At 40.2% G+C, this 144,179-nt stretch overlaps 7 protein-coding genes across 14 annotated transcripts in view; 4 read left to right on the plus strand and 3 right to left on the minus strand.

Annotated features, from left to right (window-relative positions):
- The first annotated feature begins 5,922 nt into the window (after window positions 1-5,922).
- On the plus strand, window positions 5,923-12,987 carry neff1 (neuronal intermediate filament family member 1). Its single transcript, XM_032578848.1, has 4 exons — window positions 5,923-6,866; window positions 8,543-8,860; window positions 9,426-9,550; window positions 11,167-12,987. The coding sequence occupies exons 1-4, from the start codon at window positions 6,117-6,119 to the stop codon at window positions 11,537-11,539; spliced, it is 1,566 nt and encodes a 521-aa protein (XP_032434739.1). The 5' UTR covers window positions 5,923-6,116; the 3' UTR covers window positions 11,540-12,987.
- A 15,610-nt stretch (window positions 12,988-28,597) lies between these two features.
- Window positions 28,598-55,969, plus strand: cds2 (CDP-diacylglycerol synthase (phosphatidate cytidylyltransferase) 2). Its single transcript, XM_032577494.1, has 13 exons — window positions 28,598-28,819; window positions 35,235-35,377; window positions 35,478-35,574; window positions 36,494-36,591; window positions 37,427-37,566; window positions 40,124-40,182; window positions 41,156-41,238; window positions 41,356-41,443; window positions 42,443-42,511; window positions 42,626-42,778; window positions 43,777-43,896; window positions 43,986-44,089; window positions 52,743-55,969. The coding sequence occupies exons 1-13, from the start codon at window positions 28,748-28,750 to the stop codon at window positions 52,873-52,875; spliced, it is 1,359 nt and encodes a 452-aa protein (XP_032433385.1). The 5' UTR covers window positions 28,598-28,747; the 3' UTR covers window positions 52,876-55,969.
- An 835-nt stretch (window positions 55,970-56,804) lies between these two features.
- Window positions 56,805-77,829, plus strand: arhgap25 (Rho GTPase activating protein 25). The gene is made up of 11 exons (XM_032577491.1): window positions 56,805-57,429; window positions 64,236-64,438; window positions 64,972-65,059; window positions 65,228-65,341; window positions 72,155-72,359; window positions 73,849-73,981; window positions 74,062-74,135; window positions 74,672-74,793; window positions 75,547-75,701; window positions 76,443-76,990; window positions 77,092-77,829. The coding sequence occupies exons 1-11, from the start codon at window positions 57,366-57,368 to the stop codon at window positions 77,291-77,293; spliced, it is 1,908 nt and encodes a 635-aa protein (XP_032433382.1). The 5' UTR covers window positions 56,805-57,365; the 3' UTR covers window positions 77,294-77,829.
- A 4,289-nt stretch (window positions 77,830-82,118) lies between these two features.
- On the plus strand, window positions 82,119-85,637 carry bmp10 (bone morphogenetic protein 10). The gene is made up of 2 exons (XM_032577492.1): window positions 82,119-83,001; window positions 83,369-85,637. Exons 1-2 carry the CDS (start codon window positions 82,593-82,595, stop codon window positions 84,424-84,426), a joined length of 1,467 nt encoding a protein of 488 aa, XP_032433383.1. The 5' UTR covers window positions 82,119-82,592; the 3' UTR covers window positions 84,427-85,637.
- A 6,333-nt stretch (window positions 85,638-91,970) lies between these two features.
- On the minus strand, window positions 91,971-96,992 carry ch25hl3 (cholesterol 25-hydroxylase like 3). The gene is made up of 2 exons (XM_032579501.1): window positions 96,325-96,992; window positions 91,971-92,975 (listed from the first exon to the last, which is right to left on the minus strand). Exons 1-2 carry the CDS (start codon window positions 96,762-96,764, stop codon window positions 92,579-92,581), a joined length of 837 nt encoding a protein of 278 aa, XP_032435392.1. The 5' UTR covers window positions 96,765-96,992; the 3' UTR covers window positions 91,971-92,578.
- Window positions 96,993-98,987: 1,995 nt separating this feature from the next.
- erlin2 (ER lipid raft associated 2) lies at window positions 98,988-128,679 on the minus strand. Its single transcript, XM_032578739.1, has 12 exons — window positions 128,554-128,679; window positions 127,465-127,573; window positions 126,827-126,908; window positions 121,239-121,285; window positions 120,984-121,045; window positions 120,774-120,899; window positions 119,706-119,779; window positions 117,613-117,671; window positions 112,990-113,081; window positions 112,811-112,900; window positions 112,541-112,620; window positions 98,988-102,949 (listed from the first exon to the last, which is right to left on the minus strand). Exons 2-12 carry the CDS (start codon window positions 127,569-127,571, stop codon window positions 102,770-102,772), a joined length of 999 nt encoding a protein of 332 aa, XP_032434630.1. The 5' UTR covers window positions 127,572-127,573; window positions 128,554-128,679; the 3' UTR covers window positions 98,988-102,769.
- A 6,968-nt stretch (window positions 128,680-135,647) lies between these two features.
- add2 (adducin 2 (beta)) overlaps window positions 135,648-144,179 on the minus strand; it is a 22,474-nt gene continuing 13,942 nt past the window's right edge. For 4 of the 8 annotated variants that reach the window (XM_032578703.1, XM_032578706.1, XM_032578705.1 and 1 more), the window contains exons 10-15: window positions 142,905-143,153; window positions 141,310-141,426; window positions 141,113-141,214; window positions 140,870-140,996; window positions 137,915-137,998; window positions 135,648-136,881 (exon numbers count right to left, since the gene is read on the minus strand). In XM_032578703.1, the coding sequence (XP_032434594.1) occupies window positions 136,625-136,881; window positions 137,915-137,998; window positions 140,870-140,996; window positions 141,113-141,214; window positions 141,310-141,426; window positions 142,905-143,153 (936 nt within the window). In that variant the 3' untranslated portion in view covers window positions 135,648-136,624. The remainder of the gene's footprint in view (window positions 136,882-137,914; window positions 137,999-140,869; window positions 140,997-141,112; window positions 141,215-141,309; window positions 141,427-142,904; window positions 143,154-144,179) is intronic. The other 4 variants (XM_032578708.1, XM_032578707.1, XM_032578709.1 and 1 more) reach the window with 4 other exon arrangements.

The following is a 144,179-nucleotide window of genomic DNA, read 5'->3' on the forward strand; positions in this document are numbered from 1 at the left end:
TGCACAAACACACCTCCGATATTAAACCGTTAGAGTTTAAAATGCAAGGACACGTTGTTTTTTTTTTTTAGACAAAGGTTTGGGTGTGTAAAGTGTAGGAGTGGATCTGTGAAACATTTGTTAGATGAATGGAGGCGCAGCAGGTTGTCCTAGTAGCAGGAAGGAGGACGTTGTACATCAGTGAGTGTTTAAGCCTTTTTCCAACAGAGTAAAAATAAGTTGGAAGCACTTGGGAAGACACAAAAATTTATATTTCAATAAAAGTTTTAATACATTTTTTTTTTTGCACTTTTTTGTCTACTCAATAAACTAAACATACAAGATTTTATTGAAAGTGTTAAGAAATAATGATTATTTTGGTGCTTAATACAGCTAAAAATACACTTAATCTTACAACATGTGTAAAAGGTATATTAAGCACTTTTATATTTGAAAAACAGGCTTTGTGTGACCCTTCGAGAGAGGCCCGAAGGAGACAAGCAGACGCCTTCCACTGTCTGTTTAAGAGCATACAAAAGCCATAAAATTAGCATCTCCATGGAAACGGCAGCTGGAATGTGGGAGGAAGAAACTCCAGGGGAGTCGGCGAGATTTATAGCAGGACTTCGGTCCTGGGGACATTCGTGCCTGGTACAGGATTACGGGGTTGCCCTCCGGTTTGGCTTGATAGACAACAGAGCACCTTCGAAGCTGAGCTGAAAGGAGGGGAGTTTCCGGGGTTCTCTGGGGGGCCGAAACAGGTCTCTGTTTGGTCGAACAACAGAACGCCTTCTTTGCATATATTAAAGTGAGGAAACACCCACTCAATAAAAAGTACATGTAAGGCTAATATAGGTAGAGAGTTTTTTTCCATCTTTTTCTCCACGTGGGCGCCTTTGTATGTCTCTGTGTTTCGTGTTGTCTGTTTCCCCTTGTCTGTATAAAATGTATATCTCTGTATCTCTGCAGCTTTGTTAACTGATTCATGCGTTGCTTTGTATGAGATTAAACTCCGTGATCTGTGACGTCAACACGTTTTGTTGTTGTTTCGTTTTAGCAGCACGCGGTCGCTGCACGTCGCCCACGGAGAACGTCACTCGCCGATCCCGGGCAAAATTAAAAGAGGAAGAAGGAGCCAAACGTTTTGTCCAAAGCTAGCATTAAATAATCTTCTTTTTTTAATAAAAGGAACAAAAGTCTTTTTTTCTACAAGTGATCTGTAAATTGTCAAAGGTGCAAAAAATTCTAATCTCAACTCATCAAAAACAATAAGACAAAAAGCGACGATCTTTTTTCCAATGCTGTGCTGATCAATAAGCAGGGCCAACCCACATGTGTTGCCAGATGTTTATGGTTCTGCTTTCTACGACATTAAGGCGAATGCAGAAACCCGGTTTGTGGATGAGAAATACATTTGATGTTGTTCAAAGTAAAGTTTTGTTTGATAAGATTTCACCCCAAAAACATAAAATAAGAGTCTCCATTTGCATCGCAGGTCAGATTTGTTCCATTCTAGAACAAGATTCACAAATGAGACTGAGACTTGATTACTACAATAACAGGGAACATTTCAACCCATTCTCACTCCCAACTCGTCATATATTGACGCATCGGACGGTCCGTCCTCGTCACATATTGACGCACAGGGTTCCCCTTTCGCGTCAATATGTGACGCGAGGGGTTTTACCCTATGCCTTACCATAATTTTTGCCCTAAACCTAACCAAATCGTTGGGTTTTGAAGGTTCGGCAGAGGTTACTAGAACCCTTCGCGTCAATAATCCACGTAAAACATGTGACCTACCCAAATCGTCAACATGTGACGCTGAAGGACCCTGCCCGAGTCCTCAACTATTGACGCGAAAGAGGAACCCCTCGCGTCAATATGTGACGCATGGTCAGAAATCGTCCCGACTCGTCAATATATGACGAGTCGGGAGTGAGAATGTGTTGAACATTTATGTGAGTGTTGTACTTTTTTTTGGTAGTATCTTTAATTTAGTATTTATTTTGGGGGGGATTGCATGTCTTTCACAAGTTACCTTGTTCCTCAGTGTAGCTTTGTAGTCGGCTGTTGCTGTTTTTCTTTGCTGAAATGCCGCTAAGCACACGCTGTGCTCCTCACAAGAAGGGGAACCATAGTAACCACTCGCAAATGGGATTTGGAATTACTTGAACCACTTCAGTATTTTCAAAAGTAAGTACATCAGCACTTTTTTAACTTGAATGAACTTTTGCCCGATCAACATGTACTTGTAGTTGAGTGAGATTTGACAATGAGTATATTAACACTTTTACTCAAGTACTGGAGTTGAGTACTTTGTCCACCATTGCTACAATCACTGGCTTGAAGCTATTAACTCTCAGACTTGTCTTCTGATTCAGTTGGCTTGGTTTGCCAGATCTCTTCCTGTCAGTTTCCCCGAGTTTCTGAGCCTCCTGATGGTGAAGAAAACTGTACTCACTGACATCTTGATTTTCTTTGCAATTTTTCTGTAGGAAAGACCAACATTTATTGTGGTGTTATGATGCTCTCTCTGTAGGAACACGATACTTTCTGCAGTGACTTAGAAATATTTATCAACCTCCATTGCTGCCGAACAACTTTAAATGAACTTATTTTGTGTTCTATAAAAAAAACTCTGAAATGTATATCAGTCTTCAGTTAGTGGCTTACTTATCTTTATCCTCTGGCAGGCCACTCCTGCCTTTGTAACATTTCAAGCAGTTCATTAGACTTGAACGACTTGAATTGCAATCAAAAACTGGAAAGGTCGGTGTGTTCTCCGACGTTAGCATGAGTCATACGTTTCTTACTAACTGTGGTCCGTGCAGCACCTTGCCCAGCGTCGTTGTGTTCAACGTGCTTCACAAGTAAAACTGGAACTGGATTAAAATGGGGGGAGGAGGGGGGGGGGGGGGGGGATGTGCAAACCCTAAAAAATAATACCTTGTTTGATCACCTTCTGGTTCAGTTTCAGCGTTTGGTTTTCTTGAGTTCACACCCGACATCAGAACCTGAAATGAAAGGCAGATTTCCTAGTAGGAATTTTGCTCGAATGTGCTTGTTTGCGTCGTTTAGCTAAAGGTTTAGCTAGCAGAGCGGCTGCAAAGGGGCTTTCGGCGGAGCTTTAGGGCCACGCAAGGAAAAACAACGGATAAAATTACGAAAATAAAAGTTGTAGCATTGCCAGTTTATTCCCCCCCAAAAATTCTGACTTTGTTCTTGTATGATTTCGACTTTATTCTCACTAAATTATGACTTTTTGTCTTGTTATGTTATGACTTTATTCTCTGGATACATGGCTTTATTCTTGCGATATTAAGACTCCATTCTCGTCATTTTACGTTTTTATCCTCTTAATTGTTTTGTAGAGCTTACACATATAGAAGCATCACGAATCCTCTAAGATGCGATGAAAATGAAGTTAATTCAAAAGCAAAATAACTCAGCCAAGCACCTTCAACAGCCTACAGACTGAATGCAGTTTTTTTTCGTCCCATCCCAGACTGGAGATTTATATTTCCATGATTTACACGGAAAGTAGGCGACAGCCTCCTCTTATAGGAGATCAGGGAGCTTTGCATTATTGGTGCAATGACGCCCTCTAGTGGATTTAAGTGACATTGCGGACGCAATGCACAGTGTTTGAGGGTTGAAATTTTTCCCGTTTTATCCCACTGCAATGACAAAACTCTTTATTGAGATTTTTATGTGATATAGAAAAGGGCATTAACGTCACGTGACAGAATGATTTTACAGATAAACTGAAATGTGTTAAAATGTTCAGTTCTCCCTCACTCTGCTAACCCTGAATAAAATCCATAGATACTAATTCAGAAATAAGTTGAGTCCATCTGTCTGATATAATCTCGGTATAAATGCAGCTGTTCTGTGAAAGTCCCAGAAGTTTGTTAGAGAACACGGAACGCAGCCGAGGGAGGAGACTGCGCGGACCTATAAAGCAGAATCAGGACATAAAACGATATCTGAGAAACGGAAAGACTACGGCACAGGCTCCATTTCATGTGCAAAAGCAGCAGAAACACACCTGAAGAGACGTGGAGCTGTATACATGCATGCCACACTTTTCAGATTTCTGTTCATGAAAATGTTGACAACCATGCATTGTTTTTCTTTCACTTCACACCAGGACACTGCTCTGTGTAGGTCTGCCACATAAAACCAGAGTTAGTAACTAGATACATTTACTCAGTTACATTTGCTTGTTTTGCTGTTTGTGTGCATTGTTCTGGTCAAATAAGCTAATAAATGTAATTGAGTTTAATATTATTATGAAGTATTGCTACTCTTTACTATAGATATTTTTTTGGGAAAAAAGTTTCTTCAGCATAAATTTATTGCTTTTTAATTATGTTATGTGTACTAATTTTATTATTATTATTTTAGTATGTAAAATGCCAAAGATTGAACAATAGTTCATAATTTTGTGTCTGATTATTAAAAAATAGCTAAAGCAGACTACAATTCTTCGATGACGCGGAAAATACACGTCATCGTTCATAAGTTCTCCTTCTGTTCACTGATTGGCCCCAGTTGAAAATCTACTAGCGGGAATCCAAGTGAAAGGGAGAAATCCCAGACTGCTGCAAGCGAGATTTTATTCGAGCGGAATAGGAAGGACATGACCTGGCTGTCCATCTCTTTCCCGGCCTTTTACACAATCCTTGTCTATTTTTACGTGAGCAATTTCTTGAACGACTACTTTTCACTTCTACTTGAGCAATAATGTGTATCGAAGTCCCGCTATTCTTACTTGAGTACTTTTTTTTTTTTTTTTTTTTTTAGTTCTCCTCCTCTGCATTAAACCCCCATCACACACTGATGACTGTACGTGACGAAATGCAACATTTTTCAGGGCTTACTTCAGGGAGTTCTTTTGCTTACAGCCCAATAAACTACCATCTTTTTTTCCCCGAGTAGCTCAGTCATGTATGATGTCCGTCTTAAACCATTTCTTCAGTTTCGTTTTAAATCCAGACGCCTTCACGTTCTCTTTAAGATGACTGCGGACTGTCCGGGCTGTTGGCCAGACAGCCGGTTTTTTTTTTTTTTTTTCTTCAGCTGCTCCGGAGGCGCCTTGGAGGATGTTTGGAGGTGGCGAGGCTGCAGTCCCCGCCGTGGTGGGGGTCGTCTCCTCTCCAAAAACAGGGGCGTGGTTCGGCTCCCGCCTGCCCTGCTGCCTGGATCAGAACCAAGGCCAGCGCAGCATCAAGACTCCCAGGAGTCCGGGCGGGACTCAGGACCTCACACTTCCTCCCAGAGCCAATAAATCTGGTGATGGATGTGTGTGACCTCCTGGTCGGTGCTCCGAAATATAAATCATTATCAGAACACACACACACATAAACAAAAGGTGATTCTAGTTTGTTTGTTTTTTTAGATTCTACTCTTTTCAACAAAAAACTCATGTTCTTCTTTAGTCTAACTGTTCGGCTCGTGACTCAGAGCAGCATAATGCGGACTGGAGGCGCTGGAGGCGACCGGGTTCAGACTGCCGCACCACCACACGCTCTGGCTGCGCACATCGATCCCGTTTAGCATTCTGCAGGGCCAGCAGAGAAAACTGCAGCGCCAGTGGACAGAGTAGATCATAAGGCGACATGAAAAAGTAAAAAAAAAAAAAAAAAACCCATATCTACGATTTGACTGCTAGATCATCACAGTGAGATAAACACCCCACTAATAATATGAAAAGTTTGGCAAGCAAAAAAATTGGAGAAAACATCCCGAATGCAAACTGTGGGTGTGTGTGTGTGTTCAGGAACTGCAGTGTAAGGTGGGATGAGCTGCATGAGTGACTCGGAGTCTCCCAGGAGGGTGGAGGCTTTCTGCAAAAGCCCGCAGGTTCCCCCCCCCCCCCCCCCCCACCCCGTCTTCCGCTGCTGCTGCGTCAAATGATGCGCCGCAGCGCCCCGACTATAAAAGCACCTGCCCGGGCCAGACATCACTCGCATCTCACTTTCTGTCCTTCCCGCGCACTCTCCATCACACACTCCTGAGCTCCACACACACACATACACAAACAAACAAACACACACGCACACACAGCTGCGCTTTCTCTCTTTCTCTCTCTCTCCCTCTGTCTTCTCTCTTCCCCCTGAAGTAAAGGAAACATGAGTTACTCCAGCGACGTTTACAGCAGCAGCTCCTATCGCAGGATCTTCGGAGAAGCGCCCCGGTCAGGTCGCGTGGGTCTGGGTAGCGGCGGCGGCAGCCCGTCCCGCCTGCACTCCGCGGGATACCGCAGCAGCCACCGCGCTTATGGCTCCCCTTCCGCGGTCTCCTCCGCCGCCTACCGCAGGACGGCGGCGCCCGGCCGCGTCTTCTCCTCCATCCCGGACTCCGCCATGGACCTGACCCAGTCCACCGCCGTCACCAACGAGCTCAAGATCATCCGCACCAACGAGAAGGAGCAGCTGCAGGGCCTCAACGACCGCTTCGTGTCCTTCATCGAGAAGGTGCACAACCTGGAGCAGCACAACAAAGTCCTGGAGGCCGAGGTGACGCTGCTGCGCCAGCGCCACAGCGAGCCGTCGCGCCTGCACGAGCTCTACGAGCAGGAGATCCGCGAGCTGCGGGCGCGCGTGGAGGAGCTGACGCACGAGAAGAGCCAGATGCACCTGGACTGCGTCCAGATGAACGAGACGCTGGAGCGCGTGCGGGAGAAGCTGGAGGAGGAGAGCAGGCTGCGCAAGGAGGCAGAGGGCGCCCTGAAGGACTACCAGAAGGACGTGGACGACGCCACGCTGGCCCGCCTGGAGCTGGAGAAGAAAGTGGAGTCGCTGCTGGACGAGATCGCCTTCCTCAGGAAAGTTCATGAAGAGGAGCTGCAGGAGCTGCAGGCGTCCCTGCAGGCAACGCAGGTGCGCGAGAAAAGTTGTCTAAAAAAGAAAAAAAGAACATGCAAAGAAAATGTCTACAGTGATAAAAGGTTTTAAATGCGGATGAAAGGAGATTAGGGTGAAGCTAATGGAGCTAATGGGCTAAGTTAACTCTCTGGGTTCCGTTTTCCACACATTATTCTGGTGTAAATCAGAACGAGCATTCACCAAAAACAGTGTTAAGGTCCCATCACCGTCCATTCTCTCTCTCTCTCTCTCTCTCTCTCTCTCTCTCTCTCTCTCTCTCTCTCTCTCTCTCTCTCTCTCTCTCTCTCTCTCTCTCTCTCTCTCTCTCTCTCTCTCTCTCTCTCTCTCTCCCTCCCTCCCTCCCTCTCGTTTAGAATATATCCGCGCTGTGACGCACTTTTTTATATTCCCGACCGCGCTGCGAGTTTGCATCACATTTGTAATATTTTACACGGTCTTTACAATGACTGTAGCTCAGCTAACCACCAAAATAACGTCTTATTATCCTGCTCGAGCGACCAGGTGAGGTCTAACTTGTAGGCGTTTCGAACAGATTTTCCTGTCCAGAGTCCTTCGCTCTGAGCGCTGCTGCCCTGGGAAATCGCTGACTCTGCAGTTCCGTTTCAGCACCACGCGCCATCACGCCCTCCTCCGAGCTAGCGACCTGCGCTGCGGCAGCCGCGCGCGCCGCGTCACGAAGCCGCCTTAATCAAAAAAAATCGTTAACTTGACACAATCAATTTACAATTTACATGAATTTTACGACCTTCACATCCTGCTACGTCGCATGTGACGTTCTATATAGTGAGACACATAACTTTAAAAGTTGTTAAATCAGTAAAGTAACAATGAGCGAGATTTAATAAGTGGTCGTACTCGTTGCTTAATGTCAAGGGTGGAAAAGCGCGGATACAATCCGGACTCGTAAATCCAGGGGTGTGGTCGTCCTGAGGGACGGCGAGGCGCAGACTGTGTGAAGGATGCGGCTCCATTTCAAGCGACAGCAGCACAGCTCAGAAATTTACAGATGAAAAAAAATTACAAGTTAATACTAGCTCACCATATGTGTAAAAAAAAAAAAAAAGGTATTAAAACTAGGAAAATAGTCTAGTTTTGTCACATGCAGAATGTGACCAAAGAAAAGTGACAACATGCAGTACTGTTAGCTAAATTAGTCAGTAAATAACCAGTAATGGACGCTGGGTAGATTAGTCCAGTCTTTACATTGCCCTGCAGGGAAGGGATGATAGCCATGCAAGATGTGGACTGCAGCATGGAGTCTGAGTCAGCAGCCCATCCATCTGGCCTGCATCAGCTCAGTGGATCAGTACACAGCTCACCTCATGCATCCTTAAACACAGTCATCTGGGACGCATCCGGCGGAACTTAACATTTATGTCTTAATCCCGAGGTTTGATGTAACCTCAGAATTACATCAAATTTCACTTTGAAATTTATACTTCCAAGTGAGACAAAAATAGTTAACATGATTTTTTTTTTTTTTAAAGAAAAAGGCTTTGGCAAAGTTATGGATTTAGTATCAGTGACTTTGAAACACTTTACTTTCCTAAATGTTTGAACCTGAAATCAGTCACATAACAGCTATGAAGCAGTCTGGTGATTCTGGGGTTCAATGAGTTCATGCTGCAGCCGGAACTTCTTCTTCTTATTATTCTCTTTCCTTCTTCAAGGTGTCAGTGGAGATGGACATGAGTAAACCGGACCTGGCTGCAGCCCTGAAGGACATCCGGGCTCAGTACGAGAACCTGTCGGCCCGGAACCAGGTCCAGGCCGAGGAGTGGTACCGCTCCAAGTTTGCCACTGTGACAGAGGCCGCCGCGCGCAACCACGACGCCATCAAGCACTCCAAGGAGGAGCTCAGCGAGTACCGTAGGCAGGTGCAAGCCCGCACCCTGGAGATCGAGGCCCTCCGGGGCCACAACGAAGCCCTGGAGAGGCAGATTGCCGAGATGGAAGACCGTCACAACAATGAAATTGGAGAGATGCAAGTAAGTGAATTATTTATCGCTTATCGAATGAGGTGAGTTTGTTAAGAGGTAGTCGCTTAGCAATAGATTAAGAAACGTTTTATTAATGATCACTATTGTCAGGGCCGAATTTACGAGGATGTGGGCCCCTGGGCTGGAGGCGGTTTTGGTGCCCTATCTACTACAGAAAAACATATTGTATTAATGCCAATTACAGTCCATTAACACATAGTCCTACATATCAGCAGGTATGAATTGATGCATGAAAGATCTAATACGTCCCCCAGCCAATAACTCCATGTTGTTTCCAAAGAAATCGACCATAATTTCATAATTTTGAAATACTTGAATATTGTTTGTATTCATAAAAATACCCAAAAATGAATACAACTCACAAGATATCGGCTTGTGAGTTTTACATAAAGTACAACGTTTGCAAAACACACCTTTGTAAAAATTAAAAAACAAAGAAAGAAAAGAAAAGTCTTTGGGACCCCACAAAACATGAAGCCCTGGGCTGCCGCCCTTGTAAGCCCTTTTCAAATTGTGAACCCAGATTTCATTCTGTAACTGTGGTTGTGTGCAGGACACTATCCAGCAGCTGGAGGCTGGCCTGCGGAGCACCAAGGGAGAGATGTCTCTTCACCTGCGTGAATACCAGGACCTGCTGAATGTCAAGATGGCACTGGACATCGAGATCGCCGCTTACAGGTCAGATTAGTTTCCTTTCAGGGAGAGTGACCCGAGTGAACCATAAGCCTTACAAAGCATTAATAAACCAGTAAAGTCATTAACAGCTCCTTTACATGGTTTATTGTTTAGATAAGAACTTAAAACAGCAGGAAGTAATGGTTGCAGGTTACCGTTGTATTTGTGAGGATGGATTATTCTACAATACATTTTTTAAGGTTCTGACCAATTAAGCTGAGTATGTAAGCCAAGTAGAACTGATTTAAATTGTTTGCACTTGTGAATTATGTGATCCTCCCATTTTTATGTTTTTATGTGATGTTTTTTAATTATTTGAGGTTGTGCGTGGTCCGGTTTTGTTCAGTTTTGTCATTGTTCTCAATTGAAACAAACAGTGGCCCATAAAAGAAAAGCCCTTAAAGGCAGAGCGAAAAAAAAATCACTTGGGCTTCCTGCTTCCATCCTCACCTACAACCTTTAATGTTTATACTGTTATTTAATGATTGTGATGGAAATCTCTCTTTCCAATTAAAAACAATTAGAAGAGAAAAAAGTGATCCAAGAATATAGCCTTGTGGATCCCCACATATGATTTAGATTCAGATCTTATGGGCAATTTACTTTACAAGCAAGTCACAATTTAAAAAAAACAACAAAAAAAACAACAGTACATCAACAATTAATATTTGGCTAGATGCTGTGGAATATTTTTTGGGACATTTGTTCTTTCATTATTTATGATATAGTTTGTTTACAAGCTGCCTATCAGTTGTATTTTCCAAGCTTACAAAGTTAGATATGAATTTGTAATTAATTACAATTGAGACATCCTGATTATGGACATAATTTTACTTTTACCTTTGCTGCTACATTTTTAGAGCTAAAAAAATTACTTTTTTTAGCTTTACACCATGTTATAATGCCATTGCCTCATCAAAAGCACACCTGGAGTGTTGCTTTGATTCTTTCACGAATGTTTAGGAAACCCTTTAATCTCCCATGACAACCATTCAGTTGTGCAAAACACATGGGTGGACCTAGCTCCGCCTTCGAGGGACAGCTCCTCCTCAGAACTGCAGTTTCCAAGTTTCCGCCTCACAGAGCAGCCCTCCCCCATGACTCCCCCACTCAGCTCCTTCAGACTAGCCAGCAGCAGTTAGCAAACACCTGGTGGAACTGAGCATCAGCTGAGCTCATTATAGGAGCTACTTCTCAGTGCAGCGCTGGTAAAAATGTTGTTAAAGGATTTATAGAGGAGCCATGTTGTGGTGACTTCCTGAAGGCGGAGTTTCAGAAAGATATGAAAGACAGGTCCAATTTCCAGGCGTTCGATTACAAAGTGAAATTTCTTTCAAGTCATATTTAACACATATATGATTTTTATAACAACTGAAGGTAACATAGTTACCTACAAAATGATTTGATGTGGCTGGAGAACACATAATACTGCCCCTTTAAGTGAAACATGAAGTATTTAGTCAACCTTTCTGATGGAAAAGCTTTCAATCATCCTTCACATCACATGGCAATTGTATTCTTCATTTGAAACATACTGAGATGAGAAACACTCCAAATCCAGGCTGCAAGGAGACATCGTCCTCCCCCCTCCTCACCCGTTTGCCTCTCTGTCTGTACAGGAAGCTTCTGGAAGGCGAGGAGTGCCGCCTCAGCTCGGTGGGCAGCGCTATGGTCCAGTCTGGCTATCCTGGTCTGTCCTACACATCGGCCCGCGCCTACGCCCTCGGAGCTTACAGGAAGCCCAAGCCGGAAGAGGAGGCAGGAGAAGACGAGGAGAAGGAGGAAGAAGAGGAAGCAGGAGAGGAGGAGGAGGGAGAAGAGGGAGAGGAGCAGGAGGAAGATGAGGGAGAAGCAGAGGAAGAGGAGGAGGAAGAAGGAGAGGGAGAAGAAGAAGAAGAGGAGGAGGAAGAGGAGAAGCCAAAGGAAAAGGAGAAGGGAAAGGAGAAGGAGAAGGAGAAGGAGAGCTCCACCGGAAAGAGCAGCAAGAGCTAAACAGCTTGTGTCGTCATCAGCATCAATAACTCATCTCTCATCCCACCGATCACCTCTGGGTCTGCTTCCTGTTCACGTCGCCCTCCGTGTTTTCCCCACCCATTCACTCACATCCACCCGCTCCAGATGCCTTCCACCTCCACGCCGGGTCAGATGGGATCACTTTAGATGGAGAAGTATAGCATTAGTGAGCTGTAAAATAGTTCAAGTATTTATTCAGTCCACTGTCCACCGTTTTCACGTCTCTGAAGTGCAGAGGGCTACTAGCATGTTTACCACAAAAAGGTAAAAGATGAGAAGCAGGTGTGAATGTTTCCTCCTGTATTTTGTGCCACAGATGATCCATATTCACATTAGCAAACAGCGAGCCCACCTCAGAGGCAACACCGCAGTCAGCACACAGACTTTGAAAGACAAACGCACAGATCCTGGAGCATGTGAAGCAGCCAGTCCAACTATTATGGTGCTATTTGATTTTTACATATACAAGTTGGGGAAGGATTTTATCATAGAGCACCCCCCACACCCCCCACCAGCTCGGTCCTGAATGTGAATGTCAGCTTTAAGGCAGGAATAGTAGCAGAAAAACAAAGAATGCTTCCATGTAGGTTAGGTTTTATTTTTCCCCCCCAAACCCACATTTCAGGCGCTCCGACTCATTTCAGTCCACACAGTTCCGCTTTCGTCCCGCTTTTATTTATTGCAGCCTTGCAACCCTGAGCCTGGAAAAAGATGTGTGTGTGTGTGTGTGTGAGGCCGTGCAGTGTGTAAGAGAGGAGGAGCGCTGCCGCTGTGTGCATCCATGTGGATGAAAATGTGGAGCTTTAACTGCTGCTACGTGTATTTCTTTATGGAGGCGGGCGACTATAACCGATCCCTACCTTTGATTGATTCATTTGTCAAGAAGAATCTGCTACACATCACTGAAAAAGAAAAGCATTTTCTTTTTAATCTCACGTTAACACAGTAGCCCCTTTGTTTAGTTACGCTGGATATATAAAGAGTGGGTTAGATGATGGGTTTTGTGGTGTAGAGTCATTAATAAGGGCTATATTCACCATAACTTTCTCTCACAATGCCCTGGAACTTTTTCATCGCTGCTGTTCTTTGTTTGTCTTCCCAGGTTTTGTTTTGGCAAATGAATCAAGCAACTGGTTTGAATGCATGGCCTGACACATGGAGCTTGATTATTAGCTGGATGAGAAAGACTTCTTGCTTGTTGTGTGTTCAGTTAAAGAAATCAAATTAAATTTAAAAGAAAGAAGAAAAAAAAACAACCTTGCCTTAACCATAAAAGAAAGTAAAATAAAACTCGTTTCCACCTGAACCTCACTTGTTCCCGGTACGACAGAGGAGTTGCTGACACTTTTCAGATTCTGCTAAACAACTGTGATTGTACATGCTGCTGTTTCCTCTCAAAGCCAAATAAAGACATTTAATAAACAAAACTTTTCTCCACTCTCCTTGTGTTTATAGTTGAATAAAAACGATCAACAATATTAAAACGTTTTACAGTTAAAAAAAACCCAACTTTTACATCTAATTTATTAAAACGCCATGTAGTGATTTGACTGACCTTATAGTTTAATCTGAAAGAAGGTGGCAAGTAGTGATTAAACACTATCAGCTAAAGAAACAAGAATAACTATATAGTAGCATGATTGTTGCTAAATATATATAATAATACCTGAAAATTTTGATTCAAAGCAGGACGGCTGCTCTGGTCAGAGAATTACAACTTCTGGTTGGACAGAAATTTAGCGTGATATTTTATTAATGAGATTGATTGGATTTTTGCTTAACAAGCACAATATTTAACTATCTACCATTTGTGAAGCCATTCCTCAGACCAGACCAGCCTGTAGTTATGAAGGTTTTCTTTACAGCCGTCAACTGATGGCTGACAAGAAATTCCACAAATTTGCAGGATGATAAAAATGTTTTCTTGTTGCTGTTTTTTATGGAGCGATTCCTGGGCCATTCACTGACAGATGTGAGCAAAAACAATTAAAAAAAAGGTATATTTTCCATAACACTGTCCCTTTACAGGAATAAATGTATCCAAACCAACCTGCAGTTGTGTGAACATATTATCTCCCTTGTTGATACAGAATTTCACTGTAATGAACCACATTTTATTGAACCACAGCTCATGTTATTTTCAGTCGACACACACTGACAACTTATCATGCAACTAGTAAAATGCTAATTCTGGATAAATCAATAAGGAAGCAGCCACTTTTTACATTTCAGATCATCTTAATAAATTAACACCGACTGAGCTGCGTTACTTTTTGAATCCCGTTCTGTTTATTTTCTTAACGGCACGCCTTTCCAACACAATGCCCTAACCAACTTTTTAGACTCATTTCACCGACTGCACACGGCAGAGCGAGAAAACGGCAGGAGATCGTCGAGAAATCATTTTTCCAGTCTGGCTCCTTCCGCCGCCTGCATCATTACCTCGCAGGCTGCAGTCGATAGCTCCTGAGCAAGCTGGATAAAGTCTCCAGGCTGTTCCTGCTGGCTCATCCCTGCTCCTGTCTGCCGGCGCCCACACCGGGTGGAGCAAGATGGACGGCAGTTTCCAGCACCAGCATATAGCTTGTCAGTAGCAACAACTTAATCACAAGCTGATTTTTTTTCTTCTTCTTTGTGACTATGCTACTTTTTGTGTTCTTAGTTTTCTTTGGTACAGTGGAGAGTGTTTGTTTTTTGACAAAAAAATCTAAGTACATTTTTATTAAGTGCAGAAAGGAATGAGTTTATACGTAACAGCTTGCAGATCTCGATTATCACACCTGCACTGCAGAAAACACAAAATCTTACAGAGTGTTTTTGTTCCACTTTCTAGTTGCAAATATCTTAGTACACTTAAACTAAGGCTAACTCAACTTTTCAGCCAGATGCAGGAGTGTGTTTTCTGTAAGTAAATCTTATTGACGAAATCAGTACCATTTCCACTGACAGATTATTTCACTTGTAGCTAGACATTTTTCCCATATCATAAGTGAAATAATCTGCCATAATCGAAGTATTTTTTTTTATATTGGTATTAAGAAATTATTGACTACCAAATTATTCCAGTCAAAGTGGGGATGAACCTGAAACACCTTTTTATCACTGATGGAAGTAAACTTTGCTGCAATAAGCTGAAGTTTGATGCAAACACAGAAATACTTTGCAACGATGTATTTTGTGTCTTTGGAAAATGGCTAAATTCAACGTAGACAGAACTCTGATGTGCATATCATAAATTTTATCTTGGATCTATGTTGACTTTTACGTTGATAGGTCAGGAAATCTTGGTGTGAGACAAAAACTGCTTTACCAATAACTGTGAATGTCTGTATTTGTGAGCTGTACAACTATCGCACTTTGAAAACAAGCTAATTTTACTCCATCTGTCAGTATCTGCGTCTCCATTACCAATGTGCGCAAAACAACTTTGTCAATAGTCCGCGACTGTCGAAAAAACACGGCTTTGCAACTGCCATGTTTCCATTACATAAAAAACGCAATTAAAATCACACATGAATAACGTAGTTCACGCGATAAGTCATTAAAAAAACATGCTGCATCATCGTCCTCCTACCACTGCCCGTGGTTTTCGCCAGTAGCAACATCCGGTTCTTGATTATGTGACTTGTGTGATGCAAAAAGTGTCTCCATTCCAGTTTTGCGAAACAAACTAATTTTGATACGACAAAAAAAATCATCCTAGCACCAAAAAAAAATTCTTATCAAAAAGCTTCTTTCCCTAAAACTGATGTGTTTCCATTAATCCTATTTATTTTGTAATTCCAATTTGCGCAATTATGCGGTGAATGCCAGTGATCAGCCTCACCACTGAGTTTCACCTTTGACCCTCTGGGTTTAGATTCCCTTCTGTTTGGAACAATAAGTATAAACATTCCTTTAGTCCTACGCGCTATTTCCCTCTTTCACCTAGTCAGGGGGAGAAGTTGTTAGTCTTGTAGTTGATGGGAACAGTTTGTAATCGTACATAATTTGAATTGTGTGTTTTTGCCTCTTATTGATTTCAAATTAAGTATTGGGTGTTGATTGCTTTAGTTATTGTTCCCCTTTTTAGCCACACCAGCACTCTAATGTTTTTGATCGACAAGTTTTCGAGTTTTTAACCTCCACCGGTTGAAGCAGGGGAATTCAGTGCCATGTCTTGCATAGGTAAAATATTAATCGTTGTTGTTTCTTTTGTTCTCACTGTGACTGGCTGTAAAATTAATTTCCCAACAGGACATGGATGGAGATCTGGACCTGAATCTGCAGGACGAAACCAACAGACAGCCTCGGACCACACCCTGGATACCTTAAGGAGAACGGGAAGCGGTGCTTCTGTCAGCAGTCTGCTCTGTTGTCTGAGCCCACATTTATTGACAGTCGCCTCCCGGCAGTGACGCAGAAAGTCCAGACTCAGCACGGACCGGTTCAGAGAGCACGCTTACTGAAAATTAGAGTCCGATCAGCTCCGCGGGGGGGGGGAACGGTGGTCCCGGCTGGACGTTCTGTGGGCTCGTCCTTCATCTGCTGCGCATCCTCAGCTGCAGCTGTCAGCAGATTTTGTTGTCATGCAGGTGCATACATAATGGAGCCTCTCCCTCCGCTCTGCTCTCCAGGGACAATTTGAGATGAAGCCATAAACACCGCAGCGCAGCATTCCTGCTGCAGTCTGGAGATGTTGAGTTACTCCTTTTGTGGAGACTTAAACACCTGAGCTAGTTGCATTTCCATTACAAATCTTTGTCTATATTCTGCTAATGTAAAAAAAAAAAAAACAAGAACAACAACAAAAAAACACCACACTATTACACAATTGCAGGGTTGCCATTAAATAATAAATTAATTTAGAACCTCAATAAGCTTGTTCACAGGAAGAGTCATTAAAAATCATGGCAGTGACTAATGTAAACAGCTACATGGGATGGATATTGATAATTCTAATGGTGCTAGCGCTTATTCTCAATCGGCCTACAGTGGAAGCGTCAGCCTCTGATTCAGGGGTTGGAGCAACAAGCCCCTTATACTGTACTTGGGAGTGGCTACGGATGTGGCATTTTGGGGAAACTAGTCAGTGATTACAGAAAAGTTATGGATTCAACACCTTGGAGTGGCACACAACTTTTTATTAAACTATGTGATGTGAGAGCGCTGAGAGCCAGCTACAATTTGAAAAAAAAAAAAAAAAATCCCAAAACTTCCACAAACAAACATCATCCTCCTACTTCCTGTTGTCCTTTTCGACGCTTTCGCCAGTACTAACATCCGGCTGTTCATGTGACGTAAAAAACAGTTTCCATACGGCTGGGGAAAAAAACACCTCATCGTAGTTCAAAAACTTTTTGTTTTATAAACTTTTTTTTCTTCAAAATTGACTGTTTCTTTCATTTATTTTCGTAATTTCAATTTGCGTCATTTTACAGTGAATGGAAACCTGGTTAATACTCTTCATGTCTCACTTTCTGTGTGATTTCTACTCTTGAAGATTTCAGCAGTCCGATTTTTTTGTTTTTTTTAATTCACAGCTCATACAAACAAACGGGACTGGCGGTTTTGAGGAATTAAGGGAAAAGTTGGCGCAGTGAAACACGTGGACCTCGGTTGCAGAACACCGGCGCCGTCGTTGTTTCCCGTCCTCTCGTCTTTCTTCTGTCTCCGTGTCTGTCTCTCCTTCTCCTCCTCTCCCCGAACCTCTGATGCTAAATTTAGACTCCTGCATTGCAGATGTCCCAGAGCCCCGCAGTTCTTCTCGAGGAGCCCCGGCCCAAAGACACGTTGGCGTGTCTGTGACTCAAGAGTCTCGGGAAGCAAGAAAGAGCGAAGCGGCCGTCCAGCGCAGGACTGGGACGGTCACGCCACGACGGCTGCACTGCAGCACAGGACGAGACCGTTTTAACCTAAAAGCACTGCAGTCCTGATCTGTGGGGTGGGTGCGGGTATGAGAGCTGTGATATTATTGCACAATTTTCTCCGTGGTATCTCGTTGTCATCCTATGAAGCTGCTCGTTTTGTTTGCAAGGTGGATTTTACACGAATCTAAGCTAAGAAAGACCATAAAACAGCAACAAAACAGAACATGTTTATCTTGCTAGTCTGTCTCTCACCATAAAATCGAACACTTGTCTATGGTGAGAGCGATAGGATTTGCAGAAATACGATTAATTACGCATATATATATATATATATATATATATATATATATATATATATATATATATATACAGTATATATCAGAGTTGCTACCTGTAACTAGTCCGGCTCCTTCGCTAGGCTGTCAGTTTTGGCGGGTCTGAATCGCTGCCAACAAAAAAGTCCGGTTCATCTCCAAGACAAGGAACAAAATATGCCTCCAGTTTTTGGCTTTTCCTTGCTCTCTTCTTTCCATCCTTTTCACTTTGCCGCTCCATGGAGCTCCGACTCATGTTAACTTAGTCCGTAAAAATGCTCTAGCTAGCTAGTTTGTCATCTGTTGCCAAGTAACTGATGATGACGTTGGTGGACGGCTGGTGACAAGGTTTACCCAGAATACACTTGGAGACAATATGGCCGATCCACTTGTAATTTTGTGTGTCATAAAGTTAAATATAAGAGTCAAAATGAAGCCAGTCATGTAACTAAACATTCTATTCAATATTGTACACCCACTATGATGTCACTAAGGTCTTGTAAAGGTTTTAGCAATCATGAGTCAACAATGACTGGGGCAGCCTACTATATAATCTACTGGGGCACCAAGCAGGTCGCTTTCTCCATCTCATCAGACCCTTGGATCTCTGAAGTCATATTTTGCCTCCCATCCGGGCCCACTAGGTTTGGGTCGCCCCCCCGCCCCCAACCCCTCGACGCTCCTCCCCTGTATATAATATCATGCATCTTGTCTCACTATTTTGAAGCACTACTTTTCTCTAATACTTGAATGTTTCAAGTTTACTTCCGTATTCTCGATAACCAAACGGCTGTCAAAGTCGAACTCATGGACTAAACTAGTCAGTTGTAAATGGTTCTGCTCTATAGTGGGTTATGGAGGATATTGAGTGGGTGGGTGCTGTCTGGTTACTGTCATTCATGAGAACCTGCAGACGGTTTGCAGTCGAGTTGTTGTATTTGGGCTGCAGAGAGCTCTCTCCTCTTCCAGTCCTGCTGCAACACCGGTAGGTTGTTAAATATTTATGTCTGAAGGCCGCAGAGCGACCACAGCCACACGTAGCGCCTTTTATGCAGCTTCTGCCGCCATCTAGTGTTAAAGGTGGAAATTACAGTATATTTTATACTGTCATTTTATTTTTAAGGACTTCAAACGAAGACCGTAACCCTTAAAAACATGGGCATGTTTCTCAATACATAAAACTGTGGGGTGTAACACAAAATAAACTGACCTCATACATCAGATTCCTGAAAATGATAATAATAAAAAAAAGGAATTCAACCACATAGTGTCAGTATCACCTATCTTATCAAACAGACTTTTCTTCTTTTCTTTATATAAAGAATAACGTACGTAGAGCAAGACGTATAAAACAAAAGGGACAGGATAAAATATGTTTATCTAAATGTATATAATGGTATTTGAATTGTCAATGTGAACATGTCTGAAATAAATAAACTAAACTAAGCTAGACTATACTAAAGCTACGCTAAACTACTGAAATTAAAGTAAACTATGGTAAGTTAAACTAAACTAAATTCAGAACTGAGAGGTGTTGGAAGTGATTGAATCATCTGAATTTCAGGATTTGTGACCCAATGCTTTTGTCAAAATATAGCATGTTCTCAGTTTTTACAATCCCAGTCACTACAGATAATAAACTCTAGCACATGCAGAGTTTATGCGCATGCTCATGTTTTCTGACATGATTCTTACATCTGCCCAGTCAAACTTTTTTTGACTGGGCAGTTTTTTTTCCACACTGTAGAAAAAAAAAAAGAAGCTGAAATGCAGGCAATAGATTGATTAAATTTGGTCTCATTCACCAAAAAACTGACATTCTTTTATTACTTTAAGCTGATGTGAAACTTACATTAGATTGGTTTTGTATAATTGTAAAAAATTGTTAAATGGTGTATCGTATCTCGTTCCCATGAAGTGAAAAAAGTAAATAAATAGTTGGTTCCTCTGTTAATGAACAAAAAGCCCACAATGGTAACAGAAGTAACTTGAAACTGACAAAAGTAGTAAAAATTGTTTACTGACAAACTGATGAAAATCAGACACTGCTTTTAAATTGTGGCTCAATTAAAATGATGGTAGTTAAAACTTATTAGCATGTTTGTGTCTGTCACCAAAGAGCTGATGTTCCTTTTGTCTCATCTCTCCCAGAACCTGTGTGGTAAATTCAGCCTCACTTTTTATGATTTGCTTTCCTCCTTGGTCATTTCACATCAAGTCCACCTTGACCTCGGAGTTCACCTTTACTTTCTGGACTTGGTTGTTCTGGACTTTTAGTAACCATTCGTATCATAATTCTCTTGAATTTGTCAATTTTCTTCCTGCAGCCGCAGCCAGGGAGATCGGCTTCAGTCCTGTGGACCTTAAGTTGCAGAATAATCTGTGCAACTCTAGTCGTCTTGGTCTGTCATTTTCTTATTCTGTTGAACCTCATTTAAAAACTATGTCTGATTTTTATTGGTTAATTTTCAGTAAATTTTCATTTATTACTTTTGTTTGTTTCAAGTTGTTTCAGTGCCACTGTGGGTTTTTCAGTCATTAACAGAAGATACCAACAACTTTGTCCACCTGTGAATGTTGTGCATGAATGGACACATAACTGTCCATAAATACATGAGGTGTGTGTGTAAAGTTATGTAGCTGATATGTAAGGACACTGTGTGTGTTTGAGGTGAGTGAACTCTGGTCAGGAAGTCCACCAACATGAGCTCATCTCTGGATCTGCAAACCCTCCTGGGTCTGAAGAACCATCAGCCTCATGATCATAGAGGTCTGGATAGAATAAGAGCAGAAGAGATTATGTGAAAAACTGAAAACACCACAGGTGATAGTAGAGAGAAACACTTAAAATACAACATATAAGACACAATTAACTAAGAATATGTTTATATTTCATATTTATCTCCAGCTTTGTCAGTTTTCCTGTTTTCTTCATTCATTCAGTTTATCAGAATATTTTCCTCCTGTCTCATCTTTTATCAGTCTGCCAGTCTTCTAAAACAGAGACATAATATCATCTCAATCGCCCCCCAAAACATTAGAATGTACATAAGACAAAATGAAAATTTACAATTTAATAAATAAAATTAGATTTGTTTTGTTTTAGAATTTGGTTATTTTGAGATGAGGAGCTGGATTCCTCCTGGTAAAATCTTAGTATAAATATTAACCTTTTTCATCAGCTGAAGAAATGTCAAAAATGCCATATTTAGCTAAATAAACAAATAAATAAATTGTTTGGAGCTCAACGAACAGAAAAGATTATCTCTCCATCCTCATCAGTTTCAGTTTGTGTTCTTCTTCATTCAGTTTTCCTGTCACTGAGTGACTCCATTTTTTGTGAGAAACTTTAATATGCCCAAACTCATATCTGGCTTTGAACCTACACTGCCTGGCCAAAAAAAAAGTCGCCACCTGGATTTAACTAAGCAAATAGGTACAAGCCTCCTATTGGATAAGTACTGCATAGGCGATTATCTTTCAGCTGGCAACTAGTTATTTAACCCCAGCTGATGCAATGAGTAACTCCTCATTTCTTAAACAACCATGGCAAAAGACACATCCAGTGGTCATGGAAAAGACGTTAGTCTGTTTAAGCAGGGTCAAATCATTGGCATGCATCAAGCAGAGAAAACATCTAAGGAGATTGCAGAAACTACTAGAATTGGGTTAAGAACTGTCCAACGCATCATTACAAACTGGAAGGATGGTGGGGAACCATCGTCTTCCAGGAAGAAATGTGGTCGGAAAAAAATCCTGAATGATCGTGATCGGCGATTACTTAAACGTTTGGTCAAATCAAATCGAAGAAAAACAACAGCAGAATTCAGGAGTATGTTTAATTGTGAACGCAAAAGCATTTCCACACGCACAATGCGAAGGGAACTCAAGGGGTTGGGATTGAACAGCTGTGTAGCCGTAAGAAAACCTCTAATCAGTAAGGCTAACCAGAAAAAAAGGCTTCAGTTTGCTGGGAGAATAAAGATTGGACTCTGGAGGAATGGAAGAGGGTCATGTGGTCTGATGAGTCCAGATTTATCCTGTTCCAGAGTGATGGGCGCATCAGGGTAAGAAGAGAGGCAGGTGAAGTGATGCACCCATCATGCCTAGTGCCTACTGTACAAGCCTGTGGGGGCAGTGCTATGATCTGGGGTTGCTGCAGTTGGTCAGGTCTAGGTTCAGCAACATTGTGTGCCCAAAGAATGAGGTCAGCTGACTACCTGAATATACTGAATGACCAGGTTATTCCATCAATGGATTTTGTCTTCCCAAATGGAACGGGCATATTCCAAGACGACAATGCCAGGATTCATGGGGCTCACATTGTGAAAGAGTGGTTCAGGGAGCATGAGACATCTTTTTCACACATGGATTGGCCACCACAGAGTCCAGACCTTAACCCTATTGAGAATCTTTGGGATGTGCTGGAGAAGGCTCTGCGCAGTGGTCAGACTCTCCCATCATCAATACAAGATCTTGGTGAAAGATTAATGCAACACTGGATGGAAATAAATCTTGTGACACTGCAGAAGCTTATTGAAACAATGCCACAGCGAATGCGGGCTGTAATCAAAGATAAAGGCGGTCCAACAAAATATTAGAGAGTGGGACCATTTTTTGGTGGTGACTTTTTTTTTGGCCAGGCAGTGTACAACCCACTGATCACCAGTTAATTCCAAAACAACCATCCTGTTACTATTTCTCACACTCTGGCTAATTCTGTAGCTGTTCATTGCGCTCTCGTCTTGTGTTTAAGAAAAGCTTAGTTTTATTTTACCGTGAACAAAAGCTTTATGACGGCCAGGATTAGCCCAGTTCAAACTAAACACGTTGATTCACACATACCGTATCAGGTCAGCTCCCCTTCGAAGCTGCTCAAAACTCGAGCTCTCCTCTTACAGCTTGTTGTCCTTCCTGGCAGCGCGCGCTGCTCTTCTTGATTTTTATTGGCTGTTCGCTCTGCTGCTCTTCTTCTTCTTCTTCTTCTTGGTATTTAATGGCGGTTGGCAACAAACTTACAGTAGCATTACCGCCACTTACCAGTATGGAGTGTGGTTCGAGATGGTCTATAAACTTTCACTTTCTACCTTTTCCCTACACTAACTCCTGATTAAACATACCCCCACACATACACACCTGCTTATATTATCCAACTTGCTTATATCTTTATATACCCCTCTTTTATATTCTTTACACATTCACACCCAACCTTCTCTACTCATATCCTATGAAATAGCTTTGTTTTTTTAAGATACCGAATAATTATTTGAATATGTCTACTCCCTAAATCTCTCCTCAAAAATTCTATTAAATTAAACCTTTCTTTAATGCCTACACACTCTCTCATCATGCATCTTCTCTCTTCTTCATACTTACAACACTCTAAAATAACATGCTCTATTGTTTCAGACTTCTCACAATAATCACACTTTCCTGTTTTATGCTTTTGTATTTTAAAAAGTGAATAATTAAGCCCTGTATGACCGAACCTTAACCTTGTTATTATTCTTTCCTCCTTCCTATTCCTTCTTCCTATTCTTTTCTTTCCTACATCCACCTGAATTTTATAAAACCACCTTCCTGTTAACCCTTTATCCCACCTTCTTTGCCATATTTTCATCAATTCTTCTTTGACTTTACTTCTCCCTTCCGATTTACTCATCTTAACTGAAAAACTAATAGGATTATGTATTGCCTTCTTTGCCGTTATATCAGCCTTCTCGTTTCCTACTATCCCTATATGTGCTGGAACCCACACAAATGTAACTACTAATCCCAAATGTTGTAGTCTAAATAGATTATGATATATTTCTAATAAAATGTCCATCCTACTGTCCGTATTATTATATTTTATGCTTAGCAAAGCTGAGCTTGAATCGGAGCAAATTATTGCTTGCAAAGGCTTTACTTCCTCAATCCATTGTAAAGCCAAAAGTATTGCTAACATTTCTCCTGTATAAATTGATAGCCCGTCTGTGATTCTCTTCCCAATATACACTTTGAAATCTGGAATTATACATGCTATTCCTATTTTTCCGTCGATTTTTGAAGCATCTGTATAAATTTGGACATGTCTATAGTAATTATTTAAATGTAATTGCACTGCATACCTATCTACAACATTTGACTTATCTTGCTTTTTTACCAATATTGATAAATCAACTATAGCTTCTGGTAAAATCCACGGTGGTATAACTGATATTGGATCTGTTTGACTAATTTCCAGAGTGTCCACTTTAATTTCCTTTACTTCCTTTTCAATTTTCCATCCAAAACTCTTCATCTCTTTCCTTCCCTTTTCCCAAAATGATTTTAAAATTTCCCGAGTTGGATGTCCACATTTATTGCCCATCAAATTTAGCCAATAGTTAATTCCTAATGTAGTTCTCCTTAGATCTAGTGGCATTTCTCCCATTTCTACTTCTAATGCTGCCGTTGGTGTTGTTTTGAATGCTCCGGTACATATTCTTAGTGCTTGATGTTGAATCCTGTCTAATCTATCTAAATGAATTTTAGCTGCTGAACCGTACACTAAGCACCCATAATCAAGATCCGATCTAATTATCCCCGTATAAATCTGCTTTAAGGTTTTTCTCCCAGCTCCCCAATCACTACCCGCCAAACATCTTAATATATTCAATTTTCTCTTACATTTATCAACAATCTTTTGGATGTGAATATTCCACTTTAATTTCTCATCAAACCACAAACCTAAGAATTTTATACTCTTTACCTGTTCAATTTTCTGATTATATAACTTTAATTCTATAACCTTATTTGGTTTTTTGTGTTTTTTGGAAAATATAATTACCTTCGTTTTGTCCACTGAGAATTTAAACCCCCATTTCAATGCCCACAACTCTATATCTATAATAACCTTTTGTATTTTTTTAACTATAAACTCTATATTCTTCCCTCTTTTCCAAATAGCTCCATCATCTGCAAATAGAGAACAGCCCATGTCCTTTCCAATATTTTCAAATATGTCATTTATCATAACAGAAAACAATAATGGACTAATAATACTTCCCTGTGGCGTACCATTTTCCACTACATATTTATCTGAAACAACCTCACCTATTCTTACCTGTAATTTTCTATTTGTTAAAAAGTCTTTAATCCATTCATATATCTTTCCTTTAATCCCCAATTTATATAATTTAATTAATAAACCCTCTACCCACATCATATCATATGCTTTTTCAATATCGAAAAACACAGCCACTACACTTTCCTTGTTTACTTGAGCTCTTCTGATTTCATGCTCAAGACATAATGTTGCATCATTAGTGCTCCTCCCTTTCCGAAATCCACTTTGATAATTAGAAATAAATCCCTTTTTATTTAAATAATACACCAACCTATTATTAATCATTTTTTCCATTATTTTGCATAAGTTTGAAGTTAATGCTATTGGCCTGTAACTATCTGTTTTTGAATGATCTTTTCCTGGTTTAGCTATTGGTACAATTATAGATTCCTTCCATAACTCTGGTAATTTCCCCTCCTCCCAGATTTTATTAAATAACTTCAATATTATCATTTTTGACTTATCACTTAGATGATTTATCATTCTATACCAAATTTTATCTTTACCTGGCGCTGTATTTTTGGTCTTTTTAAGCACTCCGTTTAATTCCACTTTGGTAAACTCCACATTCAAAAAATTATTTGTATCTTCCTCATTCTCCATTAAATTTTTATACTTAAGAACAGTATTTTCTCTTCCCTTTCTTCCCTCTTCGCTAATGTTATTTGTACTATGTATCTTACTAAAAACTCTTGCCAATACCTCAGCTTTATCCTCATCCCTAATTATATCTACATCCTCACTTTTTAATACAGGATAATCAAACTCTTTTTTAATTCCATTCATTTTTTTAATTACTTTCCAAATCTTTTCAATCTTTGTATCTCTTCCTATTGTACTACAAAAATTTCTCCAATAATCTCTCTTAGCTTTTTTAATAATCTTCCTTACTACTGCTTGCTTCCTTTTATAATCAATTAAGTTCAAATATATTGGGTTACGTTTTAATACCTTTAAAGCTTTATTTCTTAATTTAATTGCTTCCTTACACTCACTTGTCCACCATGGCACCTTCTTCTTATCATTAATACTCCCTTTCTTTTTAATAGAATTCTCTGCAGCTTCCATTATTATCTCTGTAATACTTGCATTTACTTCATTTATATGCATATTAAAATCTACCTTATCTAAATACATTTCACTCACATATCTAAACTTACTCCAATCAGCCTTATTAAAGTTAAATCTTTCCCCTCTATTTTTATATTTATTTCCAATTATTCCCACCCTTATAGTTATAGGATAATGATCACTACCTATTGTAGTTTCCTTGTCAATCGACCACTCACAGATACCCGCTATATCATTCGATACAAATGATAGATCTATATCTGATTCCTTCCCCGTTTTAACATTGATTCTTGTACCCCTTCTCTCATTAATACATACCAAATTTTTCATTTCTATTACTTCTTCTATAATTTGCCCATTTTTATCATTACTATTACCCCACAGTGTACTTTTTGCATTGAAATCCCCACACCAGATTACTCTCCCCTCTAAATACTCTAATAATTCCACCATTATTTCAGCCATTAACGATTTACATGGATTATAGAAATTTATTATTTTAAATTTACCTCCCTGCTCCCATGTTTCAATTATTATGAATTCTAGCTCTTTCCCTTTTCCTAAGACCCGATATTGTATCCCTTGTTTTATAAATATTCCGCAGCCACCTCCTCCTCCCTCTTCTCGATCTCTTCTTATACTAACATATCCCCTAATCACAAAATCTAATGTTGGCTTTAACCAAGTTTCCTGCACACATATTATATCTGGTTGGACTTCAAGCTCGTCAATATAACCTTTAAATTCCTGTCCATTAGCTATCAGGCTCCTAGCGTTCCATTGAAGTATTAGCATAAACTACTTTCACCTGCTGCTCCCGACTTCTTCTCCACCTCTAACTTTTTATTTATTTCTTCCCATGTTCCTTCCTTAAACCCCAAGAATTTTTCAGCTCCTTTCACTATTATTTTAATCTTCTCGGTTTTGTTCTTAGCTTGATCAGTACAGTTGATAACATATGCTATGAATAAAACTAGATTTTCTACTGAGTAAGTGATCTTAACTTCAGGCATTATTTTAGTTTGCTGTTTTGTTTGGCTTCTCATTTGCTCAATCCCTCTTTTTTCCTGTTCCCTCACACTTTTTACAGCTTCTGCATAGCTAATATTTTTAGTTGTTTTTACCTGCACAACTTCTTTAGCCCTCTTCCTAACCTCGCATCCTCCGTACGTGACCCTATGATTTCCCCCACAATTACAACATTTCTCTTCTACATTCTCCTTACATTCTTCAAATTTATGGTCTTCCCCACATTTTGGACATCTCTGCTTTCCTTTACATACTGCCGCAATGTGCCCGTACCTTTGGCATTTATAGCACCGAAGTGGTGGTGGTGTATAATGTCTGACTTGGAAGCTTATATATCCTATTTTTATGTTCATTGGCAGCTCTTTTTCCTCAAACTCCACCAGAACTGACATACTCCCCACTCTCTCACCATCCACAGTTCTTGACAGCCTTTTCATATTGAACACCTTTGCTCCGACTACATTTTTCTTAAGTCTTTCTAGATCCTCATCTAGTGGGATCCCATATATCACTCCTCTAGTTTTTTTATTTTCTCCCAACATTTTTTTCTCCAGCACCGCTCTTTTACATATGTTTTCCACATTGAACGCCTTACTCTTTTGTTCTATATCTTTACATTCTATCAAAAGACTTCCGTCTCTCAAGATCTTCACCATTTCAACGTCTCCTATTTTCTTTTTAATTTCCCTTGACACCCCAATTGGGCTGAATTTTTCCTGACCTTCCTCACTCTTAAATTTCAGAATTACTTTAAATTTCCCATCCTCAACTTTTCTCCTAACTACCCTCTCTTCCTCCGAACTGCTTTCTTCAAAATCCCGTTTACTTCCTTGACCATCTCTAATTCCCTTACCGACACCTACTTTGAATCCTCCTCGTCCTCTTCCTCTCCCTCTTTCCACTGGCGTCCACCCTTCGCATTCCCCTTCTTCTTCATTACCTATCTCCATTTCCATCCGAACCATTCACACACCAGTTTATGCCAATTACCGCCTTTTCCACACTCCAAGTTTGGTGTGACTCTTCTCTTCCTGCAGACAGCAGCCGGCCTCCGCCGCAGCTAGCCTGCCTGTCACGATCAAGCGATCCCCAACCGAGCGTTCGCAACTCAATCACACAATACGCTTCTTCCATCTGATTTCTTCCTCGGTGACTGACAGGTTTAACCCCCTGCTGCTCTTCTCTGGAACGTTAACAGTAGCGCGAGCAGCTACCGTAACTGCTGTTGTTGCGCGCAACACGCTCACTCGCTCTTTCTACTCCCTGTCATATGGAGTCTCCGGCTACCGTAATAACAATCTATAGGAAACTTTTTTCCCCCTCATTCATAAAACGCTAAAATCGGGGACTTTTCCGGGGACGGCTTCAGCCGGGGACAGGAACATCTAAAACGGGGACTGTCCCCGGAAATCGGGGAAGTCTGGTCTCCCTAGTCTAAAAAGGACATAAAAATAGGTTTAAAAATAAAAATTCAGTAGGTTAGACAATTTCAATATTTTTCATACAGGCCTCTGTAAAAGAAAGGAAAAAAATCCAGAAAGCTGCTGCCAGAATCCTTTCCTCTTATGTGACATTTACTTTTCTTATCATGTTTTTATCGTGATTCTTTCATCGTCGTTCTTTTATTTTTATTATAAAGCACTTTAAAGTTGCGTTACATTTATTTTGAAAACCGGAAAATCTCCTTGTCATTGATTTGCGCTTTGAGAATAGGGGGGGGAAAGTGTTGCCGTGTAACATTTAGCTTAGACCTTAACAGAAGTTTATCCAACAAATAGTCTGCTGCCGGAAGCTCCGGACCTTGGCCGTCAGCGTCAGGCTTCCACCCGCTAAGATGACAGAGCTGCGGCATCGAGGGGCCAAAGACGGCGAGCCTCCGTTAGAGCAGCAGCCATCAGAGGACAAGGTAACGCTAGCCTGGGCTCGGATGCTAACACCATGTAGCCGCTTAGCGGGGTGATGTTATCCTGTGGCTGGAAACAAGCCTCACGAGCTCATCTGGTTTCATCTCATTTACAGAGCAGGGCTCTTTGAAAATGATCCTAATTGTTCCCTTGACGACTCGACACCACCGAGAGGCACAAAAATATTAATGACCAGTTTTGACAAATTGTACTCTCTCCTAGCCGATGCCCCTGTTTGTCTGAGTGAACGCAAACACGCGTAGCCGAAAATCAAAACATTCAATTGTTAAACAAAATGGGGCGTTTTTTTAACCCATGCTTTACACTGAAGCACAGAAAAACATCTTTGAATGTCATGACGGCTTTATTAATCATGGAGCCAGTTTTTGTTTTTGGTTCGATACTGAGCTTGGCCAGGAGAAACAGCTTAAAATAAAGTGATTGGTGAGACTGTTAGTGCCTGGAGAAACATTAGCCTGAGCCTGACTGGTGGGACTTCATCATAGTGCTGCAGAGCACGATGCAATTCACGCTTCGCTCCCATTAAAGAGATATGACGTTTTGTGTTCACACTGTCCACTCTGATGACTGTGTCTTAATGCCTAATCCGAGTCAATAAAGGGGCGTGGCGCCGGAGTGACGGCGGTATGGATCCGTTTAGAGGCGCGTGATCACAGAGAGCAGCTAAAGCGGCCCCGCCCAGTTTAATCAACTTGGTTTCCTGTCTTCTTCTTCTTCTCTGCTTCTAACTCTGTCTAAACTCGGTACTGGAAAGTAGAAATACCTGGAAAACGTGCGTCTTGGTTTTAGTTAAAACTAGTTCTAGAAACAAAATAAACAACAATAATAAAAAAAGTTTCCATATATTTGCTTTTATATTGTCTAAAACAGGGGTCTCAAACTCCAGTCCTCGAGGGCCGCAGTCCTGCAACTTTTAGATGTGCCTCTGCTGCACCACACCTGAATAGAATAATTAGGTCATTAAGGCTCTGGAAAACTGATCTACAGTCATGGCCAAAAGTATTGAGAATGACACAAATATTATATTTTCACATGATCTGCTGCCCTCTGGTTTTCATGTGTGTATGTCAGATGTTGTCATCACATACAGAAATACAATTGCAATCATATTATGAGTAACAAAAGCTTTTAATGACAGTTAGAATGAGTTAATGCAGCAAGTCAATATTTGCAGTGTTGACCCCTCTTCTTCAGGACCTCTGCAATTCTCCCTGGCATGCTCTCAATTTCTGGACCAAATCCTGACTGATAGCAGTCCATTCTTGCACAATAAATTCTTGCATTTTGTCAGAATTCCTAGGTTTTCGTTTGTCCACCCGTCTCTTGATGATTGACCACAAGTTTTCAATGGGATTAAGATCAGGGGAATTTCCAGGCCATGGACCCAAAATCTCTATGTTTTGTTCCCTGAGCCAGTTAGATATCACCTTTGCTTTATGGCAAGGTGCTCCATCATGCTGGAAAAGGCATTGTTCATCACCAAACTGCTCTTGGACGGTTGGGAGAAGTTGCTCTCGGAGGACATTCTGGTACCATCCTTTATTCATGGCTGTGTTTTTAGGTAAGACTGTGAGAGAGCCGACTCCCTTGGCTGAGAAGCAACCCCACACATGAATGGTTTCAGGATGCTTTACAGTTGGCATGAGACAAGGCTGGTGGTAGCGCTCACCTTGTCTTCTCCGAACAAGCTGTTTTCCAGATGTCCCAAACAATCGGAAAGGGGATTCATCAGAGAAAATGACTTTACCCCAGTCCTCAGCAGTCCACTCCCTGTACCTTTTGCAGAATATCAGTCTGTCCCTGATGTTTTTCCTGGGGAGAAGTGGCTTCTTTGCTGCCCTACTTGAGACCAGGCCTTGCTCCAAGACCGTCTCTCATATTGTTGATGAAGGTCAAAAACGCCACAAGCAGGATTAATGTGGCGTCAGCTGCCGGGCCCTCGGGGAAGGAAGTTAATTTGGGTTCATGTTGCAAGTTGGAAAATCAGCTTGCAAATTGTCCCGTACATATTATGCAACCGTATCTGTGTTCCAACTGGGATTGAAGCGATTAATTGCGACGAATCGATAATTAAAATAATCATAATTATTAACCGATCATTAATTGGAGCGTACAGACTCAACAAAAGGCCCTTTGCTGAAAAAAACCACACACTCAGAGCAGTAATTAAACCAAAACTGTACAAAAAATCTATACATTTTGCATTTAGCATAAAAAATAACTTTTTTTCTGTAAATATGTTCTGCTAAACACTCCTAGTTTTAGCTTCACCTGGTTCAAATTCTGAAAATAAAATCTCCTGTTAAGTACCTTTTGCTATCCGATTTCTGATTGGTTAATCCAACAAAAACAATCACCAAATCAGCACGACACTGTATTGATGTTTAGTCCAGCAGACAGAGCTGAGCTTTTAGTGTTTTTTTTTTTTTTAGCAGATGCATCCTTTGTTACGTTGATGAAGTGTCACTAAAAAAGCTGTCAAATGCATTTTAGGTGCTAAAGTGTTTTATCTTTTAATGTATTTTTAAGTGGTGATATAAAAAAGCCTGAAGTGGTTAAATGAAAAATCTGCAGAATTCACCAATTTAATACAATTAATCATCAGAGTAATCGATAGAATAATCAATTTACTAAAATAATCATTACTTGCAGCCCTAGTTTCTAACTGCTGCTGCTTTTAGAACTACATGGTTTTTTTTATTATCTTGCCACATGTTCTCAATTGAAATTCCGCTTTTGACTTTGACTAGACCTTTTTGACAAAGGCAATTTTGTTGTTTTGTTTTTCTATTTGTTCTAAGCCATTCCACTGTAGGCGCTGCAATGTTAGTTTAACCAGATCACATGTAGTGAGTGCAAACATGATGTCTTTCAACAGGTCCTCCATCTTGCCACACGTCCGTATCTAGCATGACATATAGTCAGGCCAGACAACGCAGCGCCTGACTAAAATTTGAGCTTTGCAGCTCATTTTATTTTAAAAATGCTTTTAAAGCAGTGTTTTATTTTCTTTCATTTAAATTATTATGTTACTTTGTCTTGGACAGGGTTTCCCGAAGTGTACTATAAGCCTGGCGGGCCACCAGGCTTTACTTCTCCCTGCCAGGCTAAGCGTTGCTTGTTTATTTACTTTAGGTTTGTTTTTTAATGCTCGCCTTATTTTTTAAGACTTTATATTTGGTGTTTAGGTATTGTTAATAATGTCTTCCAGTACCACATAATTACCTGATGATATTTGAACATTTTCTGTCAACTGCAAATATTATTATTCTTTTAATTCAGAAACATGGCAGGCTGCTGGTGGACTGCCGTAGCGCCCCTACCACTACACTTAGCAGGTTTCCTGGGTGAAACTCTGCATGATATGTAAAGTGACAAAATGTGTAAAAGCTGAAGACATGTGAAAACTTTCGACAGCTCTGTATATTATAAATGCATTATTTCAGAGTCTCGTTTAACGTGAAGTCTGGAGTTGATGGTTACATTGAATTAAATTCTCTGTTGCGTTGAGGCTGAGCACACAGCCGTGGGTCTTCAGGAAGCTTCTCACGGGGGAGTGAAACAGTATATTTACCGCTGATGGCGCAGTAATTTAACTTGACTGAAATGCCTAATCATCGTCACCCAGCATGCATTGTGCTCCGGCGGCAGCGGTGGACTCTGTAATTAAAAATTTGCGCTGAAGAACGTTGACCAAACATATGAAGAAATCCTCGGTGGTGGTTCGTTTTATTTTTCTCTTGCCAAATTTCACTATAAAATGAGAGGGTTTAAAGTTATAAAAGAAATCGAATAATTAGTATTTCAATTAAAGCTTGTCAAATGTGAGCCTGTTAGTTGGTTTCCAGATTGATTTGAGAAGGAGGCGTTCATGGTTTGAGGAGGCAGCGTTTGCTAATCGATTGGTCAGTGGGAAAAAAAGCAGAGAGACTTGCCGCTGGTTTGGAAGACAACATGAAAGGGGAGGAGAGTATAAATTGAAATGGGTTCCTATTTTTAACTCCAGCATCCTGAATAGCAGATATTGTCTCCATAGAAACCAGCACATGGAAAAGGGTTTAGCGACTGTGTATGTGTGTATGTGTGTGTGTGTGTGTGCTGTGTGGCACATTGCATAATGTTGTTTTGATACGTATTTTCCTTAAACTGACATAAATTTCCATTATTAGAAAAACAAATCCCGTAACATTTAGATGCAGGGGTTCCCTCTGGGTGTACGGACATTCATAATTCATATTTATTAACCTTGGAGTGACGCCGTCTGTGTGTTTTCATTAAGGCCCCGTCCAATCAACATATGGCTTTGACAGCTCAACAATATGGAGGGAGATTCTCTGTCAGCGCTTCACTTCCCACGCGCGGCGCTGCCCTGATGGTCTGCTCGGCTAATTTTAGTGCTTCCTCTGAGTTGATGAAGCAGATTGACAATCCCGCCCAGCAGCTCAATCCCATGTCATCATTTGTTAAAGTAGATTTCAATCTGAACAAAACACTTTCTTCTCGCCTTCGTCTCAAAATAAACAGCGTATATACGGTAACGTGTGCTCCATATGTCTTTAAGCGTTTTTGCCCGAACTTGTGGCCTATCATAGTACTGCATATTAGCTTCTCTTTAGCTAGCTTTTAACTTTATCAATATATAATATTTGAGATCTGATGTAGAAAGTTATGAGATTCATCATGGAAAGTTGTAGTTCTCTGAACACAACAGCCCAGTTCCAGTCTTTTCTTCACTTCTTTTTTTTTATCCTAAATTATTTGACTGGTTTGTCGAATTAAAACTTTCACAATAAGGCCCATTCTTTTCAGTATCAGAAATTAAGACGACAGGCAGAACGAGGTTAGTTGGTTTTATATGCACGGCTGTCGGTCTTGTGCGTCTCTGCGTCGCTCTGTGATGGTAACCTGTCCCGGGCTGTCACCTGCCTCTCGTCCAATTATACGCCAAAAAAGGAGAAAAGGTGATTAATGGGACATTGTTGCCAGTAACATAATCCCCAGCAGGCCAGTAACTGGAGCGCAAACATCAGACACAGACTCACTGATAATACCAGGCCTGCTTTTAGCTCCATGGAGTCGGCTTCTTTCCATGTACGAGACTTTTTGGTTGGTCAGAAATGAAAACATTTTACCTGAATGTCCACACTTTCCTGTCCTGCGTCATATGGCTGACTTTTCACAGTTCTAGAGCTAGCATGCTAACTGGAGCTTTTGTAGTCTAGAAAAGCAACAGATGTCGGTCTAAAATATTGGAAGTGTGTGCTTTTATTTTAAATAGTACATCATCTACTGTTAGGGTAATGTGTAGCATCCTAGTTAGTTGCCTGTTTTTGCTAGAACATACTATTTTCATACTGTGTACTATAGTTGTTTTGTAATAAATAACCTGCTGCGGTCGCTTGGTGGACTGTTCCAAATAAACCAATGAAACATCTTTAAGCTAAGAGTTTCTAGGACTGGGAGATATGAAATTAGTTTTTTTATTTTGTATTTTTTTACCCCTCCAGGGGGTCTTTTTGTGGGCTCTAGTGTCTCTTATATGACAGTAGGCTGACAGGAAACGGGGAAAGAGAGGGGGGAAGACATGCGGCAAATGTCGTCGGGTCCGGGAGTCGAATCCGCGACGGCCGCGTCGAGGACTCAACGCCTCCAAATACGGGTCGCACTAACCACTACGCCACCACGGCATGCCCCGAAATTAAAGTTTTGTCACAATATTTTTTTGTACTATTCTGATAACAGTCTAAAGTGACGATAAGAACTATTTATTACTCCTTTACTAGACGACTGTATCGACCGCATGAGTCAGCAATCATAACCCCATAAACATAAATATTGCTTTTGAAAAACATTGTCATTTGTAATGCGATTCTTTAGGACATCAGTCACACGAACAAGTGTGATTCATATCTCTAAACTGCACACGGTAGCTGCACAACCTGCCACTTTTCATAAGCTGAACTATTATTATGTTTTGAAACGCAATTTTGGTCGCAGAGGCTTCATAATCAATTTCAACTATAGTTGTTTTGTTTGTTTGTTTTGGGTTATGTCAAATGTTTTCCAGTTTCAATGTTAAATGTTCTTTAAAATTTAGTTTTAATTTTTGAGAGGCTGTACATACATCTATATGTTATTACAATTATTATATTAATTGAAAATAGTTTCAAAATGACAATATTATTGTTTATTGCAATAATTTCTGCGACAATCACCCAGCAAACGTTATTATGACTTGCCTATGTATAAATATATATTCTACAGATGCTGTTCACAGTCCAGGTTTTCTGAATCCAAAAAGGTCAACATTGATGACCTTCACGCCTGTTTTATTTCTCCTGTGTGTGGGTGTGTGTGTGTGGGCATGTGTGTGGGTGTGTGTGTTGGTGTTCAAAGGGCTCAGACAGCGAGCTGAAAGCAGACAAAGAGGGCATCTCCGACAACGAGTCCAAGGTGGACTCGGGAGTCCCCGAGGTGCCGGTCCCTCCTGATGACACCCCCGAGGTTCTCAACAAGGCCCTGTCTGGACTCTCCTCAAGGTCACCCTCAGAGTCGGACACGTTTAGTTCTCCGTGTTGTTCTGGATGCGCTTTTGGAAGCTGAAACCTTTTTTTTTGCTTGTTTGTTTTTCCCCCGTAGATGGAAGAACTGGTGGGTACGAGGCATCCTAACACTAGCCATGATCTCCTTCTTCTTCTTCATCATCTACCTGGGCCCCATGGTCCTCATGATGATTGTGAGTACCAACGAAACCTCTGGAGTTTTCACGCATCAGAAGTTAGAAACCGCACATCAAACCGTCTTAGACGTGCTCAGCCTTCGCTTAGAGCAGCAGAACAGAGGCCTGGTAGTTCCACCTGCTGAAGTTAGGAAATATGAAACCATTCAGAAAAGCCCCTCACCCATTGACATGCAAACGTGTGAATTTGTTTATAGCACTAACCAGCTGCACCACACAGAATAAATGAGTTGGTTTTCTCCAGGCAGCGTGAAGATACTCAAAATCTGATAAAACCCTAAACATGGTTTGGGCATCGCATTACAAACTGCTGAAGTCACAGGAACAGGAGGATACTTGGACTAGACGATATGGCTGGAAAACGTATCACGACATAATTGTTACATATCTGTCGATAACGATAATTATCGATTAGTTTGTTTTTTAATATCTGAAATACTGTTGATGTAATCTTGCTCTATGACTCCTCACATTAAAAGCTCACATTTTGTGACGTTCTCAGTCGTCGTTTGACTTTGCAATTTGACGCCTTAAAAACGGGCCTCTGTCTCTTTAAGAAGCTCCTGCTAAGCTTTCCGCATAGCAACTAAAATCCCTCTTCATGTTTCTTCCTGGCCTCTCCAGCTATGTTTCGCTTTCCTCCGATTACGTTTTGTTGCATTTTTATGATTTTATTGCGTTCTTTTTTTCTTTTTTTGTTTAAACTTGATGCAAACCTTACAACGCAACAGAGCTTGTGGCAGAAATAAATATTATGCTGAGAAGAGGACTTGTTCTGCTCTTGTTTGAATGTTTCTTTTTTTTCCCCCATTCTCATGATGTAATGTAAACCTTTTAAAACCTGTCTTGACTCCTCCCAATATAAACCTTTAGATGTCAGTTTTTAATGCGACTGTTTCTCTCTCTCTCTGTTCAGGTCCTCTGCGTTCAGATCAAGTGTTTCCATGAAATCATCACGATCGGGTACAACGTGTACCACTCCTACGACCTGCCCTGGTTCCGGACGCTGAGCTGGTGAGCTGCATCACTAAAATATGAACATCTAATAAAATAAGCCGTCTTGGTTTGTTTCTCATTATATTGTCCACATTTTTTACGTTGCAGATGTCCTGAGGTTTGTTTTCTGGCCTCTTGTAGTTTGTTCACATTGTAGATTGTTCCTTAAAGCTGCAGTATGTGACTTTTATTTAAAATATCTATATATGTTTTTTCTACATTTTTGTTACAATTATCAATATGTCATGACAGTATAAGACAGACAATTTGGGGAAAAAATCTGCATTTTCCCAGTGCAAAGTGCAGAATTATGCCATTCAGAAACATCCAATCAGAGCCAGGAGGAGGGTCTTGGCGCTGTCAATCACTCTCGTGCTCACCCCCTCCAGCTTGCTCTTAGCTAAGCAACAGCTGTTTCACCACATCGTAGCCTTCCACTAATGCTAAGGCTAGTTAGCATAGCCAGCGATGAAGGTGTATAAATGGTTTTCCTGTAACGGTCAGTTGCATCAGCGGCTAACCGAGATTGATTGACATCGTTAAGACCCGCCTCTTGGCTCTGATTGGTTGTCTTTTTTTTTTTTTTTTTTTTTTACCAATTATCTGTCTCGACATAGTGACAGTTCTAATAAATATTGAAAAGACATATTTTTGTAAATTCGTAACTGATAGCAGTTTTGAGTTTTAGCAGCAGTAGGAGGCGCTGTAGCAGTTTTTATGCCACAAGCCTGAAAAAGACCTGCTGGAAAACAAAAGTCTGTTGCAGAACACGCATATGTAAGCCGTCCAGGTTTTCTTCAGGCGTGGCGACCTCTGATTGGTCCGTGTTTAACCGCCACCCCGTGCCCTGCAGGTACTTCCTGCTGTGCGTGAACTACTTCTTCTACGGCGAGACCGTGACTGATTACTTCTTCACGCTGGTGCAGAGAGAGGAGCCTCTTCGCATCCTCAGCAAATACCACCGCTTCATCTCCTTCGCACTCTACCTCACAGGTACGGCCGGAGCGGAAAGATTTTTCGTTTTTTTCCCAGGACAGCAGTTAACATTTTTCTGAACCATTTTATGGGGGAAAATAACTCGGCTTCACAGTGATGCTGCTGGAAATAAAATCAAGTAGTGAAAACAACATCATTCAAATTCACCAAAGAACTATTTGATATAACATGTCTTGAACTAATACTGTTAGTTTTGACGATTTTCTTCTCTACGAAGTAGGGCTGGGCGATAAATCGATTTTATCGATTAATCAAAGTTTTGGTTCTTGAAGATTAATTGTGTTTTTTTTTTTTAAATCTGGATTTTTTTTTTTTCACCAATTCCCTCCGTGGGTTTCCATAGTTCAGGGTGATGTCAACGAGCCCAGGGCGGCCATCTTGTTTGACAAGCGTATTTTACAGCTTGTATTTATTTGGACTTTGAATTTATTTCAGCTCTACTATTAGGGCCAGGGTGCAATCTTTTATTTATTTATTACAAAAATAAAGTCTCAATGTTACAAGAACAAAGTCTTATGACAAAAGAGTTGACATAGTATGAGAATATAGTTTTACTGTTATTAAGACTTGTCTCCAACAATGACAAAATTTTTTTTTTTGTCATTCAAACAACTTTTTTCTCCTAATTTCAAGATGTTCTCCTTGTAAAATGATGTCTTTATACTGTAAATATTATGACTGTATTCTCACAATTGAACAGAAATTCTTGCAACCCGGCCCTAACAGCCTGTCGTACAAATCCCAGAACGGATGATTGGGGGGGGAAAAAAACACTTTTTGAAAATATTTTCTGTCATTAGTAATTTCTGTTTTAGAAAAGAAAGAGAGAAAAAAATGAAGTAAATGCTTTTTAGTGGGAACGGGAATGAAATGCATCTGGTTTGCTTCTTATTTTGGACTCGATTTGAAGAAAACTGAAGAAAATATTTAATTTGCTCTCAGCAATAAAAACAGGATTTATTCAGTCAACTTTTATACAGCAATTAAAAGCAGACATGGCTGCACCAAAGTGCGCTATGTAGCATAAGTCAATGACTAAATATGGTCCTAGTTACCATGACAATAGAAGAAACCAGAAAGTTTCGTAAAGATTATTACATTTTGTTGCTTCTAACATTTTTTGTAAGGAGATTTTAATTAAAATCCAAGTTTTGACCTAATCTATTAAATTTTTGTGCTCTGGGGTGGGGGGCCTCACAAAATCAATCCACGGGCTGCAAACGGCCCTCGGGCCACACTTTGACCACAACAACAAGGCTGCACAATACATGGTGACTAAATTGTGATTCCAATGTAAATATGTGGAAGCTGATTAGCACAAAGCAGTGTTTGAAGCATATTATTTCTTGGCTATGAAGCTCTAAGTGTTATGAACGTGCAGATGCTCACACTGCAACGGCGATGCTGCAAATGTTAAAGAGACGAGAACGAAAACAGGCGTATAGTGCAACAAATATCGTCATCGTAATATTTTGTAATATTTTTTCAGGCACTAACAATAGAAATATCACACAAATACAGACAAAGACCATAATTGGAACATGTGAGTTTGTCATATAGATAAATATATGACAGGATGAAAAAGAATTGCAATTTCTTTTTTTCTTTTTTTTCGTTTCCAATTTTGTGCAGCCCTAATATGCAATATAAAATGTTATAGTTTCAATTTCAGATTTTAGAACAACTTTTACATCGGGGGGGAACCCTTTACTTTCTAGAGTGAGCCCTTCCCACAAATAAAGGCCTTGTACCATCAGTCGTCTTCTGTTGTAGAGAGACTATTGCCTTTGTACCAGTAGCAAAAAACATTTGTAACTTTGTAAGAACCACAGGTGAGGGGCCACAAAGCCACAGGTAGCAAACCTAGCAGATGACCAGGTTGTAGTAATATGCTTGAATGGCCCAGTCAAAGTCCAGATCCTGTTGCAAAAACAATATTAACGGACATTCTCATTCCAATCGGCCTGTATATGCAAAGCTGGTAGAGACACACCCCAACATGGTTTTAATTGCAGCTGAGTTCTCAGCTCTTTAAACCCTGACCTGCATCGTCTGTGAAAATCTGAGGCTGTGAAAGTTGGATGGGTTGTTTCCGTCCCTGAGCAAACCTTCACGTCCCACTTCCTGAGCTGCAGAGCGTCAGTTACTAACTCAGCTCTGCTGCAGCTTCTGACTGGCGCCAAACAGGATGTGGGGAGGCGGGAGGAAGCGCCCAAACTTTTTTTTTTTTTTTTCCGACCTGAGCTGAAGTTTCCTACGACCGTGAAAACTATTTCCTGGCGCCGTTTTCCTTTTAAACTTTTAAATCTCAAACGCCATTCGTACTTCCTTAAGTCTATTTTCAGCGAGAGCAACTCCCGTCCATCTTTGCTTCTCAGCTTCCTCTCCTCACATCAGCACACGGAAACAAAAAGCCGAGGGCCCCTAACGTTAGCGCCTGAAATGGGCCGAGCTAAATTTAGTTTGACCTCAGATGACCTCATTTGTGAACAATTTAGTCTCCTCCTCCTTTACGTGTGTTCATCTTTTCTCGTGTGTTGCTCTGCTCCTGCAGGTTTCTGCATGTTCGTGCTGAGCTTGGTGAAAAAACATTACCGCCTTCAGTTCTACATGGTGAGTGTTGGCCCCGCCTCTTCCTGCCCCCTTGATCATCATTTTTTGAGTTTCATAAAATCATAATTCAGAGAATGAAAGTCACCATTTTTAGTCTTTCATGTCGTAGTTTCTGCTTTAAGTCAAAATTCACAGCGTCAGAGTCATAATTACGAGAACAAGTCAAAATTTTGACTTTTAAAGTCGTAATTACGAGAATCGAGTGTCATAAGTGTTGAGTTTGTCATCATTTCTACCCTAAAAGGAACAAGTTGGATTTTTACATTTGGATTTTTCATAAATTTGAGTCCAAAGGTCATAATTTCCAGTGTAAAGGTCATAATTCCAAGAACAAAAGTCAGAATTGTAAGTTTTAAAGTTATAATTACAAGAAGTCATAATTAGGACTTCTAAAGTTAATTTTGAGTTTTAAAGTGGTAAAAACAAAAATAGAAGTTGCGATTTCAAACTGAACAGGCACTCACACATACAACCTGTAATTATAACTTTAAAACTCATAATTACAACTTTCTGTTGGGATTGTATTTTTTTTCCTTTAAGGCGGAACTGGACAGCCAAATGTTCAGTTGTGTTACAAATTCCTTAAAAATGCCAAATTCCCAACATTTAAAATGTAAAACCGGAGAATATCATTTGTGTACTGAGATGAAAAGCAACAACTGAGCATGTGTTGGTGTTGCTATGCCAACGTTATTTTAAACTAGAAAGTTTCTCTGCCTTAAATTTCTTCATTTTTGGTGTAATAAGCGAACAGCCAGGTCGCTCTGCCTTGCACAGAAAACCAATAACTGACAGTAAAACGGCTGTGCGTCTAGCTAATTTACATTTCAGCTAATATTAGCAGAGATTTATGTGTAAATTCAAGCTTGTATGATTCTGACCCGTTGCTTTGAAGAGAAAAATGAATAAATTTCCACCTATGCGCTGCAGTTTGGGTTGGTTTTTTCAGAGCTTCTTCTTGTTCTGTCCTCAGTTTGGCTGGACCCATGTGACTCTGCTGATCGTAGTGACCCAGTCCCACCTCATCATCCACAACCTGTTCGAGGGGATGATCTGGTGAGCCGTCAAGTCCGTGCCGGTGCCACTCATCGAGTTGAACCCTAATTAGCTCGTCTTGTTTTTCTCTGCGGTGATTCAGATGATAGATCTCAGGTTTTTCTCCCCTCTGAATAGGTTCATCGTTCCCATTTCTTGTGTGATCTGCAACGACATCATGGCCTACATGTTTGGTTTCTTCTTCGGCCGAACGCCGCTCATTAAGGTAGCATGAAAACATTTAGATTTGTTCATCTATTGGACGTTTCTGGGAGCGTTTAGTGGGCCTGTCGCAATAAATCAATTAATCGCATGATAAATTAAAAGGAGCTCGATATATTCCATTAGCATGATTGGGTTTTTTTTCTTGGGTCTCCATTCAGACTGGATGACAAAAGTCTTCAGTCTGGTGATTTGGTCTCCACTGTCCCCCTTTCTGAAGGACGATTTTGTTGGAAGAAACTTTAGTGTTATTATTTGTTATTATTTATTATTTGTTGTTTTGGTTATTTGGTTTAGATATTTAAAATGTCCTCCAGTTCCTATGACGGCATATTGGGGTCATTGTAGATAAAAGGGAAAAAAAGTAAATTGCCCCAAAAAACTGAAATTTTGAGACTAATCTCAGACTTAAACTTACTTTATTGTCACTGCACAAAGATATGACAGGGAATTTGGCAACAAAATGTTGTTGCTTGGCTACCGGAGTACAAAGAATAAAAACTGAAAAACTAAAAGTTTGACTTTGAACAGTCAAAAAAGTTTTACTTTTGGAGCTCAGAAATTTCTAGAAAAGTTTTGAGATTATTCCAAAATGTTATTTTTTTTTTCTATAAAATTTTCAACTTTTGCAAGAAAAACTTTTTCTTGATTAGTCTAAAATAAATTTTGATTGTTGGCAGAAATGTACTCCGTGTTTTTCTATCTACGGCCCTAATGTGCCGTCGTAAGTTCCAGTGTGAAACGTTAGTTAAAAATTAAAGTTTGCTGACCTTTGAAACGATCTACATACATTGTTGTATGTAATATCATTATATTACTTGAAAATTGTCTCAAGACAATATTATCGTTTATTACAATAACGTCTGGGACAATTTATCGTCCAGCAAATTGTATCGGGCCAGGCCTCGTCTTGGATCAGCATCAGTCAAAAACAAATTGAGTTACATAAAGTATGCTGAGTTAGATGTGACAGTGTATGAATGTTTTATTTTGTCTGTTGCAGCTGTCGCCTAAGAAGACATGGGAGGGATTTATTGGTGGATTATTCGCCACGATTGTGTTTGGTATCATGGTGAGACGTACATTTAATCTCTAATTTAAAACTAAAGTCTTTCAGGACTTCTGAAGTCTTGTAAAAATGATATACTGTAACTGAAGAGTGTCTTCCTCCCCCCGTCCCTGTCAGCTCTCGTACGTCATGGCTGGATACCGCTACTTTGTTTGTCCTGTGGAGTTCAACAACGACTCCAACAGTTTCCAGGTGGACTGTGAGCCATCAGAGCTGTTTCAGCTGCAGGACTACAACCTGCCAGGAGTCCTGGAGTCTGTCACCGGATGGGTATGATGACCTTATCCCTAATGGAACGACAGTCTTACAAAAATAGCCAGGAAACGTTCGTAAGTCAGCTAATGCCTGCTTCACATGGCAAGATTTACAAAACCTAAGAGATTCCCCCATGCTTGGCGATTAAAAAAACAAAACCGCAGGTACAGCGGGTTCGGTCGCTCCACCGATTTCACTCACCGACATTCAGATGTCAGGTGGGAAATCTTGCAAAAGCTCTCGAGACCAAACACGAGTTCAGAGTAAACAAGCATGGCCGACTGGGGAGAAGCGCTGATAATCTGGGAAATCAGGACAAAAATGAGCATAAAAGTTTTACCGGCGTGAACAAAGACGTAAGAGGGGGAAACGTAGCCAGGGGGACGGAGCCCAGAGGTAAACATGGAAGCATGATGGCCTTCTACTGTAAAGATAACAAGGAAGAGAATAACAACTGTAATAAATGACAACAGCACCCAAATTTATACAGAGACAGTTACAGGGCATTGAAGAGAACATTCAGTCTGTTGTCAGGACGCATGAGGTGGTGCAGCGATACCCGCAACAACCTGACACCTGTTCTCCATTTCTTGTTGTTTCTCCTTATTATGGGAGATAAAATTGCCATTTTTGTCGGTGTTGAAGTGAAAAAGTAAATGTTTCTTGTGGCTCTTGTGTTTTGAGACTGTCGATTTTAATGGCATCATTTTTTGCTGACGTAAGCAAACGGCATGGGGGCTCTCAGGGGAAACGCCACAGCAGTGACATTTAAAAGCATCCTCACTCCGAACGGACATGGAGCCGTTTCAGATCCATAATGCATTTCATGTCTGTAACACAGTCAGAACCTTTCCACACCAGCCCACAGAGATCACACGGGACACAGTTGCATAGATCCTAGAAAATGGAGGACAACCTTTGACCCTCCATGTTAAATAGATGTTGGGTTCTGTGAACTAGCTCCCCGCTGGCTGCGGCGGTTTGCCTCCAACCCTGTCCTCTTGTGTCCACAGACCACCGTGCGTCTGTATCCGTTCCAGATCCACAGCATCGCTCTCTCCTCCTTCGCCTCCATTGTGGGGCCCTTCGGCGGCTTCTTTGCCAGCGGCTTCAAGAGAGCATTTAAGATCAAGGTAGAACGTCCTCAAGAGGCTCTCGCCATCTGAATAAACCACTGTTTGAAATTCGGCGCACATTGAAAGCTCGTCTTCTCTCCTTTCAGGATTTTGCCAACACCATACCGGGTCACGGAGGCATTATGGACAGATTTGACTGCCAGTACATAATGGCCACATTTGTCAATGTCTACATTGCCAGCTTCATCAGGTAAACTCTCACATGCCTGTGTAGATCCTTCAGGCCTTAAAAAGGGTCGGATAAACCACCTGAGAGTTGTGAACTCTAAAAACACAGTGAAAGTTTAATCTGTCACATTCAGACACAAGCATCTTTTTTTGTTTAATGTTGAATTTTATCTTGGATATCCGCACAAGAGTGATGCATTTATTTTACTTGTTTGTTTTAATGAACACTGTTTATTAGTAATGGGCCTTTTTTCTGTCTGAACTCGCCTTGATTCTCTCTATAAAACTGACTGGAAAGCAGCAGCATCATCCTAAAGCTTAGTCAGATACATCTACTTGAATTAATTCACGTACACTTAATTGTCTTTTATTGGTTTATTAGAGTCAAATTAGCTGCAAGACTTTTGTTTAGTATTGTAGTTTGTCCCCCATCCAGCAGAGGGCGCCACTGGTCACCCTGCAGCGGAGCCAGAAACAAAGATGGCGGTTCCGAATCAAAACAGCAGAGAGAAGCGGTTCGAACAGAGTCCGTTGTGCGATAAAAGTTGCACTTTATGTTTTTCTCTTTTTGAAATATAGACACTGGACAAGCTGCCTAAGTTACCAGCGTAATATAACTCATTTGGTCTTTCTCAGTTTGTAAAATAAATGCAGTACTGTGGCTTTAATTGTACACATGGCATGGAAAGGTCGGAGTTGGTTCTATTTTGCCCGATGCTCACACCGCCAATATTTATATTAGAGATACACTGAGATTCTGTGGCTCTGATCTGCTGACGCTGAATTTTGTTGTTTCCAATAACGACTACAAATGAGAAAATAAGTTTTTTATAATTTGAAAATGTAATTGTCGTAAAAATAAAACAGTAATTTGTCAAAATGAACTAACATTGGCATCGTACGATATTAATAATTTTTTAACATGTCGGTATAAGTCCGATAAATACAACTGATTGGATTTTCTTTTTTTTTTAAATATATGGTCACAGACCAGTACGACTACGTATCTGGACCATTGCAGAAAGAAACTAGAAAATTCCTGAAGAAATTTAACCGGGGCCTGCCAAAGTGTGCCTGTCGGTTTGGACCCAGTGTTCGGATGCTAAAAATTAGCATCAATGCTAAGATTAGCTACTGCGCAAGACAGTGACCTGACCTGAGAGAAAAAGATAATGCAAGGTAATATTATTGCATCACCTATGGCGGTGCACTAGTGGAGGGCAGTGAAGTGCTAATGTTTGTGCTAATGTTAATGTACTGCCTTGCTATGAAAGGCAGCGCACTAACCTAAGAGAGAAAGATAATACAGGCTAAAATTATTGCACCGCCTACGGCCGTGCACTAACCAGAGGGGAGTATTAAGGCTTTTATTTTGAAATTTTAAGTATACTTCATTTTAAATGTCCAAACTAATCCCATGAGTAACAGTGATTGGGTTAAATCGTTTCTATAATGCCCAAAAGAGCAATTACCTGATGTAAAAATTGTCAATGCTTTTATTTTGAAATGTTTAATAAGCTTCATTTTAAATGGCCACACTAATCCCATGTGTAACAATGGTTGGGTAAAATCAATTATAAAATGCCCAAAACACAAGTAGTTCTAAAGGCCAGCTCAGTCCTCCTCTGTAGTAACTGACAGTTCCGCCATGTTGTAGTCCTAACCTTGAGTCATTGTAGTTCTAAAGAGCAGCTCAGCTGTCGCGTGATGAAGCAGACAGGAAGAGACAGAATTCCAGTAGTTTGAAGTAGTTTGTTTTTCTGAAAGATCTGAGAGGAATATTCAGGCTTTTATTTTGAAATGTTCAGTAAGCTTCATTTTAAATGTCCAAACTAATCCCATGAGTAACAGCGATTGGGTGAAATCAGTTATATAATGCCCGAAAGAGCAATTACCTGATGTAAAAACTGTCAAGGCTTTTATTTTGACATTTTTATTAAGATTAATTTAAAATGGCCACACTAATCCCATGTGTAACAATGGTTGGGTAAAATCAGCTATAAAATGCCCAAAACACAAGTAGTTCTAAAGGCAGACTCAGTCCTCCTCTGTAGTAACTGACAGTTCTGCCATGTCGTAGTTCTAACCTGCATGTTCTGCCATAGTTAGAACTACAGTGATGCGTTTTTGTAGTCCTAATCAGCTGCTCTGCCCTGTCCTGTTCTTTGTTCTGTTGCTATGGTAATGAAGCTTGTCTGTCAGACACTCAGGGCTGACAGAATTCTATTTCTTTGAGTCAGCCAGTTTGACAGAAAAAAGCAGTCCTAACAACTCCTTCCCGTTCGGGAACCGTGATACGTACTTGAAAACCGTTTGAAGCATCTGAGAGGGCTATTTGTCGTCTCCAATAGTACCACGATTCATATTCTCTACCTCACTCACAGTAATAACAGCGATGAGAGAAAGATGGTGTGTGCTGAGCTCAGAAATTTTTCAGAAATGCATTGAAGTCAATCTGTGACTATCCTCAGAGGGATATTGAGGCTTTTATCTTGAAATTTTCAGTAAGCTTCATATAGAATTGTTGTTTAGGTTAAATGAGTTATTTACTGGCAAAACAGCCAGTAGTTCTAAATGGCAGCTCAGTCCTCTGTTTTAATTCAGTGTTAGTTAGAACTACAGATATGGCGTATTTGTAGTCCTATCTATTAGCATTAGGTTAAAGGCTAAAGCTAATAGATAGGCACTATCTGCGCAAGCCAGTGCCTTAACCTGAAATAACAAGATAATGCAGGCTAATATTAGGCCCCAATAAAGAGACGTTTTATTAGGTGTGGAACAATAGGTGCCTGCCATGCAAGACGTTCTTGTTTTAACCTTCTTGTTTTCAAGAAGGTTAGGGATACAAATTTTCTAACCTTGAAAAGTTGAAGATTTTAGAAATTTGGAATGAAGATGATGTCATGGAAAAGAGAACTTCCAACTACAAACACTTGTTTGGATTCTTGTTGGAAAGAAAGAAAATGGTTAAAATACTAGTGGAAACCATTTTTTTTAAAAAAAAATAGTACTTAACAGTTGATTTCTTTTTACATAAAATCATGGTAAGTCTGGCTATTTTTAGACCAGGGGTCACCAACCTTTTTGAGACTGGGAGCTACTTCACAGGTTCAGAGTAACACGAAGGGCTACTTGTTTGATACAGACATAAATTTTCTTTACAACAAAAATTCATTTAAGTAAATATGATTACATGCTGCCTGATCATATTAATGTTAGGGACTATGCACAATAGTTATCAGTAAGGACAGTTATGGTTAATTGCTATATTGTGGTCAGACGTTCTTAGTTCAGAGTTTTAAGTTGGTGAGGTGGGGAACGCCGAAGCCTAAATCTTATAGGTCAGTTTTCTTTTTCTGTGAGTTAAAAATGATGACTGGAGTTTGAACCACTCATCATTTGAACCTCAGGTTCTGCCTGAGCTTTTTACAGTGCGCGGTTCTGGCGGGTTGTCGGTTTATTAGCTTTTTTGTGATTTTGTGAACTGAACAGCTGACGGGTCACCTGCGGGCTGACACAAGCAGATGTCGAAAAAAAATGTCTGACAGATTGGAAGGTACAAAACTATCACTGCACCCGACCTGCAGGAGCACAACCACCTCTCCAACGCGCAAACATCGGCACAAAACTAAACCACTAAAGCAGCGCACCCTTTTATTTCTTTTTTCTGTTTTTTTACACAAACGATGCTAAATAATAAAGACATTGAAGCGAAGCAGTGAGATCCACGGAAAGAGGAGGATTGGCGAAATCTTATAACTACGGGAGGTTCAAACTCCACTCATCATTTTTAGCTCACAGAAAAAGCAAACTGACCAATAAGATTTAGGCTTTGGGTGCCCTTTGACCCCCACAGACTCACACTGATGCGCGCTACATACAAGATGTTTTGGCACAAAAGAACTTTTTCTTCTCCATAATTTTGTTATTAGTAAACAGGGTTGGATAATAGAAATACAATAACTTTTCTTTTTTTAATTTAAAGGAAAATCTCTCAGTGCGTCCAGCTGTACAGCTGCTGCTGCAACAATCCAAACTCTCAGTCACTTGTGGGCAATTTAGAATCACACAGAAAAGCTCCAAAAGGGAATCAAACTCAAAACTCTGAACTAAGAACTTCTGATCACATAATAGCAATTAACCATAGCTGCCATGGTAAATTATTACTGATAACTACTGTCAGTAGTCCCTAACATTAACATGATCAGGCAGCATGTAATCATATATATATATATATATATATATATATATATATATATATATATATATATATATATATATATATATATATAGCCAAGACAATTTATGTCTGTATCAGACAAGTAGCCCTTCGTGTTACTCTGGACCCGTGAAGTAGCTCCCAGTCTCTAAAAGGTTGGTGACCCCTAATCTAAGGAATCTGGGTGAATGAGAAAGACAACGGTATACTTTAAACTTCTACTTTAATAATTCTGTCTTTTCCACTTTTCCTTCTCTAATGTCTCCTCCCACTTAGTTAATTAAGAAAACAGAGAAATAAATATATGGTAAACTGCTCTAATATTCCCTAAGTAAACATGCTCTGATCTGCATCCAGAAGAGCTTAGAAAGTTCTCAATTAACTATTGTTCTATTGTCTTTTCTGCAAAGAAAATATCATAAAGCATAACTTATTTTAAATACTTCATGTTAATAGCTGCACATTTAATATGCACGTCTTAAAAGTCTTAACTGTGACATTTGTAAAGCATTTCTTGAGGAAACAATGATAGTTCCCCTCTCTGCTGTCGCTATCCCCAAACATCCTGGTACCAGCAACCCCCCAAGCTCCCCTCTCTGCTGTCGCTATCCCCAAACATCCTGGTACCAGCAACCCCCCAAGCTCCCCTCTCTGCTGTCGCTATCCCCAAACATCCTGGTACCAGCAACCCCCCAAGCTCCCCTCTCTGCTGGCGCTATCCTCAAACATCCTGGTACCAGCAACCCCCCAAGTTCTCCTCTCTGCTGTCGCTAACTCCACAGCGTTATGGTACCAGCTGTCGTTACGCAATAGTCAGCCCCGCCCTCAACCTCACAACATCCAAGGAGTGACTACTGACCAGCTCTCCGTCCAACGGGTCCAAAAAATCTCTAAGCCTTCGAGTATTACCCTGAAGCAAGTCTAGTAGAGATGATCTATCTAAGCTGGTGTCGAAGGAGACTCAACTAGCCTTTAACTACCTACAGTCCAAGAGTTATGGCCTTTTCCAGTTAAGAAGCAATCAGCTGAGTAGCCCTCACACCTGCACAACCTCAATAACCACTCCTATTAACGGTAGCGCCCCCTCTAAGTACAACGTGCGCTTGTTACAGACTAGTCAAAATCCTCTTTGAAATAGAAGCAAAGCAGACCTGGCTGTTGTCCTTCGAACACTTCAGATCTTCATCACTCAGTCACCTTTGTCTTTTCTCCAAGTCTGTTGCTGCAACTTTGAGATCCTAGGGTTGAGGCAGAGTAAGGCAGCCAAATCAGGAACCAGGGCTGAGGGTCAAGGGGTCTTGTCCCTTCTGGCGGTGCGAAGTCTCAACTTCCCCATGGCTCCAGGGTGCCAGACCTCTCTTCTTGGTCCCCTTGGCCTTATATACCCTTTCAACCCATGCCTCTATAAGGCGTACGTGACCTCTCGAGCATGCAACTACCTCATCGGAAAGTCCCAGCCATTCCCACATATACCCTGCTTCCCTCCCTTACTTTCCTCGTGCCATCTTAGTTTCAGATCCTTAATTGGGACACAGCTCTGGGGCAAGTCCAGACATGTTCGGACTTGCCTTTTTCCCTTGCCTCTGTATCTAACACATTGTTTATTACTTCAATTACAGTTTTATATATGGTGTATGATCATCATAAGTAAATTCAAAATATCTTGTCCCATAATCATCAAAAAATCAAAATGCAAGATTCACTTGCTCAGGCCTTCATGATCTGTTGTCTGCATTAGTCTGGAATGATCCCACCTCCTCATACCAGTTTTCACAACACAGTGACCCCCCAATACTTACGTCCAGTTACCTGAAATTTTTTTCAGTTATTAAAAAATCCAGGGTGGCACCCAGTACCTCAGCGTTCCCGAATTATACATGTCAACAAAAACACGCCCAACTCTCCGGAATATATTCGGTTTTGGTGTTTCTTCCTCCTGTGTTTGATCAATTTGTGGCTCAATCTTGGTTTTTTCCACCCTGGATTCCATTCTGTCTATCTTGATTTTTAAAGCCACAATCTCCTTATTTAATTCCTCGTTCTCCCTAGTAAGGCACAGCAGTTTTTCTGACTTTTCTTTTAAAGATTTTTCCGCGTCATTTTTTGCCATGGCCCGCTTCCGTTCTAGTTTAATTGTTAATTGTTGCATGTTGCAATAATCATTTTGCATTCTTTCAATTGTTGTTCTCGCTTCCTCCAATTCTAAATTAACTTTAATCATTTGTTTTTTATAATACCCATTCGAACTTATGAGTTTGCTATTCTCTACATGCCAATTTGTTGAGTCATCGGTCCTGTTCAGTCTCTCTAGTTTCCTCTTCAGACTCTCCACTGTTTTCTGAAGCTGCTCATTTTCACTGTTCAGCTTCATCTGGTTCTTCTGGAGAATCTCTAACTTTTGTAACGTGAAATCTTTCTCCGCCATTGTTTCTTTCTCGTTCGAACCTTAAACTGCAAATGAATTTCTCTGTGGAATCTGGGAATACAAAGACAGTCACCAGTGATGTCACAAACAGGATGTGTGACATCACAGTTCAACATCATAGCCACAAGAAGTCTGTTGGGTGTGGGGGGGAAGGGGGGATGTTTTTTAAAAAAAAACCTTTATTAACACTGTATAACGACAGAGAGAAACATTTGTTCTGCCTCAAGAAAAAACAAATACAGACTAGAAAATTTCTGAAGAAATTTAACCGGGGCCTGCCAAAGCGTGCCCGTCGGTTTGGGCCCGGCGTTGTCATGCTAGAAATTAGCATCAATGCTAAAGAACGCTGCAATGTAATCAGTAGCATGTGGAGAATCACAAGAACGTTAAGTAAGGTGGCCGTGCACCATTCAGTATGATTTAAAATTTTTGTCAAGGCTTTTATTTTGAAATTTTTGTAAAACTTCATTTCAAAGGGCCAAACTAAATCCATGTATAACAGTCATTGGATAAAATCAGTTATATAATGCTGAAAAGAGCAATAATCTCATGTAAAAATTGTCAAGGCTTTTATTTTGAAATTATTATTATGCTTCATTTCAAAGGTCCAAACTAATCCCATGTATAACAGTCATTGGGTTAAATCAATTATAATGCTCAACAGAGCAATTACCTGATTTAAAAATATTCAAGGCTTTTATTTTGAAATTTTCAGTATGCTTAATTTTAAAGTTCCAAACTAATCCCATGTGTAACAGTTACTGAGTTAAATCAGTTATATACAGCCCATAGCAGAAAGTAGTTCTAAAGGCCAGTTCAGTCCTGATCTGTTTCAACTGAGTGTTCCACTATAGATAGAACTACAGTGATGCGTATTTGTAGTCCTAATCAGCAGCCAATAGCCTCTTGAGTTCCGTTGCTATGGTAAATAATTTTCTCACCAAAGTGTGAACTGTTAGTGACAGAGCCTCAGACAGCCTAGAAAATCCTGTCGCATGACTTTGCTCTGAAGCACCGTGACAGAAAACCGTACGATCTAGATAAATTTCGAAAACATTTTACCGGAGCAGACATGCGTATCAATGTCAGGACCGATTTTGATACCAATCGTGCGATATTTGTGGGCGTGATGGCGATTTCAAAATTATTTTGGGGTGAAAAATTGTCTTCATTTCTCACTCTAGCAGAGGGGCACTCAGGAAGATTCACACTCTAATTTTAGGAAAAATGAGAAACTTTGGGTTGCTTAGAGACAAATTGTGGACAAACCGTAATTGGTATCGACGAGCCGTCTTCACTTTCGAAGAGATCACAGACGTATCTACAAAATGAAATTTGAATGGCATTTCTACGTGAATTCGTGACGACACAGAGAATCCTCAAAAATAGAGTATTTCTAGGATTTTTCCCATTGACTTATAATGGGGTTTTTTTCATAGTTTTTTGCGAATTATGTCGCCATGTTAACCCCGAATCCCACCAAAAGTAATAGCTCCAATGGCGTGAATTTTCTGCACGTTTTGATACCTCATTTGTAGGTGTGCACCCAGCGGTATGAGCCGCATTAACGGTTACGGATGAAAAATAAAGAATTGGGAGAATAGCAATAGGTTCCTGCCATTGCTTTGCATGGCAGGCCCCAAAAAAGAGCAAATTTCCACACGAAAAAAAAAAATCTAAGAAATTTTCCAGAAAAAGTTACATTTCTGAATTTGAAAAGTTGAATATTTGCTAGAAAAAATTTCATAAATTTTGAGATTAATCTCAGAAATGTCAGCATTTTTCTACAAAATTTCTTAGATTAAACTCCAGATTTTTTTGGGGGAAAAAAAGGATTAAATTTCCATCTACAATGACAGTAATACACCTTTGTAGATCAGAGGTCAGTCAATGTCAAAACGGTCTGATTTCAGCATCACACGTTCATCTTTGCTTCATATTTGACATTTTGCAGTAAGGAAAAGGCCTCTCACCTCTGTTTTTTTTTTCTTCAGGATATTTACATTTGACTCCTGTTCTGTTTCCTCTCAGGGGCCCCAACCCCAGTAAGGTGGTCCAACAGCTCCTGGCCCTGCGGTCCGACCAGCAGCTCTACATCTTCAACTCCCTGAAGGCTCACCTGACAGAGAAGGGTTTGCTGCGAGCCGCCGAGGCGGCCGCTTAGCCCGGCGGCGCCCTCAGAGAACCCGTGTTTATTTATGAGCGAGGACACATCAATGAAAACCAAGAAAAAAAAAAACAAACATTCAGCTTTGGGCCATTCCATTTTATTTTGGGTTGGAGCGTTGTGCTTCTGTGCTTGACTGCTCTGTGGATCACGATTCTGACATCAGTGTTTTCAGCTGCGGTTGAAGTCCACCAATGTAGCCGCTATATTTAGTTTTTTATTTTAAATTTTTTTTTAAAATCAACACTGTTAAACTAAATGTTGGTCAGACGTACATTTCTGCTTGTTTACACAATATTTTTTGATATTATCGGCTCACGTGTGTTAATATTTTATCGTACATAAAGCAGTGCTCTAAACCCCGTTAACACACTGTAATGTTACTGCAGCGTCACCCTCCCACCCATGTCTAGCTACATTTTCTTTTGATTGTGATTGTTACTATTTATACAGAGACGGTTTTTATATTTCAGATGTTCTATTGTGTCTTAATGTCTGTTTTATTCAGGCAGTTGTGTGCATTTTTGTGTCTTTTTGTTATGTCGTTTTGCTTCAGTTGAGCCATTTCCAAGCCTTTCACGCTTGGCCAAATCATTAGCATCACATCATCATGTAGACGTCTGAATTCCAACCAAACCTTTCAGTCGCGTAAATTCCTAAAGCTACCTTGCTTTCTAACGAATCTCTCTGTGGGCTAGCGACCTCACTCTCACCTGTTTGCTAGCTTTCATTCGTTTTTTTTTTAACTCTCCTGTGGTCTTAGCTTGACGCTCGAGAGGAGCGCGGCAGATGTCACGGTCGGACAACGGGGAAGGCGGTCATTTCCTGAAACAACACACACACATACAAGCAAGCAAACCTCGTGAAAGCGCACGTGGGGCACCGTACCGGAACGCGCTGGGTAAAAAGCTCGTGGGGTCCAAATGACACCTTCTCTTCACACCATGGAAGGGTGCTGGTAGAGCTGCTGGTTTTTAGTGTAGCCGACTTGCTGTTTGAAGGTTGTTTTTTTTATTTCACTTGTTGGGCACCAAGAAGGTCAGGATAGTAAAATATTGGGGGGCACAATGATTCCTGCACTGCCATTTCTGATCTTGTGTGTCGCTTGGCAGCGTCACAGCAGAGACGCTCTGCTCACAAAGTTCATACACTGAACATCAGTAAACGTGTTAGCATGTTGGGCTACAGCACATCTGCTAACGTTGCACCTTGCCAATACTGTATGCGTTAATTCCTCTAGGTTTATTAGTCATTTTGTGTGTTATTTATGCCAAGTGTGATTTGATAGTAAAGCATAAGCTTAAGCCTCTGTGGTGTTTGGTTTCTTTACAGGTAGCATGTAAGGACACTTTAATAGGCACACCAGCAGGTGTTTAGGTTAGCATAGGTTAGCATGCCCTACAGAAACGGCAACACGTGTTCACTGATGTGGTTTTTTTTTCTTTAGCTAATGCCAATATTCCAGAGGATTTATTTATGCTTTCCTAGATATAATTTGTTCTACCCTGAGCTCAGCATTTTGGAAACGTCTATGACACATCTGTACCGAGTTAGGTCCGATCCACTGCTGGTCAGGCCAATACTTGCCATAGCCGACAGATTTATTGGCTTTCTTGTGCGGTCTGGAATTTATTAAAACATCTGTATTAATTTAGCTCTTTTATTGATATTCCAGCTTGGTTATTTTTATTCATTTAACTAGGATCCGATTTTTGGAGGGTAGAAACATTTGTAGACTCGCACGCAGAGATATTTCCTGTCGTCATTAATTCAACAGCACACGCAACGCTGACTGCCCTTTGGGTTTACCTGTAGGTGTTTTAAGTAGTTCACTCTTCTACATCTTATACAAGCACCTTGTGGCGAACCCAGCGACCATTTTGGAAGTATCGGCTTAATGTTCTCTATTTCTTTCTTTTTCTCTCGCTTTTGACATTATTCTGGTAGCGACATTCCTATGTTGATTACTTCTATATCACTTTTTTCTATCATTTGGCAGCAGAATTTTGCAAAACTTCAAGTATAAAACATTAGACATGTTAAGACGATATTTGCCGTTTTTTTAAATATTTCCCTACGTTATCTGCCGAATGCTAATTTGTAGCCACCCCGTTTTTCTTTTCCTTTTTCCTATTAGGAATCTAAGGCAGCATGACATTACAAAAACGTGCAATCCAAGTATTATTGTACAGGACTGTAGTATCGAAACTCACATTTACTGTCAGCTTCCTTTCAAACATTTAAATGTCTCTGATCCATTTGAATTTCTTTCACTAAAATCTGTATCAGGTGTGGGCATCGAGCGCAGCAAAGCGTTTTCTTTTTTCCCATGGGGAAGCATCAATGCCTGGTAACAGAAATGCAATACCGTACCAAATATTACATCCACTCAGTCTTTTGTGAAATTAAACTACTAACGTGATTCGATGTATTGTGCAGCTCCACTAGAACATACCAAAATATTCCTGTTTCTGTTGGTCTATTTCAGGTTTTTTTTTCTGCCAAAATATCTTGAAGAACATGAACTAAAAGATTACTCAATAGAAGAAATGTAGTTTTCACAGTTTGTTTTTCCATCCTTCTCTAAAGACATCTAATTATTCAAACTGACATTTTGTAAGATTATGTGTTACCATAGTTAAAATAAAATCTGATTAGCAATCCAAGTAATTTTTTTTGTACTGATGGTGTTTTAACGATTTGGTTCAGAGGACCCTTTAGTCTTTCTAAGTAAAACCAGAAGACTTCTGTTAGTATGATGGAATAAAATCAATATTTGTAACAAGACATAATAAACTACATTTGGTGTAGCAGGAAAGGAAAAGGATGGTACATAGTGGCTTCTTTTAAACGTGTTCCTGGTATTCATGTTTATTTTATATACCATCTTCTAGTTTTTTCGGGTATATAACCCAGACATCACTTTTATCCGGTGTTTGAATTGATTCCGATGATTATTTATTGACGTCATTCGAGACGTCATCTTTCTCAAGATATTTATTTATTAACTCTCTAACTCTGCTGTAATTCTAAAATATATGTTTGTGGGGGTTTTTTTGTTTGTAGTTTTTGTAGTCAGGCAAAAAAAAAATAAAAAAAATCATTATCGCCACGTGCGAAAAAAAAAAACAAGTGTAAAAGTAGCTGAAGAGTTTCTCCGCTGTTGCCGTGGTTGCTGTTGCTAGGCTCCTGTTCGGTGTCGTGCCTCAGCTCGGGTGCTCGTTGCTTATGATTTACGTAGTTTCTTCCCCACGTCCACAGTATCGCAGCCGAAGTCGCCGCAGTAGTTACATTTTCACAAAGTTCAATTTTTCGGTTCAGCAGCTCAGCACTGCCCTTCCACTTACCTGCCACCAGAGGGAGCCAGAGCTCCTGTGCTCAGCCTGTTGACCGTGACCTTAAGGCTGTACATAAATGGAGATATTTGGCCATTTGTTACTTCTGCTTAGAACAATCCGCTGCCCTTTTATAAAAAAGTGAGTTTACTAGATAAACGTTTTCTTTTCGTTGGTCTTTAGGGCTCCACTGACCTGTTGTGCAAGTGTGTTTTGCCAGGAGTCTTATCAGAGGAATGTAAGGGAGTCATGTCTGTCCATTGTGCTGTGCAGGCTCTCCTATGTGAAACATTTTACTTTATTATGTGCATAGATTACCTTATGAATCTGTAAAACAAAAAAATAAAATAAAGAAATCTGTATATCTATTCTTTATCTGTGCAACGGTTTGGTAAATTGTACAATATCTAGAGGTATTCTTTAATGCTGAACTGTGTTTTTGGCTATGTTCAGAGAAAAAAAATAAATGTATTTAAAGACAACAGGAGGCGTACTCTGTGACTTCTTCCTTCTCGTTTTTGTGTGTGGTCATCTTCCCCATTTTGAAACTTATTCGGTCAATTTCCTCTCACCAGCCTCTGTAAAATGTTCTCATTTTGTTTGACGATGGAGACCTTTCTGTCGGCGGCGGACTTGGCTTTCACCTTTTAGAGAAATGGGTATGTAGAGACAGCAGCTGGATGGATTTGTGCCCCTGCAGCCCGAGCGGTGAGGCAACATGCTCTCTGAACCAGTCATAACAAGAGGCATAAAACCATTTCCTTTAAGAAGACGCTGCTGGTGGTAGTGGTTTCTTCTTCTTCTTTTGACACCGGTGAACATTAGTCACTTGAAGACTCTGCACTGCAAATCCACTTCGCCCCCCCCCCCTCTCTCTCTCCACCACTTGGTCAGCTTCATGAAGACAGGCACTAACATGGATACGGAGGCGACATGAAGGGATGAGTTACAAACTTCTACCTGGAGGAAAAGAAGAAGAAAAAACCCCAGAGCAATTAACACAGGAAACAGGAAGTGTGATCTGCATTATCATCAGTTTGCGTGTTTTAATGTGTGCGTGCGAGAGCGAGTGTGTGTGGCGTGTGTGTGTGTGCGTGTTTTAGCAAAAAGGTGCATGTGGGAACTTAAGCACCTTACCTGTGCCGTTGGAGAATGTCTCTGAAACTACCTCGGAACTGGGACTTCAGCACCTTCAAGACCGAGACGGCTCGGATAGGTAAGGCTGGCCGGCGTCGCCTTTCATCAGACGGGATGCGAAGCTTCCTCTGCATGTTTCACACACACTATGGGCACGTTGAGCAGATGCTGTCATCTAGAGACGGAAAAAACAAAACAAAGAAAGGTTCTTCTTTACTTGCTTCTCTGTTGTCTTTAAGCTTTTGGGATTTGTCACACAAATATGACTTGTGCGTGTGAGAGAGGTAGAGATTAAAAAAAAAAAAACGACCGCCGGAGTGTGCCTCCAGTGTTCTCAATGTGGGTTTGTTTCCGTGGTTGAGCTGTGTACGCCGATGATAACCAGATTTGCTTTTGGAGCCTTACCTGCAACGCAAATCACTGTTATCCATTTTCTACCGTTCTCTGTTTTGGACTTGTGGGACTATTAAAAGTGCTTTTGCAAGCGGTTCACCATTTCCACGTTTGTGTGTTTTTGCAGAACTGTGTGCGCGATTATTTCAGAGTCACTGATACCACACTGAGCTGTGTTTGCACAGGGAGAACTCGGTGAGGTAGCTTGCCTTAGTTCCTCTCACGACACGGCGGTTGCAGCATCCACACAAGCGGAGGTCCTGAAGCGGAGGCGTTTCTGCCTTCTCGCTAATCGGGTTTTACAATCAGCCCCAACTGGATGTTCGGCACAGTGGAAGGAAGTAGCTGCTCTCATTCCTGTTCACTTTATCTAACTTCCAGTAACTTCCACTGCCAACCGTGTCGTGGTCTTAACTCTTTCACTTTATTGAGGAATACGATTCTTAAATGCTCATGACAGTCAACTTGTTTTCATCAGACCGTGACGGGTGTCTGATTTGTTGACTTAGAAGTTCACCAATGCAGGCTATCGGCAGGAAACTGATGCAAGAGTGCAGTTTCTGCAAAAGTAGCTCTACCTACCTGTATGTATGAGCTTAGAGTGGTGTGTGTGTACTTACTTACACTTGTTTATGTTGCCTCTTTAGGACCTCTTAGCAATCACTTAGATACACAGGTTCAAAGGATGCTTTCATCCAGTCCTTCTGTTGATACAGTGGAATATTGTTTTTGGGATGACAGGTTGAGTTTAGGGTATGTGGCAAGTCTAGGTGTTGCACAAATGAATAGAAGTCTATACCGTTTCCTTATACAGTTAGAAATGAAAACCTGTGTGTGTGTGTGTGTGGGTGTGTGTGTGTGTGTCTGAGCGTATTTGTACAATCATGCTACATAACGTCCCTTCATGCGGATCTGAGAGGTCAAGTTCAGACCTTTGGGAGGGACTGTTGCAAACCTGACAGGATTTCCTGATGATTTCATTCAGCGTTGCAGGAACTATTCAGTGAATACTTTGACATTTTGCAACATCCACTTGCAGGTAGACTACGTAGTGTTTATAATAAAAATAAAAAAAAGTCGTTTTTTTACGTATAAACTGTCATATCATGACAGCACAGCAGTTCAAGATAATCTGAGACAAAATCGAGCTCCTCCTCCTCCTCCTGATGCTACTGTTATCGTCTGAAGAAATGCACCCATCAGAGCTAATCAATCAATCAATCAATCAATCAATCAACCTAGAGCACCTGCTGCTAAATGTGCTAATGTTACAACTTACTGTTAATGGAAAACAGTTATACACTGTCATCACTGGTCATGCTAACTAGCCTTAGCACTATGTTGTGTTGTACCAGTTGTAGCTTAGCACAGACCAAGCCAGATGGGATGAGCATAGCAGCGATTGACAGCGCTAAGACCCTCCTCTTTGCTCTGATTGGTTGTTTTTGATTAAATGAAATGCATTTCTCATTCACGTACCTACTGCTAAATATGCTAATGGAAAACAAACAACTGAATGTTACAGGAAACCATTTATTCATCATCCTCAGCGGCCACGCTGAATGGCCTTAGAATTCATGACAGGCTCTGTTTGGGAACTAGCTGTAGCATAGCACAGAGAAAGAGGGAGTGTGAGCAGCCTGTACATGAGGACGATTGACAGCACTAAGACTCTCCTCCTGTCTGATTGGTTGTTTCTGACCGAGCTAGAGGAGCTCAGTTTTCTTTCACAGATTAGTGTAACACTGGTCATGTTACACTGTCATGACCAGTGAAGTCAGTAACGCGTTACAAACTTTGTAACGCGTTACTGACGTTGGACCTCTTTTTTCAGTAACGAATAATCTAACGCGTTGCTATTTCATATCCAGTAGTCAGACTACAGTTACTTATCAAAATCATTTTGCGTTACTGCGCGTTACTATTTTCTTTTGGAATTTAATTTTATTTCCTCTACCCGTCTTGTCGAGTGATTGCCGTTTATATGTGACAGTATCAGCAGCGACAGAAACGTAAACAATGGAGGGAAGAGGGAGATGAGCATTTTGTTGGTAGAAAAACAGGAACTATTTTGAGTTTCTGTCGCCAAGTCCGATTATTATAAGCGGCTGTGGGCTACTTTTTTTTAAACGTTGCTAGCAAATTTAGTGAGTCGCGAGTTGAGCTTTTTGGGCTCGTTCTTGAACGTGAAGTTGCTCATTTGGGCTTGGAAATAAGCAGACAGAAACCCCAGAATGTGTCTGACCTCCAGTTAGTTTTAGTCAGGCTCTCCCTGTCCATCATTTCCCGGATGATCCGTCCCGCTGTGTCTTTGTTAATGTCAAGTTAATATATTACCTGTCAATTACGTCGAGCTATCCAGAACATTGGAAACATGGAGACTAATATGAACAGTGCAGGGACTGTTTAAATCCTTCTTAGAGTTTTCCAGACAATAGTGGAACACAAAAACATGCACAAATTACTAACGGGTTTTTTTTTTGTACTGTAACCATTAAAAAATCTCCCCTTCAGTTCAACCTTATAAGTGGAAACACTTTGTTGATGTTACCATTATAAAATAGCTTACAATTAAGTATTGGCAAAGATCAATGTAATTTTCACAGTGTTGTTGTTAGCAGCTGCTGAAAGTAGCTAAAAAAGTTACTTTTAATTTAACTTAATTACTTTCCAAATCAAGTAGTCAGTAATCTAACTCAGTTACTTTTTCAAGGAGTAATCAGTAATCCGATTAAAGTTACTTTTTCAAAGTAACTATGCCATCACTGGTCATGACAGTGGCAGCTTTAACAAATTTTTTTTTTTAAACATTTTTTTTATAAGTTACATACCCCAGATTTAAATTATTGGGGTTTTTTTGTTTTTTTTTTTTGCTACGGAGTTTTCCAAAAGTATTAAAACCCCTTTACCGAATAAATTTTGTGTGCTTTTCTCTTATATTCATGCTGATATATCTAAATAAGAATAATTAATGAATAGAAGAGGGAATATTAAGATAATTTGTGGAAAGGAAAAACTACTAGCTGGGCAATCCACACAGTTGCCTCTTGCATTATACGAAAACAAACAGAAAACCCTACTGCTGACAGAAAGTGGAAGGAAGTCCTGTCTGCAGATTGCCACAAGCCAAGTAGAGAACACAACAACATGCTGGTCTGCCCAAAACACAACTTTGTGGCTTTTACTTATTTATGTATTTACTAAGGGTGGAGGTTAGAGGAAGATGCACAGAGCTCAATAAACAGCTTTCACTGCATGAGTCTGGGCTGAAGGTTCTAGACTTTACACACGCAGCGCAGGAAAAAAAAGTATATTTTCATGCGCTAATATGGTCGAAGTACAGACCTACAATTAGTTCATAATCTGTATTAAAACATATCTGTTAGTTCATGATCTGCATTAAGACAGATTATGAACTATTGAGCATTTATGTACCAACCTGGTTCCGACATGCTCAATGCAGCATTTTATTCATAGTGGCTATTCATGCCAACATTTTACATTTTTATTTGTAATAAAAAACAGAAAACCATATATTGTTCTCTCAACATTGCATTATGTACGTGTTGCTTTGTGTAATTTAACCCCTATAAAATACATCGATGTGTTAAAGTGTCAAAATCTGAAACCGTTGAAGGGGTGGGATTACTTTTGCTTGGTGAAGTTCCTACAGCTGATATCTGCTAAACAGGAAGCAGTCTGATAACGTCGGCTTTTGAAATGCAACATTCAGTGTCCTGTGTTCCTTTCTCCTGCCATATGTGCCACAGACAGATAAGGTGGTTTGAGTAGAGCCAGGGGCCGGGACACCTTTAGAAGTTTAGGAAACAGAAAACAGCTGAGACACTGAGAACAGATGTGTTTTGTTTTGTTTTTTTTGTCTGCAACAGCAAATTAAAGTCATATACTGAAATGGTTGATCCTCCATAAAGCACAGATAGTTTAAATTAGGGATGGATGATGTATTGGCACTAACATCGGTATCAATGACAACGATATTAGTCATTAATGAACACGTTGGTGTCGGTCTGATAAATAAAGCTGGGCTGATATTAATAACCAATATTTATTCCCCGTCTTGTTGCCTTTTGTTTTTGAAGGGGAAGCGGAGGAGGTTGGTCATGTGATAAGGATGTCGATGCAGCACAGGATTGTGGGTAGTTTAACTGAAGCAGCGAAGCCATGTGGAAGTCAGCGGTGTGTTTGTTTATTTCCAGGTGTCGAATGGCAGCGAAACGTTTATCTGCAATTTATGCATATATCAGTTATGTTGTGTATCGATATCAGTCCAAATGTTCATATTGGTGCTACCCACGTTTAAATACACAGAAATAGGAATCTAAATGAACAGCACAATCTGTATTTTCTCACTCCAAAAAGATATTTACCCCCCAATTGTGAAGTGTTTACAATCATGTTTACATGAATCCATATTCGCTGTCCACCTCAAAGCTCCAGATCAGCAAACTGCTAAAATGAACTTTATACACTGATGACGGTAAAGACATTGTTACAGGCTAAACAGAGGAGCCATGTTGTGATGACTTCCTGAAGGCAGGAGTTTTTAAAGTGACAGAAGCCCAATTTCAAAGTGTTAAATTACAAAAGTCTAACTTCTTTTAAGTCATATTTGATATATATTGAATTCTTTTTAACAACCAAAGTTAACAGTCACTTGATTGTGCTATAAAATGGCATTATGTGACATTTTAATGGGCTCCCATGTTTGTCTTAGAGGTCAAAGTGATGATGTCAAGGCCGCCGTGACACAGCGGGTCCAGTTTGAAGCCAGGGTGTGTGTGGGGTCATGGTTTGGTCCCAGCGCTGTTCAAGTCAGACCAAAGGGCTCGTAGGTGGAGACCTTCAAAGCGTAGAGCGAGCCTCCGGCAGGGACGTTACAACTTCCTGTTTACCCCTGAGCCGCCCTATTTCTTCTTCTTCTTCTTCTCCTCTTGTCATCTTGCTTAAGAAGAAGACACGGTGGCTTTGAGAAGAACTGAGGGAAGCTGGCTCAGTCTGACTCTGTTATCTCCACGCTCCCACCACCCTGGGTGTTATTCAGGCCGTCTCCAACCAACCGAGTCTTCTTCTAGCACGTACAATTCCCCCACTTCCTCTCCACTGTCCCTTTAAACCAGCCGGGTCCAAACGTTTGTTGATGTCAAGTTGAAAGTATAGCGGGGGCCACAGAATTTTTTTTCTACTTTTACTTTTAATTATAATAGCCAAAACAATTTTATATAATTTTTTTTTTCATCTGTTCAGCCATAAAGTAAGCACACAATATTTCAGTGAAATAAGGAAGATTTACGTCAACAAGGGGTCTGTAAATAATTGTGGATTTAAAACATAAAAAAAGCGTCTTGCAGGTTTGTCAGATTAAACTGTAAACCATATTCTAAACTGGTTTCCAGTAATTAGAACAGGGAATGTCTCACTCTTGCTTTATTTTGCCAAGTGTATTAAATGACCGAGCTCAAGTCTGCAATTTTGGTTGCTTGTTGCCCCTTTTGCTGTTCAGACAGATTCAATTCAAAGCAAAATCTTGGATAAATAATTTGTGTCGCACTTTACACTCTGCAAAATCACAAATTGCAACCGAGTCTTTTTTTTTTCTTCCGAATTTCTAGTGCAACTATCTTACTGCACTTGAATTAAGACAAAACTAACTTGTAACTAGTAACTATTCAGCAAGATATAGGAGTTTGTTTTATGTCAATAATTCCTTAATATTGATGAAAAAGTGCTTGTTCTATTGGAAGATTATTTCTCTTATTCAAGGCGCTTATTTCCACAAGAAACTACACCGAAAAATACTTGGAAAGATTTTCTTTTCGAAGTGCATTTCACCATTTTAAGACTTTAAATTGTAACTTTAAAAAAAAAAAAAAGAAGCCTGGCATCAGTGGAAATAGTTTTTTAAATGTGTTTCTGCATCCAACTGCCTGGCAAATTTTCACCATTCTTGAATTGTGATGAAGGGCCGATGCTGATGGCCCCTGAGCCGCACTTTGGACACTCTTGCTATAAACCTCCAGATAAAGGCTTCTTAAATCATAGAACTCTTTAACTTTTCCTGGAAGGTTCATGCTTTTAAAATGCTAATCATAGTGAAGTGTTAATACATCAGGCTTGATGTGCAACGACGACAGCGCGGTCAGGGCCGATGGTCTGACCTCTCACTTGCTTTTTTCCGGTCGCCACTTGTTCCTACAGAGCAATCAAAGCGGTTCTCGCGCAGCCCTCAACAGGAAACAGCTCAGCTAACGGCATCAGCAGCTTCCTTTCAGCTTCGACTGAGCAGAAATAGGTTGTAGTCAGTCAGCGCTGATGCATATTCATACAAGAGAAGAGGAAGTGCCGGCGGCGCAGCTGAATGCCCCCCCGGTGTTTTGATAGTATTTCGCAGTGTGGAGGGCGGGGGGGAGGCGGAGGTTTGCACGGCAGGCCGGTAACACCTTCACTGAGCGCTTTCTTGTGGTGTCGCGGCAGCCCGATCCAAGAGCGTGATTCCCGGAGAGGGGACCCCCGGGTCGGGCTCGCCGTGCTCCCCCAGGTCCATGGAGATCCCCCTGAAGGCCGGCTGGCTCAAGAAGCAACAGAGGTCGTTGGTGAAGAACTGGCAGCAGCGCTACTTCGTGCTAAGAGGAAGCACTCTGACCTACCACAAAGATGACAAAGAGACCACTGTGCAGGTGGGTGGCAGTCCAGAACCTTCACCAGAGCCAAAAATATTAGAATGTCAATAGAATATTTTTGTAATTGTCAAGTAGAATGCAAATAAACTTTTTAAGCATTTAGCAGTTTCTTCTGTTGAGCTTAGCTGTGTTTGAGATGTACTTTTAATCATTTCCAATCAACACCACAAACATTTTCAGCTGCCTTAACGCGCTTCCTGCACACAAATTACTGATGCTTGACTTTGACTTTGTGTATTCCTGACCGTGTAATCATGCAGCTGATGGTGTGCTGGGTAGAAGTGGACGAGTTGTGTGAAACCACAGCCATTAATAGTTGCATCAAAAACTCACAAGCTTGCTTTTAACTTTCTCTGCCTCTGCTGCTAACAGCTGTATCTGAAATCAGACGTTTATGCTGTAGGAAGCTGAGAAAGTGTGCTCAAAATATAAACATCTCCTTTCATGTGTAATGTAAATATGAGGCTGAAATACCAGGGTTTTTTAAATATCATTTCTACTTTGCTTGGACTCTTCTTTCTGGCCTACAGGGAGTCATCCAGCTGCGCTTCAGTAAAGTCAACGAACTCACACCAAGTTCAGATGACGCTGGAAAGTACCTCTTTGAGATCACACCACGTAAGCGTTTATAAATCCCCGACGGAGAATGTTTTCGTTGCCGTGCTAAGAAATTTGGGAGGCAAATTTTGTCGCAATACTTTTTACATCATTAAAAAAAACCCTCCGCCCGACTGCAACATCTGCAAAATTGTTCACGAGGGGAAAAAAATGATTGAAATGTTTCAGATTCGACCGGAGACAGAGAGCGGTGTCCGTACGTCCTCATGGCCAGCTCCCAAAGCGATCTGGACGACTGGGTCCGAACGCTGCGCCGAGTCATCGGAATGCCGACGAGTGCAGGTCGGTGGAAATCTTTGGCTTTCTGAAGCGACTCAACGCTCAAGCACTTGCTCAGTGACAGAAAACGGCTATCGAGTTAAGAAATTGGAAGGAGTAGTCAGATTGAGACATAGCTTTTTTTTTGCTGAGTCGGGTTTTGGACGGAGTTGACGAATCCCGAAAGGGCACCAGAGGTCACAGAGGGCATCATAGTGTTTACAGGCAGCTCAACAGTTATATTGTGTTATTTTGATTTTGGTGCCTTAGACTCTCATTGTGTTACAACTAAAATATACCGATTTCTCAACATTGGCAAAAATCTAAATCAAAAATGTACAATATGATCTTGGTTCTTTCATTTAAAGCAAAAAAGAGTAACAATTACTGCTACAGCTGCTAAAAATGAATACATATAAATATGATGCATTAATTATAATATATGTACTCTGGCTTTCTATGATGTTTATTTATTTTGGTTTTAATTAATGGATATTATACACTAAACACTCCATAAATTCACTAACTTTTTACTTTCTAAGTTTATAACACAAGTATATATGCTGCCTTATTTTTTCTTTCCACATGTTTTTATGTCCCATGTTTTTTTATGCATTGCTGCATTTTTTATTTTTGTGGATGACTGGCCTGTTTTGCCTGCCAGCATGTATCTGGGAAAGATTATTTCTATTTGTTTTCAAAGAGGCGTTCTGCAAAGTAGCTATCAGAACTCAGTTTTCTCAAAGTGAGATTGCAATAAAAACTAGAACTTATGTTAGCGTAGAGGTAGAGAGTGAAGTGTAAAATCAGATGAAACACAATCTATCTGATGGCGCAGAAACGATAACTGCGCTGTGCTGTCATCACATCCTGATTGCGATTGTTGCCATGACACCAACAGAACAAGGAAAGGTCACAACTTTACAGGTCTGTTCATCAGGGATTGAGAGATCACCGTGAGAAAGCCTTAGCTTCCAAAGCTCTCACTCAAAACCTTTTGATTTTCAAAGATATATTTAATAAAGGAGGGAAAAAAAACTTTGATTGAAGACGATCTAAACCTTTGCTCAACTTTGATCAAATTCAGCACAGGGTGTCAAAGTCATGACTTATTTTGCCCAAGACTCTCGTCTAAAGAGCTGAATATTTGCCGTTACTGGGTCTGAGTCAAAATCCTGCCTTTGACACTTGGTGATGATCTGATGAACATCTGCACACATCAGTCCATACACATAAAATAATGTGGACTCACTCTTTGAAAATGTTCCAGCTGCTCAGCATCTCATTCGTTGCCTGCTTACATTCTCTGCACGACCCATGAAAGAGCTGAAGACACAAACACAACCTTCATTTATATCTAGCCATTTGGAAACAGTGGCGCCCCCAAGGGGTGGCCATGCAGTGCCCTGGGCACCATGGGAAAAACACATATATATATATATATATATATATATATATACAGTATATATAAATTCAACAGCTATGATGTTTTTTTTTTATTTTATTTTAAATAGTTCCAAACTGCAAACATGCTAACCAAAATAACTGTTTCCCTCATCGCTAAACTACAGGTGAACTATTTTACCGTGAAGATGACATGTAGCTGTTCAGCAGGTCAACAGCAGCTACAGGGATTTGACTGCAGTTAGCTTCTCTGATGAGCTAATTCAGAAAAACAGTGACAGAAACCCCATAACGGCTCCAGCACACGCAATTTCACATGTTGGCAATGTTGTTTGGCTAAAATAGGCACCGACAAACTCAACAAGGGTGAGCTACCGTTGCCAGTGAAGCATTAGCTTAAACTGGTATTAGCCTATGCTCATGTTAATTTCTCCTTCCTTCTACAAACTCACTTCTATAAAATTGTTCACAACAGGCACAGATAATTACTTCACAGAAGTTTGGTCAAAAAAGAACAAACTAACCCTCTAACATTAACTCTGAGAGTTTTTGAACAATAGATAATGTTTGTGTACATTCTTCATTGTGATAAGCAACGCTGACAGCTTCCGCTAGGTAATTATAAATGTGACATTTCATGCAGAGAGGCTAACGACACCATTCTCTTGTATTTAAAGACTCCACCACATTTAGAAATGGAGTGATATGTTGTTATAGTAAACAAAGAGCTGTTTGTTGAGTAAGCTCGTGACATTCACTTGCTAATTTGAGTCAGTGTTGAAGGTCAGAGTTTTCATAGTTCTATTTTCCATTCTGCAAGTTTTCCTTTTAGAGTACAGCTGGATTTGTAGAGGTTTACACAAACACAGGTGGGTTCTAGCTACTAAATAATTAGCTAGTGGTTGTGCCGGATTTTGTCACAAAGTAGCATCAAATAACAAACCAAAGAGGTGAACACAACAATTACAAGTCAAGAACTTCAAAAAACTCTTATCTGTAAGTACGTGCGGTAAATAAGAAATTCGGTTTGGTTTGTTTATGTAGCCGCTAATTAACAACAAATGTCAAATCAAGGCATTTTGTAAAAGACATTTTCAGTTCAGTCACACATACTTTCCAATTAGTCTTAGTTATCAAACGGTGCATTAAGCTCAGTCTATTATTCAAATTACTTTATAAAGTTTTCTACCTAAGAAAACCCAGCAGATTGCATTGAGTTATTGTCCTATTTGAGGTTTACCACAGGCCTTCAGAGAGGCGGTGCAAATGTGTAGAAGACGACGCTCTCAGATGATATCAAATATAACATGTTGCTGCTGAACACTAATACTGCACACTCTGATGGGGGAATGAAGTTTAATACAGAGCAGTGGTGAATGTAAAACCTGTTGGATGCAGTAAAAGACTGAGGGAGGCAGATCCAATCTGATTGAGCGTCCACAAGTTTTTTTAGAATGAGTATAAAATTGTTTTTTGTTTTCTTTTTCAAAATTTTACACATCTAAAATCTCTCGTCAGCTAGGCAGCAAAAAGACTGACTGAATTAGGAGCAGCTTGAAAATACAGAAAGCATAACTAAAACGAGGAACCGCTTTTATGAAGGCAATCAAAATCTTAATTCTGGCTAAATGCTTAAAATAAAGAGTAGTGTGGGTGTAGCCAGTGGGCACAACGATAAAACGGACTCCAAATCCCCTCTACGCCTTCGTGACGCAGGCTTTCCTACCTGTTAGCCTCCACCAACAACAGCTGGACTGCCAGTGTCTTTACAAAAGGCAGCTACACTGTGCTTTTAAAAATAACTGTTTTCTTGTCTACATTCACAACAATAAGGGGAAGTGCTGAAAAAATAGAGTGGACAAAAACACCCATGAGAGTCACATGCTATAACTCAATGCAGTTATATTAAAGTATTTGCCCCTTTCTAGATTACAAAGCTGAGACTTTAACATATGTGTTAAAACTGTCACTATAATGTGACAGTATGAGTCAGATAATCTGTAAAAACAATAATAAATAAAGTTCCTCTTCCTCCTTTCAGTAGTCCTATTGCCATCTGCAGAAATACGCTGCTCAGTCAGAGACAGCCAATCAGAATCTGCTACACTATAGAGCTTTGAAACCAACGTCACTGCGTACGTTTACGTCTCGCGCAGTCGCTCGGCGCCGTCTTTAAAGGCCACAGACCAAAACAAACTTTATTCCGGCGTTTTCATTGTGATACAGAGCGCAGTGAATTTTTTTTCAAGTTGGATATTGGATATCCGCGCTCTGTGGAGTAAGGGGCGTTTAGCTCAAGGTCGATCCGATTTATGAACGCTGATTCCGGCCAGCTGTTCTCTACCGCTCCCTCCTCAAGCGCTCGGAGGTTCACATAGGGACCGTCCATTTCCGAACCAAACACTCCTGTAAATAAATGCCTTTTGACCTACTGATACAAAAAAGTGATAATTCATGCTATTACACGAGGCACTATCCTCTATTAAAATTTTAAGTCATATTCAATATTTTAAATAATTTTAATATTAAATAATGTTTTCTTCAGCAGCTTCCAAATCGTTGCCCCATTAACTCAAAATCAGTGTGAAATTATCTACTAGACTGTATAGATGAAGCACACTCATCTTTATTACATTTTGACCCCTTTTTTATGTTTTAACTAATTTTATATTTAAAAAATATTTTTAAAAATGTTCATAAAATGTATTACATCAGATGATCATCACATTTGTTACCTGTAATGTTCAATTACATAAAATTCTAGGACGGGATCTATTTCATTACCTGTTCACTTTTTACCTGAAATATGTTAAATGCAACAAATATTTCCTTAGAGTGAGATCTATTTCATAACTTTTACCTTTATTGTTTACTCTGACCTTGGTTCATGTTCCTCTTCAGAGTGTGCAGCTTTGCTGAGCTCCTCTCCTGAGGTTTCCTCCTCAGCCTCTCCAACTCGCTCCTCTTCTACAACCTCCGCTGCTGTGTTTTCATTATTTACCTCTTCTGGGGTAAATAATGAAAACAGTCTCTGTAACTTGTTGATCCACCATGGTCTTGCTGTATCGCCTCTTTAATTGACGTGCATGTCGGTCCGATGTTGTGGCGTTTACCTCGCAGTGACCCAGATTCAGTTTCGATTGAGCTGATCCATTTCATACAACGGTTTGCCTTGAAGAGGAAATATCAGAACACACGTCAGTATTAATACTGTAAATTTGACAACACTAGTAAAATAGTTTACTTCACAATAATGGAATAACCTCGATGTCCACTGACAAAACTTGGACTATGCTACATAAAAATATAAGCTCGACCTAAACAAGGACCCACTTAAATGAACTCAACATAAATTGAACATGAGTAGACTGGGACAAAATCATAGCAAAAAATTATGACAACACCAACAAAGCGAATTTAGACACTCACCAGAATGGACATGTCTGGAGCAAACTTGTAGATATCTTGGGATGTTGGAGAACGTAATATCAGGACGTCTCACCGCTGATACCTGGGCCATTCGTCTGCTTTTCATTAGCTCTGACAGCTTAGCCTCCTCACGTTGTTTACAGGCAGGAAAACAGTGAAACTAAAATCCGTTTTCCATCTTTTTACCGTTTCGGTCGTGTGAGCGGACATTACATCCAATAACGCAGCAAGTTCGAACTATTGCTAATTCATTTTAAGTGACTTAGATTCAAAATATCTGTAAGACAGTCGTTTTTGTCAGTTATGTTTATGGCCCCTGAAGATGGCGCTCATCTCCCCGTCTAGAGTAGTGACGTCACGTTCCAAAGCTCTATAGCTAGTTCGCCACAACATAGCCTGCAATGAATGCTAATGCTAGCTAGCATGGCCACCAATGACAGCGGATAAAGAGTTTTCCTGTAATTATAGGTTGTTTCTCCGCCATTAGCACGTTGAACTAATGGTACATAAGAGTGACTGACAGAGATTAGACCCTCCTCCTGGCTCTGATTGGTTGTTTTTGATCGGGAACGATGTGTTTCTTCAGATGGCAATAGAAGCAACAGAAGCACTGGAAGAAGGCAGAGGAGTAAAAATATTTTGCAGATATATATACAGTAAATATAACTGACTTGATATTTTAAACTCAAGTAAGCTTGAGCTTAAAATAACAACTGTCATTCACCATCACAATAGCGTGTTGGACTGCTGGTTTGATGTAAACGCTACGCTAGATGGACCATATGGGACACCTTCCAATATTTTTACGTTTTCCATACGTCACAGGGATCAATAGGATGTGGAATGGACTTTTGAGTTCTAAGCAGTGGTTTTCATTAGTGATGGGATTTTCGGCTCCTTTTCGAGATGCGGCTCTAATGGCTCTTCTTACTGTGGAGAGCCGGCTCTTTCGGCTCCCAAACGGCTCCCCATATATATTTTTGACATTATTAATTAATTAATAGCTTAAACCTAATTTTATAATATTTTGTTTCATTATTGACATTGTTAAGCACTTATGATGAGTAAAAATGCCGCATAACAATGCTATAGCAATACCGATGCGTGTGATGTCCGCATGTGCCTGTGCAGGTTGTTTGTCGAGCCTGCACCATAGGAAATGCTGACTTTGCACAGTCTGCACTCTGCCCTGGAGCTTGATGTAGCATTAAAATGAGTCCAAATCTTGCTCCGTTTTCTGTCACTCATTTATTTTCACCTATTCAGTTCTCACACTGACTCCCCTTCTTTCTGTGCTTCTTGACCGCTGAGTGAGTGTCTGTACATAAACACCTGCCGACGAACGCTATACAGCTTGGCCAATTGCCTGCCGTTTCCACAAAAAAAGTGGAGAAAAACTTTTTTTTCAGTGTTTTCCCGCCACATTATTAATTGAAACTATGTGTGATTGGTCAGATGTGTGGAGCACACGCTTGACATGAAGGCAGTGGACCGACCGAGGGAAAAAACTCTCTGCTCTAGCACTGGCAGAAGAGCAAAACGCGCAAGGAGACGGAGAAGGGGGGGAGAGACAGCGAGGCACCGCAGGACAAAAAAAAACGATGTGGGGAAAAACTATCGGCTGTGGCACTGGCAGAAGAGCAAAACGCGCAAGGAGAGGGAGAAGGGGGAGGAGAAGGGGGGGAGAGACAGCGAGGCACTGCAGGACAAAAAAAAAAAACGATGTGGGGAAAAACTATCGGCTGTGGCACTTGCAGAGCACAAGCACAACGACAGGGAGGCGGAGAGACAGCGATATACTGTAGAAAAAAACCCGGCTCCCAAATAGGATCCTAAAACGGCTCCCATTGTGGAGCCGGTTCCAATCGTTCACTTCAAAGAGCCGGCTCTTAGAGCCGGATCGTTCGCGACCGACACATCACTAGTTTTCATCTTTCGTGCTAGTTTTGCCCACTCTCGTCCTTGTTGATTGATGAACTCTGACCTGTGCTCCCTCTCCAACAGTGTTCGGAAAGAGCCTCATTGACACTTTAACGTACGAGCAGCGCTTCGGACCTCACACGGTACCAATACTGGTACAGAAGTGTGCGGAGTTCATCATAGAGCACGGGCTGGAAGAGGAGGGAATCTTCCGCCTTCCTGGTCAGGACAACGCCGTCAGACAGTTTAGAGACGCCTTCGACGCAGGAGAAAGGCCTTCCTTTCCGAGGTAATGTGCTGGCGACTCACTTATTTCATAGACATATTCAGAATGTTGTCAGAACTTCTAGGGAAAAGAACGTGGTTGTGACCGCAGGTACGCTGGAAAGTTCTGTAGCATGCCTAGGTCTACCCTGCGTAGAAAATCTATGAAGAAAACCACTGCCTTAAAAGGAGACAACAGCATTAGAGTTTCATGAAGAAGAGACAAAAAAAAACAAGGGGAGAAGAGAGAGAAGTAGAGAGAGACTGAAAGATTTCTGAGTTCTCTGAGCTGAGGGCGAGACCACATCCTGTTCTAGTCTATGATGCTGTCAGAGCAACTTGTGATGTTGAGTCTGTCAGAAAGTCCGCTTGTCCCCAACGTTCTGCCTGCAGTCTCATGTATGTCAGGGTCAAAAGCTGCAGCCAGGGTCAAAAGTCCTAAAACCACCAATAAAACAGGTCGAGTCAAAGGGAATCACTGTGGCATTTTTTTTTTTTAGCAACAGGAGGCGAGAAAATGATGTGGTCTTTACCAGGTTCTATTTTTTAACACACTGGCATTATTTAGGACGCAAAGAGGAAGCCAAAATAGATACACAGTGTGTAAAAACATAACCCAAAGTACAGCCATCATTCAGTAAAATGCAAAGTCATCTATAGCAAAAGGTCATTTTACTGCAAAACAATCCTGCATCATCATCTACTGTGTTTTTCTGTGGGTGTGATATCATGTGCTTGGGTTGCTCTAATCTTGTCACTCAGTTTTTTTTTATGAATTTAGATGGAGCTTTGTAGCAGTTCTGGTGCCATATTCATTTTAAAAAAAGAAAAGTCTCTCTTCCAGAATGTTTCCGAACACATCCAGCAGTTTTCCAATTGCTCTGTCAGGAACTTTAACGGAACTTAATTGATGACTGCAGAGTCTAGGAGAGTTTAAGCTGTCTTGCGATCCAGTCAGATTAGGTAATAATCTGAAATGAGTCCCCATTGTGAATTATTTCACTGTGGAATGATGGGTTTTGAATTAATTGACTATGACCATAAAACCTTTCTCTGATTGGTAGGCAGTAATAAAGTTGACAGCTGGTAACCATTGTGTTCAAACCTGAAAAAACTTTAATCAAAGCTCAGAGCCCAAAGTAAATCCAGCATCCTATTTTAATTAAGATTTTACTGCTTTTGTTTTGAGATCATAACTTGAGTAAGCGGTGTTACTTCTGACACCATGTATTTTATGGGGTTTTTTCTGTTACCATGACAGTGTTTTGTCATGTTGAAATAAATTTGCGTGAAAAAAATCTACATTTTAACAACGCTTCCATTACACCATCATCATAACAATGCTTGCTTAAAAGTTTCCAAACATGTTTAACTTTTGTGTGACTTGAAATTTGAAATCCACAATAACATAAAAATATCCAACAATACTTACTCTTTTGTAATGCTGGATTGTTTAAATAGTTAAATAGACAATAACACTTTGAGATCACGCTCACTGAATGTTGTTTCCACAGTGACACAGATGTCCACACGGTGGCGTCGCTGCTCAAACTGTACCTGCGCGAGCTGCCTGAACCTGTGGTGCCATGGTCTCAGTACCAGGACTTCCTGGACTGCACTAACTTGCTGAATATAAGGAGCAAAGAGGTGTGCTGCTGTGACGGTGAACAAATTCAGCCTTAAATATTTGAAACAAGCTTTGACCTGTGGCTCGTATGTCCCTGCAGGGCTGGGAGAAGCTGGAGAAACAAGTAGCTCTTCTCCCCAGAGCCAACTACAACATTCTCAGTTATGTCTGCCGGTGAGTAATAGTAGTAATGACAATTAGAAATTTGACTTGAAAAGGGACAATGCACAACTCAAACATAAATGCCACAATTTGAGACGTTGTACCAGATTGCAGCCATAATTCACATCTGCAATCGTGACCCACACACCAGATGGGTAAAAACAGCTGCCACGCACTAGTATTCACACCCATTGAACTTTTCACATTCTTGTCCAGTTATATGCAAGCTTCATTGATTTTATTGGCATTTTAAGGGATGGACTCAACCCAACACAGAACATAATTGTGGTTTCAGCTTCCAGGTTGAACTTTCTAGTGACATGCATATTTGCACATTAAACCTCAGTCAGATTGGATGGGGAGCATCTGATTCTCAGTTGACTGAAGGTCTGGCTTCATAACCTAACTGTGCGTTAATCTCCTCAGAATTATGCACTTTGCGACTCACATTCGTGGTATGGTAACATGTGAGAAGGTTCAGGGGATGTGAATAGTTTTCCTGTGTAATCCGGACATGTTAAAGGCCTGACACAATCCTTCCTTGTCAGGTTTTTATTTCAGGTGCAGCAACACTCCGATGTGAATAAGATGAACGTGGAGAACCTGGCAACTGTGATGGGAATCAACCTGCTCAAACCTCAGCTAGAAGATCCGATGACTGTCATGAAGGGTGAGAGCATCTGAAAACTCACTGGCCTCTCTTACGTTCTCACAGATCTTGTCACTGTAATCCAGCATTGAAGTTATTTATTGGTGTTTTGGCTTTAAACTGTTGTAACCTCTGCAAATGTTATGCAGTAGCCCCTAAAATAATTCTGGCTCTTTGGGGAAACAAAATAAGAAAAACAACAACAACTTTGGTTTCTGTTAACTTGTAACATAAAAACATTACCAGCAGCCACAAGTGAGCTAAGCCGGTGCTAAGGTTCCCTCAAAACATCAGGGGCCTCCCATGAATGTTTGAGTTTTAACACAGTGCAAAGTACAATATATTATATATATATATATTTTAATTGGTGTGTCACCATAGAAACAATCTGGTGTGTTCACAAACACACACGTTTGGTGTGCGCTTACACCAAACGTGTTTGGAGTGTCAGGCGCATCTGGTTTACATTCAAAGTCTTTGTGGAGGCGCGTCGAGGGCCACCGTGGCACGTTTCGAGCATCTAGCGTGGCGCGATAGGTTATTGGTGTGAACGCACCATAATAAACTCCACGCCCTCTTCAGATTCCACTAAATCTGTCTTTAGACGCTGTTAGAGGTGTTGATGCTCCTGACAGCAAGATGGGGCCCCAAATCTAATTCTGCTTGAGGTCCCATTTAACCTTGCGTCCGCCCGGGGAACAACGATGTTCTCAAAAGTTTGATGAGGCAACACTCAGAAGACAGTTTGTTGCATTTATCTGATTTTCTTCACAGCAACTCCTCAGATCCAGAACTTGATGAGAGTGATGATCAAGCAGCACGAAACTCTGTTTCCTGTCTCCAAAGACGTTCTTCCTGCTTCCCCTTCAAACAAGGCTGACAGTCAGAAGAATGCCCCTCGGAGCTTTGTGGGCTGGGAGTCTGCCGAGGTATGAACTAGCCTTGCCTAATACAGGTTGCATCACCACCTTCCAACCATCACATTTAAAACATGCAAATCGCTTTCAGCTGGATCTGTTATTGATGGATTTTATTACTGAGGGAAATCGGGCTTCTTGCTGCACCTCTTAAGGTACCTGCACCCCGAGGGTAGAATCGGTAGATGTTAAGATAAGATAAGATGAGATAAATCTTTATTGTCATTGTCACAAGGACAACGAAATTTAAAAGGTGCCATCAGTGGGTCGTGAAGTCTTGTTCTGTTGAAATTGTGATGCCTTGTTAATTCGATAAGGTTGAGTGTGGAAAGAAATACTGTTTTTGCTGCTTTTGGCCACCAGAGCCAAAATTTATTCTGAGTTGTTTTTTTTGTTTTGTGGCAAATGTACCACTTTTTGAGCTCATGTTTTTCTACAAAATTTCTGAGATGAATCCCCAAATTTCTCCCTTTTTCTCTAACTACAATGTCCCTAATAAGCTGTTGTAGAGGCCTGAGTTCAGGACGAAGATAAAAAAAAAAAGGCTTTTCTCGAGCTATTTACTTTTCATCACTGCTGCATGTCAAAACAAAGAAAACTCATAATGCTGTTTATGTTTGGATTAAAATAAAGCTCGCTGTCCAGCCAACTATTCATGACGATGAACCACATGAAAATTTCTCTTCCTCCGTTCCAAAATGTCTAATTTATTCACCATATGTGGTTCAAGCTAACCTTATCTGTTTTGCTCAGCTGGGAGATGCGTCTTTATCTGAGTCTCCAGAGGAGGAAGAGGACACCGACAGTCCAGGTCCACTAAGAAGCGACTTCCTCCACAAGCCGGTCCTCCAGGACCCGACGTCGCCCGGCGCGGACGACTGGTCCGGCAGTCCCCGCAAGCGCACCCAAACCCTGCCCACCTTCAACTGCCCCCTCACTGGGATGGCAGCCAAGGCGGACGCCCTCAACAGGTGGAGCCGCATCCATGAGAGCGGCGAGGAGAAGAGTGGAACTTTGTCTGAGGACATTTTCAAAATCCTGGACCTGCGGACTTCGGGGTCGTTTTTTGGAGTTACTCAGATGAGCGTCCAGGAGGATGGGAGCAGGTTAACAGAGCGGAGGGGAAGCGACAACACGAGTTCTTCTTCCACCGCCGCCCCCCAGAAACCTGAGAGCAGCCTTCAGCCTGCGCGGGTGCTGACTCACCAAAAGAGCGTGGACAGCCTGATGGCGAACAGAGCGGTGCGGCAGGTCAACAGCAAGTCTGAACAGAAGGATGACCCTGAACAGCTTGCTAAAACGTAAGTTCAGCTTATAGTTAGAACTTTCTTAATGTAAAACAAGAGCATTCCCACATTCCTACTTCCCATCTGAACACACTCTCTCTCTTGGATTCCTGCAGGATGGAACAGCAGAACGAGGAGCTGAAGGCCTCTGTGGTGGAGCTCCAGGCTGCTCTGGAGGAAGAGCGCCGCCGTGTGGCTGCTCTAGAGATCTGCTTGAAGAATGCAGAACGCAGCAGAGACGAGGCCCAGAGACGCAACAACGAGCTGCAAAGAGACATTCAGCAATTCCTCGTCCGAGAAAAGCAAGCTTCAACTTAAAAAAAAAGGAGCCTGTCCGATAGTCTGTATTTTCTGATAACATTACCAGAGCTAATTTAATAGCAGCAGTTTGACACTGCTGGGATATTTTATTAGAGATAAGTTATTAGTTCATGTGCTTGTGCTTCTAAGAAAAGTCTTACTGTCTTAAGATGTTTTATACTTGAGAAGATGCGTCCTTACTGTTCAGTCACTGTTATCTGGGGCAGCATTGGCACAGAGCGCAGGGGGAAGGAAGAGCCACACCTGGAAGTAATGAATCTAATGCACGACAGGACAACATGACTCTGAAAGCCATTCAATCAGATTCAACAGGACTGCATAAAAGCTGCTGTCAATGTCCGTCTCTTCTATCGTAAGTTAGTGAAAAGCACAAATTAAAGCCTTTTTAATGAATATGAATATTATTAAATATGAGGGCATGTGTGGATATATATTTTTAAAATAAATTATGCAGAGTTTACATGTCAACTTTAAGAGTTCGCATCTGCCTGATGAATCTGTTTAATGTGAAATAAATCTCAGCTCACCCTGTAGTGTTTCTATTTCATTTGTTGTGTTGCATCTCTTATCCTAAGCAATAGTTAAGAAAGAGTAGTTTAAAGGTATCAGTCAGGGGAACAATACAAACATTTCCACAAACCTTGTGCCAGATGTTTTATGGTTTAATAAAAGCAAACCTTGAATAATGGGCCACAATTTCTAACGGTGTTTGGAAACAATACCACACCTACATGTTGAATAAAACATACTGTGGATTTCTTTGTATGTGTGTGTGTGTGTGAATGAAATTATTTTGTAAACTGTTCCAAATACCAGTCAGAACTTTAGGGTTGGAGTTTAACTTTACAAAAAACGGCTTCTACGTGAAATAAAGCCTAACTACGCCCAAACTAACTGAAGAATGGCTTCACAAGACAAAAATGGAATGGCCTAGACAAAGTCCAGAATTAAATCTAATGGATTTTTTTATGCTCTGATAAAGATGGCTTTGGACAAGAGACAGATTTGGAGAGGCTTTGGTTTGAAAAATATTTCCACTAAACAACACGGAATGCTATAAACGAATCAAAATGTACTTCAACAAGGTATTAGATCAAGAATTTTATTCCACGTCAGATTAGACTGTTTTACATTCACAGAGCTCTGGTTTTTCATATCACAAAACCTTGTCATTTAAAAAGGGACTTTGAAGAGCCACTGTAATTTCACCCGAACTTTCATTTCATCACACTGTTTTGGATTTCTAGCCGTGTTCATCAGTATTTGTGCTCTGAGGGCATAATTGAACAGCTGTTGTCAGCAAAACGTAATAAAGTACTTCATGCTGCAAACTCAAAAGGAAGAACAAAAAAAATGGCTCCAACTGTAAACATTGGGGAGATGTCAGCAGCTGCACAACTATGTCTTCCCCCAGGCACAGTTGGAAAAGTCATAAACAAAGACTGAACACATTAACCGCAGACAATGAGCCTCTGTCCTGAACAACTGCCTTCAAAATCAAATCAAACAGACATTTTTGTGTAAACATGCAAAACCTGCATTATTTATTTATTTGACGGCCTTTTTGAACCACTTGAAGTTTAGTGGATATGTAATTAGAAGGCAAGTGGGGCTTAAAATTACTGGGTTTTTTAACATTATTTTTGCTGTTCTACTGTCCGAAAACATGAATCAATGTTTTAAAATCTTCAAAAGATAAAACATGCCTATACTGTGTTTGCAATAAGCATTGCATTGTTTTGTCCAGCTTTATTACTGACCATATGCATGCACCATGATGGTGTTATTGTGAATTCAGGGGGCTTTTAACGCGTTAACCACGCTATTATTTTAAAAGGATCAACGTGTCAATATTACAAAATGCAGATTAATCGCATTACCTAAAAAGAGAGTTTCACAGTTCAAAGATTGCGACCAACAATGCAGAGTCGCAAACGCGAGTGAAAAGATGAGGAAGGAGAATCAGACTGGTGAGCTCAGCGGGCAAATTTGGCTTTAAAAAACACCGCGGTTAGCGAGCGCTCCCCGCGTACAGAGGCTGTAGACCACGATGAGTCCGACCCGACTTCGACTCCTGTCCTCGGTTCCTTTCCCGCATGTATTTCCCCTCATACTGGCAAATAAAGTCGACTACTGGCAAAAAAAATTTAAATAAATAAAAAACAGGAAATTTTCCTTCTATCAAAGCACAACCAGTGCCCTCATTTCTAAACTACAATTGAAACAAAATCACTTCTTTTAAACACGAAAACCTGGAAAACTGAGATGCTTGGTTTGAGACAATAAAACATTTATTGAAAACGTGCAATCGTGATTAATCACAGCACTAGTGCGATTGATCTGATTCGATTGTTTAATCGATTGGCGACACTACTTTTTATCCAACAGGGCAAACAGCTGGAACTCATAAACATCAGGAAACTAAGTAAAAGGACAGTTTAAGAAATCGGCCCCAACATAGTTTCAGTCGCCTCCACAAATCCACATTTGTTACACCCCGAGACCAGTAATGGAGGCCATATAGAGGCGGAGCAGTGTGTGCAGAAGGACACTGGCGTTATCAAGCCTTCCGAAGCCCATCAGGAAGATGTGATAGTCTGTTGCTGCAGCAGTTCAACAAAGCAGCAGATAACAACATGTCTGTCAACTGTCAGCCTGGCAGACGAGTGGCAGAGACAGGAAAAGCTCATTCTTTCCCATCCGTGTGACGCACTGAAATCAGAAGTGTATCTTGGGGGTCACATGAAGAAGCTTAGGAATGACAGACAGCCGCATGGTGGAAGAGGGTTCAGGTGACTAACGGGGAAGCTATTCACATGTGTTGAGGAAACGGCGGCTGTTGATGCAATTGGAGTGGGACAATGTGTTTGAGTCACCGTGCAGAGAGGGGCCGTTTTGGTTCGATTACAATGCAGGGTGGGCAAGATCTTGACTCAATACGGCTTTAGCAAATTTCACCTTTGACTTGTTGTTGGCGTCCTAATCGGGAGGAATGTCTCTAAGCGTTACAATGAAGCAATTTGGTGGTTCTTGTCCGCTGTTAGAAATAAAACAATGAGGCCAGTATTCAGTTGTGTAAAAAGCCTTAAATAAGCAGTGTCTATAGCAGCAGCATAGTGTCAAACACGAAAAATAAATTTGGGTATCTGTTCATGCAGGTTTTTTTTTTTGTTTTATTTTGCTCCACTAATCTGGAGGAAACTTCCAGAAAACAGACGAAACACTGAGTTACTTTAAATGAAAACTAAAAACTCACCTGTACAGAGATGATTTTGATTGTTAATAACTGGAACATTGACCAATAATTTGATGTGTATTTACTTGATTTCATGATGATGATGATGATGGCATTTGACAATGTTTATTGCTGGTTTTGTAATTGCTTGACTGTATTTTGCTTTTATGATGTAAAGCACTTTGAACTGACTTGTTAATGAAATGTGCTATAAAGATAAACTTGACTATTGGGTAAAAAAAAAATAATAATAATAATAATAATAATATATATATATATATATATAACAAAATAACAAAATCACACGTGGAATGATCATTGGTATCTAAAGCAGTCTTTTTGGAATAATTGTAACTAAACAGATTCTTTTTATGCTTAATTTCAAAGTTAAGTTGATCATTGTATCTGGGAACTTTTAATTACATTTAATTACACTTTCTGCTTCCCAGTATTAAAATATAACATGAAGCAGAGATCCAGGGATGTTATTAATCACTTAAATTCACTGTTGGATAACTCCAGTAAAGAGCACTGGTCTGTTGAACCTTTTTAGGGTTACATGGTCTCCGCAACAATCATTGGGTACCTTCTACAACAACTGCTTTTTGTGAGGGATGTTTCCCATCACCACAACATTTTGTAATTGTTTAATTCTACTATAACTTTAACTGGAACTATGTAGTTTGATAGGATGAGATAAAGGTTAATCTTTTAGGCAAAAAAAAAAAATCTAGTGAAAAAAGGTAATATGTGGGAAAACTCTGCACTGTCAGGTGCAGCGAATGGGCTGTGATGCTGTGTGCCTGTCTTACTTTTAAAGACTCTGAGAATGTTGTTGGAGTGAGTGATAGCATAAGACTCCTTGTAAAACTAAAACTAGGTCTAGAAAGAAAATTGTCCAATGCATAGAGAAAAAGCAACACATAATACTGATGTATACAAATGTAATCTATCCAAATGTACAAATACAAGTTAGATTTTTCAAAAACAAACCAAAAAAAAGGCAGATTTATGTCATTGCAATAAAAGGCACATTTCATTACCAGCGGTTTTAACAGATTGGTCCACAGTGTAAACTGTCTTTTTTTCCCTATCTTCAAAGAGGCTACTTGTGCCAAAGAACTATTTGTTACAAACACAGTGTCAAAAGAGAATGGAGCGTATCTCAAAGATAGCATAATATGTTTTGTTTATTGTGTACTGCCGACTCTGAAAAGCAACTTCGCTCATCGTAAACTCAGAAGCTGTTCACTACTATGAGGGACCTACACCTCATTGCCTTTCTATTTCATTTAGCCTGCCGTTGTCTGATGGAGGCATCCTGCTACACTCAACCATATCAACAGACCCACGGTGTAGTTTGTCAAAAAGAAATGCCCAATGTAGCCTGGAAAGTCGCTCAGAGGACTCCACCATTTACAAAGCAAATAAACAAATAAACAGTATCATCCTCGGAACGCCCACCAAAACAAAATAGCTCTTCCACAAGGAAGAGGCTACAGGACAGTGTTTACAAAATCCTCATTAAGGACGCTGTGAGATAACACACAAGCTACTGCATCACACAAAGTTAAAGGGAAGACAGGCACACACACACCACAAACAGACCATAAGCACTGTGCAATGCGTAGCCCACCATATCATAGATAAGGGACAGAAACCCAGAGCTGGGAAGAGAGGTGAGCACAGACAGCGTCTGACTGAGGAGAGGACGCAACAGAGATGAGTCGGACAGACAAACACGAGCCTTGGCTACCCTGTCACCGCAACCACCGTCCTGTTGCAAGGAACTTCAAAAGGTGCGCATGAGAATAAACATTGTGACATCTGGAGAGGAGTACCAGGAGAACACAAGCCTATAAAGAAGTTTATGTTGGTCAATGCAAGGGTCAACATTTCTTCAGCTGTTGCCAGGGAACAAGAACTGTCTCAGGTCATAGGTGAACTGACCAGAACTAAATTAAACGTTTGGACAATTACAGCATTGTTTTTTGGCTTTCTTGCTTGAGCTCCTCCACAGGCCATTGGCATAAAATAGATTGCTGCAGATTTTTTTCTCCCATGGCGAGCATTTGGGTCTCTCAACTGGGAACCATTTGCACATCCAAGACTTTGTTCTTGCTGATTTCCTTCCTGCTGCTCCGGGAAACTCGCTTTGGAAAGGGCAGCCCCATCTCCAACGCTCATCAGAGGTATCGTCCTGATCCAGGACTGGGTGACGGGCATGGAGGTGTGGTGGATCCATCACCGTTGGATCAGGACAACAGCGCAAAGATGAAAAACCTACTGGACAGCCTGAAGGAGCAGTTTCAGCGGACGTTCAACCTGTCCGGACTGGGTCCTTCAAACCTGTCTTCTGGAACCGCACGAGAGGATCCACCCGAGTACATGATGGAGCTTTATAACCGCTTTGCTAATGACCGCACTGCCATGCCCACAGCCAATATCATTCGCAGCTTCAAAAATGAAGGTACATTTTTGCTCCATATATTGTTGGAACTGTTTAAAAATAGGTGAAAGTTCCTTTTCAAAATCTATAACCTGTGGAGTATTCCATAATGCAAATTAGGGAGAAGGGGTTGCTTGTATTTATGGCAAATGTTAATGCTTTTCCTCTAAGCTTGTACAAGTGTTAATTATACCAGTTGCAGACATTACTGTAACTTCAATACTACCTGAAAGTTCTGCGTTTTGTTTAGCTTTTTACATGAGTATGTCAGAGAGTAAATGTATCTTTGTTTGGGATGAAATCTGTCTATAACTTCAGCTCAAATGTAACTATACTGTACAGAAGAAACAACAAAGAGCTTTAACTTTGAATTTGTGTTTTTGTCTAGATTCAAATCCCAGTGTTGTGGGAGAAGGAGGTGTGAGACGCCACCCACTGCTCTTCAACGTGTCAATCCCGCATCATGAACGCATCACAGCAGCTGAACTACGCCTCTACACTCTAGTCCAGACTGACCGCCACCTTTACGCCGGTGTTGACCGCAAGGTCACCATCTATGAACTGACATCGCACGACTGGCTTAACATGACCGATGAAAAGACAACGCGGGGAGATGAGTTTGCAGGGGTGGAGGAGCGAACTGAGTTTTTGGAACTGGCTTCACGCCAGGTGTTTGGGACAGATAACGGTTGGGAAGCTTTTGACCTCACTGCTGCTGTGCAGCGTTGGTGCAAATCGGATGGAGCAACAACACACCGTTTAGAAGTACAGATTTCTAGCATTGCTGATGACGAAAATGTTGAGAGTACGAAAGAGACCAGCAAAGATGAGGCTCCACTTGAAGGTGACATGAGGATTGAAAACAGACCAGAGGAAAAACATAAACCTCTTCTGATTGTCTTCTCTGATGATCAGAGCAGTGATCACCGTGACGACAGGCGTGAGTTGAATGAGATGATAGACCATGAGACGTCTAGTGCTGTTCTGCAGAATGACTTCGGGACAGACCTGGGTGGGCTGTGGGGCGAGGACGAGAGTGAGGCTGAACCAGATGAAGAAGACCTCATCCAGATGCGTTCCAACCTGATCTATGACACAGCGTCCCGCATTCGTCGCAACGCCAAAGGAAACCATTGCAAGAAACAATCTCTGTACGTAGAGTTTAAAGACATTGGGTGGGATAGTTGGATCCTTGCACCCACTGGCTATGATGCCTTTGAATGTGCTGGCGTTTGTTCATACCCATTGACAAAGCATGTCACACCTACCAAACATGCCATAGTCCAGACACTGGTAAACATCCACAGTCCCCAGAAGGCAGCACGAGCCTGTTGTGTGCCAACCAAGCTGGACCCCATCTCCTTACTCTACCTGGATGACACAGGCGTGGTCACTTACAAGTACAAGTACGAAGGAATGGTAGTAGCTGAGTGCGGCTGCAGATAGTCCCCTCTTTCAGACATTCAAACTTTCTGTAAAGTCTTACCACAACAGGAAGGATACTACACACCAGCGGCAAGACATTGAGCTGAGGTCTTTGAGAACTGAAAGGGACAATGATTGGAACCTCTTTTAGGTTTTTTTTCTGTGAGACCAGGAGTGCTCATTTAAAACCGATGAACATTTGTGCACTGCAAGTGGACAAACATGTATATTGTACCGTAAAGTAAAGCAAGTACTTCATATTGTAGAGGAAAGGCATGAACATTAGTCACCATCTGTCACACAGCAGCATGAAAGTAGAACTGTGCAACAGATTTACAGTCAGTTTGGTATCCAGTGATGGAAAGGTATGCTCTCATACCCACAGTGGTGAAAGAACCGAGTCTCTTACAGTTTATGCAGACTGGTGGGAACTAGTGGGTCAGTCATCCTCCTTCCTCTTTGTTCCCCTGACATCTATCTTCCTCTCCACTTATCTCTGGCCTCCCTCGTGCAATGCAAACACTAATCAGCACTTCATGTGCCTTGGTGCAAAGAAATGGCCTGCCTCCAGCAACCTGACAAGCCATGAACTCTCTAGGCCCAGCTCCTGCCTTCTGCCACTGCCTGATACGTGAGCTCTGTGCAGCAGTCTGGTTGGTAGAGTTGTTTATCTCAACCTTGCTTTCCACTTCACATGACTATTTTCCACCCCCCAGAGCTACAGTGATAGCAAGGTGTTGGAGGTTGAGAAACATGTACACCGGTTACGTTCGGGGCAACTTTTGATGTGGCGGGGCCATGGGAGAATGGAAAAGGGGGCCAAGGGTTGTCCATGCTCCTCGGTAACCTTTTCAACTAACTGACCCAAGTTCATGTGGCTCTGGCAGATCTGCATCTAAATAATACATTACTTCCTTGGACATTTTTTGGGGTTAAAAACTGACTAAGTCTGAAAAAAATGTGGCATAGTGGCCAGACTGTCACGATACACAATACCCTAAACAAATACTTCCCTTTGTTATAAGCCATTTGATATGTCTGCTGCTTGTGTCAAATAAAATACTATTTATTGTTCTAATTTATTAATTTCTACAAGAGAGTAAATGATTATATATGTACATTTGTAAGTGAGAGTAGAGAATATTTTATGTTTATGACAATGCAATTGCGGCACAAGTAAAATATGTTGGGAAGCGATATGGTAACAGTTTGTAAAACAATAAAAAAAAGTACTCAAATCTCTGCTTGTCATGCATGTTAATATTTGGAGCTAGCATTTCTCAGAGAACTGAAGCTTTGATGTTAGCTATGACTGAAATATTTTCTTGCATTCACAAACATCACTCAGAGCAGTCTCGAACTGTCAACTGTCTTTGCCGTTATATCAGGATGAGGCTGTTGGAGCAGACACAGAAGGCATTGCTGACATTCAGATCATTCATACCACCGATATCAGCTCAAAGGTCATAGTTCATGTGCAACACACAAACAGAGAACCATGGGAAAATAAGGGGAAGCCGTTCTAATGAACAAAAACGGGTGGCCTCTTATGTGCACTAACTGCTGCAAATAGTTATGCCTCCCCATGCTGTTTGGAATATGTAACTAAACAGCAAGTGGTAATATTTCTGACTGTATCGAAAGAGTACTGACGGAACCTTGCAAGAGTGTTTTTTGATTGTTTGGGTTTTTTATCTTCACAAACTGAGATAACTGCAGCTGCCATTGACTTGTTACTAGTCTTTAACTAGTTTTCTTCCAGCATGATGTTGAAACATCCCATGAATCGGGATGGTGTGTGTGACCACCATAGAGTTCAGCTTTGGCCTTATATGACCAGACTATATTCTCCTAGAACTTCACTGTCTTGTTTAAATCTTCTGCAGCAAACTTTCTTCAGCAGTGAAATCCTGTGCAGTGACTGTGCAGATAAGCAATTCTATTCCAGTGAATTATTACTATTGCTAGTTTTTTAATTCGAAAAACTGACCTTGCTACTTCTAGAACTTTTTGAAGCTTCATATAAGTACTTATGGTTTCTTGGACATCACGTCAGATGAAGGGACACATGGCCTTGGATGCTTATGGTAAAATTATGTTCTTTTCTTATCTGGATTATGTCTTCACTTTTGAGCACTCAAAAGTTTTGATATGTAGCTTTAAAAATTGCCATACGTATATTTTTGCAGAACTAAGATTTTTTGGGGAGTGGTTGGTTTTTTTTTAGTTTTACTCTACATTTTGATCATGCAACTTAATGCTGGTAATCAAAAACTTACTGATGTTCAGAGGCCATGAGTTAATTTTAAAATATTAATCTATACTGAGTTGCACATGGCAACAGGAATGCTTTGTAAATATTGACACATTTTAGTTTGCTTCTTGGCTTTCTATGACCTTTTAAATATTTTCCTTTGTGTATTCAGTACTTATTGCCTGCGTAAAAAAACATACACACAAAAAAACTGCTACTGTACAGTCCAGTAATTATATAATCTGAATGGAGTCTTCCTTCAAGCTGTTATATGGCAAACGTCCAAAAAGACAAGTGTATGAATGTTTCTGAATGGAAACAGTTGGACACTAAGAGACCCCTAATGTTAGATAGAGCAAAGGCCGTCTTAAAATGGCTAATGACTAAAGGGTCAGACCCTTATTGACTGTAACAAGACAAGAGCTCAGCTATTTCAGGCTCTCTAATTGAATATTTACAGAACTCTAGAAGAAATATGAATCTGGCCTTTGTCTCCTGATTTCAACCGTGCAGGGGGCATGTTGAAATGGGAAGTTAGCAGCATGTGGTCTGATGATAAGGAAGGCTGGAGAGGGACCTGGGTTTTTTCAAGCTCTTGTTTTGAAGGGCCTGCATGTGTCAAAACATTCAAGGCTGTCAGAGTGTTTTTACACAGCAGCTTGCATCCGATCTCACCAACATGACATGCTCAGCTGGAGCACAAAGAACAGTGAGTTAGCAATCCAAACAGAAGCGCCTGAGCAGACACTTACAAAGTGTTTTGTAATCCAGAGATTCTCCCCCGGCTGACATCATGATGCCTGCTGCTGGACGTCGACGTGCCTCTCGCTGTGAACGTGTGTATCTGGTGTGTGCCACCCAAAGCTGCATGACTCGCCCTAAAACTCTGACGTTTGGTCTGTAATAGGGCCTGATTGTTTCCTGCTTCGGGTTCTGTTCTTTATCATTTCATCTCTCGGCAGCTCCACCACCCAAGCAACTCATCCCTCGCTCTGTTCTAGAAACTTTGTTTTTCTTTCTCAGGAAAAGCACTTTTTTTTCTCTCAATCCCTGCTTCATGTTCACATCCAGAATCAGTGTTCCAGCACTTAACAGTTTCCATTTGTTATTGCGCAATTTAATTTAACTTGTATGAAGCGTTGGTAATGACACACAGATGTTGTGTTGGGTCTAGGCAAAGTTATACAACTCCGAGGGATTTCTCAAGCACAATCAGTTGTTTCTTTCTTTTACTTTCATTCTGCTGTGCAAGTAATACTTAAATCCATTCCCTAGAGAAACTGAAAATATTGCAATGATTGCATGAAGGATTGTGAGAACTGCCTTTCAAAAAGGAGCATTAGAAAAGCCGCAGTTGTGCTCATAACTTCTTCTTTTTTCTTTACAGAATACTTACTATGTACAAATATTGTCTCGAATACTCTTCAAGGAAGTGTCTGTCGAAGGGTAATCATTGAAAGAATGCATTAAGGTTTCAGTCCATCCACCAAAGACTAAAATATAGAAATATGGAAATATTTCAACAACAATAATTATAAATGACCGAATTTAAAAAAAAAATATTAGAAGTTTGCTACTTACACACTCCCCCACTTCGTCAGTCAACCGAGCAAAGAAAATGGCGTCGGCGAGATTCTTCCAGAAGCTAACCTGGTCAAAGCAGCTGGTCGTTCGAGGTTACGCTGTCTGTGTCGAAAACCATCAACTCTGACATAACACCCTTAATATTATGTTAGCACATAATATGCTAACATAATAGCATATTATTTGTATTGAGTTATTTATTGTGTATACAACACCAAAGTCTCAACAATGCACTCTAATATGTGCTAACACTGAAATTTTACCTATGACGATGTTGCTGTGCAGTTCATATTTTAGTGTAAATCTAGGTTAGCATGTCCCATAAAATGAAGCTAAGGGCTTGTCTGAGACCGGCCAAGATAAAAAAAACAAAAAAAACGGACATCTTTTGTCTTAAAACGACCGCAATCTCAAAATCTTTACTGCTAACAGTTACTACGAAAAAAGCCAAGACCAATGCTGACCTAAACAACTCCAGTCTCATAATAAAATCTAATAACAGTGGTGTATGAACCTGTAAACTGTCGTCACATTAATACTGATTGAATATTCACACAGAAATTATTGCTTACTTTAGAAACGTAGGTAGAAGATGGTGCAGCACCAATAATCTTCCTGTGGGAAACGCATTCTGTGAAGTGAACATGTAAAGTACTTCCGGTCAGCGTATCAGCTTAAAAGAAAAGCTGTGTAAAAATAAATAAAATAGCATTCAGTAAGACAGTGATTTCCTTTATAAAAGCAAAATTTATCTAAATCTGCAACATGTAACTTTTATTATTTAAAAAATTATTATTTTTTAAAAATGTTACATGAACTTATCGTTATGTTTTGACAGTATAATTTAAGACGGATAATGAATGAAAAAAATCAAGCCAAAAAATCTTTCTCCCAGTGCTCACACTACTAGCTGTAGAAATACACTACTCAGTCAAAAACAACAAATCAGAGCCAAGAGAAGTGTCTTACGCTCAATTATGCTTGTGTACATGCTGCTCAGACCCTCCCCATCGCCCTCTGCTACTTTGCAGCTAATTCATCACAGCCTGCCACAAATGCTAAGGCTAGTAAGTGTAGCCTCCGATGGCGGATAAACGGTTTTCCTGGAACGGTAAGTTGTATCTACCAGCACATTGAGCAGCATGTACACAAACATAATTGACAACACTAAAACCATCCTCCTGGATCTGATTGGTAGTTTTTAGTTGGATGTGGTACATTTATTCAGACAGCAATAGTAGCACATAGAGGAGGTGGAGGAGTTTGATCTTTTCACAGATCACTATTACTTCGAGTCATAGTAACAACAGAAAAGTAATAGTGTGTACAAAACCAATTGAACATTCAAATCTTTCAATATTTTCTATCCGCTTTAAAAAGTTCTTTTTGTAACTAAAGCATCTGAACGTCCAAGTTCCATCTGTCTCCTCTGATCTTTCTGCTCTGCTGTTCTCAGCTTTCCGTTTCTTTTCACTCCAGTGCTTCTTTTCTCCTAGTGCAACTTGGTCCCATTTCCCAGACTCTTACCACATGTTTTAAATCTGAATGTTGGCTCCTTTTCAGAAGAGTCGTCATCTCATTTCCTGTCCCTTGCAGTGATTTTTTTTGCTCCTCAGCATTAACCTGTGCTTTTTACGTCGCGTTTGTGTCACGGTGCGTTTTCATCAGGAGACGATTGGCGTTCCCTGGGTAATTCTGTTTTCAACTGTTTACATGACTCCATCTTCCTGACTGTAGGCACGATGAATCAGCGTTTTTTTTTTCTTCTTCCACACAGCATGTATCGTATTTCACTCTAGTAATGAGGTGCAGAAAGCTCCCACAGCTCTGAGCTTTTTCCCATCCTTCTACAACGTGAAAACTGCAGGCGTGCCAAAATCACGAGTATCCATGAATTGTCTCCCACAAGCCAAACTTAATAATAATAATAATAATAATAATAATAATAATAATACTGTGGCAGGCTCAACTTTTTTGCACAACTGTCACTGTGCAAGAGACAGAAACATCTGGTAATGAACATGTGGTTTTGTCTCCAAAGTTAAGTCTTCCATGGAACTGGTTGGATGTGAAAATGAAACAGCAGATAGTCTCAGGACATCTGAATTATTATTAGAAGCTGAAGGCAAAATATGAAACTCGGTATTTGACTTGCCTTCATATACTTCACCTATATTCATAACCTGAGTACTGTGTAGTTTATTACAGCAATAAAAAAGTCAGTCTTAAGACATGTCTTTCTCCCTTTCCCCATTATCCTCCTGTAACATTTTGTGAGCTGAAAGGTAGCGACTGGTTTTCCAATTTATTTTGACAATAAATTGCTTCATATTCTAAGCACAACACAAAGCCCTGCGGTCTTGAACTATATTCTGGACAAAGAAAAAAAAAAAAAGGTCTCTAAGTTAATTATTTCTACATGTTGGGGCTTTTTTTGTTTTGTTTTAGAATTATGGCTTAGGCTTCACCTCCCAGTTAGCTTTAAAGAGGCCGTATTATGTAAAATCAAATTTTGTGAGCTTTACATCACGTTATGTTATTCCCTCCATTCAGCTGTGCCAAACACCTGGTTGGACCTAGTGCGCCTTCCAGAATGAAGCTCCTCCCTAAATCACAGAGCAGACCCCTCTGGTGACTCCCCCACTCAGCTCCTTCAGACTAGCCAGCATCAATCAGCAAACACCTGGTGAAACGGTGCATCTGCCGAGCTCATTATGAGCCATTTCTCAGAGCATCGCTGGGAAAAACCTTGTTAAAGGGTTAATAGAGGAGCCATGTTGTGACGAATTCATTGAAGGTGGAGCTTCAGAAAGAGCTGGAGTTTTTAAAGAGACAGAGACCCAATTTCAAGGTGTTACATTGGGAAGTAAAATTTCTTTTAATTCATATTTTATGTAAATAACGTTTTTATAACAATTATTCTGCCCCTTTAAGGGTTTGGGCCTGAAAGCAGATATTTTGGTACAGTCTGACCCAGAAAACGATGCGACAGTGTCTTCAGGTGGATCCTTTTCAAACTTAAAGGAATAGTGATAGCTTGATTCTTTTTTTTCCATTCATGTTATGTGACTTTATCAGTTTTCTTACAGTAAAGAGACATGTGTCATGCTGATGGGAGTTTGTAGGGAACTGAAGGAACTCCAAGGCTAACGGTGCTAACCAAAACCACTCAAACTGAAAATATTTACGATCAGCTGATTACAAATCCATCGGGATCATTTTCCAATGAAACTTGGAAAGCAGAAGAATGCACCTCCTCAGAAACCAAACTTTAATTTAGTAAATTTTAGGAGCTTATTTTAAACAGAGTAAGAGCTGCCCCAGAAAATACACTCATGATCTTTTAGTATGTTTTTCTGTTCAGGGGCAGGTTTGGATACGAGCGACGTGGCTCACCATTGTTCTGTCAGGGAGCGGCATGAGAACTCAAAAGGGGAGAAAAATGACAAATCAACTGTCAGTTGAACAATGAGCAACTTTATGTTGCTTTTGTAAATGTGTCATCCGTGGGGACGGGGCGCCCCCCTGTGTTGTGCAGCTGTGTAACCACAACAGTGGCTGTAGACAGAATCAGATTTGCCGTTTTTCATGCTGCAATGGATTAAATCTCCATTTACACTGATTCATCCGGAATCCTGTATGTCTAGTTTTGAATCACTAAAGCAACATAATCTGTTCAAACCTGAGCTGGATGATTCTACACACGGCAAGGTATTTAGATCACAGCTAGAGATCTATAAAACTTTTATTCATTTTGTGAATATACAAAAAACAGAGCATTTTCTTACACATTTTTGCATCACTACAAATTTGGCAGATAGTGGATAAACATGCAGAAGGAAAAAAGCTGATACTACATAGCTGAATGTTAAACACCACAAGATATCTGATAATCTAAAACGAACAACTTTGGTGAATGATGTCCAATTTCATGGAATGGTGATTGAATTTTAAAAGACAAGAAGTACTGAGAGCAGAGGTAGATAAAAAAAAAAACACTGATGGGATTTAACTTTAGGGTAACCCTAACCCTAGCTGCAGATGATTACAATATTTTGAATTTTCTCTCTCCATAAATACATATATATACATCCTGTTTACTTATTTACTGTGTTAAAAGAACCATTTAAAAATATCGCTGATGTTAAGGAAATGTTTAGCTGCATTTCTTCATCTTGGAGATGTCGTATATGTCAGTCATCCCTCTGCCAACAAGCCAAAAGAAACATACCTTCATACGAGTAGACGGTGATAACCACCCCCCTCCCCCCATACACACCCACCCATCCCCGCGCACACACACACACACAAACAGGTATACGGCAAATTCACGGTTCACTTCATGACAGTCCTGTCGTGTCTCTTCCTGAAATGGGATTGTGGCGCTATATATGTTCCAAACAGATGATCCCAGTGTGTGAAGTAGGGGGCAAAGTTATTCCTCTGCTTCTTGTGATGGGTTTGGTGGAAGGGGGCTCCTCCCATGCAGGGAAGTAGTCTGTGCAGGGCCCATGGCAGGTTGTATCCACAGTGGTCCTCCACCGCCAGCCAGCTGTTGAGGAAGTGGAAGAGGGCTTCGCTGAGTGGGTGGCAGCCCAGCATCCAGGCGCTGCCCAGGGCCAGCAGCAGGAGTGACAGCAGTTCAGCAGAGCTGGCGTCCTGCGCCGCCAACGCAAAGGGAACGTGGTGCTGGTGGTGCATCTGGTGGACGGCACGATACAACCAGGGAACCCTTGGTAGGGAAACAAAAACATGTTGGTCTCAGTATTGTGTCCATTCGACAATCCACTGTGGAGGTTTGGTCAGAGGTCAGAGAGACTTTGGCATGTGTCAAACTCAAGGCCCGGGGGTCAAATCTGGCCCGCCGTAGTTTTTTATGTGGCCCTCTAGACTCCACGTTACATCAGTAAGTCCAATCAGGTTTTCACAAATCTGCAAAATTCACACAAAATCCACAAATTCCCACATTGTTTTCTGATTTTTGCCTCAATTTTTTTCTCAAAATTGGCCATAAATATTTGGTCTAAGTGACTGCAGCCTCAGCCATACTTGATATCAAGTTATAGTCTGTGACCGATTAATAAAAAGTCATATTTAACATCCTATATTAGTGCAAATATGGTAAAGAAATTCCTTACAGGTATTTCTAAATTGGCACAAACAAAATCTGTGATTTTGATCTCAAACAAAAACATAAAAACAATCAAGAAATCCTGAATGGACTGACCAGTGTGAAAAGATGTTCAATATTATTTAACTTTAAGAAACACTTACTAAATGCTGAAACAAACAGCTATTTCATGACATTTTAACAGTTGAAGGGGTTTTATCAATACATCCTGGCACAATGGGGCCTTTAAGAACATTCAGATTTTTGACAGGACCCAAAATGAAAATGAGTTTGACACCCCTGATCATAAGTGCTCACAAATAGGGACGCACCGATCCACTTTTTTCACTTTCAGCCCCGATATCTGAGGTTAAGTATTGGTAATAGTCACTGCTTTTGAATTGGTCTATTCTGCTGTTATGTAATAACTTTACAGTTCATACATGTTCATAATAAGTACTCAAATATAAAGCTAGGCATGATGTTATGAACCTTTTTCTTCACATTTTATGTTTTCCTCCACGAGGAATAAGTTCAAGAAAACACAAAACCTCGATCGTTTCGTCTGTTTTCTTCCACAACGAAAGCAGCGAGTCGTCAGCGTAACATTACATGAGGTGATAGTTTTGCTTATTTTGCTGTAAAAAGTATTAAGAGCATTGATATTCAAATGAATTCTTCACTTGGATGTTATTAATTAGGCTTCAAGTGAACTTGTAAACGGCCACAGGCTCATTTAAATCTCGTAGATAGCTAACCGGAGCAACATTCTGTCATCGGCAAAATATTACAAGTATCAAGAACATCCTGTCATAAAGTGATGCTGTAAAACTGGTTATTTGCATTGAGTACTCCCTCATTGTTTGCATACTGACCCAAACTAGTGTATCAAGAGTACAGATAGGCTGTTAGCATCTTTTACTTGTTCTTTTTTGTTTGCTGTTTTTTTTTCTTTGTATGTTCTGGTAGGAAATTCAGGCATCCCCTATGGTCAAGCTGGTTGCCTGCCTTTGCCAGTTAGATCAATATTATGAAGCAAGAGGACATTATCTGTTTATTTTTAATGTAAAATACATTTTACTGAGTTAGGTAAATTAATTTGATACAGTTTGTTCTTTAAGTCTCAACTATGCCAAGGTGTCTATTTGAGCTCAACTACACAAGTTGGTAAAACGGTGAAAATATGTTCAGAAAAGCACTTTGATCAAAAATGCTCCCTTATGTTTTTATGCTCGAGGAGATTTCATGTTTGAAAATCATAATCAGGATTTTTACAGTAAAGAAATCTTTACTAAGATAGGGTTACTTATTGTTTGTCTTACCACAGGTTGCAAATAAATGAACAGCTGGTCGGTTTTCAGTGAATGTTTGTGTTGTAGTTGGGTTGTCCTCCCAAACTGTCGCTACATGCTAACGCTACATTTACGACGGATCGCTGTAAACTGGACAGAAAAAGTTTTGCCGGTTGGAATAATAAGCAATTTTTAAATTTATTTATTTAACTTTCTTATGCAGAATATGTATTTGTCAAAACTGCTGAGAAATAACGATTCAAATCTCCTGAGACTCTGAAAATCCATGTTTTAGATATGTGGAAAACTTGTCTATATAATAACTTTCAGAGTAATTTAGCCAATTATAGCTTCTGTGGTGGAGTGTCCATATCCATAACTGATTAATCTGCAGATTATTCCCACTGTTTTGTCATGCTACTTGCCGTTTGTGTGCAGAAATGTGGAATAAACTCTCCTATCCTCCAATTTCTGATAAAAATCCAGTTTTATGTCCAAGCAAACAAACTAAACATCCATCATAAAAAAGTTTTGATCTTTCGATTTGCACAGACTGTTATGATGTAACAGGTATATAGACTGTAAGGGGTGGTACTGTAGTGGTTTCCACACAATAAGCTTATCTAGAAGTGGTCTCTTAGATCCCAATCAGAACCGTTAGACGTTCACAGGAATCAAATCATTTTAAGCTTGGCTGAGTTTAACCTGTTTCCTGCTGGGAACTCAAAATCTGATCTCTTTCTGTCAACATTACGCACCGACGCGCTTTGATGTGGAAATTATTAGAGCGAAAAGGAGGCGCGTTAAAATTGCCATATGAAACCTATAAGAAGTTTAGTTAACTATTTTCTACTGAGGAATGCTGGCTGCTTGTTCAAGCTTTTAGAAATGAGAGCAGATAACAGAAAATGAAACACATTACAGAAAAGTTGCTCTGTTGGGACATAGTTTACTTAGTCATCAGGAAATGAAGTCAGACGCTGCAGCTGCTCACTGTGTCAATCAGGATAAACAGTTTAAAATGTCTCCTCTATAATCATTTTCCTTTCTTTCAGAAAAGAAAATGATTTTTTCTTTTTCTATTGAAATAGAAAATTCTCTTTAACCGAAGATTTAAAACTCACATAATGGTATAAATATTGAATCATTGCTTACTACAGAGAGGCTTCTGTATAGTAACATTAAAATAAATTTAAGATTTTTTTTTTCTCTCAAATATGTACCTGTAGCACTGTTTAATTATATTATTAGGTAAAACTTAGTGGGTACACTCACTTTGTACAGAGTAAGGGAGATGAGCTCTGTCCCATATTAGTATTTGTGAATTTTCAGAGTCACACTGAGACAATTCTGCCCTGATATTGAGAAAATTACTGTTTCGTTCTGTTACTTTTAACATTTACTAGTTAACGGCAAACGGCTAACTTGTTCAAAAAGTTAAACTAAAGTAGTAAAACTGATATTGGCAGTTTTTGGCAAGCATATTTAGGCTAATTCTGCTCTAACATTCAATGGCAATTAAGAAGTGTGATTAAAATAAACGGGAAGTGGCATTGGTTCATTACCGACTGTTGCCTCCATCAGTCCGCACCGTTTCCCCCGAACCACATCAGATGATTCAGTTCGCTCAGAACGTGCCACAAGTAGCCTTAGGCTAATTTTATACCCTTATTTCTCACCTGTGCATACAGTAGTGCCATATAAAGAAGAAGGTGTCGAAGAGCAGGAAACACGCGACCACCTCCACAGACAGCCGCCAGCAGGACGGGGCCAGCTCCGGGAGGCTCGGGCTCCGCAGCAGCTGGAAGACCGCCGCGGCGGGCAGCACCGCCGTGGCGTACTTGAAGAGGACCCTCCAGAAGCACTCGTACCACTTCCAGAGGGACGGCGGAGGGCCCGAGCCCGCCGCTATCCTCCACGAGCGGACGCGCTGACACACGCCTCCCAGCGCGTCCAGCACGAGGAAAGGTGCGCAGAGCGCGAGGTGCGTGAGGAAGGCGCAGGACGCGGCCAGGTACGGGGAGAGCAGGACCTGCTGGTGTCCGGCTCTCACGCTCTCCCAGAGTCCCTGTAAGACGGGCGCGTGCGCATGCCCGAGGTCCGCCACGGATTCGTTCATCACGGTGGAAGCACGGCGTGGGTCACCTTACATCATCTCCGCGCGCTGCGAGTCTTCCAGCGCCAGAGTGATTACTGTGCTTCTTCCTCAGCTCAGCTCAGACTATACCCGGAGTAGGAGGGGCCCCGGCTCCGGGCCCACGCTCTAGTTGAAATACGTCTCAGGTGTATAGTAATGGTAAATTCCCTTATTACTGCTGTACCTGAAAGCAGCACCACCCAAGGCTGGAAGTTAGGGGATTTCTTAATATGAAGGCGCGGCACATGACGGTCTGATGTTATCTAGTCTGACGTCGCCGAAAACTCATCCGTTATCTCTACATACTGAAATAAGTCCTTATTCTGAGTTAAAACAAACATGCCTTAACGATTTCCCCTTCCTATCAAATGCTAACAGATGGTATCAGGTATCTGACACGATCTACTCCACAGCTGAAACCAGAAGTTTACATGAAGCAAATAAATAATATTAAAAAAAAAACAAAAAAACATTTTTTTTCCCACGCTGTCTTGAGTTAAGTCAGACCAAAATGTGTCTTTTTATTTACTAAATATAAACTTCTGGTTTCAACTGTACTTTCAAACTATAAAATCAGTTCTTGAGAAAAACTCTAGTGCGAAAACTACATTGAAAGCAGACCCAGAATCCCCAACACTGTAATGTGAGACAGATTTACAAAAAACAAACAAAAAAAAATCTACTGAGTTGTGCAACTGCTCTCCCACTATTCATATAAATATTTATGAAATTGTTATCAATTAATTTTGTTTTAGCCTGTTTGGTGCTGCAACTCATAACCCAGAGAATGCTAACGACACCAATAACACCCACACTCTTCCACAGAACATGTTGCACTCAAAGCTTTCCCAGCTGGTTTTCATTTCTCTTTCTTTTTTTTGGTTACACTTCCTTAGAAGTCATTAGCTTGGATTTTCTCTGATAATAGGATGTTGATAACGCTGTCAAAATATGCTGGAAACCTTAAATGAATCCAATGTCATCTTGGGTTACAACAGAATGTATGGCCAAAATAACTCTGAAATGAATGACCAGAAACTTTAACCACATTTCAAGCCTATGAACAAAATGTGTGGGATGAGTTCAAGTGAAACTAGACTTTTGTAGGAGACTAAAAGCTATTGTACTCACAAAAAAATCTGCTTCTGAATATGGATTCATTGGAGCTCATGTCAAAACATAAAAGTGTCGTCTCTCTTTGGAGTTTCAAATCATCGAATATGTTTTCATGTCTGCCAAAGACAACCTGAATAAATATGAGACGTTGTACTTCAACTGAGTGTCTTTCATGGTCCAGGAATTGTGGTCTCTTTGCAGAAGTGCATCATTAAACCACAATAGAAGTGTTTTCAACCATCTGTTCTAAGGATCTTTAGAGATTTACATCCGGACTTTGACTAGACCATACCAAAACATTTGTTTGGATCAGGGGTGGGCACTCCTGGTCCTCGAGGGCCGGTGTCCTGCAACTTTTAGATGCATCTCTACTTCAACACACCTGAGTCAAATAATGAGGTCGTTAGCAGGACTCTGGAGAACTTGACTGCACTTAGGAGGTGATTCAGCTGTTGGATTCAGGTGTGTTGGACCAGGGAGACATCCAAGAGTTGCAGGACACCGGCCCTCGAGGACCAGGATTGCCCACCCCTGGTTTGGATCATTGTCCTGCTGAAAAACCCAAGTGAGAACGAGGTCAAGGATTCACCACCGCAGAGCAGAAAAGCTTGTTGTCCAGGTCCAAAAATGTTTCATTTTTGTCCCACAGAATACCCCCGCCCCCTTACCCCAACACTCTTGGGGTCCATCAAGACGTGTTTGTGGTTCCGTTTGGTCAGAAGGGATTATGGCCATAAAACTCTTCTCATGGAAACCAAAAATGGATCCCACGGGAGAGTTTATTCTCGGTGCTGATTCCCGAACACTGACCCCGACTCAGATAGGGTGAGGCATGTGTTGCTTCAGACGTTACGCCTTTCTCCGTGAGTCAAGGCGTAAACCGCCCAATCAGTTTCACAACTCTTGCGTTTTTGTTTTCTATTTGTGGATAATGGCTCTCACTGCCGTTTGCCACAGCGGCAAAACTTTAGAAAACCGCTTTTACTTTTTTAATAAGCTTTTCAAGACTGACGAACGTCCGTCACTTTGTTTCTGCGACGCTTCGACATTTCATAACAATCCAAATTTCAAACAAAAGATAGACAGTTGTTAGCTTCTGTGGATTTTATTGTGTTTCAAACACATGCTTACACTCTTACTATATAAGTAAAAAAAAAAAAAAAAAGAAATATTCTAGATATATTACTGCCCCTTGTCGAGAAGCTTCTTGATGTTATTTCTCGATTAAAACAGCAGATTATTTTCAGAAGACAATATGTTGATTGTACATTCATCACTGAACCCAGTGCAATAACGATGTTCTGTTGACTCAGTGCTCGTCTCAGTCCGTCTGAGACACTGGAATGAATATCAGGGCATAATCCTGTAGCTTTACAGGGCGCCGCCCGCTAAGAAACACGCACAAATCTATTGTGTGATGGACACACAATAGTTCTTTGGGGAAAAAACCCCCCAAAACCCTGAATTTCATCAATAACTTAATGCACCATGGAGCTAAAACCAATCAAAAAGCGAAAACAAAAAGAAAACAGAACAGAAGACATCACGGCAAATGGACTTTGTTTTCTGTTTGCACTGTAACGCAGCATTATGTAAAATATCTAAAAATGTAATATCTAAATCAATATCAATATCTAAAATTTTGGCTTCAGAATGTAACAATTTAAACCACATTGTGTAATAATCAACGCAACATGTAATGTTTTACATATGCAGCAGAACGTAGAAGGATTTTATTACATTTTGTGCCGATTATTACAAAATGCAGAGGTAGCTCTTTTTTTTTTTTTAAAAGAAACTATGTAATACACAATCACAAACTGAATCATCATACTTGTAATGCTAATCACGTTGCATTCAAATTGAGTCAATAAAAGGCAAACGTTTGGTCATTTAGTTGCCTTTTCAGACTCAGAGCCAGAACACTCTGTATTAAGTGTTCAAGGCAAAACGATTCAAAATGCAATCAAAGCTTTCATTACATTTTGTGTCATTATTAATGACACAAAATGTCATTATTAATGACACAAAAAATTACGCAAAGGCTGATTTTATTACATTGTATCATATCGTGGAGTTTTTACACAATGCGGCGTACAATGCTCCTTGTAAAGCTTTAAAAAAAATGCCTGTAATTTTGCCCACAGTGAAATGCTTCTATAGTGTAGTCTCTGTCCACATTTATATTAATGTTCCCTCCTTCATCTTCAGGCCGATAATGCGGCCAATGATTTCTGTTGAACAATTTCCAACACAACCAGTAAAACATTCATCAAATGATTGCAGAAAAAAGCCCAGACTCAAGCAGATGTCACCGGTCTAAGTTTGGACGTCCAAACTAAAGTAAAAAGTTTCTTTTCTGCTTCATAATCTAAGATGCTCTTGGCACAGTCTCCTACGAAAAACGCCATCAACACGTCATCTTCAACAGGAAAAACAAAGAAGCAAAGTTTCAGCTTCACAAATCAAAGGAATTATTGATTCACTGTATACACACACACACGCCCACCCACACACACACACACACACAAAAGAAACAATCAAAAAAAGCAGTGATTTAAATGAGACAGTGAGCAGCTACCACAGTACATTCATCAAGCTTGTGCTGTCCGTTGCTGCGCTCAGGGCCCGTATTCGTCAAGCAGGTCAGAAGGAAATCGAGTCCGACTCACTACCGGATGGTTCCTCTTTGAGGCACACACACACACACACAAATAAAAACACATTTTTCTAATTATGATACAGTTACCAGCAGATCTCACTGAGAGGAACACGAAGCCTTAGAGCTGTTTTGAATTTTATAAGGGAGAATTTTCTGTTTCCTTGCTTCTAAACAGGCTGAAATGTCACTATGTTGCTGGTAATTTCACCAATTCATTTAATATTCTTCCATTTATGGTTGTTGTGAAGGAGGGGGCGAAGGGTCTGTCATACCATGAGTCAATCTGTAACCAGTGTGGGCTGTTTTCTTCCTGTTATTTTTAGCTGATGATTCGAAATAATTTATATGAGCTATTCATAGTCTGCTGCTGGGTAGTTAAGTCAGTAAATGCAGATAAATACCCACATACAAGATGTGGTTCTGGTTAATTTTGGTTTAGTCGGTTATCTCAGTCTCTTCCCATGAATCATCTGGCTCCAAAAACAGAGATCAGTATCCAAAAATAGGGCATCAAAGGCTGGGTCAGTCTTTAGAAAGGGCTTACAAAAGGCAGTAGCTCAGGGCCACAAGTTCTTTGGAAGGTGAGGGAGGCAAAAAAAATGTTTTTTTTACGGGTACTGTGCATGTTCATATTAAAGTCATTTCACATGTGGTGTTTTATTAAAAGTATTGTCATATTTTAGTAAATTGAAACTACACTCCAATATTTAAAAATTATATTTTTGGGTCTAACATGAAGCCATCTGCCAGATGTTTTAAACAAACTAATTTGCACTTGCAAATGTGTAGATCTACTTCTGTAATTTGCATTAGTAAAATATTTATTTTATTTTTTAAAATTGTTTGGTATAGGGCACCAAAACTGGCTCCCCAGGGGTCCATATTCTTCTAAATCCGGCCCTGGTTGTAGGCTATAAAATTTTTAGAATATAAAAAAAAATACACCCGACTACTTTTCTTACGTTTTATCTTTATAAATCATGAAAAAGTATGTAAAGTAGTTCCAGTATGTGGCTATGAAATAATTAATTTACAGGAACAAATTGGAAGTGGGAATGACTTGTTGTAAAATGTGGGTGCAAAATGCAGCTTGAACTGATGATGGACGACTCAGATACGTCAGAGCAAGAAAGACCCAAAATGAGATCGTTGAGGTTCACCGAAAGAAAGAAGGCTGATGCGGCCAAACGTTTCCTCATGGCTACAATAAGTGGGACCTTCGAACATATTGAAACGGCCTCAGAGACAGGTCTTAATGAAGGATCACAGTAATTAAGTCTCAACTCAGAGTTACACACACACATTTAAAGAGCTGCTGAGTCACAGCGGAGCTTTGACCTGGCCCAGCAGGTGTTTTCCTATTGTTAAAGAAACATACCCTGATCTCCGCCACAGCTGTAGGCATTTTCTTTTTTTAGTCCTCTCCCCTTCAAGGTCACAACGTATTTCAAGTGTGGAGTTTTTCTGGTAAACTTCAAACTTCATATTGTACTTCTTTATTTTTCTGGCATATTATAAAGTTATGGGACGTTTAGACTTTAGGAGGCATTTTACAAAACTGGGGACAAGTTCTAGAAAATTCCTATATTGAAATGAGTTAAGCATCTGCCTTAAAAAGTAAATTGTGGGATAATGTTCAGCATCTAAATCGTGATCTGATGAGTACCTAAAGAAATGTCCCACAGAAACATGTTCTTTAATCCTGTTTTAATTGAGGAGCATGAACTGAAAACACACTTTGTCCGGCTCAGATCAACCATAATACTCACTGACAGCTTGGCAGGCTCACAAAGTGGGACCCAGAAAAAAAAGAAAAAGCTATTGACTTTGTTAACAGGAAACGACTAGAGCAGAAAGCAGTGATTATGTAACTGGAATGACTGTCGGTTCAACCCCAAGAAGTGAGGCAACAAAAATAAATCTTCAAAGCCATTTCTTTTGGCTGAAGGTCAGTCAGAATTACATGGGAGTGCTGAACATATCTAACCTACAGCTAAGTTTAAATGTTACCTTTTATCCAGGACAGAGTGGAAGAAACCTTGCCTGAACTTTTGTTTTACCCTCCAGTAGGATTCCCGGCAGTGATTCTGAATTGTCTGAGAAATACTGGCCCCGGACAGCAGATTCTGTTGGTAACGGAGAGTGAATCCGCCACCCGCAAAGAGTCCGCCACTCCTGGGTGGTCCTAAGAGTCCAAGTACCTGCTTCATTAATCCAGGTCTATAACCTGATCACCAATAACATCCAGGGCTGCGGAGGCCTTGATGGAGCTCCCCGCGGAGCCGGAGTCCACAAACATCTGAGGTATGTCGTTGCCAAAGTAGATCTTGCTGTTGGCTGCGATGGCCTTGTACTTCATCAGCTGGAGGTACTCCGGAGTTAACTTCAACTGCAAGAGAAACAGCAGAGTTTAGAAAAAAAAGGAAGGCCAGTCTGGACCCTGCAGTGCTGGCCTTGGTCACATCCAGATGAAAGAAACCGTTTGAACTGTTGCTCAATAACAACAAAGCATTCACTGAACAGGAGGATTAGAGGGAGATATCATGCAGTTTGTACTTCCAGTGTTGCACTCTTTTTAGGGGAAATGGGGAGCATTATTTTCTGTTGTAGGCTGAGAACAGATAGTCATCATCTGTCTCTATTGACCCTTTGCACGTGACGTCACCCTCCTCAGAAAGCGGCCCACTCCCCCACGATGGACGTCAAAACAACATATGAACGCCTCAACTCCCGTCAAGCTTATCAGTTGGGAACAGTTAGTAGCCTAATGTTGCTTTTACTTAAAAATGGCTACAGGTCGGCTACACAAACAGACCAAACCAAAATTGCCATTTAATCGTAAATCTTTTGATGAGGACAGAAGACAGCTATGGATAGTAGCCAATCGTAAGGACTGCGAGTCCTTGGTGTGTTATATGCAGCAAACACTTTCTGCAAGCAACTCAGATTAGTAAGATGCAGTCAAATACTGTACTGTGGAGAAGACATGCATATAATCAGTAACCATGGAGAGAATGCTACATCATATAGCTTCCCATATGTTAAAAACAAACAAACATGAGCATATGAACGTTTATACGTTTTTAAGGATCCATTCACACCCGCCTCGTTTAGTACGCTTTAATCCAACTCTAGTTTATTTGCCTTGAAAGGCCAGTTTGCTTGGGTAGGTGTGTAAATGAACTCTGGTCCACCTAAAAACCTCGGTCTCCATTCTATTAAAGTGAACTCTGGCACAGTTTGTATACTGAGTGGACTGACGACGGCTCCAAAAGCAGGAAGTGGACGATAGGGCAGGGCATTCTGGGTGAATACAACCAAAACAAACCTGCTAGCGCTGTTGGGAGGATTGAGCTCTAGTCTTTTACCAAAGACAAAGGAGAAGTCCTACACTCACTAAAATTTGACGCCACTCCATTTGTCTCTTCAGAGGTTCTTGGTGTAGGGCCACCACAGGTGAGAGGGCTGAACAGGTTTTTCAAAAGGTTTGGTTCATTTGACAGTGCAGCGTGAAAGTAAAGTGCACCGACTGAAAATGTAGCAAATGTTCCAATTTTGGTCATCAATAAACCCAAGTCTACTGAACTATAAGGTGTGTAAACACAACTAGAAAATTTCTGAAGAAATTTAACCGGGGCCTGCCAAACCGTGCCCGTCGGTTTGGGCCCGGCGTTGTCATGCTAGAAATTAGCATCAATGCTAAAGAACACTGCAATGTAATCAATAGCATGTGGAGAATCACAAGAACTTTAAGTAAGGTGGACGTGCACCATTCAGTATGATTTAAAATTTTTGGCAAGGCTTTTATTTTGAAATTTTTGTAAAACTTCATTTCAAAGTGCCAAACTAAATCCATGTGTAACAGTGCTTTGGCTGAAAAAGTCAAATAAAGCCAAAAAGAGCAATTACATGATGTAAAAATATTCAAGGCTTTTATTTTGAAATTTTTAGTTACGCTTCATTTCAAAGGTCCAAACTAATCCCATGTATAACAGTCATTGGGTTAAATCAGTTATATAATGCTCAACAGAGCAATTACCTGATGTAAAAATTCTCAAGGCTTTTATTTTGAAATTTTCAGTATGCTTCATTTCAAAGGGCCAAACTAATACCATGTGTAACAGTGCTTTGGATGAAAAAGTCATATAAAGCCAAAAAGAGCAATTACATCATGTAAAAATATTCAAGGCTTTTATTTTGAAATTTTCAGTATGCTTAATTTTAAAGTTCCAAACTAATCCCATGTGTAACAGTTACTGAGTTAAATCAGTTATATACAGCCCATAGCAGCAAGTAGTTCTAAAGGCCAGTTCAGTCCTGCTCTGTTTCAACTGAGTGTTCCACTATAGATAGAACTACAGTGATGCGTATTTGTAGTCCTAACCACCAGCCAATAGCCTCTTGAGTTCCGTTGCTATGTTAAATAAGTTTCTCACCAAGGTGTGAACTGTTAGTCATACAGGCTGGGGCAGAGAATACTCTGTTTCAGCCAGCCAGTTTAACTGAAAAAAAGCATTGGGAACAAATCCTTTCCGTTCGGGAACCGTAATACATATTCGAAAACCGTTTGAAGCGTATGAGAGGGCTATGTGTCTTCTGCAATAGTCCCGAGATTCATATCTCTACGTCACTCACAGCAATAACAGCGATGAGAGAAAGAAATGGTTTGCCCAGATCTGAAATTCTAGTCAAATACATGGGAGAGAGCCTGAGACAGCCTCAGAAAATCCTGTCGCATGACTTTGCTCTGAAGCACCGTGACAGAAAACCGTACGGTCTAGATAAATTTCGAAAACATTTTACCGGAGCAGACATGCGTATCAATGTCAGGACCGATTTTGATACCAATCGTGCGATATTTGTAGGCGTGATGGCGATTTCAAAATTATTTTGGGGTGAAAAATTGTCTTAATTTCTCACTCTAGCAGAGGGGCACTCAGGAAGAGACGCACTCTAATTTTAGGAAAAATGAGAAACTTTGGGTCGCTTAGAGACAAACTGTGGACAAACCGTAATTGGTATCGACGAGCCGTCTTCACTTTCGAAGAGATCACAGACGTATCTACAAAATGAAATTTGAATGGCATTTCTACGTGAATTCGTGACGACACAGAAAATCCTCAAAAATAGGGTATTTGTAGGATTTTTCCCATTGACTTATAATGGGGTTTTTTTCGTAGTTTTTTGCGAATTATGTCGCCATGTTAACCTCGAATCCCACCAAAAGTAATAGCTCCAATGGCGTGAATTTTCTGCACGTTTTGATACCTCATTTGTAGGTGTGCACGCAGCGGTATGAGCCGCATTAACGGTTACGGAAGAAAAATAAAGAATTGGGAGAATAGTAATAGGTTCCTGCCATTGCTTTGCATGGCAGGCCCCAATAAGGGGTTTCCCCGGTTTAAGGGGAAACAGCGTTTATGACATAGTACTATAAATCATGTGGCATGAATTCAGGCAAAGTCGACAATTTGATCAGATCAACAAACACGTCAGTAGGGAGGAGGTATGGGTTGGTTTCTAAGCCAGCTTTTTCCAACTTTTGTAAATACCACAATCTGTAAGCCCCAACTAGGTGTGCTACTTCTACAGACAAATTCATTTGACTTGAATTATCAAGCACCCTGGCTTTGTTAGTAAAAACAACTTGGGAAAACAATTGCAGTCCCTCACTTCCGACATCCGCCATGACGCCTCAACAAGAGTAAGTGACATAGTTGCAAAGGGTCAATAAAACTGTCAATAAAACTGAGATACACCCAAAAGAAACCTTGCTAGTATTGGTTTGAAGCCACTTCGCCATCACTACTCACTATATTCCTCATGGCATTAATTGAACAAGGTGTCAGAAACTTTCCTCAGATTCTGGCTAACACGATCATTGGACTGTAATGAACTTATGGTCAAGAACCTAGTTCCAGAGGAATTGAGTTTAATGATATGGTGAATTACCCTGCTGGAGGAAACCATGAGAATATGAGTAGACTAGTCATATAGGAACAGACATGTTGAGCAACAGTAGTCAGGTAGGCTGTGGGGCTAAAATTAAACTACTGCTTTCATGTTGTACGTACATCACATTCTGGCTCTACCATATGAATGCCATTGCTAAAATCCAGACTTGTCGGATTATGCAATGTTTTTCAAATTGTCTAATTCTGACAAGGCTGTATTGTTCTTAGCTGGCAGTAGAAGCTCTACTGCTGCTGAAGGCTATCTGCTTCAAGTTTCAACCTGTGTGTGTAGAGATGGTATTCTGGATACTTGGCTGTAACAAGTGGTTATTTGAGCCTCGCTTGCCTTTCTTTCATCTCAAGCCAACATCCCTATGCAGCTCTGACCCCTACCATGGAAGAGGCAACATCAACACAGCTGCTTCTTACTTTTTTAAGAACATTAAATGAATCTAACATATATTTGTAAGTAAAAACTCCAGTAAATCCGCATTTTCTGTAAAACTCAGAGCAGCCAGTCTGGCACCAACCACCATGCCCCATTAAAAGTTACTCAATTCCCCTGTCTTCTTGATTTTAATGCTTGGTTTGTCTCCAGTACATCTAGATGCCTAAGGGCAATTGGTAGCTATCCTGTGATTGGCTGGTTGGGTTAAGTCAAGGGTTCCCAAACTTTTTTATGGCACAGGCCCGCAAACAGCATTAGCTTCTGGCTGGGGTTCCACATTGCAAACTCACAGACAATGCTTCAAAATACTGTATGTAAACATCAACTTTTACAATGTTTTTCCCCCCACTTTTGTTGGTTTAGCATAATTGCTACCTTCTGATTTCAGGTGACTTTGATATCTGGGCTGGAAAATTTTATTATTAACAGTGAGACACCTATCCTGATTGAGTCAGTCGCTGCGATTCTGTTACAAATGTGTGCAAAACTTTGTTGATATTCCACTTATGTCAAAAAAACAATTGGTGACCAATTGCATTTGCGGTGTTTCCATTAAATAAGAAACGCAATTAAAATTACATGTGGATACGCTTGTTCACAATAAGTCATTAAAAAACATGACGACTCTGTTATCCTGCAGCTACTTCCTATCGCCTTCTTCTTCGTGGTTTCTGCCAGTGGCAACATCCAGTTGTAGAACATGTGACTTACGTGATGTGATTTTGCAAAAGTATTTTTAGAGGCGTAGAGGCTGTTATCTGGTAGGGCTGCATAATGATTTATCGAATGAGTTCATGACTTTGATTTTTAAAATTTCTCGAGTCTGTGTTCCAGGTGAACAATTATTTGTGTTGTGCAATGCTTTCACTTTCTTCTGCCAATGAGCTGTGGACGAATGCTAATCGCTATTAGTACCTATGGCGTGAGACCCCGAGGGAGAGAAAGACGCTCCATCAAGAAAGAGACAAAAAGTGTGAGATTACTTTAAACTAGCGGTGCACCGATTGCAGCCGATACCAATTTTTTGGTCTGAAATGTTGATCAATATACAGTACAGACCAAAAGTTTGGACACACCTTTCTAATTCAATGGGTTTTCTTTATTTTCATGACTATTTATAAGGCAAGAAATCCCACTTATTAACCTGACAGGACACACCTATGAAGTGAAAACCATTTCAGGTGACTACCTCTTGAAGCTCATCAAGAAAATGCAGAGTGTGTGCAAAGCAGTAATCACAGCAAAAGGTTGGTTCTTTGAAGAAACTAGAATATAAGGGGTATTTTCAGTTGTTTTACACTTTTTTGTTTAGTGCATATTTCCACATGTGTTATTCATAGTTTTGATGCCTTCAGTGTGAATCTACAATGTCAATAGTCATGAAAATAAAGGAAACTCATTGAATTAAAAGGTGTGTCCAAACTTTTGGTCTGTACTGTATATATAAAGAAAGTTGTTGAGTTGGCAACAGTGAGTCACTATTGTTAACTGTAAATGTGCAGACATAACTTCAGTCGAACGTTTCTCACCGGAGAGCAAAAGAGGGCAGTGGTTGATTATTACACATTTCCCAAGGTAGATGAGATCGGTGGATAAAGTCGACTTCATGTGTAAAAATCGGCCAGTCACCGATCTCCCAAAATTAAGGACATCGGCACAGATAAATCGGTGCACCCCTACTTTAAACCAAATAAAAACAGGACTGGAGTTTCACAATAGAACGCCCTCAAACTCCTCAGCAGGAAACATCCATTACATCGAAATCACACACAGCTGCTAACAGGTGATGTTTTTGTTCCCTTTGCAAAAGACTCAACTTTTATCTGTGATCGTTAGTGTAGAATCTGGCACATAATACACATACATGTATACAAGGAAATACATTTTGACTAGCATTACATGTACTTGCTCATCAGAAAACGTAATCGTGAAAGAAAAAAGCAATCAAGTAATGGATGGATTAAGCGCTGTGAATATATTCTGGTTCACCGTGTGTCCAATCAAAACAAATGTAGAGAAAATTACAATTTTACCAACTCAACCATAAATCTTTGAAGAAAAGCTTCTCCCCCTCCTCCTGCTGTCTTGATATCTTACGACTTTTAAGAAAATTTAGTCTGTGTCTGCATCTGATCTGATTCAAAACTCGTTCTGATTATCAGGGGTTTTCTCACAGGCTTTAAAAACAGCAGTTATCAAACCACTGCTGAGCAAAAACAAAAAACAAAAAACCAATCTGGACAAGTCTCTGTAGCAGAATTACAGATCAATCTATCATGCACAGCATGTTGCTGCAATAAGCTACACAAATAAACTTGACTTGACACGAATGTTCAGTGTGAGGGATAGCTGCAAAGCTAACAACGATTTAGTTTATATAACTACAACCGACCTACAGTCGATGTTGCCTCAACACACTTTGCCAAAAAACTCTCCAAAAATTCCCATTTAATCTACATAAGTACATATAAAGTCAATCAACTCCAGTCATGCAGAATGATTCAAAGTCATCCTAGAAATAAGACAACACAAGTTCAGTTTCTAAAGCCACTTGGTGTAAAGGCTTTGTCTACAGCAGGAGTCGGCAACCCAACATGTTGAAAGAGCCATTTTGGATCAAACAAACAAAAAACAAATCTGTCTGGAGCCGCAAAAAATTAAGAGTCTTGTATAAGGTTTATAATGAAGGCAAAACAAGCTTTTAGTGTTTATATTAGCTATATTAGCCTATTATCAAAATGACTAAGTGTATACATAATTAGCATTCATGATTAAATGTTTATTTTCCCTGCTGTGTATCCTGGACGGAATGACGCACCACGTGACTCTGTTGTACGATGGTGCTTTAAGTTTACCTTCCGTTACAATATTAATGTATTAATATTACAATATTAATCTATTGTGTTTCGTCGCATTGATAAAATTAAAGAAATGCAATAAAGAAATCTGACTTTTGATGTCATTTTTATTATGAGGATCGACAGGGAAAGGGTCATTTTTTTCCTTTTGGAACTCGGAAAATCTGCTCCAAAATGCAGTTTTCATAACGACGATCGCTCTTTGTAAATAATCACCGCAAAGTGTGTGATTGAAAAAACAACTAAACGGAACGTGCACAACTTGCCCCTTATCTGGGCAACAAACGCAATAAAACACAACCTGCAGTTCTAAAATAAAGCAGCAGCCTTTTGAAAAGGTAAAGTATATAAAATTCAATTAATAAAGTTTAAGTTTGATTTCTGTGCAAATGCCAAGCAAGTCAGCGCAATGGTAAGACATAGCAGCTTCCTCTTCTCTTTTGACACGCAGCCATCCTCCGAATTGAGCAACAAAACACAATAATATTGCTAAGTGTCATTCTAAATATATACTGACAAAAATCATTAATCAATTTATAAAAACAACAACTTTGTTACTAAATATATTTGCCCATGGCAGGATTGTGTTCTTACGTGTTTAATGTGACTTCTGTTCACGGACGTCACTGGACAGTTTCTCAACATCGGGTTTGTAAGATGCAACTTTAATCTTGACGCGGCAGCTAATGTAGCGCCTTCCCTGGAAATGTCTTTCCACATTACCGTATTTTTCAGACTACAAGCCGCTACTTTGTCCCCACGCTTTGAACCATGCGGCTTATAGCCCGGTGCGACTTATGAGTTATTTTCAAAAAAATGTTGTAGGTGAGGCTTATAGTAAGGTGCGCTGCATAGTCCGGAAAGTACGGTCTTTTTGTTATTTGACAACTTCTCGCTACAGAGCAAACATTCAGGTAATCCTTCTGCATTGGCAATGAATGCAAATGATTCGGTCCAAGAATTGTAGAATCTCTCCTCGGCTATTTTTCCCCTTTGCTCTCCATGGCCCACCTCACACCCGTCTGTTTGTTTACAGCAGCCACCTGCCTCACACCCCACCCAGCTGAAAGAAACTTGTGTCACAGGCTATGACGCAAATATTCGTTGACAGAAATGTTGAAATTTAATATTTATTCTACACATTTTTATAGCATTGGAAAACGTTAAGAATGATTGTGTCATGTTTGTCCTCCTACAGAAACCATATTAAAACAAAAATATATATTTCCCACCCCCATCTTTTTCCATTTTCAAACATTTTTGAGAAAGCTCCAGAGAGCCACTAGGGCAGCGCTAAAGAGCCGCGGGTTGCCGACCCCTGGTCTACAGAATCTCAGCTGATTGCATCAAATCACCGAACAGGCATGAAGTGACAGCGCACTGTCAATTCCCGCTAACTGAGTCACTGACTGCAGCGATCCCTCATGCTGAGAGCATGGATGTAGAGACGGTGAAAAGAAAAACTCCCACCAGAACCAGGTTCAGTGTGAGCGGCCGTCTGGCCCGACCCACAGGGTGCTTAAGAAGCAGAGATGGGACCAAGTCACTGATCTGCGACACGACCTTCCACCTGGGTCAAGTCTCAAGTAAAAACATGCAAGTCTTCAAGTTTTCATTTAGTATTGAAAATTGCTTAGCCATATGTGTCTTTTAATCACTGGAACAAAAATGATTATTGAATTATAAGTAAGTAACTATTTTTAAAAGGTGTTTATTAGGAGTGGGAGTCAATAAGTTCATCTTCTTCCCACTCCTTTTTGGGCTAAATGGGTTCTTGTTTATGTCCAAATATAGTATTATTATACATAACATGAACTGGATGACTCAGAAAGTGTCCTGCACTTACTGTATTTATATTTATTGTAAATGATTGTGTATACGTGAATGTATGTATATTTATTTTGTTCCATTTTGGCCTCTTGAGGGATATAATATGCATTTTATATGGCTCAAAATAAAGCACTAATAATAATCTGTATACTAGTCAAAAGGAGGAAATTCAGACATCAGAAAATGAATCATGTTGTGTTTTACAGTAAATTTTAACCTAACAGCTGAGAAGAACGAGCTGAACTCATCTAAACTGAAAACAAAATCTACTTTCTGTTCAAGCTAAAAGTTATCTACATGTTACACAACACAGAACAAAAATATCTATTTAGTCTGCGTTATGCAACATCAACGTGCTAAACTTTTTAGATCAATCATGAGTTAGCATTTAAAAGTTGGCTGGGCTTCATTGCTCCAGTGACTCTAGAAACAATCTGTGGAAGAAAAGTTACAGTAGGAATTTTGCAGAGGAATGCGGGGTTTCCCTCTGAGGACAGGTTAAACCCAGTGGCAGGGATGCCAGGGAAGTCCACCAGCAACCCACTGAGTTTTAATGTTTATAAAATGTTAAGTTACAAAAATTCAGAGGCGCACCAGCAGGCATCATAATTTGGAAATAAATAGCATGTGAGGCCAAAGGTTGGGTGCAGGGACGGCACAATTACTGCGCCGTCCTGCTTCAACTATAAATCTAGCTTACTCCGTCTTTACTGTCACTGCTACTGGCGTATAAAAAAACCCTATTTAATTTAAACCAAACAACGCTTAGCCTGGTAGGAGGGGAAAGGAAAGCCTGTTGGCTCTCCAGGCTTATAACACACTGGGTCAAACCCTGGAGTGTATGTTGGATGAGAGTAAAGTGCAGATGAGAGGTTGTGTCGTCCGGTTACCTTGTTGGCCTCAGCGACTCTCAGTGCTGTGTAGAACTCAGCATCAGCCTTGGCTTTCTGCCTGGCCAGGAACGCGCCATCTGTCCAGAACAAACACAACAGACCTTTACTGTGCTTTACACATCAAGACAACAGATGTTGGCAGTAGTCCTGTGCAACCTCATCCCACATAAAAGGAGCCCCAATCCACACCTGAACCTGTTCGGGATCTTTTGTCTGTTGAGAAACTAAGATCTGTGAAATCCTATAATCCACTGTTTACGTACAAACCTTCGATTTCAGAGATCTTCTTTTCAGTTTCCTTCTCCATAATTTTCTGCCCAAACTTGATTTCTGCAACTTGAGCCACTTTCTCAGCCTCTACAAAACAAAGCGAGAATTATTCACATCAAACTTGGCAGTGTGGAAAACGCCACAGACGCACCATTATTCTCCAATTTCTCCCTTACCTATGACAGCTTTAATCCTCTCCGTTTCTGCCTCTTTCTCTACAACCTTTTGTGTCTGCTGGGAAATCAGAAGTTTTGTCTTTTCACTCTCCCTTGAAAACAAAAACCACAAGAAACAAAAACACACATTATTGTGTTTCTACCAACAACGGAGGAATGTTATATACAGCTCTGGAAAAAATTAAGAATTAAGAGACTACCGAGGCTTTAACCGGTTGAAATCTTGATGGTTATTCCACCAAATATTGACTTCTGAACTCTTCCTGAGTTAAAACATTAGTATTGTATTTTCTGAATGAATGTAAACTTGGTTTCTTTGAATTATTTGGGGTCTGAAAGCGCTGCATCTTTTTCGTTACTTTGACCATTTCTCGTTTCCTGCAAATAAATACTAAATTTTTGCTTGGAATTTCAGAGACATGTTGTTAGTAGTTCATAGAATAAAAGAACAATGTTCATTTTACTCAAACATATACCTACAAAGAGCAAAATAAGAGAAACTGGTGATAATGTAGTGGCCTTTGAATATTTTCCAGGTATAGTTCCTTATGTTCTGGTGTATCGTCATGGAAAACCAGATCCTCAACTCATTTGGGCTTTTACCTTCAACGGCAGGTTAAGAATTCATGTCATCAAACTAAACATGTACATTTTGCAGTACTGTGAGTAGCTGTGTAATGCAAAAGAGCCATCATTCTAGTCTTATGTAATACAGTTTAAAAGAAGTGCTATGAACTTTCAGAGACGGGAGCAGTAATAAATAACACAGAGGACGTTGACAGGGTCTAAAAACATGTTATCAGAACTGGATCCACGTTCCAAAACCATTTCCCCCTCTGGATAAAAACTAAAGATGGCCCTCATCTTCACAGTAACTCCTTCATGCAGGGAATTAAGATCCCAAAACAAACTAACAGGCTTATATTGTTGTGAATTGAAGAGAGTGCTTGTTGTTTTGAGTTGTGGGTGAGATGTATTATGGAGTTTTGCATTTCCTGTGTTCATCTTGTTTGGCTACATTTTCCTTGGCCTTAACTTAATCTCACAGCTGTATTCCCTTGGGCTCATCAACCACAGGTCTTCACTTCTGGAATCGCCAGCCTCGGTTTTTATACTCCTCAGTTCAGTCAGTCAAAGCCAGAAACAACAGTCATCTTTCCATTCTTACGAGTTATTTTACAACAAAAAGTCTTTCTAAAACAAAAAGGCTTTTCAGTGCACCATCATTCTTCCTGCGTTGTAGTTCTTCACCACTTGCACAATGGACATATGGTGAAGGGTTTTCATTTTGTTGTGGTTTTGTGTAGACAACGAATGCGCAATTGTTGCAAAACATACCTCTAACCTAACCTTCGACCCCAAGCGAATCACATGTAAACATAAAAAGTCTTAAGCATGAGCTCCATTCCTCAGTTTATTGTAATTTTCAGGCATAAAACAAACTTGTGTGGATAGGGCACCAAAACTGGGTCTAGTCCAAGGGTTTCCCCTGAATCCAGATCTGTATCTTGTTGTCTAGAATTAGTAAAAATGCTAGACAACATTTAATATAAATAAATATATTAAAATTAACCCTGGATAAATCCAATAAAATTATAAAAATGGAAGGAGGTGAATTTTTTTTTTTTTTGAAAAAGTCTCCCAGTAAAAAGTTCAGACTGTTAAATTTAAAGTTATTTTGTGATTAGAGGAAAGGTAAACTCTTCTGTTATTTCTAATACTTCAAACTAGAGATGGATATTTCTCTCATTGTATATCGTTAACGTGAAAAAGTTCTGATCATAATCATTTTGATCATTATGACAACAATAATGTCAAAGTGGTGTTTGGAAACTTCAAAAACCGACGGCATTATTTTTACTACTTTTCCCGCAGATTGTTCCATGAGAGCATCAAGAAACATTCATACATTTTTCTAGACTTTTGGAAATGAAAGGCAAGTTAGAAATTGGTCAAATCTCTGATGAATCATCTGGACGTTGAAAAGAAAAGAACCAAAATTAATTACAAACCTCCGAGGAGGAGACAACTGAAGAGTCGATGAAGCCTGCGCACTTCCTCATTAAAAAACAACATTAGGGAGTCTCTGGTTCTGAGACGACTTTTGTTGACAAGTGACTTAATGTTAGGATGTTTTAGTTATTATTATTATTTCAGCAAACATGCTGCCATATTCGTCTTGAAAATTATTAACTTTTTCCTGAGCTGCCTTGGTGAAAACCTTCTTATTTGTTCCAATCCTATGGCGTGAACAGCAATCTGTTCATATCATAATTTGTTCATATCCAATGGTTTAAAATAAAAATAAAAATCAGGAACCGGACCAGAAAAAAAAAAAAAAACAGTATTGAAAATGGTCACAAAGTGGGCTGAGAATGGAAGAACTGGGCTAACAACAACCACTTGAAAAGAGACTGGAGATCCCTGGTCCGTGATGTTCTGGAAGACGTGGGGTCTTGAATGGGGAAACCAAGGAATTGATGGAATTAAAAAACTCACCGGGTGGTGGAGTTCTCCGATCCCTTGTGATTTTGTTGAAATCCCTCAACAAAATCACATTTAGTAAGAGAAAGGATGAGTGAGTGAGTAAAGCAGAAAAGTTATCTAACAAGTCTTTGTGTGGCTTAGGTGGGCGGTAAGCTGCAGTGCTGAAGGTTGGAGTGGCTCCAAGCAAGGCATTCAATGGAACCGAAGACGTAAAGAAAGACAGAAAGGACCGCGATTAGAGACCTGGGTGTTGGCAAGTGTAAACAAATCCAGTAGGAGTGGAGTCGTTCAGTTGTGACAAGCCATTGGATTGTTCTAAGCACTCAGAGAACGTCTGCAAGATCATGTGTGAAATTTCCTTTGCTCATCAGTCAGAGGAAGTCAAGCAATTTAGAGTGTTGATGTTCGGACTGATAGAAGTGTTAGCTGACCTCGGTAGGTGAACTAGAGCACTGCGGTCAGCAGCGCTGTCAGTGTTTCACTAAGGGCGATGAGTAATGGACCGGAAAGTTTCAACCGGTGTGGTATTACTGAGATGGAAAATTACATGCCAAGGTGTTGAGGAAGCTGCATTTCAGGGATGCATTCTGCAATGGTGTCCCCCCCTTAAGTGAAAACTATTTCACCTCTCATAATGATGACAAACTGAATGAACTAGACGACTTGATGACAAAGTGAAGGAACTGGATGGTTTCATGACGAGTGAGGGAACTAGACGGTTTCATGACGAGTGAGGGAACTAGACGGTTTCATGACGAGTGAGGGAACTAGACGGTTTCATGACGAGTGAGGGAACTAGACGGTTTTATGACAAAGTGATGGAACTAGACTGTTTTATGACGAGTGAGGGAACTAGATGGTTTTATGACGAGTGAGGGAACTAGACGGTTTTATGATGAAGTGAGGGAACTAGACGGTTTTATGACAAAGTGAAGAAACTGGATGGCTTGATGATGAACTGAAGGAAGAGTCACCTCTTGCCTCCAAACCCAGAATGAAGAAATGGCTTGATTCTGGGAAAGGTGGAAAATCAATAACAGAAAGTTTCTAAAGGGGGCAAGATTGGGAAGACAATAGTTGTGCATACCACGCACATGAACTCATCTGAAGCTGAATTCTCTGCACACATGACTCACACCAGACCAAGTTAACATGCAAACAAATAAAAATACTTGAGTTTAAGTTTATTAACACAAAGAGTCTGTTCAGACACACACAGAGAAATATTTGTTTCCATGTTGGTGTTCTTATGTAAGTTCAGTTGCCAGTAGTCTTGTTGGTATTCTCACCACTCTTGGCAGTATTTTAAGTTTTGTTTATAGATTAAATGGTACATGCCATTAAATTTCAAAACCATGTCTCTGGGATGTAAAACCCACAAACTGCAGGCAATAGATGGATACCTTTGGGATATAGTACTTGTAGTGTCTGGAAAAAAGTCAATTACAAATAAAAGGACGCTGCGGAAACCAGAAAGAACAAGTTCTGACAGTAGCGGATATTTATAAAATGGAAAAAAAAATAGCCTTCAAAGTTAATTTAAAGATAAAGTTATTTTTCAAACATTAGAATGAATGGGGAAATTCTATCAAACACTATATGCCTGGAATTTCTGACCAAATTCTGCATCTGATCTTTTATTAGCCTGACTTTATTCAACTTCCTGTTTTATTTCTGAGCATGCCAAATTTGTTGTCTGTCACAGTGGAGCTGACATCACAGTCTTTATTTATGCCTGACAGACCCTAAAATACTTTGCTTCACTTGAGTTTTGTCGATGCAGGAGATGACGTTTTCCATCTGTGCACGCTTCCTGCATAAAATACCTGTGAATAGTCGAGTCTTTTACGTCACGTCCAAGCTGCATTCACATCCATTATATCTGCGGCTTACTGGAAGAGCTTCATTTTTGGGAAATCGGTGTTTTTCCATGACCAAGCATACGCTGTTAGGTCATTTTGCATGTTTAGGGAAAGACTTGAAAGAGCTTCCTCCCACAACCATGGCACCCGGTTGTGCCATGGCTTATCTAACTCCCGCTCCCGGCAGTGGGAGTTAGATAAGCATAATATCTATTTGTGTAAGAAGAAAAAAAACATTTGACCATTTCCCACTGAGCAAGAAAAAGAAACCTACATGAGTTCGTAGTTCCTGCGAATGCTCTCAGGAATGTTGGGCTTAGTGACTCGCACCGCCTGATGGAGAGAGAGAGACAAAAGTTTCAGTTTTGAGATGAGAAATAAGCATAACATGCCAGAAAGGACCATAAAAAGAGGTTTAACCAACGGACTTGCAAAAAAAAAAGGAGAGAGAAAGACCTTGAACAAACCCAGGCACAATGTTTATTTTGTTTCAATCTCTATAAACTCCCCTGACCATTAACTCCTCTGGAGACTGTAACTATTATTTCAACTGATTTAGGGGGAAAAAGGGGAAAAACACAGGAGTCTTCTTAGTCCCAGTGGAGCATTTCACAATCAATACAATGTGAGCATTTCTGTGCGTGAAAGTTGGTGAATAGAGATTTTGGGAGAGGAGTGGGAGGGACTATAGCTTCAGAAAGTTGTGCAACATTTAGTCTCCCCTGAAGAAACAAAGTCTCGAGTCATTATGATAAGTGATCCAGGAAGGATAGAAACACTGGGAACTCATGTAAGCCATAAAATCTCAGCAGAGAGAAAATATTGGGTTTCTTCCAATAGCAATAACTTGTAACCTTTTCATTTTGTCCCCTGGTTTCTACCAATGCCTGATTTCCCTTAGAAGGAATGAAATACGACTGCAACTACAACTTTAAAAGCAGCATGGAAAGACGTTTTGTCTGGAGTGACTGGAAATTCTTTTCACATTTTTCGGATGTGAAAACGTCCATCAGTTTCCTTCCACTTCACAAATAGATCCTGCCTCGTGTCGGTCTACAACAGGGGTCTCAAACTCCAGTCCTCAAGGGCCGCTGTCCTACAGTTTTTAGATGTGCCACAGGTACAAAACACTGGAATGAAATGGCTTAATTACCTCCTTCTTGTGTAGATCAGTTCTCCCAGCCTTGCTAATGACCTAATTATTCTATTCAGGTGGTGCAGCAGAGGCACATCTAAAAGTTGCAGGACTGCGGCCCTCGAGGACTGGAGTTTGAGACCCCTGGTCTACAAGTTCTTGAGTTATTGGTTATAAAGCTGCCTTTCAAACATTGATCAACAAGAATGTTTTTTTTTCTTTCTGCAACCTCTGTAGAAGGATAAAGAGGAGAAGAAAAAAAATCTACATTTTTGGACACACAGTTATTTAGTTTATTTTTATACTGGAGATATAAAAGTAGTGTGCAAATTTAAACATGAAAGACACAAAGAGTAAAATACTTGATGTTGTTCATCATGGCACAAAAAGAAATAAGCACCAGAACAAGAGTCTGCTGAAATAGCAGAATCAGTATGAGCTATTGCCATGACATTACACAATAGTTTATGTATACGAAGAAGCGTTTAACCTGAAAACATTTGAATTTGAAAACTAAATTTGAAGCTATATCTTGTTTTTGAGGACTGCTGAATGACTGATCATGACTTGTGTTTTGTTAACGATATTTTCTCTCCATCTCACAGTCCAGAAAAAGCCCCTTCCCTGCTGCTGGTAACAAAGATACGTGACACTGTCAGGGTGGAACGACGTCAGCAGTAATCCTAGGTGCCGTCCAAACATGCCCTTGTGAAAAACGGAGAACCTGCTTAATAGTTTGGTCTTTTCTCCAAAAGCATTCAAACATTTTATAATCCCCCAAATTGTATTTTTAAAACAAGTTCAACAGGAAAAAACATTTTCTAGCATAACTCTCAACCTCAAATTCATTAGCTTTGTTTGAATGCCCCGCTCTGCGGCAGTGTTACGGCATCAAACAGAGTTCTGGGTGGTTTTTGATCATTTCATGCTGGTGAAAACATTTCAAGGACCAATACCATGTTTATGAGGAACTCTTTCAGGACAAGCAACCAGAAAGATCATTTTAGCAGAGAAAAAACATTAACATTCATGCAGACACAATCCAAGAGAAACATGTTCGACTTCAGAGAAATTGGATAAATCAGAGCTAATCCCAAGTGTCTTTCAGGTGGTGGTGTACTTTTTTGTTTCAGAGTGTCATATAGCTGCAGGATCTCGTGTCACTCCATTGACCTGAAAGTAAATCTCAAAAACTGAGCATTCATCCAAACTGATGAGTGGTCTTACTGTACCTGGATTATAAGGCCAGGCGCCATAGATGTTAGATCTTCTTGCAGTGTCAACTTCAGATTTTCATCGATTTGGTCTGTTGGAAAAAGCAGTAAAAAGAAAGAGTCAGAGCTCTGTTCAGTTAGGAGAAGTAATATTATATTTTGGCTTCATTTGCACCCAAACAAAACCACTGGTTTCTCACTTACAACAAAACAAAGTACAACTTGAGGAGAGAGATTCTGCTTTTAGAACGGTGCATTAAAAGTTTTTTATGTACAAAATGCCAAATAGTCACATGTTTCTAGTGCGGCTATTGTTTTGTTTACCACTTCAGCGTTTTTCCTAACTTTGAAGGTTTGGCACTGTAAGCTTCCCCTAAATTAAAATTTCGGGATGAATTCTCAGGCGCTAATTTACGTACATGTTTTGTAAACTTTCAGTTGGATAAAGTCCGACGTCTGTGTTGAAGGTTTGGGCCGTTGACTGTTCTTGAAGTACTTAGACATTTATGTTCATGCTCTTATTTTGAAGTGGGTAAAGACTGTTCACGCAACAGTTCTGCTTCCTCTCGTCACATCATCTTTTTTTCCCCAAGAAACTTTCAACGTGGTAGCATGTCCAATTTTAGCATTAGCTTCCGTTAAATACCACGTTTGTTTTTTAGCGTTAGTGGAGCTCATTTTTATCATTAATGCCTTAGGGCAGGGATGTCCAAACTCGGTCCTGGAGGGCCGGCATCCTGCATGTTTTAGTTCTCTCCCTGGTTTAACGCACCTGGATCAAATGATGGCTCATTATAGGCCTAAGAAGAACATTGACTTGCTGAAAAGGTTGTTACTACCACCAGGGAAAGAACTAAAACATGCAGGATGCCGGCCCTCCAAGACCGACTTTGGGTTCCCCTGCCTTAGGGTTAGCGCAACTAACCTTTTAGCTTACAGTGCCTACCGCTGTTTTTCACCTTAGTCAGCCATACACACTGTTAAAAAACACTTTCAAATGTAAAATGCATATGAATAAGAAATGAAGAAACACAAATTACAATATTTGGTTAACATATACTCAATCTGTAGCATAGCTCTACTCACCAAACAAGCCGATGTAGACTTCTTGCAGTGAGTGAACGCTGCAAAACTGGTTGAGCTCGTGATGCACTTTGTTGAAAATCAAAGCTTTGTCATAGTCTGCTGTGAAGTTTCTCACTATGTCGTACACTGAAAAAAGAAAGAAGAGCGGGTTTTCACAAACAGAGGATTCTGGGTGTGCATCAGAACCCAAACAATGGCATCACTAAGTACCTGCTGATGGAATGAGGTAGTTCACCACTTCAATGCGGTCAAAGTAAATCATCACTCCTCCACTGGAAGAAAGCGCACATCAAAGCGGTTTCACCAAACACTCCTTGAAAAAATGAATGACTGTATAGCAAATTGTTGATGTATGAGTTAAAGCTATGCGTGTAGTGTGTGTGTGTGGGGGGTGCAATTACGACACCCCCACAAAACTATTAACACCAGCAAATCTACTGTAGCTTACGGGAACAGAAAACCCACCTCGTCCCACACGGTACGTTCTTCACCTCATCAGTCTGCAGTGTCGTCTGAAGGTGAAAAATTACATGGTTACAAACTCTGTTATATTTCCTCATGTCCTCCATCTGATTTTTCTACTGCTATTGAGGTCAAATGGAAAATGGACCGAACTTATATAGCGCTTTTCCAATCTTTTTGACCACTCAAAGTGCTCTACAGTGGAGTCACATTCACCCATGCGCACTCACATTTAAACACCGATACGCAGATCGGTAGACAGTTTGAGATCAAGTGCCTTGCACATGTGGCAGGAATCGAATCTACAACCTTCCGATCACAAGACAACTACTCTACCCACAGAGCTACAGTCGCAAGAAGCGATAAATTAATCATATGATCAATTAAAATGAGACATAAAATGTCTTCCAGTTCCAGTGTTAAATGTTCATTAAAGTTTGTTGGTCTTTGAAAGATGTTCTTGCGTTCTTATGCCATTCCTGTTATATTACTTGAAAATAATTTCAAAACAACATTATCGTTTATTGCAGTAACTTCTGGGACAATTTATCATCCAGAAAAATGTGTTATTGTGACAGGCCTACTACTGTTTACTAAAAAGAGAACAACTCTGCAACACATTCATAGAAAATAAACTAGTGAGAGCCTGAGTGTCAGCAAACAGAACTAAGAGCAATAGCCTGTTGAATTGGATTCTGAGACTGCTATAAAACTAAGGAGAGCGAGCCAACAGCTGAAAGGTCATAAATTTCCTTCCTGAAACAATAGAAAGCTGATGCTCTGCTGTCTGGCTCTCTGCAGATTACAGTTCAATACAGGTTTAGTTTACGGTCCCTCTTACACGCATCATTTTTTTCTACCCATGTCTGGGAAAATAAGCTTCTTTCAGCAGACTCACAGTTCCAGCCAAAAGGTTTGGCAGCAACACATGAGTCATTTTGCTAGCTTTGCAGTTTTTGCTTGTTTTTGTGTTGGCACAAAATCCCCCTACCTCATTTCAGCTTGATTGCATTACAAGCACAGATGAAGCTGTGAAAGAGTCCATCTGAAATCACTCTGGTATTCTGATAAGCAGACTGATTGCTTTTAAGTTGGTACAGATGTGCTTGAATTTATCTTCGTCCTGTTTTGGCAATGATTAGCGCCTAAGTAAAGCATGCAGCCCTAAAGAATATCTTTCTAAAGGACCAAAAACTTAGACATGACACATCCAGTTGGCGCCAACAAGGTCCAGTGTGCTGAAGTGAGCGTGTCCAGAAAGCACCAGCACTGTGTGCTACTGAGAAGTGTACTGTGGCCAGTGTGGTGGGGCTTGTTCAACCTCAGCAGTCAGTAGGAGTGTGAATATACGGATATTTTAACACCTGGTAGTCTGGTAGACTCTGTTCGATTGGGAACCACAATTGCAACATTTGTTACATTTTCACACTGCACTGTGTCAGACCAACCAAACCCTTTGAAAAACCTGTGCCCCTTTGTCACCTGTGGTGGCGCTGCAAAAAGAACCACTGAAGACAACGACAAAAGAAAAAAAAACCTCTGAAGAAGACACTGAGCGCAACTTCCTTCTTCCTGCTCCAAAAGCCGAGTGGTGTGAGATTTTAGTGGCTGTAGATTTTTCTTTTCTTTGGTAAAAAACCACAAGCCATTTCTCCCACTAGCACTAGAGTCTCGTGTATATTTTGTATACACGAGACTCTAGTGCTAGTGTATACAAGCACTAGAGTCTTGTGCTTGTACCCATTCTGGGTACAAGCACAGGTACAATGCAGTGCATTCATTTACCCAGAATGCACTGCAGTACAATCTGCTTCCTGATCTTGAGAGCGGTGTCCGGTTCACTTGGCATTCACATTTGCATTTGAACAGCACCAGAGTTCACCTCAACCAAACTGAGACCTCAGTTTCTAGATGGACCAGAGTATCCTTTATTGGTCTGGGTCAGAGTTTGATTATGCATTCACACTTTTCCCCAAACAAAACAGACTTTCTAGGCAAACAAACTAGCCTTTGACTAAAGCGGACTAAGGAGGGCTGGTGTGAATGCAGCCTATATGCCTAGTGATGTGAAACAATTTGTGCAATGCCCCTATGGTAAGAAAAGCAGTGGAGAAGCATCTCATTCCATTGACCATATAGCTGCACAAATTGAAACAACGAAAATAAATTTGCTTAATGGAAACAACAATTTCGGAAAAACTCACGTGTCTTGATAAAAAGTTGGTGTGCTAGGATGAGGTGGTTTTTATGCTGTGTCAAAAGTGGTGTATCTCACAAAAATGCGATGAAAACACTTTTTGTGTTACAGGTCATGTGATCAACAATCGGAAGTTATGGCTGGCAGAAAAGACGAAGACGACGACAGGAAGCGTTAGGAGGACGATGGCACAGCATGTGCTTTTAGGACTTAAAGCGTGAACAAACTCAGTCATGAGTCATTTTAAGTGGTGTTTTTTCAACAGTAAGATAAGATTTATTTGTCATTGTAATCAACAGATTACATTAGCAGAATGTAAACAATGTTTTGTCATGGAAACGAAGCTACTGTTGGCCAGAAACATAATCCAAACAAAAATGAAATTCTGCACGTACAACAAAGTTGGAAAGCAGACAACTGACGCAACGTTGTTTCAGCCGATGAATCGTCCTCCTAATTGATTGGAGCATCTGAAAACTCGTCTGTCTAGCGGAGCCAAGGTGTTAGCAACCACATGTGATGCAAAAATTAAATATTGATGCATCACAATATTACCTTTGTGTGACTGATTTGCAACAGAGAAGATGTGTTAATCACAAATGTGGGTGAAGTAAAAACATCTTCTCTTCAAGAGAAAATTCTCCCAACAAATCCAGACATGAAGAGGCAACAATTTGTGTTCTACTTTGCTGCATGATAAAACACTGGGTGACGAAACAAAATCGGTAAATAAGTGGTACCAAGATCATAAGAGAAAACCTTTTCACATTTGGCCAGGTACCTAAACAGATCTGGACAAACGCTAAGTTCTCGAATGAGCAGATCAATCGGTCAACAACAATGCAATTTAAAGCTTTACATCATAAAAAACACAAAAATTCAAAGATAGAAGACACCACACAGTAAGCAATTGTCCACACATTCAACAGAAGCCAACAAGCTGTAAACTAAGACGTTCCATGTATCTTAATGAAGTAAATGGCTCTTTAATCTGCATTTATTTATATTTTGCCATAATCTCAGCAAACTGATGTCTTTCTCTGGATGTCTTCAGACAATACGGCAGTGCTTCAACTAGTCTGCAGTACATTTCTCATTTGGTATTGATAGGTGTGCTGTGTTTGTCATCAGGTTGAGTAACAATCCACAGCCCCGTTGAAAAATTCTCAAGGCAAACAAAGTTTTTAGTAGTTTGTCTAGTTTCCAGAGTGAATATCTTAGAACACTTGAAATCACCAAATTAACTGGCTTTTCAACCAGATATAAAAACTTGTTTTATGTCATAACTTCAAGAGTCAGTTGGTCTTAAATGCATCTCATCTGTGATGAAACAAGATTTTGGTTTTTACTTAGAGCAGTCTTAAGCTGCTGTATCTGTGAAAAAAGTTAATGAAACGGACTTGCTTGACGTCTGTTTCAACTATCGAGTTTTATGAAACTCGTGTCAAGAAACAGTGCAAGTACATATCAATAACAACAGGGTAACAGAAAACAATAAAAGTTGTGCGGCGAAGTCTCAGAAACTATTCGCACAAGTGACTCATTCTAAGAACAAACATTAAATACGAAAGAAAAAAAAAATCCCCAGTGGAGACACGCCCAGTCCTGGTGGTTAGCCGTTCCTTACCGCCTGGTAATTATCAAAAATACATCCATAAACTACGATCCCAAGAGACAAAATTACTGAAGGTGCTTTATAGCTCATGGCTGACGACTAAGCTCCACATCTCACACATCCACTGCACTTCCTGACAGAGAAACAGAAGTCCTTTCAGACCAAATCCATGACAGAGACATCACACTACTTAACGAGAAGGCCTTGGCCAAGTGGAAAGCTTTTCTTGGACAGCAGACGTCCCAATTTTCAGTTGGCAGTCCCCTGTTGATTGGTCTGGTTTTCAGTTTTACTTTGATTCATACACCCAGTGTTCAAATGTTCTGTTCTACATATTAACGTTTAACTCTGGTATAATGAGAAACATGTTAATGGCAGTGAAAATGACTGACTGGAATAATGCTGGAGTTAAAAAGGCTTTGTATGAAAAGCATCCTTTAGAATAAAAAAGTTTTAATTCAACCGTATTTCTCTCTTTTTATTCAAAAAGAAAAATCTAGAATGGCATCGTTTTTATATCTACATTCAACATAAATTTGTCTTCATTCCAATTATACTTTAAGAGGGTAAGGAGTCTTATGTAAAATAAACTTTTTTTGGAGTTTTATATCATTTTATAATGTTATTCCCTCATCAAAAACATTCCTGGAGTGTTGATTTGATTCTTTCATGCATGTTTGATAAATCCTTAAATCTCCCGTGGCAACCATTCAGGTTTGCCTTAACGGTTCCTCAAACAATGAACCGCCTATTTCCCCAAAGCTCTGTCTCACAGAACAGCGCTCCCCCACTCAGCTCCTCCAGACTAGCGGCAGCAGCAATTAGTAAACACCTATTGGAAATGCGCATCTGCTGAGCTCCTAAAAACGGCTGTAAATGGCATCGACAGACGGCATGGAGAAGCATTGTTGTGTCGGGAAAGCGTAAGAGGTTCTTAAAGAAACAGAGGCCAATTTCAAGGCGTCAGATACGGCTGTGATGGGGAGTCAAATTTCTTTGAAATTGTTTTTGATACATACAGCATTTTCCTAACAACTGAAAGTAATAGTTATTTGATTGTGCTATAAAATGGACTATGTGGCGGTAAGATATATATTTTTAAAAACCTCTCCCTTTAAGTAGATAATGATCTGGAGTTGAGGAAAATTGTACTTAATGTTGTAAAAACATTGTAAATAAGTGTAAACGTGTATCTTATTTCGTGTATAACGTGTATTGAGGTCATTTTTTGACATATGCCATGTTTCCTCAAATACCAGTCCAATTATTTCAAGACCTTTTCAAACATTTTATAGCTAAACTGGCAAATTTGTTTTTTTACATATATATGAAAAAAAAACTCATCTTGTGTTCTATTTTTGTAACTTGCAATGAGAAAGCTACTTTTAGCAGCGCTCCCACCTGATTAAAGCGCACTCATAAAAACCTGCAGAGCCGAGGCGTTGGACACATAGTGTTGATAAAAACGACCCGTTAAATTGTCAAAATATGAATAAAACGCTGTGTCTGTATTCAATGAGAACTTCTCGAAATGAAATAATCTTAAACATCTTGAAAGAGGAAAACTGCTGTGATTTTACAGATAAAATAATATTTAATTATTGTTGTCATCTTGAAATTTATAGAGTTTAGAGCGCTTTATGAAAAGTTTGGTGCTTACGTTTCAGAGCATATCCACATATATCATTTCTCAAGGACCTGTATGACGCTGATATATGCCACTTTAATCTTAAAAACAAAAAGAGAGGATTCTGAGATGCCCGTTCTAGTCTTACTGACCTGTACAGACTTGTAGGTGGTGATGAACGGGAGCATAAGGTGGAAACCAGGTCCGCTGGTGGCAGTGAGAAGAGCCCCTCCCCTGGGATTCACAAGAAGGGCAGATTCAGAGCAATATTCACGTAAGAAAATAAATAAATAAATAAATAAATAAATAAATATTTACAGATGGATGAAAAGCATTGATAACTTTCAGGGTTGCCCACATTTTGGAGACGGGAGCTGAAAAACTACTCGCAGGTGACGCAGTACTTCACTTCACTTCTATTCTATTCAGCTGCTCACTGAATCTAAACTCTGACTGGAGAAAATGTCCCGTTCCTAATCAAGCAGCTTCACTGTAACTGAGATAAGAGAGACTTCCAAGGCAAACGTTACCAACGTGTGCCAACTTTAATATGAATCACAAGATAGTGTCAGTTTCTATCAACAGTTCACCGAAGCAAGGGAAAAATAAAGAGGTTCATTCATTATAGTACGGTACAGGCATGTCAGTGCAGGTGGTAATAATTATTAGCCCTATAAACAAAGCAGAGTTGGCATGTGGGGAATCTTTATTATTGGCTCTCACTGTTCAGATTCCTCCCTCCGCTCTCAACTTTCTCTGGGCAAAGCGAAACGTTATCCTTTCGGCTCACCTGTAGTACACTCCGGTGTGTCCTTCATCGATTTTGTGCACAGAGGCCAACAGCGCCGCTCCGCCGAGAGCAGCTACTATGGAGAAGATGGCCCCCCACTGAGCCATCCCTGCACACACACACACACACCCGAACACACAGTGACAGACAGCATGTGAATAAAAGCAGATGGGCCTCTAAGACAATCCTTCAGCAGGTGACGGTGAAACTTTCCCATTTAAACAGCCAGCTAGCGGCCAGCTAGGGCTTTGCAGGGCATTAGCAGGGACTCCAACCCGAGCGCACACTTAAAGAGGATTGAGATCAAAATAACAGAAACCTTTCTGGACAAAGACACAGCAAGGCCATGAGGACATTTCCTGACCGTTTAGGGCCCCCTCCTGGCTCATTGTGTTCACCAGGGCTGAGCAGAGGGTGGCTGATGAGCGACGTCAGCTTTGGTTAGTAAGGATTTGCAGATGCAATCTGGTGCAGCTTATGGCAGTATAAGGTCTTTATTGTAGCAGATGTTTTAGAGCAACCTGCGCTGTCCTAACTGCACGTTTAACAAAACAAAAGCAGAAGTTGTTTAGGTTGTTTGTGGTGGGACTTGGCTCTTGAAACGAGCTGGTTACGTTTGTTTTGGAGTACAGCTTTAAATCAGGAGTTTAGACTGAAAAGTTTTACACCGCATCAAAAGTCACACCAGAAGGTAACTTTTGTGAGCCGAAAGGTTAGTCTGACTGTAAAAGTTTAGATTAGAGGCCGAATGTGAACATGCGGTCACCTGTTTAGGATTCGTAAGATAAATGAATGAAAATGTCACAGTTTTAAACTTGACTCAGGATATTAGCTTTCCCTGCTACTAGAGTCAGCAGCATAAAGGGCTCGTTAATTGGCGACACACCTGTTCAGATGTTACACTCACAAATGTGATGTAAAATGGCACATAAAAAGGTGCCAAACTCAACATTAAGACACGTTTTATTTTACCTTCTGGCTATATTTTAAGAAACCAATGCAATTCCAGCACGTTTCGCTAAAATGAAAAAAGTCTCAGTCATAATGAAGAAGTCCGCGGAGAGCCGCAGGTTCGTTAATTCGTCTTACCTGTAATTTTATGTGAAAACACGGCACAGCGGACAACATACAGGAAGTACCTTCTTCTGTTCTGTTTCACTAAACCTCTCAGGATGTGCAGTGTTGCCTTTGCGCCCCCTGCTGGAAAGTCTCCAATGACATCCTGTTTCTGTCTGAAGTTCACATCCGTTCGTACTGAGCCTGAATGCAGAGATGGTAGAGTAAAAAAAAAAAAAAACTGTACTCAAGTAAAAGTAAAAAAGTTACTCAAATAGAAATAAAAAGAGGATTTGGTGAAAAAGATACTTGTTATGATCATAACATCTAATGCGATGTTTAAAAATGGTGCATCAAACTTACAAAAACATAGTTATGTGCAAATTCTGGTAATTTGAAGACCAAAGTGGGGAAAGGAGGATACAAATAAATAACATGTAATATGTAAATAACCAATACATGCAGAAGAAACACTTTTTCCAAATAAGGGTTTTTCAATGTAAAACTCAATACTTACAATAGCTAATGTATGTTAGAACAGGGTAAATTTCTCCTGCTCTTTCTGAAGGAAGTCATCACAACATGGCTCATTTAATCCTTTAACAGTGTTTTTACCAACGTTGCACTGACAAGTGGCTCATATAATAAGCTCAGCAGATGCAGCAGATCTGCAGATTAGCAAACATTAGCAGTATTTGCTAACGGCTGCTGGCTAGTCTGAAGGACCTGAGTGGGGGACGATGAAAAGCTCAGAAAGGTCAATTTTACATAAAACTGGCCCTTTAGGAACAGTCCCAGAAAAGGAGGAATCAGGAAATTTCTGATCCCACTTATTTTTATAATCATGATCTTACTCTTCAGTGCACTGTTGTCATAAGTTTTATGTATTATTATTATTATTATTATTATTATTATTATTATTATTATTATTATTATTGTGAGCAGGTCCTCAATAACTGTTGAGGACCAGAACAAGAAAGGACTAACAATAACCAAATCATCTGCGCACATAAGCACACGCTGTCCTTCATCGGGATTTAAAGGGTATGAATATTTTTCAATGGCATTGTAAACGGTGGATGGTCTCCCATGGATATGTGACATGACAGTGATATCACCATAGCAACATAGGAATGCATTTTAGTTATTGCTTAACATGGAATGTGATGGCGTCAGAGTCATTGACTATTGACATATCCTAAAGGAACCTGACCGAAGTTCGTTTTTGGAAAGCATTTCAAAATGTTTCCGTCTGCAAGCTCGCTACAGAACAAGGCCCTGCTGAGGTCCGAGAAGAATGAGAAACTGCTCATGGAGGAAAACAAAAAATGTAAGAAGGAAATAGCAAGTTTAGTCGAGAACAATCTGAAACTACAAAAAGAGGTAAGGTTGCTTAAAGATAAGCTAAAAGCGGTAGAGTCTTGCGATGACAAAATAAAGGAGCTGCAGGAGACCATTTCAGACTTGCAGAACAAACAAGAAGAAAGGGTGAAAAATCTGAGCAGGATTCAGGAGGAGAAAGTTGCTCTTCAAAAGGAAGTCAAGACACTCTGCAACAAAAATGCCATTCAGACGCTATGGCGAGAGCAGCAAGCAAAAGATCTGCAAGGTTTTGACAAGTTGAAGAAAGAAGCTAAATTAATGGCGTCAGACATAAGCCAGCTAAAGAAGCAAAATGACGATCTTAAAGAGAGGGAGCAGCAAAACCTAAATAAAATACGGGAACTTCAGAACCTCCTACAGAACGAGCAGACAAAGAGTAAGAACGCCGAGGAGGCATTACGTATTGAAAGGCTTAATCGACAAAATTTGTCTGAAAAGGACAAAGAGATATTGGCGACATTGAACGATAAAGTAAAAGGCTTACAGAGAGAAAACAATGGACTTTTGGATGAAGTGAACAAATCCAGAAACCAAACGAAGTCGCTTAAAAATAACACTGAGACGTTGACGGCAGAGATTCGCAGAGAGAGAATGAGAAATAAGGAGCTGTCAGAGTTACTGGAGGTGAAAACCTCGGAGAGTGACCAACTCCAGACAGAACTGCAGGCCAAAGATGAGCACTTGAGAGGCATGACAGAAGAAGCCGTAAAAGCTCGGAATATCATCCATTGGATGGAGCTGGAATTACAGAAACTCTCCGTTCAATCTGAAAACGATCGGGAGAGAAACACGAGTGTGGTGTCGACCATAAACGAGGAGATCGAAGGATTGAAGAAGGAAGTGAAAGAAAGGGAAGACAACGAAGCAGAGCTCTCCATGCAAGTGTCAGCTCTCGAGGATCAGATCAAAGACGTCGAGGGCAAACTCTGCGACATCCAGACGGATCTCAGTGAGACCGAAAGAGAAAATGCTTCGCTGAAGGAGGTCAACGAAGGCTTAGACGGCGACATCAGAACTCTTGAAGCGCAGCTGGTGAACGCCAAAGCTGAAAATCAGCTTTTACACGATCGGCTGGAGCAGACGAGGAAGCAAATGGAAGAGACAGAAGCGAATAACAAGAATACATTGTCTATGCTTGACAGAGAACTGACTTTGGTTAGAGACAGCCTGACAGGGACAGAAGAGAAAAGGCAGGGGCTCACTAAAGAGCTGGAGGAATGTCTGGAGACCGTTTTCAAGAGCAGCAGGAAACTAAACCAACTGCAGAGCCAAAGCTCTGAGGCGGAAGAGAAGGCAAAGGAGCTGACCGAGGAAAACAACAATCTCCTTGAGGAGAATAAGAAACTTAAGTTGTTTAAGGCGTATTGGGTGTTTTTGTCCGAAACAATAATGGGCGAAGTAAACGATAAAGATTCACTTCCTTCTGAAGCCATGTAAGGAAGAGCACATTGCAACCTTTATGTCCTGGAAAGAAAATAAAGCCTTACGCATATCCATATATCATATCTGTTTATTATATCCACACATACATACATGCGATTAATTGACGTATTACAATATGTCGCAACAAATTAATTAATTTAATTGATTTAAATGAAATCAATTACATGTAATTGATTTACATAAACTACATAACATATACAGATGCATACACAACATGCACACACCAAAAGTCATGACACCAAATTTTGCTGAATGATACATTTTGCAATAATGAGAAGTTATTGTGAAAAATGATATTGTTTTACTTTTGTTAAATTTTAAATTCCAATGAACATTTAACACTGGAACTGGAACATATTTTAAATACAATAAACAAAGCAACAAAAACAACAAATAGAATAAATTATGAAGTGTCTGTAAACAAAACTGTCCTTTAAAAAAAGGGGCTACATAATAAATCATGCAGAAGTAAAGATGCATACATATGGAGGCTTATCGCAATAAAACAATTAATTGCTTGATCGATTAAAACAAGCTCAATAATTTGTATGATTTATCGTTTTTCTCTTTTCTCTCTTACTACCAAAAACTGGATGACAAAAGTCTTCCGTCTGGTGCTTTGGTCTCAACTAGAGCCTTTTTTTAAGACTTCATAATTCATTCTATTTGTTGTTTTATTTTAAACATCTTCTAGTTCCAGTGTTAAATGTTCGTTAGAGTTTAAAGTTGACTTTTCTTTGAGAATGTGTTCTTGCATCATTATGCCATCATCATTATGATTACTTGAAAAATTTCTCAAAACAGTAATATCATTTATCACAATAGCTTCTGGGACAATTTATCGTTCAGCAAAATTTGGTGTCGCGACTGCCCAGTGTATATATGTATGTGTGTGCATGTTTGTAAATGTATATTTGTGTATGTATTTATATACATTTATATGTATAGATCTGTATTTTTTGTATACAAACTGACATTTTCTTATTCAGATTTCTAGTTGATTTCAACACTGCACTGTTTTTACATTCTGCTGTTTTCTTCATCTCTGTTACTCTTATTTGGTTCCGTCCACTTTCTGCCGCAACGGCTTAAATTTCCCCCTTGTGAGACAAATATAGAATAATCTTATTTTATAAAGTGATAAACCTTTATACCAACCTTTCTGTTCACTGTAAATAAGTCCAGGGCTGGAGGCACAATATGTACATTCATACATCCATGCTTACATATATAGGTGGGTGTTTCTGTAATATTTAATTAAACATACGTACACATAATGTTGTGCAACAATAACTTTGGCTCGGCTAGGAATAACTATTAATAAAATTCATTATTAACTCATGGTTCACAGCTAACTTTCTTAAACTTAACTCAAAAATGATTATAATTAATTAATATTTATTGTTTAATAATTAAAAAATATTAATAATTATTTCAATTGGCACCAAGGCCACCCACTTTAAAACCAATAACTTCTCCCTGACCAGCAACAGTTCCTCAATCTGTTCCTAGCCTGCCTGCTGAGGCTTGGATATTAAATACAATATGAATTCATTTCAGCACTTATGTTCTCAGACTCTACAATAACACTGAAAAGTTTTCTCTGAAATAGTTTTCTAACAAAACTATTTCAACTTTCCAATTCAAATGCTTTATTCAAACAACTCACCAAGCTAGCAACACTTGACTAAGCTACTGTAGCTAAACAAAAAATGAATAAAAACGAATAAACCGCATAAAAGTAAATCAGTAACAAACAATCTAAGTAAAAATATTAGAACCAATAAAATGATACAGTGAAAAACAAACCTGTTGAAAAAAACAGGCTTACTTTGATGAATTTGTAATAAGGCAAATTAGCCTCTTGCTAATAAAAATGAGCTTGTAGCAAAATGTGCTCTGATCTAGTGAGCACCAAAATATGTAAGAACAAAATAAGGAACAGGATGAGCTGGAGAAATTTTACAGTTCAGTTTGAATATGTAATTTGAAAAACAAAGTTTGTGTATTTAGGATAAGGGGAAAATAGCTTTTAATAAATTAAGATTAGTTTAGGACTGAACTTAAACCACCAGTTCACAATACAAAGCGGAAGATAAAAATATAATTTCGATAATGTTTTATTAAACAATTTGCTAGCTTAGTGAGCCCCTACAGCAGTGGTCCCCAACCACCGGGCCGCGGACCGGTCCAATTGGTACCGGGCGCGCAAGAAATAATGAACTACTTCCGGATCTTTTATTTTGAAAATCCTAAACCGGATTTTACCGGTTACGTCTTGCCCGTCAAAATTGAGCTAACTTGCAGCAGAATGAGTAACAAAACAACATCGGAGTACAGTGAACCTTCGCTATTACGCGGTTCACCTGTCACGGTCTCGCTGCGGATTTGCATCGTGCATTGTGTTCTGCATTCTGATTGGCTAAACAGTCTCTCTGCTTCTTCTCTACCTGTGTGTCAACAACGTTGCTGTTTAATATGTACACGTACGTAAAACAGCTTGCCAAATTTAACATAATCGATGGTGGCATGTCGGTTTATAAGAATCTTTTTGCCCAGAAGAGAAAAGAGCGACAACAACTACCGATAACTATGTTCTGCTCTCGAAAAAACACACCTGCACCGGGAACTTTAGAAGAAAAAAAAAAAAAAAACGCTACAGGGCGGAGTCAGGATGCAGCGGCTCAGTCAGAAGAGCAGTGAAATACACGAGTCACTATTTGTCCTACTGTACTTTGTTTTTTTTTTTTTTCATAATCATTTTTTATTTTCTCCCGTTCTAATCCAATGACTCAGGTCGCGGTGGGGGGATTGCTGATCTCCGCAATTCGGGCACGGGAATCCGCTTTCAGTTCATATTAAAATTATTATTTTACAGTACAGTAGTTATTTGTAAAAAAGGGAAAAAAATTACACAGTACTTTTTATTTGTTAAACAAATGTTTGGGCCTGTAAAAAGGTTTTGTTCTTTGGTTTCAATGTACTATGGAATATTTCATTGTATAATAATTGCAAAAAAAATAAGGGTTCACTGTACCCCCCTCCCACCCACCCCGGTCAGCAGCAGCATTGCAAAGGGCTGACCGGTCCGCGCGACTAAAAAGGTTGGGGACCACTGCCCTACAGCACTGCATTCAGTCTCACGGTGGTCCTGAAATTAAGGTCTTGCCGACGTTCATATTCCGACTCGATACTACAGCCTGAACCTCATTGTCAATTATGCAAATTAGATGATTACGTCATATAGAAATTTCAAGGGACTTTTATGAAGTCAGAAGCACAACATATTTCAAATAAAAAATTTCTTTTTGTATTCTAAAAAAAACCCCACCCCAATATATTTTCTGAGTTGAAATAAAGATAAAAAAATTAAGGAAAGTCTTTAGTTTCTTATTCGAAGTGAATGTACGATACTGGTTTAACAACATGCCAGACGACCAGCGCTGTGACCAAACAGCGACGCTGAAGTAAAACTGTACGTAACGGTATAGCACGTAACAGAAAGGCACGCCGTCGTTAGCGTCATTAGCTTCGTACATGAATGATTTCAGACATTAATTACCGAAAATCTTGAATCTTTGGTCATGTGGCCATTAACGTGGACTTCTCCAGTCAGTCTCGGTTCAAAATGTCCTTCTCTTCCGTCAGTGGGACACGGAACATCAACAGGAAGTGTTGTGCTTTCTGTCTGCTGAGGTTGGTTAGACTGGTACAGCCAAAATACTATGAGGAAGATTTCATTTTTTGTGGTTTGAGCCACTGGATTGTGTATTTTTCTTTTCTCCTGGATCTTTTCTTTTGCCTTCACTGTTTACTGGTCAGAAGGGCAGTTTTTTTTTCTTTTTCAGATTATATTTTTTTGCATCAGAATCTGCAGGAGAAATATGCATTGCCTACCACAGCCTGAACCTCATTAATCAATTATGCAACTGTTTGATCCAGCTGCGAATTTGATCCAAATTTGTTTATTAATTTGGTATTCAGAAAAAACCTGCGAGGAGATGAATCTACGAATACTGAATGGGGAATAAGCGGGGCTCCATTGTATACAACTAAAACTGGGGTTCAAGGATATAAATATTGCAAAACCAATGCATATTCCATAACCATGTCGATCTGGTGACAATGTTCCAATTACATCAATAAATCTTGATTTTTACCATTGGCCTTAATAGAGGTAATCATTGCAGCTGTTAGCTTGTTGTTCCCAAGTGGTCTGAGGACTTGGCTCTACTGGAGTTTGATCAGTTTAACGTGCAAGGCAAAGAGAGCAGACATACACATAGAGGCTTCGCTCAGTGGACTTGGAACCTAACTGGATCTTTAATGACTGATACATTGCAACCTTGCAACACTCACATATACATTCTTATAGAAAATTAATTCAAACCAATGAGCCACCATCACACATCAGCAGTTTGATAACAGCTACTGGTTCAAACAGAAAAAAAAAAAAAATTACTTGGAAAGAGGTCTTTTGCACATGTATGTTTTAAAATCAAACAAGAAAAGTGGAATGTTGGACGCCCTCAGCATATTCCGATTGCAATAACGAGCAACCTTTTTTTTAAAATTATTTTTAGATTAACCTTTGTGGTTAATAACAGCTTAAATTGCAGCTTAACTTGTAGCTGGGCGACATTTCCTTGCTTTCCGTCAACTCCGCACAATCAATAGCTATCAGTAGATTTCTACACTGCGACTGTCCTCACAGACTAACCCTGCAACATCTACTTGATAACTACAACCAAAGGCTAAGAGACAATGTATAATGATGAAAGAATAAGACGTGCAAAAACATCGATCTACCTATGTTAAGTGCTATACATGAATAACACACTTTACCTTCCAACGTGTATTGTCAGAAAAACTAAAGTGTCACTTATACAGGATCCAAGTCACAGGCCTGCTTTGAGAGAGGAAACATGGTTGAATTCCTGTACAGTGAGGTGCAGCGACAAACCGATAGAGGCGACTTGTGGAGTACAGAAAACCGTGAGAGTGATCGAAAGTAGTGAGTCAAACTGGATGGCTGGGCTGTGTCCGACCTGGATCAAACAGTTGGTGAAAATAATTACAAGAGCTCTTTAAACTTACTCGATGAATCACCACAAACATCAAATTCAGTGGCTAGCAGTGGCACTCTTAAGATACCGTGTCTGGGGGTTCGACATTGAAATGGCTCTGAATGATTGTGATGCGGTTCCGTCGACTGTTCCAGTCAGACGTGACGACCTGTGGCGCTTCGGCAAGGCCTGACGTGTCTGTGGGACCCGTCTCAGGTCTCTACTTTTTCTTTCTGCTTCTTGCTCTTTTTCAGGAACGATGGCGGCTTGAACTTCTTTTTCTTCTTGGACGGAGACTTGCACGGCGAGCCCTCTGGGGTCCCGCCCTGCGGTTTGATTGGCGGCGCGGCAGGAGTGGAGGTGTCGTTGGTCGAGAGCGCCTTCATCCCTTCCTCCAGTTCTTTAGTCACCTGCTTCTCCTCGTCCCCTCCGTTCTGAAGGACCGGAGAGTCGTTGTGTACCTCCATTGCTGCAACAGACGGTTGAAATGGGAGCAGAGAAAGCATCAGAGTAAGCAAGCGTGTACCAGAGGCTGGAGTTTGGTGCTGCTGCGGGGCTGCATGCGGGGAATGTCTGTGGATGAACATGCTTGTCTACAGGACGTGGGTTTTCAACTGGTTTCAAAAGCTGCGTTTCCATTACCAAACTGTCAATATTCTGCTAATGTCGTCAAAATACAATTTTGCAATTTTGCTGTTTCCATTAAGTGTCAATTAAAAATTGCACACATAAGTTTGTTCTTGCGACCTTTGAAGGTAATTTTAAAGGTAAGTCATTAAAAACATGCCGCGCCATCATCCTTCTATCACTTTCTGTCGTCTTTGTCTTTTCCTCATTCACTACTACTAACATCCGGTTGTTGGTCACGTGACTTGTGTGATGCGAAAAAAGGGTTTCCATTATTTGCTTTGTGAAATGCCCTAATTTTCGCCTTGTTTGGGGCCGTAAAGTTTGTTCAAAAGAAAAAATAATGGAAACTGAAAAGAAAAACTTGAATTTCAAAAGTGGTTTTGACATTTTTTTCAGCTTCAACTTTTTTTTTCAGTTTAAAAATAATTTTTCAGTTTAAACATTTTTCTTCAGTTCAATTTTTTTTTCTTTTGCACAAACTTTTAAGTCCCCAATTTAGCTCCACAGATAATTACTAAAATAAAAGAACTTTTTAATGTTTTAATTTATCAAACATGACTGTACGCTTCCAAATGTAGTTTTTTTTTTGGTATGAATAATTAGTATAAAAATAAATCTTTCACCGATTATTATTCAAATTATTGTCGATTTAGTCCCGGCTGTGTTGCTGTTGTGAGGGAGCAGAAGGAGGAGGAACGTTGCTGTCAGAGGCAAGAAGCAGAGCTCAGACATCTGAGTCCATGAGAGAAAACTGACGCAAGGTGTGTGTCAGAGAAACAGCCTGGAAACCAAGATGAACATTACACACACACACACACGCACACACACACACACACATGCACACACAGTGTGTGTGTTCTGCCAAGCCTCACCTGAGACAGGAGGGAGGCTGACTGCAGGGCCTTTTGTAGGGGAGGTAGCAGGAGGAGACTCCAAGCCATTCTCCACCTCCTCCCCTACAGTTACACACACACACACGCACACCCACACCCACACACACACACACCCACACACAAAGACAGACAGTGAGGGACAGTGAGCATCAGCTGAGCACAGGGTTCAATTTGTGAAGCAAACAGCAGTGAGGACAAATTACACACAGTTACGACACAGTAACAGATGAACACTTGTTTGTTTCAGGCTTTAAATACACTACACACCTTTTAACCTTAGTTCACAAAATGTTCTTATAAGTTACATCTAAATATGTAATGGCACTTTTTTCACTTTTACTGCGTTAAATATTTTCAGCAACTTCAGACCTATCCAGAGATAGAAAGTTTTTTATATTTTTTAAAAGGTTTTCTATGTTTATATACCTGTTTTGTAAAAACAACAACAACAAAACTGCAACGTGAAATATTTTTGATGTGGGTGTTTCAGCCTTGACCAGGTCAGCAATGAATGACAACATTGACTTTTATGCATTATTATTTTGCTGGCAATCGTAGAAATAAAAACTAACCAAAAACAGTACATTCTTGAAAGTGCAATAAAAATTCAACATTTAGTTGTTTGCTTTTTTCCCCACTTTCACTGCATTAAATCTTTTCAACAGCTTTAGGCTTTTGGTCCTCCTGAAACGGGTTGGGTATTTTTCTAACAAACATTTAGCTTTATTCTAAACCACAGGTCTCAAACTCCAGTCCTCAAGGGCCGGAGTCCTGCAGTTCTTAGATGTGCCACAGGTACAAACACCGGAATGAAATGTCTTAATGTCCTCCTCCTTGTGTAGATCAGCTCTCCAGAGCCATAATGACCTAATTATTCTATTCAGGTGTGGTGCAGCAGAGGCACATCTAAAAGTTGCAGGTTAGATAGGAGCAAAATCTGGAAACACTTTTTGTTTGAAACCAGATTTGACTCCATTTCATTTTTTTTTTCTGGACCTGCAATAGAGTTCAAACCAATATTTGAATTGACCAAACCTTCAGAACCAAAAGATAAATGACCAAGAAATGGAAAATTTCATGGAGTCCCAATCAGACCTGTGTGGATTTACAACATAAGCCACAATGGATGTTCAACCCTCAGAAACTAGAATTATTTGGACAGCAGAGTCAGGACAGGAGGAAGGAAGACGGAAAAGAACAACATGGAAGAGGCGGTGGCAGAACTGGAGGCCTCTTCGTTTGATTTGATTTGTGTAAGAAGCCCTTAAAGTTTCAAAGTTCGGATCTCCAGTCCATCCATGTTTGGGCCTTTTCGTGCTCAAGCTCATTATGAGTCCTGAAGCTCTGGCCAACATGAGTGAGTGAGAGGTGAACACATCACCAGTCCATCACAACACAACACAACACAACACAGAGACACACAAGGATGCTCACATTCACACTAATAAAGATTCTCCATTTAACCTTGCAGACATAGTTTTGGTCAGTAGGAAACAGCCAGTTTATGCTAAACATAATGTACAAACACAAAATGGCCCCGCTCCACTTCTTTAGCATGGAATGCACTTGTTTTATTTTCTTGAAGATTTTTTTACTGATTTCAATTTTTATTTGGAGACAGTTGATTGTTTCCACTGTTGCCTAAGATCTAGATAAGAAACACCAGGCAGCAGAAAGACTGAATCTGAATATTTAGCTCTTTAGCTGATAAACGTAAGAGAACCAAACTGAATGAATGAATGAATGAATGAATGAATGGATGAATGGATGGATTTTACTGAATTACAATCAAGCTGAGCAAAAACAGATTTTTGGCTCTCTACAGCGTTAACCCCGTAATGCCAAGCTTAAATGTGTTTTTTCCCAGAATGCAACTATCTCCATATGGGTTGGCAAAGGAAGTGGCGAAAAAGAGTGTTGTCCAGCCAACTGTAATACATTTGCACTTATTCATGATAGACACAAAAAAGTTAGCTAGATAGCAAGGGTGTATTCACAGCTAGCTACTGGTGGCCTCAACCTCCTCGAGTCACAGAATGCAAAAAAGGGGTGTGTGGGTGTGTGTGTGTGTGTGTGTGGGTGTGTGTGTGACTCTAACCTCTGCTTGACAGAAACATCCTACGAGAAAAAAAACTACATGAGTTTAAATAGTCCTATGATTTAAGACCTGTGATAAACGTATTTGATCCTCCCACAGTCTGAAGACATGCGGTCTTTTGAACCCCACAAGCTTTTTACTTTGTGCGTGGTCCACCTGGGTCGTACTGACCCCAAGAGAACTTTACAAGGTTTTTTTGTGCAGTTTGGGGAACTGGCAGTCTGAAGTGACAACCAACCAGGCGCTCCTCCTGAACGTTGCATTGAAACTGTAATTTTGTTATTGCCAACTTATATTTTTATGAATTTAAGACATTTTAAAGCCTTAATTTTAGACACATGAATGGATGTATGGATGAAAACAGAACAAGGAGAGGTGGAACATAGAAAGACATTTATATATGTGTAAAAGTGATGGGTTGCATATTTCATCGATTTTACAGGAAGACATTGGAAATAAACACCTACACAAACAGGGCACAGGTAAATTATAGACAGGTGTCAGAGAAGTTAAGAAACTAAAAATGTGCAACAAAAATTAACAAAAGGAATTTTATTTGCTTTGTTATTATTACAAAATAAAATAATCTACTTTCAGTGATCTACTTCTCCTTTCTATGGTTGTGGTGCAATAAAACATTTTCAGTATCATAAATGAGACAATATTCTTATCTAGATCTGCCATCTGCCAAATGTGAGATAAGATTAATATCCACAATATGCAGGTTGAACTCTCCTTTAAAGGCGTAGTCCAGAATTTCTTGAGAGTTGTTAAAATATATAAAGCCAGGTACAAACACTAGCTAAAGTTGCTGAGGTCATTAAAGTAGCTGTTACCGTCGGTCCCTCCGTCCCGTTTTCGCTCCACCTCCTTGCGGTACTCGTCCAGCTCCTTGTCGGTCAGCTCATTGAACGGATTGGGTGGTTCTGGTTCTGGTGGAACTTTGGGTGGGCTCACTGGGGTCTGACGGACACACACAAACACACGCAAACACACACACACAAACCCCAATAAAATGCATGTTTTCATTCACGGTCAAAGGTTGAGGGGAATTAGCTTCAAGGTTTCAGGATCAGAACCGGTGCTGCTGGTACCGGAGGGCTGTCGTCTGTTATGACGCTTGCGAGGACCTGCGACTGCGGCCCTGCTGTCTTCATATCCTGGCGGTTCTGTTGTCGTATCTGAGTATAACACGATGGGATCTGTGAATAGGTTTGGTTCGTGGGGTGTGGGGGGCGGGGGTGTTCGAAGGGAAAAGGACGGAGGACGGACTCGCCTTGTTTCGTGTCTCGATCACCTCTTGAGGGTTGGTGAACAGAGGCACAAACTGGTTTGGGTTCTCTATCTTGATGGCTGTGCTGCCAGCCTGAGTCAGCTCTTCTGTTTTCAGCCACTGCAGGAAGAAATGAAGGAAGGGAAGCGGGGTTTAAGTTACTTAATTTAGAAGAAAAACAAGCAGAGTGAAGAAATGCATAATTAGCCACCTGCTGTATCTATTTTAATAAGAAAAAGAAAGAAAAAAAAACATAACCAAAAGGAAATTTGTGAGCATGTAGCATGTTTGGCCACAAGAGGGCAGAGTTTGCTTTGTTGTATATCTCGCCAAGCTAATGGACTTTCCTCTGCAATGCAGAGAAGAGGGTGAAGAGGATGGGAGGGACTGTGAAGCTCCTCCCACTGATCTGAGACTACCTCTCTTCTTTTTTTTTTTTTTTTTTATGTAACTGAAACTTTTTTTTTTTTCTACCTGCCAAATCCTGTTCAGGGTCACAGGAAGTGTCATGTTTCCTTCAGAATATTTGAAAACAAAAATAAAAACCTCCTCACTCAGAAAAAGCATGAGAAAAAGTAGAAGGTTGTTCACTCCTGGATGTAGAAATATCTCAGTAAGTCCAGACTGATTATATTCCATATGTGAGAAAGATGATGAGTCACAATGTATCCTTTATCCTCGCTGCATCATCAAAAAGCATTTACCACTTCTTCTTTCATTCATTTCACTTTTTATACCCCGATTGTGATCCTTCTGATCTCACCACCTCTTTTTCCTGTAGGTCACAGTGTTTATGGCCCAGTCAAAGGAAGGGACTTTATAAATTTACTCCTGTAGATTAAAAGGGCAGGAATACATGTGCAGTAAAGTGTGAACATTTTCTCATTTTGTTAGGTTGCAATCACAAATTTCTAACGCATTTTATTGCAATATCAGATGAAAAATACAAGACAGAACATAACTTTAATGTAAAATGAGAATTATACATTTTTCAAAATGATATACAAATAAAAATTCAAACAGCGCTGCATTTTCTAAGACTTTCTGAGCATGTTCCCCTCAGCTTCGCACATCTAAAAAATGACTGAAAGCACATGAAAAAAAAAATCTACTTTAAAATATAGTCACAAAATTTTATGTCAATTTAGATCTGGACTTTGACTGGGCCATTTCAACACATAAACATGCTTTGATATTGTTTCGTATCTCAATAAGTGTTAGCAGCTGCAATATATCTGGTGATACTTGTGGTTTAATTCAGCATAAACAGTTTTAGAAGGTTAAGAGGTGTTAATGTAGTTAGAATATAAGAATCTACAATTAAGTCGACTCAATGCCAAACAGCAGATAATAGCCAGAAAACACCTTTTAAAAAAAACATTGTAGTTAAAATGGAAATATATCAATAAATTGTATATTTTTAATTTATTGAAAATTAAATTGGATGTTTTCCTAATATTGACTTCTACTTTGCATGATTTAACTCTCACTGCTTTCCTGATGCTTTGAAGATAGTAAACATGAAAAAGCTGAAGGGGCAGGAGTATTTTTGCAAAGCGCTGCTTGTTTAAAGCTGATATTTATGCCTAGGAGCTCACAGTGGTGCGCTGGTGTCCCGGGCTTGCCTGCTCCTGGCTGACTTTCTGGTAGGTGTTGGGGGTGTTGAGCCATCGGGTCCTCTCCTGCTGCTGGCGCTGGGCAAACGGGTGCTGCCTCAGGGCCGGGTGGATGCCGTCATCATCAAACTGGTGGAAGGCCGTTACGGTCGCCGGCACCTCCACCTCCCTCCGCGTCCGCGACCGCTCCAGCAGCACGGGGAAGCGGTAGGCGTAGCCCGTACGATAGCCCTGAACACCAAAAGGAAAATGTTTTAAACGAGCAGTATTGTGCATTATTCAGGCACATAAAGCCATTTTATAGCACAATCAAGTAACTATGTTACCTTCAGTTGTTATACAAAAAAAAAGAAGAAAAAAAGCCATACATGTCAAATATGACTTCGCCTTGAAATTGGGCCCCCGTCTCTTTAAAAACTCCTACTGTTTCTGAAACTCCGCCTTCAGGCAGTCATTATGTCACTCCTCTAAATCCTTTAACATTTTTACCAGTGTTGCACTAAGATGTAGCCTCTATAATAAGATAGCAGGTGTTTGCAAATTGCTGCTGGCTAGTCTGAAGGAGCTGAGTGAGGCAGAAGTTCAGAAACTGCAGCTCTGAGGAGGAGCTTTAACCTGGAAGGCGGGGCTAGGTCCAACCAGGCGTTTTGCACAGCTGAAAGGTTGCCACGGGAGATTAAAGGATATCTCAAACATGCAACAAGACAACACTCCAGGTACGTTTATGATGATTGAATAGCATTATTACATGATAAAGATCAAAAATGTTGAATTTAAGCAATACTGCCCCTTTAAGTTTAAAGTATGCACTGCACAGCTGAACTCATTCCCTAAACTTTTGCTGCAATGTCCATTAGGTTTAATAATGTTACTCCAACAATAGGATCACCTTTTTATTATGTCATGCTTGTGGGCAGCTAAAACCCTTTTTGAAACTCCTCTGCACTCAGCCTGCTGGGTTTTTGTGGTTTAAGCTTTTAGACCCTAAAACGGCGTTCTGTGCTACATTAGCCCGCTGCTTCCGCACACTCGACATTTCACATTGCTGTGCTTTAAGGCTTCAACTTGCAAACCGCAAGAAGTGTTTTATTCTTTTTTGTTTTGAAGCATCAACAGAAAATGCAGCAAAAGTGCTTTCCACCACACTATAAAATTGATAGCAATGCTTATAGCAAGTAGCTATATGCTGCCACAATGGCATAACGTCATGGAGAGATTCACTAAAATATCCACAGAAACACTAGAGGTTCACTTTTA

This window comes from Xiphophorus hellerii, chromosome 12, assembly GCF_003331165.1.
Source record: "Xiphophorus hellerii strain 12219 chromosome 12, Xiphophorus_hellerii-4.1, whole genome shotgun sequence".
In the NCBI taxonomy this organism is placed as follows: Eukaryota; Metazoa; Chordata; class Actinopteri; order Cyprinodontiformes; family Poeciliidae; genus Xiphophorus; species Xiphophorus hellerii.

Coding starts and splice junctions, on each gene's coding strand:
- cds2 (XM_032577494.1), top strand. CDS start 28,748: ATGACAGAGCTGCGGCATCGAGGGGCCAAAGACGGCGAGCCTCCGTTA. Junction 40,183..41,155: donor ACCGCCTTCAGTTCTACATG/GTGAGTGTTGGC, acceptor TTCTGTCCTCAG/TTTGGCTGGACCCATGTGAC. Junction 43,897..43,985: donor AGAGAGCATTTAAGATCAAG/GTAGAACGTCCT, acceptor CTCTCCTTTCAG/GATTTTGCCAACACCATACC.
- erlin2 (XM_032578739.1), bottom strand. CDS start 127,571: ATGGCTCAGTGGGGGGCCATCTTCTCCATAGTAGCTGCTCTCGGCGGA. Junction 113,082..117,612: donor CGCAGGAACTACGAACTCAT/GTAGGTTTCTTT, acceptor TTTGTTTTCAAG/GGAGAGTGAAAAGACAAAAC. Junction 112,621..112,810: donor GAAGATCTCTGAAATCGAAG/GTTTGTACGTAA, acceptor TGTTCTGGACAG/ATGGCGCGTTCCTGGCCAGG.
- neff1 (XM_032578848.1), top strand. CDS start 6,117: ATGAGTTACTCCAGCGACGTTTACAGCAGCAGCTCCTATCGCAGGATC. Junction 6,867..8,542: donor CGTCCCTGCAGGCAACGCAG/GTGCGCGAGAAA, acceptor TCCTTCTTCAAG/GTGTCAGTGGAGATGGACAT. Junction 8,861..9,425: donor ATGAAATTGGAGAGATGCAA/GTAAGTGAATTA, acceptor GGTTGTGTGCAG/GACACTATCCAGCAGCTGGA.
- bmp10 (XM_032577492.1), top strand. CDS start 82,593: ATGGCGAGCATTTGGGTCTCTCAACTGGGAACCATTTGCACATCCAAG. Junction 83,002..83,368: donor TCGCAGCTTCAAAAATGAAG/GTACATTTTTGC, acceptor GTTTTTGTCTAG/ATTCAAATCCCAGTGTTGTG.
- ch25hl3 (XM_032579501.1), bottom strand. CDS start 96,764: ATGAACGAATCCGTGGCGGACCTCGGGCATGCGCACGCGCCCGTCTTA. Junction 92,976..96,324: donor TGGCACTACTGTATGCACAG/GTGAGAAATAAG, acceptor TTCCCTACCAAG/GGTTCCCTGGTTGTATCGTG.
- arhgap25 (XM_032577491.1), top strand. CDS start 57,366: ATGTCTCTGAAACTACCTCGGAACTGGGACTTCAGCACCTTCAAGACC. Junction 75,702..76,442: donor TGGGCTGGGAGTCTGCCGAG/GTATGAACTAGC, acceptor TGTTTTGCTCAG/CTGGGAGATGCGTCTTTATC. Junction 76,991..77,091: donor CCTGAACAGCTTGCTAAAAC/GTAAGTTCAGCT, acceptor GGATTCCTGCAG/GATGGAACAGCAGAACGAGG.